The sequence below is a fragment of the Pomacea canaliculata genome, linkage group LG3 (assembly GCF_003073045.1).
Source record: "Pomacea canaliculata isolate SZHN2017 linkage group LG3, ASM307304v1, whole genome shotgun sequence".
Taxonomy (NCBI): domain Eukaryota; kingdom Metazoa; phylum Mollusca; class Gastropoda; order Architaenioglossa; family Ampullariidae; genus Pomacea; species Pomacea canaliculata.
In genome coordinates, this window is record NC_037592.1 from 20,263,001 (window position 1) to 20,407,179 (window position 144,179).

The window sequence follows — 144,179 nt, forward strand, 5'->3', positions numbered from 1 at the left end:
TTATCTACCAGCCTCGAGCTCTGGTGTCTGCGACAGACAACTGCTGATGATGAAGCGGTAGAGTGCTCTGGCACCTAACATGTGCCACCTCGATATCTTTCTCGTGTCCTATAGGCCGGACTGCTGTCTCGAAGCTGAACAGCGCCTAACAAGGACCAACGCTTATCTACCAGCCTCGAGCTCTGTGTCTGCGACCAGACAACTGCTGATGATGAGCGTAGAGTGCTCTGGCACTTAACATGTGCCACCTCCATGTCTCTCTCGTCCTATAGGCCGCACTGCCTGTCTCGAGCTGGAACAGCGCCTAACAAGGACAACGCTTATCTACCAGCCTCGAGCTCTGTGTCTGCGACCAGACAACTGCTGATGATGAAGCGTAGAGTGCTTTGGCACTAACATGTGCCACCTCCTCTCCTTTTCGTTCCTATAGGCCGGACTGCTGTCTCGAGCTGAACAGCGCCTGACAAGGACCAACGCTTATCTACCAGCCTCGAGCTCTGTGTCTGCGACCAGACAACTGCTGATGATGAAGCGTAGAGTGCTCTGGCACTAACATGTTGCCACCTCATGTCTCTCTCGTCCTATAGGCCCCACTGCTGTCTCGAGTGAACAGCGCCTAACAAGGACCAACGCTTATCTACCAGCCTCGAGCTCTGTGTCTGCGACCAGACAACTGCTGATGATGAAGCGTAGAGTGCTCTGGCACTAAACATGTGCCACCCATGTCTCTCTCGTCCTATAGGCCGGACTGCTGTCTCGAGCTGAACAGCGCCTAACAAGGACCAACGCTTATTCTACCAGCCTCGAGCTCTGGTGTCTGCGACCAGACAACTGCTGAGATGGAGCGTAGAGTGCTCTGGCACTAACATGTGCCACTATCTCTCGTGTCCTATAGGCTGCTGTCTTAGCTGAACAGCGCCTAACAAGGCCACGCTTATCTACCAGCTCGAGCTCTGTGTCTGCAGACAACTGCTGATGTGAAGCGTGAGTGCTCTGGCACTAACGTGTGCCACCTCACTCTCCTCGTCTTAGGCCGGACTGCTGTCTCGAGCTGAACAGCGCCTAACAAGGCCAACGCTTATCTACCAGCCTCGAGCTCTGTGTCTGCGACCAGACAACTGCTGATGATGAAGCGTAGAGTGCTCTGGCACTAACATGTGCCACCCCATATCTCTCGTGTCCTATAGTTGTCTCTGAAGCGCCTAACAAGGACCAAACGCTTACTACCAGCCTCGAGCTCTGTGTCTGCGACCAGACAACTGCTGATGATGAAGCGTAGAGTGCTCTGGCACTAACATGTGGCGTCCTATACCGCACTGTGTCTCGAGCTGAACAGCGCCTAACAAGGACCAACGCTTATCTATCCAGCCTCGAGCTCTGTGTCTGCGACCAGACAGACTGCGATGATGAAGCGTAGAGTGCTCTGGCACTACATGTGCCACCCATGTCTCTCGTGTCTTAGGGACTGCTGTCTCGTGTCTTGAGCTGAACAGCGCCTAACAAGGACCAACGCTTATCTACCAGCCTCGAGCTCTGTGTCTGCGACCAGACAACTGCTGATGATGAGCGTAGAGTGCTCTGGCACTAACATGTGCCACCTCATATCTCTCCGTCCTATAGGCCGGACTGCTGTCTCGAGCTGAACAGCGCCTAACAAGGACCAACGCTTATCTACCAGCCTCGAGCTCTGTGTCTGCGACCAGACAACTGCTGATGATGAAGCGTAGAGTGCTCTGGCACTAACAGTGTGCCACTCATGTCTCTCTCGTCCTATATATATAGGCCGCACTGCTGTCTCGAGCTGACAGCGCCTAACAAGGACCAACGCTTATCTACCAGCCTCGAGCTCTGTGTCTGCGACCAGACAACTGCTGATGATGAAGCGTAGAGTGCTCTGGCACTAACATGTGCCACCTCATATGTCTCTCGTCGTCCTATAGGCCGGACTGCTGTCTCGAGCTGAACAGCGCCTAACAAGGACCAACGCTTATCTACAGCCTCGAGCTCTGTGTCTGCGACCAGACAACTGCTGATGATGAAGCGTAGAGTGCTCTGGCACTAACATGTGCCACCTCATGTCTCTCGTCCTTAGGCGCACTGCTGTCTCGAGCTGAACAGCGCCTAACAAGGACCAACGCTTATCTACCAGCCTCGAGCTCTGTGTCTGCGACCAGACAACTGCTGATGATGAAGCGTAGAGTGCTCTGGCACTAACATGTGCCACCTCATATCTCTCGTTCCTATAGGCCGGAATGCTGTCTCGAGCTGAACGCGCCTAACAAGGACCAAGCTTAATCACCAGCCTCGAGCTCTGTGTCTGCGACCAGACAACTGCTGATGATGAAGCGTAGAGTGCTCTGGCACTAACATCCACTCATGTCTCTCTCGTCCTGCTGTCTCGAATAACAAGGACCAACGCTTATCTACCAGCCTCGAGCTCTGTGTCTGCGACCAGACAACTGCTGATGATGAAGCGTAGAGTGCTCTGGCACTAACATGTGCCACCCCATGTCTCTCGTCTTAGGCCGGATGCTGTCTCAAGCTGAACAGCGCTAACAAGGACCAACGCTTATCTACCAGCCTCGAGCTCTGTGTCTGCGACCAGACAACTGCCTGATGATGAAGCGTAGAGTGCTCTGGCACTAACATGTGCCACCTCATGTCTCTCTCGTCCTTATACAGGCCGGACTGCTGTCTCGAGCTGAACAGCGCCTAACAAGGACCAACGCTTATCTACCAGCCTCGAGCTCTGTGTCTGCGACCAGACAACTGCTGATGATGAAGCGTAGAGTGCTCTGGCACTAACATGTGCCACCCCCCATATCTCTCGTGTCCTATAGGCTGCTGTCTCCAGCTGAACAGCGCCTGACCAGACCAACGCTTATCTACCAGCCTCGAGCTCTGTGTCTTGCGACAGACAACTGGCTGATGATGAAGCGTAGAGTGCTCTGGCACTAACATGTGCCACCCCATATCTCTCGTGTCCTATAGGGCTGACTGCTGTCTCAAGCTGAAAGCGCCTAACAAGGACCAACGCTTATCTACCAGCCTCGAGCTCTGTGTCTGCGACCAGACAACTGCTGATGATGAAGCGTAGAGTGCTCTGGCACTAACGTGTGCCACCTCATGTCTCTCTCGTCTATAGGCCGCACTGCTGTCTCTCGAAGCTGAACAGCGCCTAACAAGGACCAACGCTTATCTACCAGCCTCGAGCTCTGTGTCTGCCACCAGACAACTGCTGATGATGAAGCTGTAGAGTGCTCTGGCACTAACATGTGCCACCTCATGTCTCTCTCGTCCTATATATAGGCCGGACATGCTGTCTCGAGCTGAAAACAGCGCCTAACAAGGACCAACGCTTATCTACCAGCCTCGACTCTGTGTCTGCGACCAGACAACTGCTGATGATGAAGCGTAGAGTGCTCTGGCACTAACATGTGCCACCTCATGTCTCTCTCGTCCTTATAGGCCGGACTGCTGTCTCGAGCTGAACAGCGCCTAACAAGGACCAACGCTTATCTACCAGCCTCGAGCTCTGTGTCTGCGACCAGACAACTGCTGATGATGAAGCGTAGAGTGCTCTGGCACTAACATGTGCCACCTCATGTCTCTCTCGTCCTAATAGGCCGCACTGCTGTCTCGAGCTGAACAGCGCCTAACAAGGACCAACGCTTATCTACCAGCCTCGAGCTCTGTGTCTGCGACCAGACAACTGCTGATGATGAAGCGTAGAGTGCTCTGGCACTAACATGTGCCACCTCATGTCTCTCTCGTCCTATATATAGGCCGCACTGCTGTCTCGAGCTGAACAGCGCCTAACAAGGACCAACGCTTATCTACCAGCCTCGAGCTCTGTGTCTGCGACCAGACAACTGCTGATGATGAAGCGTAGAGTGCTCTGGCACTAACATGTGCCACCTCATGTCTCTCTCGTCCTATAGGCCGGACTGCTGTCTCGAGCTGAACAGCGCCTAACAAGGACCAACGCTTATCTACCAGCCTCGAGCTCTGTGTCTGCGACCAGACAACTGCTGATGATGAAGCGTAGAGTGCTCTGGCACTAACATGTGCCACCCCATGTCTCTCGTGTCCTATAGGCCGGAATGCTGTCTCAAGCTGAACAGCGCCTAACAAGGACCAACGCTTATCTACCAGCCTCGAGCTCTGTGTCTGCGACCAGACAACTGCTGATGATGAAGCGTAGAGTGCTCTGGCACTAACATGTGCCACCTCATGTCTCTCTCGTCCTATAGGCCGCGGACTGCTGTCTCGAGCTGAACAGCGCCTAACAAGGACCAACGCTTATCTACCAGCTCGAGCTCTGTGTCTGCGACCAGACAACTGCTGATGATGAAGCGTTAGAGTGCTCTGGCACTAACATGTGCCACCTCATGTCTCTCGCTATAGGCCGGACTGCTGTCTCGAGCTGAACAGCGGCCTAAACAAGGACCAACGCTTATCTACCAGCCTCGAGCTCTGTGTCTGCGACCAGCAACTGCTGATGATGAAGCGTAGAGTGCTCTGGCACTAACATGTGCCACCCCATATCTCTCGTGTCCTATAGGCCGGAATGCTGTCTCAAGCTGAACAGCGCCTAACAAGGACCAACGCTTATCTACCAGCCTCGAGCTCTGTGTCTGCGACCAGACAACTGCTGATGATGAAGCGTAGAGTGCTCTGGCACTAACATGTGCCACACCATGTCTCTCTCGTCCTATATATAGGCCGCACTGCTGTCTCGAGCTGAACAGCGCCTAACAAGGACCAACGCTTATCTACCAGCCTCGAGCTCTGTGTCTGCGACCAGACAGATGCTGATGGTGAAGCGTTGCACACTCGGTAACTGCCATGAGCACCACTTGTCCGTCTCGTCGGGAAGGTTGGAAGGCAGTAAGGGTTGAGAAGGAAGAGAAGGTGAATGAAGGGGTGGTAAGTGGAAGGAAGAGATAGGAAAGGTTTGATGGAAAGGAAAAGGTAATAAAGGGGTGGAGAAAGGGGTAAAGTTGGATTTGCAAGGGAAGGAGAGAGAGGGAGTTGGATGGTAACAAAGTGTGAGAGGTAGAGGTGAAAAGTTGAGAAGGTTTGGAAATTGGTGTGAAGCAAATGTGTAGAAGGGCAAAATAGGGAGGCTATTGGAAGGTTTGTGGGAAGGGAAGAGGTTGGAAATGATGAAATGATGACAAGAGGGAAAAAGAATTTGTCTGGGATTAAAGAAGATAATTGATGAAGTATATGGTGTGGGAAGCAAGGAGTGAGGTTGGTGGAAAAGGAAGGAATGGGAATAACCTGAAAACATAAAAGAGAAAAGTACAACTGTGGCTAATATAATGCAACCAAAAAGCATTGTGTAAGCTAATATCATTGTGTAAATATGTGCTGCCAATTACTATACACCATTATACATAGTGAAAAAATGAGGTGGCTTGATGGATAAAAGAGTGAAATTCCCACAAAAAACCTAGAGGCAGTTCCTTCCAAAGCCAATCACCATGCAAGTAGTGGAAGAAGTAGTTGAGTGCCTATTTGTGTGTGTGTGTTTGCATGCGCGCTTTGAAGTGAATGCAACAAATGCAGATAACAATTGTCATTCAATGGAACTCAACTATGTCATTCAATAAAGTGACAATCTAAATACACAAACACTAAATCTTAATTGCAAAAGCAGTTACATGAAATCAATGTGTCTACATTATTATAATCCTTGAAAGGTGACATTGCAAGTGAAATTACTAAAATACGTGTCAAGGGAGTTGAAGAGATGTGTTGTGGAGTGCAGGTAACAGTTCTTATTCAAGGAAATTTAAATATGTCATTGAATGAAAGGAATCCTCAAGTTTAATCAAAAATGTCTATGTTAAGTTTGGTGCCACTTACCTTATGGGCTGACCTGACCTGGTTTTAAAAGCTGGTTTACCAAACCTGTTATCTGTAAATGATGAAGAGCACACATTAATAAAAGCAATGTATTTTGAGGTAACTGTAAACCCATATACAATAAACATTCTGACCAAATTCCTTCAATTCTAGACCACGTGTAATAGTTTAAGAGCACCTAGATTGATAGTATCTGTATAGCACCAAAGAATGAAAAGAGTCAATTATTATCATGAATAGAAGGTCAGAGTTCATGAGTAACATTAAAGAAAGCACATGACAACCTAGGAATAAGGGGAGTTAAGAGTTTACTTAGCTGTAGACTGTACTGCATTACTCATTAAATGTGCAAATACGGTACTCGACTGATCAACATATTTCTCATATTCTTTGTCTAAACGAGGCATGTAAATTCCTCCATTAATCTTGGTTTCAAACTGTGTGTGAGTCTCAGTGTGTATATGCGCCGGTGTGTGTGTGCCTGTGAATGTATGTGGTGGGAAGTGAATCCTAGGAGTGCAGGTAATAATTGTCATTGCAGAAAATTAAATATTTCATATAATAAAGAAATACAGTGGTACCTCGACATTAGAGTTTAATTCGTTCCGTAACCTTGCTCGTATGTCAAATTGCTCGTATCTCAAAACAATTTTCCCCATTGAAATTCATTGAAATGCCATTAATCCGTTCCAGCTCCCAAAACACCACCTCAGTTGTTTTTGTTAAGTGTTTTTGAATAAGAAAAAGTGTATTTACAAGAAGAAACATTTATTTATGAATAACAAATACATTTTCTATAAAAACATATTAAATTCTTTGTTTGTGGAAGTGTGTGGGATCTGCTTCAGCAAATCACCGTAAATCGCTCGTGCCTTCTCACACATGATGCTTTGTGTTAAGGTTCCTCCTTGAAGCTGCTTCTCTGTCACCCACACAATCAGTAGTTTCTCCATCTTTTCATGGAGAGAAGTCCGAGCTTATAAATTATTGTAACGCCCCTAGCTGGCGTTGTACCCTTTATCAACTCCTGTTTAAGCTCAGAACATATCATTGATGTGCTACACCCGTACATCCTCGCCAAGTCAGTTACTCGCACACCTTGCTCATGTTTTTCTACGATTTCGCGCTTTAATTCAATAGACGTCATCTTCTTCTTTGGACCCATGGTTACAAAAATAAATGTGATAATGTTTTGTAAATGTACAAAAGCAAAAAAACGCGAACCCAACTTATCAAAAATGCTTCGAAAACGAGTAAACAAGACACAGACTGAGGTCTAGTCTGAGGTGGGAGAAACTGTTAGACGCTGCACACGACCCCAACATCCGCCCCGCATGTTAGGTCGTGTGCAGCGGTGTAGTGTGCTATTCCTCGTATCTCAAATCTTGCTCTTATCTCAAAGCAAAATATCGCTCGCTCGGCGGCTCGTATCTCAAAACACTCGTATGTCAGGGCACTCGTATGTCGAGGTACCACTGTAGTTTAAATTCTATTTATTAATTGTAAAGACCAAAACACTGTTTCCTGACATGAAGACTTAATGGATAAATGTACACACACAAACACATACACCCCGAGACAGAAACCAATACACACAAATGCATGCACAAAGCAGGTATTGTTCACTGTGCCTCCGAGGACTACACAGAGTAACAAAGTGGTTAGAAGTAGTTGAGTGCCTATGTATTTGTGTGTGTGTGCTTGCATGCGCGCTTTGAAGTGAATGCAACAAATGCAGATAACAATTGTCATTCAATGGAACTCAACTATGTCATTCAATAAAGTGACAATCTAAATACACAAACACTAAATCTTAATTGCAAAAGCAGTTACATGAAATCAATGTGTCTACATTATTATAATCCTTGAAAGGTGACATTGCAAGTGAAATTACTAAAATACATGTGTCAAGGGAGTTGAAGAGATGTGTTTGTGGAGTGCAGGTAACAGTTCTTATTCAAGGAAATTTAAATATGTCATTGAATGAAAGGAATCCTCAAGTTTAATCAAAAATGTCTATATTAAGTTTGGTGCCACTTACCTTATGGGCTGACCTGACCTGGTTTTTAAAAGCTGGTTTACCAAACCTGTTATCTGTAAATGATGAAGAGCACACATAATAAAGCAATGGTATTTTGAGGGTAACTGTAAACCCATATACAATAAACATTCTGACCAAATTCCTTCAATTCTAGACCACGTGTAATAGTTTAAGAGCACCTAGATTGATAGTATCTGTATAGCACCAAAGAATGAAAAGAGTCAATTATTATCATGAATAGAAGGTCAGAGTTCATGAGTAACATTAAAGAAAGCACATGACAACCTAGGAATAAGGGGAGTTAAGAGTTTACTTAGCTGTAGACTGTACTGCATTACTCATTAAATGTGCAAATACGGTACTCGACTGATCAACATATTTCTCATATTCTTTGTCTAAACGAGGCATGTAAATTCCTCCATTAATCTTGGTTTCAAACTGTGTGTGAGTCTCAGTGTGTATATGCGCCGGTGTGTGTGTGCCTGTGAATGTATGTGGTGGGAAGAGAATCCTAGGAGTGCAGTTAATAATTGTCATTGCAGAAAATTAAATATTTCATATAATAAAGAAATAGTTTAAATTCTATTTATTAATTGTAAAGACCAAAACACTGTTTCCTGACATGAAGACTTAATGGATAAATGTACACACACAAACACATACACCCCGAGACAGAAACCAATACACACAAATGCATGCACAAAGCAGGTATTGTTCACTGTGCCTCTGCGGACTACACAGAGTAATAAAGTGGTTATTCCTTGACCTATAACAATTGTAATGACTAAATTTAGTCATCGTACCTTTGCTAGAAAGTGTGTTTGATGCTTTACAGTCGTGCAGCTCTGCACAGAATTGACCTGGCGAGAAGTCTTTTCGTAGCTTGCACACAGGTGAGCACGAGCTCTGGTCATGGTGAGTCTCGCAACCTGCGGACTGCACGTGATTTGTTGACATCTGGGCTAGAGCACGTGAACCGCTGTCTGTGTTGTCCCATCTGTGTTTATAGGACATCCTGGAAACATGGCCCATTACCCCTACCGGGGGATATACAAAGGGAGGACAAGAGGTTGAGGGGAGAAGAGAAAGAGAGAGCAGCTTGAGAGAAGGGCGCGACGAGTCATCGCCAACCGGTTGACTAAGGACAAAGTCTGTGCTCGGAGCTACGTTCTGTCTACGGCTTTCTCACGTTGTGACTCAGTGTTCCTGCTAGCACTGTGTAGCTCCAGGCACAAGTCTGGGAGGGGATGTGTCAGTCAGCCTGCCAGACATAGTATTGTAGTGTCTGACAGCAGCAGCTTAAGTTTGAATCTGAATAGTGAAGACAATATTTTGCGGGGATTTTACCTACTGGCAAGTCGTAATATCTAGAGAAGATGAAAAAGAAGTGAAGGTCTAACTAATCATCTAGAGTCAAACGAGCACTTTCTATCCGTATTTGCCCCGTAGGTTTTCCCAGTTACTTCTCGTGGCTACAGGCCTCGTCCACGTCTCGTGAGAACTCGCCGCGGGAGTCACGCTTGATGAACTTTGAACTATTGCCTGTGGCGGCGCCAGGAGCGTGGATTGGTTATCCATGGTTATGGATATGTTATCCATACTCTCTGCTGACAAGCGATGCCTTAGTTTTCTCTGACACTACAGAGAGGTGACTTGGACATACAACAGACCTACAATAATGTACTGCTCTGTTTGTTGAGCATTGCCTGCTAAGATTGAAGAATTACAGATGAATAAACATCTTTATTTACCAGATCAGGTTTGGTTTCACGCAGTCATGGGTGCGCTAGTAGCATTTGTAATGGGGTTTGAAGTGTGAGCATATTGTTTGTGTTATGAAGTCTAATTAAGGTAAAGTGTACCAACGCAAAAAACAATGGAAGATCGATATTGTTGCACATCTTTGTCGTGATAATGAACACTAATGAACACTTTTGTCTCAGCCAGGTTACCACACCTTTAGTTCAGATCAAAGTTTATAACACCTCCAAAAAAGTAGAAATTATCTCTAAAGTACAACACGCAACAATGTAGTCCCTGTGTCAAAACGATAACTCTACGTGAACACTTATTCACAAAGATTCAATTCGTTGCTGTAGTTTAGAAGTAAATGTGAGCACATTTTTCATCAAACCCGCCTGCCAGCAAACACAGTTCTTCCTCTAGGTAGGAGAGAGTGGGAGTAAGTGAGAGAGAGGAGACAGAAATTAGTAATAATAATAATGACAACAACAAGAAAACTTGTGTCGTTCCACAATCATATGTAATGTCCGAAGTGAGAAAAGAATCCTTTAGCTATTACTGTTATTAATAAATAGTGCAAAAAAAAAACCAACGAGAACTTGAGTAGGAAAAAAATATTTTCTTGCAAATTTGCACTTTAATTAAAACTAGTCGAAGGATCAAATCAGCAAATACCTATTATCGTCCATCTTCGATGTTCATATTAGTGCATGAACAAAGGGAGAAGGTCATCATGAGAGATTTCGGGATCTTTCCCAGGCTCGACGGGTTCTTGTTCCTATTTTTAATGTCGCAAATGGTGAAGATCGTTATTCAAACCTATCTAGTAAGTTCCATTTTCTCAGTGATATTTGCTATTTCCTGCAACTTTTCTCTTCCATTACCTTTGTGAAATCAGTGTGCTCACTCAAGTAATCATTTTCAGGTTTATGGGTGAGTGATTGACTGCAGACAAGGTACACGAAATGTTGAAGGAGAACGACTATGGGTGTTGTACTTGTTACTGTTGTCCCTTATGGGAGGGAATGACAATCGTGAATCTCATGAAGGTGTCTAGGGGTTAAATATAGCTTATTCCCGCATCTTCACTGATGCCAGACTCATAGAGCATTGGTTTGAAGATCCTGTAAGAGGACCTTCCAGAGGAAGCCACTCCCTCATAAAGCAGTAGGGACCGTTAGTCTCGGGCCGGTCGGCAGCACATCTCCAAGCCTAGGGGTGAACACAAAATAAATTGCTTCCTACCGCGTGCAGCATCTTCCAGTAAACGCAGGGATTATCACTTTAATGGCCTCTTGAAAAGTGCTTACAAATCGATTTTTCGCACTTTTCTGTGCTAAATGCTAAGTGTCAAAGGTTAGCGGAGAACCAGACAGTCGTAGCCTGTGGCATCACGATAAAGCCAGCATCCCTCCCATCATACCAAGCCGTTTGCCTGGAGAGCTGTCCTTCGTGTGTAAGGTTTGCTTCCTGTGCGTGCTGGCTGATGGGAAATTTTCTGCTCTCACCTCCACAGGTTATTGAATTGACTGGACCCAGTCGATGTCGTAGCTGATATGATTTTCATGTGTACTTAAAGACAACGCATGCAAATTCCGTACGACCTCATTCGTACTTCTCTCCCTCTCATTTTCTTTCAGTCTCTCATTCAATCACTTCTTCTGTCACTCCTCCCTCGCTTACTTCATATATTCATCAAGACAAAACGACATGTTGCCAGATGGCAGGTAAATATTTATTGGGGGTTTACACAAACCGTGGAAATACGTTAAGATAACCGGGATGTTATAGGCATCTGCAGCATCTAACATAGGAAGGTTTTCAACAGTGAAAAAATGGAAGATAACAAAAGGTTGCATGCATGTGATTTGCCTGGGATTTGGAAACAATTATGGCCTCAGAATGTAAGTTCTCTACATGGATGACTACAAACACGGATGGCATCAATGGAAGGAAAGTCAAAGTCTAATGAAAGATTATGACTGGAAACTATTATTGTTAATCAAACAATATGATGGCGAGGATATTTTTGTCACAATATGTAGAAAAGAAAGAATGAAAGTCTCCCTTGTGTAAGTGTGCAGTATACTCGAAATACACGGTACAAGTATTTATCTCCCCCTCATAGCTTATGGTTGAGAATTTTATAGACGAAAATGTACACACAGAACAAATTACTTTTTATTTTCATTATTTTTCCATACCATGATAACTTGAAGCGGGTGTTGATATACCAGCTACGAAATACTCACACGTGGCGATGGCCTCGTAAACAGACTTATTTACTGTACACATGATCGTACGACACTGTGGCGCAGATACGAAGCGAGAGGAGGTGCATTAGCATATTGTGGACGCAAGACACTGCCACAGTCAACAGACCGTGTCTGACATCTCACGACATCTGACGACATGACTTGGCTCAGCCCATGCTCAGGGTCCCAGCCCCCTGGCCGAAACCGAATCCTTTTGGTCCGAAGTTTTTGCCATAGCAAGCTGTAAAATCAACATTTTAACCCATAGACATTATTTTTCAATATGTATGCCATGGAAACATAAAATAAATGCCATTAAAATATCAGTCTTTAATTTGCTATCAATTTAGTCACGGTACTAATGTAATAATGTTCGTCAACAGTAATGATGGTTTCCTAGAGATGACCCATGACTGTCTTTGCAATTGTCTGATTGTGGGCTTTCTTCTTGTTCTAGCACCTTAAATTTTTCTTTTAGTATTTTTTTATTGAAAATTTCACATATCTTTTCTTCCTTGTCTTCAGGTTTGTTCTCGAATAAATAAAACAAGCCTCAAATACAGAAACATAAAATCTTGGCATAGCATCGTGTATGTTATATTCTGAGGTCTGAGGATGAGGAGATTCTAAGACTTCTTTACATCCTTCGCTGGTGATCTCATGTCCTACACTGAGGTTACCCTGTATCCTATGCCCCAGTAACCTCACATCCTGCCCTCGAGTGACCTCAGATACTGAATATATTAACAACTCACTTTTGCAGTACACCTCATTCTCGTGTGCGGCCATGGTGGTGGAGTCCAGGGACTTGTGGCAGTTTTTGCAGTTGAAGCAGCTCTTGTGCCATGGCTGCAAGGAAACAAAGAGGAGACATGTAACTGTCACAGCTTACAGAAGATTATGGCAATAGGACAGTAATGTCACCAGCTTTAGAACATGCTTACATCAAAACGTTATATTAACATGATAAGAATGGGTTTACATAACGCCTACAGCGTGTTCTTGAGAAAGTTTAGCTGCAAAGTGCGGAAAGGCACGTCACCAACTCGACCTGCTAGTCAGACACTCTATAGGGAACGGTGTGTAGGCGAAGTCAAACCCGACCACCTGTTATTAAAGTATTTGATCCACGAGAAGTGTCAGGTGTGAGGGGGAGAGCGAGGACGTACCACAGTGCTGCCGATGGCGCGCTCGGCGTCGTACACAGTCTTGCCGCAGCGAGGACACTTGGGCCCGTGCTGCTGCTGGCGCCCGCACCAACCACCTGCTCCCTGGGCTTGGTGCTGCAAGACACGGCATCACACAATGACACAGGGAGAATCTCCAGAAGGTTACAGACAGAAAAACAATGAAGGGTCTCAGCCTGCGTGTTAGCTAGCAACCAGTGTGCGATTTCATTCGCTATGTTACTGTAGACACCGAGACCAAAAAACATTATATTTTGTGTATAAATAGAAAAATCTCTTCGCGCTCATGTTGTTTTCTTTATTTGTGTACATGTATACCCATTAAATGATCTGTATGTGTAAGTTCTCCAGCACAGCTCGAGTCCTCTATCATCATGGCCCAGCGGATGCATTACGGGCCAAGGTGCAAGAGGGACAATATTTATTATAGGATGTCTGAGTACTCGTTATGATTTTGTTGTCACCTGTGGCCCCAACTTTGTTTAAAATCGTAATCTAGAGTAACGCACCTTCCTCAAGGAAAATTAACTGAAACCGATGTAAAGAAACCACACATTACAAAAGACCATATGAAGAAACCTTACATTACAAAGTCCACGTGAAAAAACAAGACAGATTGTCTAAGATTACAAAATCATATCAAGAAACCACACACATTATCTAACATTTAAAAAACCCATGTAAAAAAAAAACAACCACACAAACTATCGATAACAATTAATCCTGCAAGCGCCTGACTCTTTTAAAGTATGATCCAGTCTGACTGATAACCATGAGCTATGTCTAACTCTGGTTCCACATATGTTTCACATTGTGTCTGCCTATACGTTTGTCTGATAAACATAACCATATATTTGTAACACATCAATATCCGCGCTGCAAGCATCTGACCCTGAAGAACACTGATAAACATGGGCTCTGTCTATTGTCTGACTGATACACTATGTCTGGTTCTGATATATGTCGATACCGTCTACGTCTGAACAATAAACATCCTCCCTACAGGCTTCTGACTCCAAAGGACATTGGCTCTGTCTACGTCCGACTCTAACCGAGATTATGTCCTGCATGTCTGTTGTGATAAACATCGGCTCTGCAGGCATCCGACAGAACATCATCGGTCTTGTTTACTCCTGACTGAAAACAAAATAGACCCTGCGTGTGTCTGACTGTTAAAGCATGAGCACTGCATGTGTTTGACTGTGATAAACTTCAGACCTGTCTGAGTCTGACTTTTAAACCCCACCTCTACCTATTTCTGATACCGAAAAGTTTTAGTGCAACCCCGTGATGTCAATGGATCCAAACTGTTAGGAGCTGAGCGTCTTCTCAAGACACTGCACTACAGTTTACAAGAAGTGCGCTGTCACACTGTTAAACTGTCAAACTGTCACACCAGTAACATCATGTCACACTAGGGACATGACACTCACTCCATTTCGCACTCCACGTTGCCGAATCGCTCTCCCTTGTCCATTCCCAGAGCGCCGGCACCGCCGCCGAAGCCGTAGCCCTTGGGACCGTACTTACGGCCGTGGCACACCTTGCAGAACAGCTCGCCCTCGTGCTCCGCCACGTTGGTGCTCTCTAGAAGCTTGTTGCACAAACCTGAAAGAAACCAACTCACAGTTTTAACGACACGTTTATCAAAACATAGGATACCAATATCATAAGATAATTCGTAATGAAAACTGTTGCGAACTAGCAGTTGTATTTTTGTATAATCTCATTATGGCCTACTCTCAAGTCGACATATTTTAACACATTTTTATGAAATCAAAGAAAAACAAAAATACAAGGAAACAAAGAAAAGATTTTTGCAGTGAAAGGCACACGACTGTATATGTGATGCACTGAAAGGTACTCAACTTCGTCCTCACTTGTTGCTGTGTGGAGACGCACTTACCGCACTTGAAGCAGAACTTGTGCCATTTTTGGCCGGCAGCAGGTACCTGATACTTAAGCATCTGTTTAGTTTTCATTTCTAAGTAATAGGGAACAAATAGTTATAGAAAACAAATGTTTATCGGAAAACGTATATAATTTCTTTTGTCACTAAAACAGGATGAGGAAAAAGATCCAGAAATGTTTAATATAATCGTAAAATATGTGTACTTATTGTGTGAAAAAGGCCGGGGGAGGAAGGGTGCACGGAATGAATGAAAGCATTTATGGATTCACTAAATAAAATTGTCGGTATATCGCAGTTCTCCGTTTCATTATTATAATAAAAACTTTGTAAAGCAAGTAATAGTGTTTAGTGTGTATGTTTGATGTTTGTGTATATTGCTACAGCTAACTTGTTATAACATCACGCTTTTAAAAGTAGCCAAAAGAAGCTGGCTACATTTTAAAAGTAGCCCAAAGTAGCTGGCTACTTTTTGGAAAATTGTAGCTGTAGTGTAGCCGGCTACATTTTGAAAAAAAGTAGCTGTAGCCTAGCCGGCTACAAATTAAAAGTAGCTTGCCCATCCCTGCATATATGCAGCTCTAAAATGTTCCATCTCATGTTTTAGTGTTGTAGATCCTAGTTGTGTACATGTTTCCTAACATTTACTGTTTATATTACATTACTAAATATTGTTATTACCAGTATTTTAATTTTTAAGCAAACCCTTATATACTAGAAAAATAATAAATTAATGCAAGGGCCCATTTACCCTGGGGCCCATACTGGCTTTCAGCAGCCCTGCCAGGGGCATAAGGTATGAAGCGAGGGTAAGTCGCTTCCCTGGGGCAATGCGGAAAACTCAAGGATAATTGTCTTGTTTCCAAAGTTATAAAGTGGTGTTCAGAACCCAAAAATGTTTTGTCTCTGGAACTCTAGTTACAAAGCAGTTCTAAATGTTTTGGAGTCAAGAAACATAAAGTAGCGTCCACGGTGTCTCAACACTGCTTTATAACTTTGAAAATGAGACGCTTTTCCTTAAGTGTCCTATTTTCAATGTGCAGATTAAGGTAGGTGTAAAACTAATTCTTTATGAATTTTTAATTTCTTTCTAATCAAAAGTTCCACTAGAAAAACTTTCATTATAAAATTTGTTGTACTTAAGCGCCTATAATCTTTACTAGATGACAAGTAAAAAAAGACATCATGCTACAACAGAAACAAAAAAGCATCACAAACTGGGCAATGACAATTTCTTTATTTTGGTAGGCTTGTGTCCATAACTGATGCTGGGAAAGAGGGATGAGAGGGGAAATCAATTATTAGTTTTAAAAACACGGTTACTGTAAAAAGATATCCTAATGCCCAACTTCACTGCAATTATAATGTACATTGATAGTACTAAATTAACTTTTGTTATTAATAAAATCATCATAAAATCTTGATTCTTTTTTTTTAATGTAACCATACTCGTACAAGGTAGTCATGTGTTATCACAGTGTAAGTTGAGTTAGAGTAGTGCTTCATAGGTTTTTCTTGGTAAGCGTTTATGTGACATCTGTAGCATCTTGAGCCAGTATCCAATAGATATAACATAAGTATAAGTAGATGTACAAGACATGGCTTCATTCATTATAGACCAAAGTATTATTAATTAAATTTTTAGACTTATGTTTAGCAAACAAATGAACTTTTTCAAGAATACTCTTATCCACACTCAAATGTCAGAACCATAAGATAACATGGCTTGCACTTTCAAATCCAAAAGTTGGAAAAACAAAGGTGAGCTGTGACCATTAAGAGACCACAGCACCCTAAGGATATTTACAAAACAAAACAGCTTAACAGCATGGAGCATGGGAAAAGACATAACGGGTAAACATAACTATACTAAGGTTACTGCAAATATTTAAAAGAAATATGCACCACTACTCTCGGGATGAACAATGGCTTCAATCCATGTGTGCAGGATATTTTCCATATTCAAATAGATAATTGAAAAAAGGAGAAACGATGGTGGAAGAATGCTTAAAAAGTTTCACAATCAGCCTGTCTGGCCCCTCTGCTTTCAGTGACTGGACCATCAGAATTACTTTTGCCACAGTAATAGGCTAATTAATTCTGAACCATCATCCGTGTAACACTTGACTCCACTGAAACCGTAAAGGAACTAAATATCTGTTTTATTTAATAGGTGTGTTAGGTTTCATGCAATATAAAAGTTAGTTGCAAGTTCTTCTCTGAAGAGACCTAAACTTGCGCCCCCCCCCCCAAATAATTTTGGATGAGACATACTGCCTTTCAAAGTACATAAGTGCTAGTATATTTTGTAGTTTCTGAAAAAAAGGTTTTATATTCCTTTCTCGTTGCCATGTAAGATAATTTAGCACTGATCCTGCAAGTTTTCATGAAAGTCAACAATCTTTTCCTAAATAATTGTTGACGTCTTCGAAAATCAAGCTATACATTCTTTTTGCTAAATTGACTTCTTAAAATAAGACGGACTGTTGCATCTAAGCACGATTTTGCCCCTCTGAATGTAGCCTTAACTTAAACTCGCCTACTTTTGAGCTGATTTCATAGCAACCGAATGAAAGCGAGAATTCTCGAAAAGGAGTACATACTATAGTGCATGTCCTATTGTGGTCAGCACGTGAGGCGGGAAATAGTTAAAATGAGAAACATCAAAAAAGCAAGCAAGAAGCTAGGAAAAGTAGAATTTATTTATTCCGACCAAAAGATGTTACCCAAGCAAGTATACACCGCATTGTTTGACAAAAATATTTTGATTCGGAGACAAATGACCAGCGGAGAGAAGTCGAAGGATACATGATGTCAAGTACAAAGTTCAGTTTTGGTTTTTTCTTATGGTTTCTGCTATTATCAGATTATGAATGCAATGAAAATGGTATATAATGAACATTCTGTAGTTTATTTGTTACGTGTAGAAAATAATCAGTGCTAGCTTTTATTGCGTTAACCCGATCACTGCCATACTTAGCAAAGGTAAGAAAAAGGTATCGGAAGGAGACATCTCCGATAAAATATTAGAGGTTGGTAAAACGATTTGCTTATATCATGCTGAGTGAACATGCTTCATAAATATACAGGACTATCACTTATAGACATTGGAATCAGGTTTTGATCATGTGTAACACCACATCCCAGTCCTGATGGGTCACTGGTGGCGGTTCATGTCACACGACTTTGTTGGACATTCTCCGCTTCTTGTGACATCATTCACCGTTGTTCGTGACATCGGTCACATCGTTGCAGGCCGCTCTCATTGCAGTGCATGCAGCGAAGTGCACAGAACTCCTCGGTGAAGTGGTTGCGGTGGACGGACTTCTTGCTGCCGTGACAGACGCCGCAGGGCACAAAGCGGTAGCCGCCACAACTGTCACAGTTTGTGCACGCTTGGATCTTCTGCGAATAAGAAAAAAATATAGTTAACAATTCATAAGGACTATCCGACTTTTCGTGCTTAAGTTTACGAAGAATGTCGTAACATCGGCGCTAGATTATGATGCGCCCTCGGCGAAAGATCTGTGTTATACCATGTGCCCCCTTTCCCACAGAAAGGGAACTGGTTGTAATATATTCAACAATTTATGTTCTGGTCATTAAATTATGACTCAAAGCTTTATGTTTCTTGCGTTTTTCTGTGCAGAGAAAGTAAAAAACTACAGCTGTTAGGTCTTGCTCAATAGATAAGGTAGCCAACCCAACCAATCATTATTCCAGATTTGTTGATTTTAGATAACTTTGTAATTAATTTCATCTTCGAGAAACTTCGTTCTTCACTGGTTACAGAAACTGTCAGGGTTAGTAAATTCTGAGTGACGCGGCAACATTTGACATAGTATCGAATGATATTATGTTGGACAATGAAGAATAAAACTTCTCTAGACATAATTTTAAGTTTGAGAAGGTTTTTCAGTTTTGCTAGACTTACCGGAAAGCTGTGAAAAATCTTTCTCAGTTCCTCGCTCTCGTTCAACCTCTCCAGCTCCTGAGCTCCCTGAAATAAGTGCGGGGGCTTTGTAATTGATTTATTTGAGTGACAGGTTCCAGCACAAGAAAATGTAAACCCATTACTTGCTGAACTATTGATGAATTACATAGCACATGGCATAACGTTTATAAACGAGGGCGACGCGAAAATTAGCAAAGGCACTTAAGCACGTGCACGTACGTACAACTGTAAGTCTTCTTGTAAGCACGACACTCACCCCGATGTGAAAACCATCAACAAAGATCTGTGGTAGTTCTACTGTGTCTGTGTCCAGCCGCTGTCTGACTTCTCGTTGATGCTGGCGACTCATGTACAGGTCTCTCTCTTCAAATCTCACCATGTGGGTCAGAAGAATGTTGCGGGCCGTCCGACAGCGATCGTGCGTCTCCCGCACGACTGTCATACTGGTTGTGTAGACGATGATGCTTCCCTTCTCCGACAAATGGTGATTCTGTTGAACGTGAAACATTGTTAAGTACATTTTGAGTCCAACATTATAGCAACTCTTATCTTTGTTTACAATATCTGTATGTACAACTGTTTATTTTTGGTTCATGCATTTGCTGAATGCGTTGAGATGTATATGTTGGTACGGCTCTGCCTGTACTTAATGAGTGTGTGTGTACGCATGTAATAAACGTTGAGGCTTGTTTGTTTGTTTGTTTGTTGTTTGTTTGTTTGTTTGTTTTTGTACGTTATAGTGCTCTCTCTCTCTCTCTCACAAACACACAAACAGACGTTCTCTAAATCGAGTGTACTTGTCATTTTTATGTTTAACACAGAGAAGTCTGAGACGCCCCATATGTCAAGGAAGATAATTCGAGAAAGAACTGATTTCAGGAACGTCTTCAATATGTCGAGTTGCTTATTTTTTTTTTTCCTAACCTTTTTTTGAAGACATCTTTCCTGATTTTGACCTTAGCTTATATCAACATTAAGTACCAAAGGGAAGTCAACAGTCGAGCTCTGTGATCATTACCCATCAAATCGACATATTGTTCACAACACTTTCATGTGATTACAGTGGTCTGTAGATGGATGTGAGTACGTTTTCCACAACGTCTTGGCGCTAACCTGTTTTACGCATGCGCGAACATCCCAACCCGGTTGCTAACGATCAAACCTCCTCAAGTGTATTAGTGGAAACAAACTTTAAAAAGAATATTAGTAAGCTTCAGTCCAGTAAGAGTTGACCGCAGTTCAGATACCTTTTACGTCAAAGTTGTAGTAAAGTAATTTCTTCATACATACATCTTTTTCTGTATCTGCTTCCGATATAGTACAGCTTCCAAATATAAACAGTCTGAAGCTAAATTTACCTATTGTACTATTACCCACCTTTCCCTGAAATTTGTCTGACTCCAATCTGCTTACAAAACATTAACCCCTCCCCGGTCTGACCATTTGAGGAAACAATTAGTTGGCATGTTGCTTGTCTGGAGGTTAAGGAGGAGAAGATACAGGAATCAATACAAGGATGCATGACGCGGGGCAGTTAAATATTCACCTTCAAAACCCCAAGTACAATCAGCTTTGCACTGGTCCCTACACCTCCTTGACAAACATGTACACAAGAGTGAGATCAATTTGACCAAGACATTAGAAGGTCGGCGACAGCTTTGCTTGTTCTTTACACGATGCGCACCGCCAGACACTCCAGACATCTCCTCTTTGAGCTGAGGATGATCAGACTGGGTGGAGTGGTTTTGAACGCTGTGCCCTGCCCTGGACAGCCGTGTTAAAACTGCTGAGATGTTTTTCCCAAGCCAAGTCTGCATGAAGATATGCTGAGTGTTCAACGGACACTCAAACTAAACATTTGTCTGATTTAAAAAAACAAGTGTCCACATAGTGTATTTTTTAAAGAGGAGTTCTGATCGAAACAAAATGTATTAAAAGGATTCCTTGCTGCCAGCAAATGACTGAATTTTGAACTGAAAGCTGAGAAAGACTAAATCCAGTATCATTAATTTTGCTGACCATTTAAGTAAAATACTCTTCTATGGAATGAAGAAAGAGAGAGTAAAAGGTTAGTTTTATTTACGTAGTGGAGAAGGGTCACGTGAACATGTTTGTGAGCAAATTGTGAGATATGCTGATTTGAAATCCATCAAAGCAGTCTTCATTAACTAAGATATATTTTATAAGATATCGAAATATAATATTTAGCAAGAAAGCTGGTTGTGAGCCTTAGTCACGAGACTGAAACTTTTAATCCGTTTCCTCTATCGCCAACTGACTATACTGGCTGTGCCCTACATGTGACCAAACAATGAAAAGCAAACATCATGTGCTGTTTGAATACCTAACCTACACATAGCTCAGAAAAATTGATGCTCTTCTGCTCGAAGCATGTCAATGAATGTTACATTAAACAATATAGTTGACATTATTGTAAATGTATCAAATTTCGTGTTGTAAATATTTTAAGTGATCTATACATACGTAACCCCAGCGTAGATACTCCTGAGGATAAAAAAAAACTTTATAAAAGTTTTTATTACTTCTTTAAGAGTGTCTGCTACGTGACGATAACTACTTGACCTCTATATAAATTCTGACCTCTTCATATCTCCTGGGAAGCTTCTAAGCTGGAGCACTGACAATTGTGGATGTCCTTGTGGGGTAAGGTGAAAACATACTTGGGTTGAAACAGTTCTACTGGGGTGAGTGGGGTCATTGGACTAGCGAAGGTCACATAGCCAGGCTTCGGGGAAACAACAACAGACAAAGCCTCAAGATTTACTACAACGCGGAAGAAACGAAGCAGCAATATATAGTACTGGATTGCCGAGAAAAGTGGTGATGGAGCCTCATCAATGATTGTCCTTTTCTATCTGCAACTATGCCCTGGCAATATTACGATTGTACAAGTCTGCGCTTGACATCAATTCAAGAAGACAACAAGTGGTAAACTTTAATGGCCAGCTCAACAAACTCTTACTAAGGAAGGACATGATGGTGGTTCTCGGTGGTTGGTACAGTCGGCCCAGACACTTACGACCGATGAGAGTTTTCGTCAAATATTCAGCGGACACACAGAGCACACTCGGTGCTGGCCAAAGCCAGAGTTGATGGCTTGGGTTGTTGGCCTCTCAGTTGCCTACATACACGTAAAGAGGTGAGGGGGAAAGGTCACTGATGTGTCATAAATTGTCACAGCGATAAAGGCAGCAATCAGTATTATCTGCTTTCTCTATGGTACATGCCTAAGAGCTTGAAATTGTGCTTGCAGGCAATACAGAGAGAGAGAAAACTTTCGTGTCGACAAGAAGCTTAACTGTATTAAGCCACTGAAATTTCATGTCGGGATTTCAGATGAATGACCCGTGTTTAATCAGCTAGATTCCAAGATTACATCATGGGTATGCACGTGGAAACACTTAAATGTCACCGTGAAGAGTAAATCAAATGCTTTTAGTGAAAGCTCCAATGTACGCCTTTGACAAGCTTGGAGAAAAGTAATATTTGTCAAGCCATTTATATGTATACAGCAATAAATAAATAATACTTTTATTACATTTTTACGAATATATCGAGCACACACATTGAAATAAGTTAGAACACATTGTTTTAAACTAGTTCATTATTAAAGGCACTTACAATTATTACAATTACAATTATTATTGGGTTTTTGGTTGAGCTGATTAATAATATGCAGTTCATGTGAAAGTCCCTGCAGTTACACATATTTACAACTGAATAAAAAGGACTTTACTCTTTCAGACCACACCACCCCCGCTGTCCAGTTCCCCTCACTCGGAAAAAAATGTCATTAGACATTAATTTTAGTCATTCTTAGCAACATCAGCTGAGAGATGTCCTCCCTGCCAGAGCATGGTCAACAGTGGAATAGCCAGACACGTGCTGGAAGTGACTACATTTTTCACACGAGGTTCTCTCCGACATCTTGCGCTCATCTCGGGATGTTCATAAGCGGGTTGCCAGCCTCATGACCCTTGACCTCCACATTGCGAAAGCGAAAGCACGCAAAGGCAATCAATAGCAGCGTGTAGCTTGGCAGTCACTGTGTGTACAGAGGAATGATGCCTTTCTCTTGTACTTCGTGAAAGATCGAAGAAAGAGCACTGGTTACATCCAGGGTAAGATGAATTTTATGTCTGCATATTAAAGCACACAAAAGATGAAAACAATTCTATTTTCGGGTTAGGTAAGGGGTAGTTGCGCTGGGGGCTGCTTGCTGTTTCTCTAACTAGAACTGTGCTGGTCACTGCTGGGATGGAGAATGTACTGGTTGTGATGGGTAGTCTCACTCCTCTGCCCTCAGGCACATGCTGGCTCTAGGCCAGGGGTGGGCAAGCTACGCCCCGACGCCTTTGGTCAATTAATGTGAGTCATGGCTCATGGCTAGAACTTTGAGACCGGACCGCGAAATGAAAAAAAAAAAACTTTGTCTACTCCTGGACTTGGCGGCCTTGTGTAGATCTCTCGATATATATAAGTTGACTGCCATCTAGGCGTATTCACTGTTCTTTATCTAACCACACAGCCCTAAAAAGAGAAAGAAAAAACCCAGTGCGCGCGACACGAGGAATCGTTGTGTTCATGCGATCGTCAGCTTGCCTGTTCCGGTGCCAGTCTCTTCACTGCATCAGTTCGTGTATACATACCTTTGACCAGATATTCTCACTTTTCTACTATATACACACACACATATACAAGTTGTGTCCCTTTAACTCTGGTTCCTGGTGTGTGTACGTCACACCCCACTTAGTAATCTACTGGGAGCTCGAGCCCATATTGTTGCCTTTTCTTTATAGACTCTCTCTCTCCTCCGCCCCCCCCCCTTTATGTTCGTGCGCGCGCGTATGTGTTTTAAAGAGAGAATTAAATACATAAACCACTTCTACATAAGCGATTAAGCACGTGTGCTTCTTGTCACGTTTCATTTTCTTCTTTCTCTTTCTCTTTCTCTCTCTTTCAAACACACTCACACGAGCTCGCATGCGTACAGTTTGAAATACGGACTTTAGTAGGGAACATTGTACCCTTCGATACCAAAAACAATTCAGAACTTAAGGGCTGCAGTTAGGTGAAAAATCACGGGGTATTTTAAAGATAACTCATTTTAAGATCTGGCAAGACATATACAAATAAAAACTCATATCTTCAAATTTGAAAGATAAACTATCAGCATCACCGTCATTGTCATCATGATCTGGTCCGTCTGTCGACATATACGTCTGTCTTGCTATTAAATTATGATTCTGCACACATCACGTACCTTGAATGTTCCGGAAGCGACGTATGTTGTGATGCCGGCTCGTACTCTGTTCCGAAAGCCTCGAACTGTGCCCTTGGCGCTGACGATCTGCTGCTCCTCCAGATTCCTCGTGTCACGAATGTCCCGCAGCCCCACGAATGTACTGTCCCCACTGCCGACATTGCATGTGTCTTTAATGTGGATGTGGAACATCTCCGGCATGTTGTTTGAAGCCGTCATCGCCAGAAGCGATTCGTCTTCCGAGATGCTGGCCATAGAGATGGTGCGACGAGCGTTTTCCTGCATGAGGACGGCCTGTCGTCTGCGATGTCGTCACGTGTACAGGTAAGACTGTGAGTTCCAGGTACTTGAGTCCAGGCCTGCTCCCCTCGACACGCTTCTGTTGTCACTGGCACTGCAGAAGGTGCGCGAACTGTACTTTGCTTCATGACCCTGTCTGCGAGGTCTGCGCTGAGGGTGGCGAGCTGTATCTAACTGATGAATCACAAAGCATCGGGTACGGCTCGGAATCATGGGAATCGAGCAACGAAATGCTGCTGCGAGGCAACGGAACTCTGTTATTTGAACCAGAATAATCTTCAGGTGGGAGCGTTGGTAGAGAGGCAATAAATTCCTCCAGGCTGTTGTCTTTTATGCCTAGTTTTCCATGTCCGTTGAGACCCGCAGCAATTTCTTGATTGGTGCCATAATAGCTCGCTGCATTCGGAGATGGCGAGGACATCAAAGACACTCCAGTGTCCGCATTGTAAGACTTACGCTGCATGTTGGAGTGGTCAGTGACAGTCGAAAATTCGGATGGAGAGGTCACCGACAATGATTTTAATCTGTCAGAGACAATGGTTATAGTTGTGGAATAGCCAGGCGATGAAGAAGATGCTGAAGTGTTGGTTTTTATTTTAACCCCTTTGTCGGGTATTCTTTGCGTGGCTGTGGGCTTCATGTCAGACTCGAAGTGGTGTTTGCTTGAGCTTTAAGGACAGGTCCAGAGCTTGGTGACACCACTCACGCTTGGCGGAGCGGTTTCCGACAGCCGACAGGAGGCAAACAGGAGCAGACGACAGCTTCGGCTGAATCAAAACAATCAACTTCAGCAAATCACGGGGAAATACAGCTATAATGAGTTTTGCCTTCACTTAAGCTGTATCATTGGGTAGGATTTATCCAGTTCAATAACATATACAGTAAGGCTGGCGATTCACAAGTATGTAAACCTCAGATACAAAAATAGTTTGAATTACTGAAGTACAGTGTGTAATAATGATTACTTCGCCAACGATACCATTCACAGGCTTCGCTTTGTAGAAACTATGGACTGGCAAGTCGATCGTACAGGTGATCGATACAATCATTCGTCACATTTGCAGATGGTCAGGTCTCACCAGGGGATCGCTAGAAGAAATATCGATGACTGGATACAAGGTTACAAGTGCAGTCCACACCTAGGTCCTCGTTCCTGTTTACTCTCAGTATTCCTGTTATCCCCGCCCACAACGTGACGGCGCTGACAAAATGTCGTCTGCAACAGCCGCAGGTGCCATTGAAGTAGCAGACCTCCCCACAGCTCTACAGGTATGAAGCTGGGACGGTGTGAACCACACGGTGACACTAGGGATACAAAAATCTTGCACAGTTTACCTGCGGCGGCAGATAAGCGACACGAGCAGATTGACACAAGCAGTTTCTCGTCGGGTGTGGCTTCCAGCGCCCAGTCCTCGTCTGCTCAGGCGCGCCCTGAGAAAAAAAAAAAAAAAAACGAACACGTGACTGACGTCAGCGAGAACCCATCGAGCTCGATCCCCTTACTTATAACGGATATAGGAGTTTAGCTTACGCCTGTCCTTCGCTTTTGAGTTGTACAGGCAGAAGTGTATCAAATATAAAAGTATTGAAGTAAAACATGAGCAGGATACGCAAATAGGCAGCGAATGTTACAGGTCTATATATATACTTGAAGTGAAAGTACTGGAAAGAATTGAAAGGAGCGGAGGGGGAGTGAGATGGGTGTTTTACGCCGGGTCAGCAGCTAAAGTTATATCACGGCAAAGCAGCCAGCCCTGTAAACAGGTCACATGCAGAGATAGAACAGCTTGCCTGAGACGAAATCTGAACCCAGGACAGCTAATCCTCACTGTATTGTGAAAGACGCTAACCGTTGTGCCACCGGACCACACGAACTAGTATAGGAAAAAAATATACTGACATGACAAAATTTTAATAGATTCTTAATCCAGAAGGCTAGCAGAGATCTGATGAATACAAAAGTGCAAGGTGTAAAGATTAAGAACAATTAATTATAAAACAAATTACATCTATTTAGCAATCGAAGTTTAAAAGTATTCTACACGCAAAATCTTTTTTTAATTGCTTAAAAGAGCAACATTACTAATAAAACAATGGCGATTTTAGTAGTCTTAATTTATAAGTGGAACTGAAGAGTTAAGAAATATTAGGATGCTAATAATGTCATGCCTGGGCAGAGGGGACAGACTAGGTATAGAGATAAAAATATGGAAGCCAAAAAAAGAGGCTGGCTGCAAATGATGACAACAGTGTTGTCGAGAGTTGAACTCATGATGACATGGCCTTCCTTGTGCCCGTCTGTAATCAAACTGTTTGGAAATATCAGCATAACCCGAACTTTACTTTCCCCAACCCTTGCCTAAAGGATTTTCCTGTCACGAAGAACGTCTGGAACCAAAATGTTTTACTCCCACCTCGAGCCCTCTAACCAGATACAATTAACTCACCCACAAAAGAAGTCAACACCACAGACTTCATAACTACACATGAAAATGTTTACTCTGTGAAGCCTCAGTAAGAGAGCTGGGGCTTTAATTATATTAATTAGTCGTATCTTTGTACAAACCTAGCGAAACGATTTTGAGCCTTGTCTATACTTGGCGATGTTTGCAGACTTGTTTCTCAAGAACGGAAGGGAGGTAGTTAACTCACATTCCTGGAAATAGTATCTTGCACTAAGCTAAACCTAGTCATTAAGTGAAATAGTATCTTACACTAAGCCAAGCCCAGTCATTAAGCGAAATTTTGTCGCGCTACAAAGACTTTTAAAGTTTCACTGGCTTTTCAGCAAGCTTTCCTCACAAAGGTTTAACTTTTTTCTGAAACGGTCGAAACGCCTCAACACAATATAGAGTAACAGGTGTCAAAGTTCAAAATGCGAACATGTCGAAACACGCAGAGAGTAGAGCTCAGTATGTGCACATGTCAGAATACAGGCAGTAGTAGAAGATTAATCTTTCTCTCCTTGTTTACATGAACTGAGGTGAAACAAAATCTTCCTGGCTTTCCTTCAATAAATTAAAGATCAAGCATTCCAAACATGCGGTGTGCACTCAGGGAAACTGAGTTATCGACAGGGTATCAAGATATCTACTTGAATTTACTTTCTCTCAGATAACAGGACTGGCTCATTATTGCATGTCATGTAAATCCACTTAATCGTTTATATTTCACCCGTTGGGATCATGAAGAATCAACCCTAGACACTTCAAAATGACATGTGGTCCATATTGTTTGTTACAACTCAATGTTCCACGTTAAAGATGACTAGAAGTCGATGTGTTGTTTTCACTCCTTGCTTATTAAGTGAATAATACCATTTGCTGTGAGCGGTGGTATGTTCTGATCGTTCAATCTGTGACAGGTAGTCCGTTTGTTTTGAATTAGTTCGTGTAATTCAGGGGTGGGCAATTAATTTTCCCAAGGGGCCGCATGAGAAATTGGGATGTTTTTAGAAGGCCGGACTAATACAGTTAACTCAGTTTTACCCAATACTGTATATGTAGTATATATACTGGCGGGCGGGCCATCGGGCGGGCCGGTCAGAGACAGGAAGCGGGCCGGCCTTTGCCCAGGTCTGGTGTAATTTCTCCAAGTACTATGTCTAGAATTTATGCAAATTGCAGTGGCTACTTCTGACGAGAATTCGTGATCAGGTAGATCCGCCTACAGGTAGGCTATAAATCAGGCTATTTTTAGACAATAGATTGGGCTATAGTAATTTTTTTTTCACACCACTTCTCCTAAAGAGTACACAATAAACACACAAGCGAGGGTGAAATTACCGCCTCTTAAAACAGCTTTAAAGTCTTGAATGTGACTGACATTTTGCTCGTAAATGAGCAATAGAGTCCACTCAGAATATGTTACTGTAATAAGAAATTTATTAAATAGCTTTGTACAATCATGGACCTGGTCCCAGCAGAGGGAATCTACAACATTCTCCCAAATGGTTTAAAATAAGATCAGACGATTTTTATTTCACGAAGTTATTGAAAAATTGTTTTCTGCATGAGAAATACAGAATGTATAAGGTCTCTTTCTGCAATGAAAAATATTACTTCATTATGATGCAAGGATTGTGTTACCGTGTGTTAAGTTTAGACTGAGCGGTTGTGCACAACACCAAAATCACATCAACACAAAGCCTGCGCCATCAGAGGTCAGTTTAACTATGTTCGAGTTTAAATTACTAGAGATTACTTCAATATTGAAAGAAAAAGATAAATATCTGCACACTACTTTCAGTTTCTCTGGGGTTGTTTTTAACTAGTTCAGGTCCTACCTGACTGATCGCCTCCACTCTCAGAAATTTGTATTTACATTTTAGCCTGCACCTTTACGGTCCGGGGTTGCCTCAAGGCTTTGCTCTTGGACCTCTTTCATTCACAGTATACAACCAATAATTTGGGCCTTCAGTCTCACATGTCTGCTGATGATGCACAGATGCTAGTGTCTGGCCTCGCTTTCACGTTTCAGCAGGTCTGCATCGCCACACAATACACAGTAGACTCAGTAACAGCCTGAATGTCTATCAACACATCGAAAATAAATGATGACAACCCTGAGATCCTTGCAACAGCTTCTAAAAATAATATGAAATGTGTGCCATCCTGTATTTTACTTTCTCTCGAATTAACGTTCTCTCTCTCCCTCCTCTCTGTCACCGGGCCATCCGGAATCTTGGTGTTATCATCGCCCCTTATTATCTCGCATGACCGCAACCTGTAAATCCCTTCCTCTTGAGCCTTGTAGGATCAGGCACATCCGACCCTTCCTGTCAGTTTTACCTTCTGTGTTGTCGAGGCTGGATTACTGCAATTCTGTTCTCTCTAACCGTCAAAGGGCTCAGATTAATGTGCTCGTAGGTGAAAAGGCAGATTATGATGCATCCATTACTTCACTGGCTGTTAGTCTGAGCTGGCATTGACTACATCCGTTGACTACCATTGTCTTCACGGCTTGGCCCCAACAGATCTTAGGTCTGCTTGCATTGCCACGCATCAGATGGAGAAATTGTCATTTGTCTTCTCAGGTTCCTTTGTTTGGAATTCTATAACGGTCTAGTTAGAATATTTGGAAAAAGCATTCTACATTATCATTAGCCATTTTTAAAGCATTAGCTTCTCTCATTTTGCAAACTTTCTATATTCTGGAGCAAATTGACTTCAAATAACTTTAAAAAAAAAAGCAAAGGCGATGGATTTCCCCTTCCGGTACCCCACATGAATTTGTAAAATATTGTGAACGACACTTGTATATCCTAGCACAAGATTTTGCCTTGGCATACATATTTTTCATGGTTTGAAGAAAATTCCCATTCACATGTACTCTGAGCAGATTTGACAACGAAAGAATCTGTTAATTTTTAACAACTTACAGTTGCTATTTGGCAGCTAATAAAAGGACGAAAAATGCTAAAGTTTAAATCGTAGAAGAGTCGCATGAAAAAGTTTAAAACTTTTTAAAACCACACAGATGTAGAGAGGCTAAGATATTTACAGCCAAGAAAGAACATAAACGTCTATTTTAACTTTTAAAAGTGTATTAAAAAATACAACTATAGTTGCTAAAAGACAACATAAACAATCTATAAAAGTGTTGGAAAATAGCTCGTGTTTAATGTGCTCGCACACATGAACACAATAACACCTAGTCCTCGATTCTCTTTTGCACAGGTGGGTTGAAGCACTGCGTGACAGGTGTACGTACCAAAGTCAAGGAAGTTCTGTATACTTCCTTGTTCGTTATCTCCTTATCTACTCCTTCGTGTCGAGTGCGACTGAGTGCTATATCGGTTCTTTTGTGAAAATGACTTAGCAAATACGGTAGATAACATTACATACACATTTTTTGGCTGATGGGAAAAAGTAATAATTGCTTAGGGGGGCTAAAAAAAAAAAAAGAAAGAAAAATTATTAAACAACATACCGAGTATCACCGCAGACGGATGTCGGGCCGTGGCACAGCACACCCCCTGCTGCACTGAGCACTCACTCAATGTCGTGTAGTGTCTGACCCCATTATCTCTCTGTGGGGTGAATAAAATGACACACAGGTAACACCCAGGGTTTTACTGCCTCCATAAAGGTGTATTTTGCACAGAGACAGCACCCGTTAAACTGATTTATGATTATGTGTGGCTGTGTTGTTTAAGGTAACTGTCGGAGTTAGACATATCTGTTGCACTTTACAAGAGTTCAAGATCTCTTCCCGTCCCTGTCCGCCTCTCCTTGTCCCCTTTCTTGTATCTTAAGTACTCCGAGTTAGCATATTGACTGACTTTCTTGTTTTTTAAAGGAGGAAGTGTGTGCTGGCGATGCATCCTTAAATATGTTCCTACTTTTTGTGGAAGTGAGAGTGCGGGTTATATGTTACTGGGGCAGTTGTCATCTTAAACGCAAAGAATAATGTAAAAAGAAAAAATATTTAGTTGTGACAGTAGCTGAAAATCCTACACGCGAAAGCAGTGTCCCTTCGCCTAACAGACTGAGGGAAGGTCTTTGTTTTTTTCCCCAAATCTACTTGTAATTTTATTAGCGACTTAAATATTTACTTCTCTTGCGTGTGTTCTTTATATAATAATAATAAAATATGTAGAGCCCATTCCTCCGTGGTGAGGTAAGCTCAACGTGCTTATGCTAAACCGAAGGAAACATCAGACAAACAAAACTGACTGTTCACTTCGTTCAGGTGGCTGTCCTCGATGATGATCAACAGGACATATATAGTTAAAGACTACACGGACAAGGAGACAATAGCTGGAGCACGGTACGAACTCACAAACAGAACGACCACACCCTCCTGCACTTCACTTCCACAACAACAGGGTGACCTGCGAACTATGCGCAGCTCTCCGAGGTAAAAGGTCATTTGGTTGACGTGTTGACGTGTGACAACGAACAAACATGACCCTTCGAGCGCGTGTAGTTTCAGTAGCAAGTACCAGTGTATTGTTTCATAAGGTGTAATAATGATCAAGGTACTCTCACATAATACATTTTCTTTCTTATTAAAATGCACATACCATGGTGCTTACTTAATTCGGTTTTGTATTTCTTGCGATTCTTCTAACAGTTTCTTCAGAGGTTAGCTGGTAAACCTTTTTGAATTTTTATGAAATCTTTTTATTGTTTTTTTTTTAAATTTACTTCATGTAAATAACATGGTTCTCAATTGTATTATAACGATTACGGATAGTCGACAGAAACTATAAAGAAACATGCAACTCGTGATGCATTTTAAAGTCACAAATTATTAGACGGTAGGGAGTTTTAAAAGAAGTAAATGTTAGTTTGGAAGTAGTATGTAAACAATAATTATGAATTCTGTGTTGACAGGATGTTAGTTTCGCCCTGTACCATGATACCGTGCATTGCATGCATCAGTGATGACGCTTCCGAGGGAAAAAAAAACAACTCTTGCCCCAGGCCACCCACAAATCGGGAGGGCGACCGACCCTCCCCTAGCATCCTATCATGCATGGAATGGCAGTTAAACTGCGAAATAAACATAACTTGCCGGATGAATAAGCAGTCGCGGGCCAGTTGATGGCGGTCCGACCAGGACGAGGCCTTGTGTCACTACCAGCTGCCCACATTAAAACAACATCATGTTTCCAGTGACAGAACAAACACACATTGGACAGCCGTGTTTACAGTTCTTGCCCTGGGGCGGGGAGGGGAGGACCCCTGGTAAACATTTTTCCTGTGTTCACAGTACTGGCCATGAGCTAAGGGCGGCTAACCCTAAAATTCCAGTAGTGCTGAAGACAGAGGGTTGGACAAGACGAACTCTAACCTCCACACCACGTGGCACTTTGACACAGAATCCACAGGAATGGTGCTGACTCTGAAAAGATCCATTACGCGTGTGAATGGAGTCCACCCTCAGCGAATGGAGGTTTTTTAAACTCATCCTGTGGAGACGAGATGAGACAAAACATTAACTAGCAAACGTATCAACAAAATCAAAGATAACCCTAATATCACCATCATGCACTTGAAGCAGACACACTAACCTTCTTCTACTCATGCAGTTGGCAAACAACAGCAACATCAGACTTGGCATTCTGCACTGACGATATTCATAGGAAACTCTGCAAACAGCTGGAAACACTGCAAGGAGAAAGTGGCCAACATCCAGCACATCTTATCATCCCAGGAAACGTGGTACCAGACTGATCCTTCTTACAGTTTGCATTATGGAATTACAAGAAGGTACAATCAGTTCACAGGGTCACCACAATGGAAGTCTCACTGTTGTCAAAGATGATAGCAACGTACGACGAAGGAGCATTGCTTCCTTTGTCAGTTTTCCCCAAGTATATCTAGAGGACCGACCCTGGTGTTTACCCTAAACATGCCGGGTTATTGCCGGTGGTAACGGGTTGGTCCTCGTCTCATTCGAGCCAGTCCACCACACTGTATGTTTGGTCATTTTTGCATCAGCTCGCTCGTGGTTCCACAGCACTTGCATCGTCATGCGAGCAAAAACAGTCGAGGGCAAAGGCGACAGGGAGCAGTGCCGGTGAGTTCCATCACACGGGCTCGCGTTTGAGACACTCAGATCCACATCGACCACGTGGAGCTACAATGTCGGTCGCTCAAATGTTCTTCTCCACAACAATAAAAACAAGAGCGTTCACTGGTACTTAATGCCAGTCAATAGAGGCGATTGTGCCTCGTAAACAAAAGCCCGTGCGGACATTTGGAGAAATAAAAAGACTTAGCCAGCACAGGGACCGAACTCGCAATAGGTATATATTGGCATCTCCTTCAATAATTATGTTGTCTGATCACAGCGATCGTGTCGAATTGCTTTACCTAAAAGATTCAAAAATAGAGTCGTACCAATCATTTTTTCCTCTTCAAATATTTTGTAACCATTCGTGTAAATAACTGCACATCATTCACCCAACGGTAGCTGAATTCCAACGATGCTTCGTCAGCATGAACGATTTCTCTCTGATCACGGGTGGATCTTTGGGAAACCGTTGCTTGCCTAACCCGAATACCTCCTCCCATGTACCATCGAATCAGAATGTTTACTAGTCAGCTTGTGATCCCTGTCACCTAGCGACACTACAATATTTGGATGCCCATACCGACCATTGTAACATGAGCTGTTAGACAGAGAGGCGGGGTGGGGGAAAGACGAAAATAAAATATACATTGAAAAGACAACACAGTTTATAATGGTTACTTTATTCAGCAGGCAATATGAAAAAATGGCCAAATAAGTGAGACGAGCAGGAATTCATAATTTTCTGCCATAAAGCCGCAATATTAACGTGGCCAGCAGAATTTATTTACAGATTATGGATACTATTTTGAAGATATCCTGGAACATACAGGTGTCGAAATTCAGGATTCATTTTGCACAGAGAGCAAGGTGCGGAGGAAGAACTTTGCAGGCTGGTCAGAGGACATTATTAAAATGAAATTATTCTAACATAAAACAAATAATCAGTTCACCCCAAAATAGAGGCATGTGTCATAATTTGCAGAAAATCTTTTCGAGAGGATTTTAGTAGATTTTTCCAATAGACAAAACCAGGTATTATATATATAAAATAAGATGGTGAAAGAAGTAAAGTGAGAAATGATCATAACGAGAAAAGGCGTTTACAAGAAGAATGCAAGATGCACATCGCCTCGTTGATCCTCTTTGATCGCAGTGACAGAATGTACAGAGAAAATGGTGGATGATTTCTCAAAGGGCATCAGATGTGATGTCCTGTCAGCTTCTCCATACATCCAACATAGCCTTGAACTGTGGAAAGTCATAGTGGAAGGTTTATGTGGCTTCGTTGTATTCTACTTTTCAGAAATCAGGGTGTATGCACGACAGAACTTTAGCCCGGCAGCTGCCGCACCGAAACTCTGTTACTGTTTGTGACTTTATCATTTGTTATACCAGTATTTTCGATTTTCCTCAACTTCTCATCACTGTGCTCTTGTTCAAAATTTCATGACACGATCTTCAAATCCGGGATGCCAGTGTGTTGCCGACCCTACTTAGAAGATTGGCAGCTTACTTGCCAGGGTGGACTTTTGGAACTCAAGCATGTGTACAAGTGGAAGGTGAAACAGCAAGAAAGCTTGTAGGTCATGTACATCTTTGACACTAATTCTCTGAAGGAAATGAATTCTTGGCCTAATAGGAGGGTGTTTGCCTTTTGAAGCCACATCAGATTTCAGCACCACCGAACCCAATCCCTGTCATCAGAATTAATGCTATAAGCCTCAGTCAAAGTCTTCTGTTTATGTCTTCTGCTGATGCAAGGCACTGGGAAAACTTAAAATCGATTGACTGTGTCTCCCTTGTGGCACCGACTATATTGATTCTTTTGTCAAAATTTTGGTGAAACAATGTTTTTATCAAACAAAACAAGCGAATTATGCTGAAAGTAAATTTGCTTCAATGTTCTGCTCATGAACTTTACAAAGTAATATTGCATTATCTACACAAAAATACTAACACTATTGCTTGACGCATAAAATATTTTGGCTTTGTGGATGGCAAGATAGTCTCCCCTCTATTGAAGGCAAGACATTCTACAATTTAGGAAGCTGCGATGCTCTTTATTTCAGGAGATGTCAAGCATTTTGCACTCAAAGTCACAAAAAAAAACTTTTGCAGCCCTTCAAAACTTTTCAGAAATATTTTCTTTGTACCCGCTGAAGACAAACTAATAATGTGAGTAGTAAAATCAGACACTGGCAAAATAACAAATGTTCCTCACAGCTCTACACCAACCCTGCACATTCAGGACAAATCCAGTCCAAAGGTATTTCTTACGATTATGTACAAATACATACAGATAAACAAAATTTATGTTATGTACAGAGGCTGGACAAGATGAGTGTAGTAAAAACAGTCCACTGTTCCCCATCTCTCACAACACCATAATGCATGTACATGTTATTATTAATGTGACAAGTCTTGTGATCAACACATCACAATAACACTGTCACAAGTGATGATATGTAACATTCTCCCCTCCTTCCCCCAGCTGGAATGAGCACAACTGACACAAAAATAAGTTCTGGTTTATGTTGCATATTGAGGAAAAGGACTATAATGAAAAATTAGTCTTGTTAAAATCTCCTGGCATCATGTAATTTCTAATGCAGGTATTGCAATATATAAGTCATCTCAGCATCTGACAAACTGTTGCAGTGGGTAAAAAAAAGAGACTGACAGGATGTGGTTTAAGGGTGGGGAAGTGAAAGAACAGTTGTCAGAACACAAATGACCTATGACATATTACAGTCCGTTGTTTAAGAAAGAGTTTTATGGGTGAAGTTTGATGTAGCCAAGGTGCCAAGAACACTGTCAGCATATACCAGAACACATTACAGTCTACCCTGGTTTGCATTTGGCCTTTGCCAGTCTGAACACTCTTCATTATCCCCTGGTAGACAAAAAATGAAGAAGAAAAGTATGAAGAAACACAATGTTTGGGTTCACTATCCTAAGAAGGTCTCAATATTATAGCGGATATCTCAAGTACAAAGGGGGGAAGGGGTCCATCAAGTAAAAACACAGTTGAATGTACTAGTCATCTTCGAAGTTTCCAAGGAAAAGACACCCCACATCTTGTTTAACTTCTAAGAAAACACCCAATGGTCATGTGTTTCATGCAGCTGTCTGTTGACTTGCTGCATGATTTTTCATGCGTAGCTACTAAAGCAGTAGATCAACAAATACAGCATTTCCAACCAAATTTGCTGATTTGAAAGTTCACATTATGTACAGCTGTTCTAGCTGACTTGCAAATTCTGAAAGTTCTTGACCATATCTAGCACCTTGGAGGGTCGACCGGCTACCGAGCCCCTACAAGGGTCCACCTGATGCTCCTTGTTTGCTGCCGACATCTGCACAGAAAGAATATAAACTCTTTCAATGCTGGACTCATCTACATGTAAAGACAATATATCTTTCCTATTTTCGTAACACAAATAATTCAATATCTGTTGTTTTATCGTTATTTCTGAGAGGGATTGAGAAAAAAGAAAGGCGGCAAGGAAAAAGAAATTTCAATTACATAAAGACCCCCATTTAGATGACAAGCACATAGCTCTCAGTGTGATAGCTTTCATGTCACTCAACAACAGAACATGGCAGCCTCCTTAAGTTCCCAAAGAGCTGTGATTTAGATGCGATAGTAAGCAAATAATTTTTTTGGAATCCAAAATTTTGAACACAAATGAATGGAAATCAACAAAATATGTGTAATAATGAAGGCACAAAAACAAAGAAAAAAAAACAACATTCTGTTAAAAGATTTGCTGTGGTCTCTGAAAAAAATACATCTTTTAAGATTAAGTTTGGAAGTAAGCCTGAAAACTTGTAGGGGTGGGGTGGACTGCTGGTGAACACTATGCAGAAGCCACGATAGAAAGAATTTCCAGGAGGTGTTGGATAAAGATAAGTTCACTGTTGTCACCTTTTCTAAATGTTATAGAATCAAGACTAATCCCAAGAACAAGAAGAGTCCAAGGAAAAGCTGACAGGAAAGGGAGACAATCTACCTGCTGAATATCCAGCTGTGAATGAGGCCTAATGTGGAGGGATAATGGTTTTGTCTCTTTGACACTTATGTCATATTGGTCAGTACACTGAAGATGAAAAACAGCATGGTGGGCTGGATTTCTAAGGTGAGCTGTTAAATGACAAGACACAGAATGACTTTCAGTGGTGAAGAAAAAGTGGTAGCTTACCAGCATTCAAGTTGAAACTTTGTATATGTGAGGTGTAAAAGGAACCCAGACAAATGCAGAGCCTATGATGACAAATAGGGTCAAGAATTTTGAGATAGGCCTCCTGAGTAGAATCATAGCCTAGCTTTGAGCGGACCAGGGAATGATATAGATGAAGAAAGACTGTGGGTGCTGACATGGCCAATCACTTGCGAAAACGGGGCTAGGTCCCCTCAACCACCTTAGACACTACCTCTTGCACTTTATCGTAGTTGTCAGAGTAAGCTCACTCATGATAGCGTTTCCTCAGTTTGGATTTTTTTTATGATAGTAATGGAAATTTAAGGTTCAATCCTTCTTCTTCCCACCCAACACTGAGTCCAACAAAAGCATGCAGCCAGGCAGTACCACATAAGTTATTTCCAGCAGGGCTGCACTATGGCTACAGAAAGAATATACTCTGGCCTTCAGAGATGGAGATCAGATTGACTCAAGTAGGAGCCTTCTAGCAAAGCTAGGACATTGCACAGACAGCTGAATGATTGATGTGGGCCACCATTTAGCAGAAGCTCAGGCCAAAGAGTTGTATTGGTATGATGGGCTGCAAACCATCAGGAATTCCTCTAGGATTCCATCTTCTACACAGGACACCATGCATAGCAAATGCAGAGGGCCTGAAGGGTACATCAGAGATGGGGAAAAAAAACAAACAAAAGAAAAAAAGCCTTTATGTACAAAAAGATGAAGAAAGACTGGTCAAGACAGAAGAGAGGAAAGATGAAACAGAAGAGAGAGAGTTTATTAGAAAAGAATATAGGTGAAAGGGCCAGGAAGGCAGAAATAAAGACAGAAAAGAAAGGGGCCAGCTTAGCTTCAGAAAGGTTTGGTATTTCCCTCCAGCAGTTAAAGTATGGTCTGCAGATGCATCTTCATTATGTTCCTTGACTGTCTTTTTATGTCTTTCTTAATTTCTAAGCTCTCTGTACAAAAGATCAGCAATTAGTAATATCATGTATACCTTGGTGGACGATCCTTGTTCTTTTGGAGTCTCTTCATTCTTTTGACTGCCTCTCCCCCACCTACTCTCTAGTATTGCTGGAGATCTCTATCAGCTCAATCTTGATATCTGACGTGGCCCCAACATCCTTTTTACGCTGGCCCAAGTTGGCCCGCCAAGCTGGAATGTCCTGCTTTAATTCTGCATGTTCTTCTTTAGATTCTAAATTGCTAGACTTGGTTAGAAAGGAGCTCTTGGCTGGAGATGCCTTTGCTTCTGGTCTGGCAGTGGTTGTGCTGGCTGATGCTACAGATTGCATGGAGGATTGTTGAGATCTGTTGCCAGAAAATCCTACCACTGAAGACCATGCAGGTGGCGTAACACTGGTTGATGATAAGGAGTTTGTGGTCTGAGCCTTCAATTTTAGACTGTCTTTGGAAGCTGTCGATTCTTTGGCCTCTTCCTTTACTTCCTTTTTCTCCTCTCCTTTCCCTTTCTGTTTTGCAATGGAAGCAGGTCGTCCAGATGCTGCGAAAAAGGAACGTCCTACAGAAATGGAAGGAGAGAGTTCGGATGTAGTGGTGACACTAGATTCAGGCTTGCCTGCTACAGTCTTGATACTTGTACCACGTGATGACAGTGCTGCAGCACTAATAGCTACAGATGCCTTTTGACTTAAATCGCGGGATGGTACCTGAGTGGGACCTGGCATCTTCTCCATCCTTGAAGCGATAGAAGACACACTACCTGTGCTGCTCATAGCTGACATGGCAGGATCTGACATAGGCTGAACTTTTGACCCAGGGGAACCTGTCTCATCTTCTATCTTTTGTTTGCTAGATGTTGGATCTTTGACCTCTACAGCACTTGATGTCTGCTCTTCTCTCTTTTCATCCATCCTTTTTTTGGCTAAAGTTATCCACTCTGGCTTATTTGTACTGGCAGACTCCACCACTCTTTCTTTCAACAGAGCTGATTGCGAGTCTGACCTCACAGGTTTTAGAAAATGGTGCTTTGGCAACACCTCTGGTGATGCAGCTTGCGATGCTACTGTGACCTCCTCTCTGTGAGATGCAGCTCGCTGGACTCTAAATGAAAACTGCTCCTCCTTACTGACTGGCTGAGGAAGGGTCTTACTGCGAACTTGGCGCTTCATCTTGTAGTCTTCCTTTGGTGACAAGGAAAGGGTAGGAGAGACTTTAAGGCTTGGACTTTCTTTCTTTGCCTCTGCTGGTGAAGAAACACATGGTGACACATCAGAGGTGGAAGGTATCAAAGAGATTGCAGAGGAAAGGCCTGAAACCTCATCCTTTACTTTAGACGTGTGCATGTTCCCGACTTGAGTGAACTGGATCTCAACGGCTGATCTGAAAATGACAGATTCTCGGCAAAATCAGTAGTAACAGAGCACCGTCCATGTGAGGTTGTCATTTCAGAACTCTTCATTTTGGTAATGGAGGAAGAAGGCGATGAGTATGAAGATGTCAAAACTGATGAAACAAAGGGAGATGAGCTTTTCTTTTCACCAGAATCACTGGTCAAAGGGGAGGGGGGTAATGTGAGGCTAGCACCAATGCCACCAGCCTCAATTTCCTCTTGGTCCTCCCTCCTTTCTCCAGAAGATCCTCGCTTATCATTTTCTTTAGTTATTTCAACTCCATTTTTTGTTGCTGCTTCTGAGATTCCTGCAGCTTCCAGTCTCTTCAGACTTGATCTCAAGACCTCAGGTTTTGACAAATGTTCTGATGGCAAGGAGGCAGATGACACTGACTTTGGCCTTCTAGATGGTTTCTGAGGTGATGAAATGGTTCTCTCTTCCTTTTGCAGTTTCTCAGACTCATTAGCTTTGTCAACTGGTGAGACATGGGAGGGCTTGGACTCAAAGACATCATCTACAGTCTCAGAGGTCAGATCTGAAATAGAACAGATAATCATAATCTTCATCTTTGCATGTACAGGTAGATGCACAGCCATACTACTTGCCACATACATCTCGTTTACATCATTAAAAAAAAGTAGTTTTTACTCAACCCTTGCCTTTGCAAGTGACTGTGCAAGTACCTAACCTAAAAAATCTTGCTCCTATCTTATTTATCTGCTCACATTGACATAACATATACAAGGTAACTCTTTCTTGCAGCAAGAATAGCATTAAATCTTACCTGGAGAAGAACCATGGCTTTCATCTTGGCTATGTCCTTTATCTGGTGACTCCTCATTGAGTGAAGGCAAAGAATAAAATAACTGATTCTGAAATATGAAGACAGTTAGATTTAAGTTGTGAAATGACTACAGACTTTCTGTCACTTTGTAGACCTTGAAAATAGTCTGCTAGCTATTTCTTGAGATATGATCAAAGGAATGTCCAAAAAAAAAAAAAAAAAATGTTCATACCCTTGTACACCCATGTAGTTTCATGCAGATTTTTTAAACTGGGGACAACTATTTATAGACAAAAACATTCTCTATAATTTACTAGAAAAGATGTCAAAGCATAAAATGATGAGTATGGTCGTTTTGCTATATCTTAACAATGATCGTTATGATTATTTATGATACACTTACCTCCCCTAATGGGTAAGCTCATGGTGTATACATGTACCCACACACAAATTGTTACACCCAAGGCATATCTCATATGTTCAAAGGTAAGCAAAAATAAAGTAAAACAGCAAAAAGTGTTACTGTCAGGTGAATGATTATAACCACACATATTCTTTTCAAAGGAAACTTTGCAGTAGTTTTCTGAACAAAATGAATAAAATTTCTTACTTGTTTCTTTCGTGACTGACGTGTGGTTTTGCCTTTTCGAGGTTTAACACTAATTTTGTCCTTTGCATGTTTGCTCTTCAGCAATTCAGTGCTACCAAGCTTGTCAAAATCTATGGTCATCTCAGATTCTGTAGAAAATGAAGAAGTCAAAACTCTAAGCAAAAATTTCTTCATACAGATTTCTGGCAGCAAAGAAGGTTCCATGAAACTGACATATCTTCTTAGTTCAAAAAATGTGTGTGTATGTTTTAAATTAAAATTTACTCTACACCCTCACTTATCTTATCAAGGCAGGAAATGTATTTTAAAGTATATTACAAATCTCCAAATCTCACAAATAGACCCATGCAGTGGAATTAGTGGCACTCTTCTCTACCTCCATCCTAGCAAAGTGCAAATGGTCCGCCTTGTGGGTAATGTTGGGAAAGGTAAAGGCTAAGGGAGTAAACAACGATTGCTGTTGTCTCACTTGGATTGGTTTATTTGCTGTGGTTTAACACCATGTCAGCACTAAACATCATATTATGGTGAAAAGTTAAGAAATAGTCACATTAGTCAAATATAAAACAAAATCAGGTCCTTGGAAGGAGGTGGATCAATGTTATAGACAAAAAAAAAAAAAAAAAAAATGGATTTCAATCCTAAAGGAGTGAACTAGTCATTGTATACAGGGCCTGCTCATCACCAACCAATACAGGCCTGTTAGCCACTGCATCTATCCAGGTGTTTCCTCTAACAACTAGTACTATTCATCAACTGGTACCAGTCAAGGAATGAATGAATACATGCATCATGCTAAAAATATCTGAAGGTTCGACTTTTTCTTTACACTGAAGAGGAACTATTTTATGAACTATTTCATATTCAATCTTTCCTTGAATAATAAAATATGACTGCCACAAATGAAAATCTTCACATCTTCAACTGCAGACAACATTTCTGGGTTTTTTTCTTTTTTAAGCAAAGGTGTCTCACCTAAGGGCTTTTCTTTCCATGACAAGTTCAATGCTTCTGCTGACTTCAATGGACTCTTGAAAAGATCATCCTGCAGTGTGTTAATGAAATTGTGTAACCAGTAAATATGATGATTTTAATGATACACATTATTTTTCACAAAGCTCCAAAAGCTAAAACTGCACTAAACTGCAGAGCAGAGAAACAATAAAAAATCTGTGCAGGAAAATTTTAACAGCACACTATTACAAGCATACAAGACTAAAAAACCACAACTCAAATTATAAAATGCATTGAAAAAAGTTGACAGAACTAATAAAACTTCTTTTGCGCAAATGAATAAGAATTCTCCTAGTAGCACAGTTTATAATCCACAGAACAAACCCAGTGTGCTTATCATCAAGAAAGGAAGGTAGATAGATTGGGGACTGTGAAGATGATATAACAAAAATATATAGACAGGGAGGACTTAAGCCCATATACTTGACATGTATTGAAATCAATTTAATATAATCCAAACAAACATAAAAATCTTAAATCTTTATCAGCTGCTTACATTTGAATTAAAGATAGTTAAATTTTAAACTGTAACTCAAACCCAAGGTCAAGTATTTTAATAAGTTCGTTAATAAGGACGCTAAGCTTACCTCAGTCTCTGAGCCATCTGTACTAATAAGGCTCTTGTCACTTTCACGACTTATAGACTTGCCTCCTGCTGGCAAGGGCTGCAAAGCAAAAGGTGCACGAGAAAATGTAAAAGAATTTAAAAAAAGAAGATAATTGTGACACTTTCTATTTGATAACTTTATGTATGTGTCCATGCTAGATAGAAAAGTTTTTTTTTTGTATAGTGCACACAGACTTGAAATGATGCACTCTAAATATTCTTGTTTATACTGCAAAATTCAGCATTAAGTTGCAATAAAGCACTGCAGATGCCTCTCCCTGGATCTGTTGTTTGATCTAGTAGGCCTGCTTCCAATTAGCACCAAGAACCATAACAAATCACTGCCTGGCACATAATTTTGTACAAATGTACTTCTACAAGATGGTGGGTCATTTTTTTTTACAGGCAAACCTGTAAGGGGAGAAATTGCAGGAGGTGTAGCAGTCTAATTAATCTCTTGGTCACAATTGTTAGGGGACCAGACATGTTATTGCTCAATCTTGCATAGCTAAATGCCACATCACTTCTAAAGAAACTTTAAAGTGGCAGAAGTGGCGCCTGTGGCTTAATTTGACTTAACACAGGAAATCTCACCTGGTACAGAAATTGAGAAATTGATAGCTCTTTCTTGATTCAGTGGGTGGTGGTGCATGGCCATTCTAAGTTAATGAAGCGATTTCTCTAGTTAATTCCGATAACAAATGAGACTCTAGAGTGTTTGTTTTTTTGTCCTGTCTACATTTACTGCTTTATGTAGTGATTAGCTTGTACTCATGGTCATAAATTTTGTATTTGCATCTTTCCTCCATGGAAAACAGTATTTGATACAACATTTTGGTTTTACTCCTGCTGCTAGGATTTTTAACACATGAGCTTTTCTGTATGCTGGGTTGAAGAATCATTTTCTGTTATTCATCATCTGGATGATGGATCATCTTCTAAGTCTAAACATTCAAATCCACTTCAGATCATTAACATTGTATCAGTATGTTTATATTCTAGCAAACTAATGCACCAAAAAATACTTTTTTCAACCAACCTTTAAAGACCCGCACATGATAATGTCCGCCGTGGTGACAGAAGGAGGTGTGGGGCTGTGAGGCAGCCCGTCGTCTTCGTCAGAATATTGTGACCGTCTCTCGCTGATTTTGGTGTAAAGTTCTGCCTGCCATATTAAAGAATCAATGCCTAATAATTTCTGTGACTAGCAACATTTCCAAGAAGGCAAGCACTGATGCCAAATGATAAAGGTGTAATGAAACCCAACTCAAAAATAAATTATTTTGCTCTCTCAAAATTTAAACCATCAAAATGAAACAATGCAACAGTGAACAATAAACGATATACTTTCATCCAAAGATGCTATGACTGTTGAATTAGGCAAACAAAGATACTTAAAAACATAAAATGCAGTCAGTGAATGCATTTTTTACAAAAATATGCATCTGATCTGATTGAGGTATTACACCTGAAAGTTGCTTTGCTAATATTTAATCCAAATTTAATATTGAGAATATAGTATAACCTGGTGGATGTAATTAAATGTAATAGTGTTGACAAACTGGACATCATATGAATACTACTGATGTTTCCTTACTGAGCAACCTCTTTCCATCAAAGACAAATCAAAATCCACCAAAATCATGTAACTGAGAAGGGTCATAGCAGGGAGATCAACCAATCTGTTTTCATTCTAGGAATCATGACTTCAAGCACCTGTAAATTTAAGTTCATTAATTAAATGTTAAATGAAAGCTCTTAAAAGTCACATCATAATAGCTTCGTTTTTGTTTGGTCATGCTTATTCTGCCATTGTTGTGCTTGACTGAAGATTTACAGGGAAACTAACTCTCCAGGCAAGAGTAATCAATACAAAGACTCTCTTTTAAAATAGGTGACCTGGAGAAAATGAAGCACAATCGACTGGTAAAGAAGCAAGAATGAAAAGGGATGGGTGAGACCTGGTCATTTCGACCAAAAATCATTTCACCCCTGCTATATGGACTTCCTGCCTGAGTTAAATTGACTCGGCCAAGACTATATACTGTCCCAGTAACACATGGATTGGATTAACACTGAAAGTGGAACTGACCACAGTCCAGGTTAAATGAATAAATGCATAAGCTGCCACACCTATTTCGTAATAACCAAACATATGTGTACACATATATTTAATAAGAACCTCAAAACAAATGAATAATGATGACAAAGGTTTTTCGAAAAAAACAAATTTATACACTATACGACAGCATATACATTTAATATGAACCTCCAGCCTAAAGAATAACCATGACAAAGATTTTTTTTTTAAAATATACTAATGATTTTAGAGAAAATATGTGTTATGTACCATTGTGATATTTCTTTTCTGAATGTGTATTGTGAAGCTGCCATTTTCATTTACTAAGATGGTGGCTGAACTTGTTTGCATGGATGGCTCTGTTGAAATATCTGACATCAATAGCTACTCCTGTCATTAGAGATCAAGTCAACTTTTGGGCCTGAATCGATTCCCTTGTGTTGGGATGATGTGATCATTATGGGGTCAATTTAACTCAGGCATGTGGTAGATATGACTGGTGTGGTGTGGTATGGGTAGCAATGAAAGTGACCCAATAAACAAGCAGGAAAGCATGTTACTTACACCTAATCAGAACATGCTATGTTATTATGCTATGCTATATACGTAATCAAAACATGCTATGTTTTATATACCTAATCAGAATATGCTTTGATATTTTAACAAATCAAAACAAGCTACATAGCATAGTTTCTTTTGCCAGTCTAATAAAATAAGGAAAAAGACTATAAGACCTTTTCTCAGGACACATCATGGAAATCTCTGTGTAATATCTGAGTAGAGTTTGGCAAAAACTCTGTTGATATTTTAGCAAATTTTATTTCTACCATAACAAAAGCAGTTCAATAAGCTCCAACTAAAAGGCATTATATATGACAGTTAAAAAGTTATACCTTCTGTCTGCTTCATCAGCTATGACTATACATGGCTATGAAAATGGAATACAATGCTTACCTGTAAAGCTGTTCTTGGGACACTCTCTTCTGAAACAGCCCTTTGTTTGAGAGTCTGGAGATTAGTTGTTTCCCTTTCTGGTGAGAAGACACTGTCCTCAGATATGCTGCGTGTACCACCAAGCAGCCGTGATTGGGATTGTCTATTCCTGAATCTTAAAAGAATTGGTGGCACATTTAAACAGGGTAAGACTGCTTGTTTCTCAATTCTAACTGAAATAAATGGCACATTTAAAGGTACCTATATCAGAGCTTTTATCTAAACACACTCATTAAACTGCTATTTTCAATACTCTAAATCTTAATGTTACCTGTGTAATAAAGTCACACTGGTCAGCAATTTTTTTATCCCTTACTGAACTACCTAAACAGTCAAAAAAAAAAAAAAAAACCCAACTGATTCCTGTCAGCACCACTGTGTGGAATTTACACTTTCTTCTAATCCAATGTCTGTATCATTTTTTCCTGGATATTTAATGTTTCGTCCTTCATGTTTTGGGTCTTTCTGTAGAAGTTTGATGTTTTTATGACCAAAAATAAACAGAAGGAACTTAACTCTTGTTTACACATTTATCAATTAGCCCAGCACAATGCAGGTTTTGTATATTTCATTTTGCTTAAATTGGAAGTTTCCAAGAACATTCAGTGAAGACATAGTGTATCTTTCTTAGTGTATCTTTATCTATCTTCACATGAAATATGTACAAATGACACAGCAATTACCTATGGACAAAAGCATCCTGGGTGTACACTGATCTATTTTCTTTGGTTTCAGAACAAATGATAAGATGGACTTCATCTGCAGATGTGAACTGTAGCTCTTAAATTTTGTACTGAAAAATGGGGTCAGCTCTGGTCTTCCATCATTTCTTCCATTTTATTCTCATTTCAGTAAAACACAGAATATTAGGGTGATATGCTGTAAAAATCCTGCTATTTTAGATACATGCAAACATACTTTATAGACACATCAAAATTACTTTTTAATACTACCTTATAAATAAAGCAGAGTATGGTGAGTATTGCTCGCTTGTTGTTTTCAGTTTGCTACCTGGAGCATGTTTATTTGTCATGGTTATTTTCTCCATTCTAAGCTGTTTTTAGTGGCTTCAAATGAAAAATATTATGCAGAGCAAATTTTTACAACACTGTAAATAAGATGACAGGAGGAAAGAAAAGTACTTCACTGCAGCTCTTCTCTTCTTCCACACCATCCCACCAATCCATTTACTCTACTCCAGTCAGCATACAAAACATGCTCCTGGGTATATCATCCTATTATCTCCCTTTGACTTAAAATGCCATGATCCCTCGATCCTCGCCTTTACCCCTTACCTTTCTTTGTCAAAATGAGCTGCCAACCTCAACAAGTGCAAATACAAGTGTTTCACTATTTCAATACACTAATTTCAATTACTTATTAAGCTTGACTCAAATATAGTGGCTCATCAATAGTTGACAATAAAATTATCACAGTTGAAAGAGTTCATGAGACAAATTACTTGAACCGGGCTGGAAACTCTAGCTAGTGTATTTCCAAGAATTGGGAAACTAGAAGCTGAATGTTTCATGTTAGGTATCAGAAGCATATTACAATAACCATTCAACCAGAATACTGATATTGTTATGCTGTAATAATGGTTTCTTCCAATAATGTCTTAAAATTCCCAGTTTAAAATTTATTTAGATGCCATCAACCATAAAACTTAGTTTGTGCCTGAAGCACAAGATGGATAAACCCTTAATGTGTCTAGCATAAGGTGGCTCCAATATGGATACAAGAAGCCATATAAGTTGGACACAGCCCTATCAAATTATGGCTGATGCCAAAATTTCTCAGGGCTTAGAACAAGAAAATTATCTCAGCGCACATAAGTAAATGTATTTTGAGTGTACAACAGCCAGTGATGCCTGACAGTCATAGAACAGCTGAACCTTTAGATCTTTAGGGCAGTCTGTGTAAGTAGCACACTGACACACTGTTGTCAACTCTTCCACAAAGCATCATTCCCCCTCAGATTTCTCTCTTACACACACACAGACACAGAATAACATTAAAGAAATATGGAGTGAGAAGCAGAGTAAGAAAATGAGATAGCCCTACCTCAGTTCTTCCTAGCAAACTATCCTGACAGAAATGCAGCCATCCTAGGCCTGTGATTCACCTCCGCCCCTAGCCAGACTGAAATCCCACATTGCCATTCCTGTCAGTAAAATCAATACTACTGCTGCAAAATGTCTGTGCTCACAACACTTAAGTCGATCGCTTATACACTTGCAGCTCTGCAATAATATCCCTGATGTTCATCTCTGTTGTGGTTGAAGCAGTTTTGTTTTAGCTTTGAAGATTGCATAAACAGATTGACTATTAAAATTCATGTGATCTCTTTCATCACATGCTGTCCTCTCAAGGTTGTACTTTTACCCTTATTATCATCCTCAGATGTGACTGCCTCGAGTGTACAATAATCTCTGAATGTCAGTTTATCTCTACTGCACTTGTAATCTGCTGTTGTGCAAGATGCATCAAGACCCTAACTCTCACAAACCATGAACTCGAAACATTATCATTAAACCATATCTTTAACCATGGCCTTATCACAAGCTTTTACATTTTTGGCAACTCATGCTAACTCTGTATAAAACAGCTATACTTGGCACAAGTTAGAAACACAAGTTAAAAATTATCCTGCTCTGGACTCCAAGTGAATGGGGTATTATAATTGTTTTATTCTGTGCCAGTAATGAAGGCCATATTGTGGTGAAAAAAAACATTTCCTAGGTTGTCTCGTGATAAATTAATACAATCAAAAATTCATAAGAGTGTTGGGTTTTTTTTTAAAAGTATAAAGCAAAAAGAAAAGTAGTTTGTCAAAAGACATCAAGGCCACTTTTAAAATGTATGCTTCTTTGCATAAATGGAAAACCTAAATTTGCAAGAAACAACAATTTTCAAAGATTTAAAAAATACTTGTTGTAAGGGTTGTTGATCTAAACAACAGAGAAACAAACAATGAACCAGCTGAAAAGAAAACTTCTGGCAAACCCTCTGGAGGTCAGGACAAGTAATTAGAAAAATGCATCGTACTTACGTATTAAAGAAGGACAAACTGGAGGGGATTTGCTTCTTAAAAAGTAAGAATCTGTGACAACTAAGAACACCAGAATGGCCAAAAATTGAGGGTTAGAAAGACAGTGATGAACGGCATGTAACTTATTCTTGCCCACTGTCACACTATCGTTGCCACTAGGACTGAATAGAGACCATGTGGATAGACTTTCAGTCAGATGACACCAACGACTGTAGTTGACCTGGAGACCAACAAGTACCTTAGCGGCCTGCTGCTTAAATACTGCCTGGTAAAGACAGCATAGATGTCAGGATATGCAGAAAAAAATTTCCTGGAGTTGCCTTTTTTAAATGTTGTAGGATCAAGATAAATCTGAAGACCAGGAAGAGTTTAAGAATGAACTGGAAGGATCCTCCCTATGAACTTGTATTACTGGACTACTTGCAGACAACTTTTTTCCAATAAAGCAGGAACCGTCAGCAGGTGCAACCCTTTAATGCACGAGCTAGAACAATGGGCACGGCTGTCGTTGCATGTCCATGCTCCTTCTCTCAACCGCCGTGGTCCACTCTCTTCCTTTTTGTCTCACCTTATTTTGACGTCACATCACCTTATGTCATTTGCTCAAGGAGCTTCACAATTGACATCTTAGATTTGAGATCTTTGTATCGGCAGTGTTGACTTCAAACTTTAATTGCCTTTCTTCAGCTACTTCACAAATGACATCCGGCCCTCTACATCAGCCCGTGCATTAAAGGGTTGCCCCTGCTGACGGTTCCTGCTTTAATGATAGATGCAGCTCTGTTCATAGTACCAAGTTTTGCACTTGCAAAATTTGAACATTCTTCTAATTTTTAAAAAAAAAATCAAAAATTATCCTACTTGCTGTTTTCTAAAGACAGAAATTGCATGGGAACACAAAACAGGAACTAGGGTGCACCTAATTAGCATGACAGCTTTTGTGTTTCTTAGTGTCCTTGGCTGTGACTGCTGCTGACTCATACATTTGTACCTGTCAGTGCATCTGCCACTGAATTTTATTTTCTACTAAGCTTTTGTGTCCTGCCACAGGAATTATGCAGAGACTAACCAACCCTAACTGGGGTGGTATTCTTTGTGGCAATGTCAGTCAGCAATAACTTTTTTCCCAGCTTTGCCATTTCTAACCTGCACAAATAGTAGAAACATAAGGTAGAAAACAATCCTCTAAGAAAAGTCTCATCACAAATACAGGTTTGCACAGATGCTGCAAAAAAGGGAGGAGCTGGAGTATCACTCTGATGGACAATGACAAGTGGCAGCCATACCAACAGGCTCTTGCTGCACCAACTACAGACCCTGTTGTTGGCTTGGTGTGTGCAGTGTCAGCAGCAAAGCCAGCAAAGACTTGCAGCACATATAGTTCACTGATGCCTGGGCTGTGCTGCAGACTGCAAACAGCAACATGCTACCTAAGCTGACAGCAATACTGAGAAATATCAACTGTCTAAAAATGGTACTGACATGGATGTCCTTACACTGTGGTGTTGAAAGCAATAAGCAAGATGATAGAATGGCAAAACTTGGGGCTGAAGTTAGGTAAGATGAAAACAAAGGAAGTCTAACAGAGGAAGGAAAACCATCCTTAAGGTTCTGCACACCAGACACTAGACAGTTCCCATCATCTATCCAGAGCAGACCAGACGAATGATTTTCCACCTCAGAACACAGCACAACAGGCTAATGCACCATCTATACTGGAAAGTACGCCAGTGTGCTTTTTTTTTTTAGGATGCAGCTGTAGACTCCTTCAGGAATTGAGGGCCGAGATCTAGCTTTGTTAGTGCCTATCAACATCAAGCAGTAAGGGTCTGTGGTGACTCTGCAGATGACAGCCAGCTTCATGATGAGATTTGGTCTCCATGTTTAATCAAGGTAAATGAGGACAACAAATGTCATAATAACAGCTTGGTAATTTCTTTGAGGATGCAGCTGGGGTAAATATAAAAATGTTTTATGATTTTTCCCATTTTCATGCAGAAAAGTTACTTTGAATAATGATCTGATATTATACGCCTTATCTATCACAGCAAAGGCCTAAGACTGCAAGCATAAGAGGATATAATTTAATGTTCTAGGGGGTTCTAATAACATGAAATTTTGGAATTTTCAAGAGAAAACTTTAGTTTTCTTTTGTTCTTAAGAAATCTGCTAGAAGTACTTGAAGTCCGGCATGCAAGCAAAACCATATTATTGTGGAACACTTCTTTATAAGGGGTGATGCCTTCAACATGTGCACAGAAGTCCTGGTGGGAGGCTCAGCTGATGCAGGTAATAAAATATTCTGTCATCAGGCAGTGCTCCCCTTCTTATTCATACTCACGCTTTTATGCACGGGACAACAAATACACCATAAATTAATTAAAAAAATAACCATGACATAATCACAAAGCATATAATCTTATGAACCTCCTTCCATGCTTGTCTCCTCCTCTCAATATAACAATATAAAAGTTACGGCATTAAAAAAAAATAATATTTAACATGCGAGTGCACACCAAACACCTATAGCTATTTACACATAAGCATTAATTTGGATATTGTTTAAGGGTTCCTATCTTGAGCTTTGGATGCAGCCAATGATGTCCCTGGTCAGAGCTATTGTCTGTAATGTAAACATTACATATAGTCTGTAATCAAAACATCAGCTATAGTCTGTGATATAAATATTACCTAAAGTGTGTAACCAAAACATTGGCTTTAGTATACAACTCACCCTCCATCATCATCGTCATCCTCCTGTAGTGTATTGGTGGACCTGGCCTTGATAGCCACCACACTGACAGGAGAAGCATCGTCCTTGGCCTTGCGCCTCCCTTTGCTAAACAGTTTGCGCATAGCCTGCAGTGGCTTGAACTTTCGTTTCTTCCCATCAGCCTTTAGTTCTGTGATCAAACAATACCACTGCTACAAGGTGAATGGACCATTGTCTCTCCCACACATAGAAGAGAGAGAGAAGTGGGTTTTGTGTGTATGCAGGCTGGGATGGGGGTGGGAGTGGGCTGAAAAGGGAAACTTTATGAAATAGCCAAAGTAAAATGCTATTCATATTATTTTTTACATTTACAATGGCATAATGTGTATATTGGTCAAATCCTACCATATGCGTATTTTTAATAGTCTTCATCATTTCTAGCATACTGCAGGTTGTCATTTCATCTGGAATTTATAGTAGAAGTGTATTCACCAGGTTAAACTTAAAATAGAAGTTGATGGGGGAAGCCTCCTGAAAAAGTCAGTACTCTCTCTGCCTCTCTCTCGCATGTACACACACATATACACAAACACATAACAGACATCTTAAACATGACTGACATCAGGTTACTGAAGGAGGTATTCCAGAGCTAAAACAGAAAAAAAGAAAGACGTCTTTAATGCTGGTTTGAAGCACGAAGCTGACTAAATTGTTTTAATGGAGAATGGGAGAGAGTTTTATAGTTTGAATCCAGCATATGAGAAAGATCAACGCATCAAACCCTTTTGCACAAATATTTGTGAAGAGAAGCTCAGCGTGGTCTGCCAAGGAACATTTGAATTGATTGTAATTTTGTCACACTCATCTCTGTGTTTTCCTATTTTGAATGAGGCACTCATGACAACTAAGTTGATAACAAAGATGTTCAGCATTCGTTGAGCTTAACTAATACCATCGACAGTAGACAAGAGTGATTCTTGCATACTGATGTGAAGCCATTCTGTGAGGTTACTGACTGGCTAAAGGTATAATGTTCTCTTCCACAAAAGTACTTCACATTGAATTGTTTGACCTTAAACAAGAGGAGAGGTTGAAAGGCTGCTGAATGGAGTGTGCAGTGAACTTTGGGGAACAGGCTTGCAGAATTGACAGAGGTTTCGTAACTTAGCCACTGCCACCAGCTAATTACATGCTTGAACTCTCTGTCACGTGTGTGTGCTGGTGTGTGTGGTCTTAAATACACTCATGCTAAATTGCTAAGGTTTCCACAAGCCCATAATATACATGATATACTCCAAGCCCATAATATACATGATCCAATAAACAATTCAATGCTATTTTGTGTTTTAAAAAATAAACAAGTTATTAATATGATCAGCAAGACATGATCAGTTCAAGAATTAGCATAATCATGGCGGCACACACAGTCAGCTTTAGTCTATCCTGCTTCAGCATGAAGGCCACAAATGTTAGCACAAACTTCTACAAATTTTCCCCAAATCATGACTGTTTGAAGGTATGGTTTCTGCCACTTAATATCCTCCAACAAATACTCTATCTACAAGCAAATTGTAATTAATGTAACAAATTAAAAGGAAGAGCAGAAAGGCATCTATTCAGAAGGCAGTCTGTGGATAAAAACTGCAGCCATAACTTCCAGGTGTTTTATGCAAAGATAACAGAATAAGGGAATATCCAAAGACTGGGAGAAACAACTTTAAAGTTGAGGCTAAAATGGTCCAAGAGAGGTGTATCACACAACATACAGCCAAAAAAAAGAGCCACTTGCAACATTTCTCTGACTAACAATGATATTTTATATTGTTCTAAATAAGAAATACAGAATTTTCTTTCAAATATTTGTGCCAAACAATCAGATGTGTGAAAGAAGAAAGGCAATGCTGACATTTTTTTCTGACTTATAAAGCCTACTGTGTTTCTTTTTAAATTTGAATTTCTTCCTCAAAATTTGCAAATTGTTATAGACGTTGGTAAGTATGAAAACTTTCTAGGATTATTTTTGTTGCACATTTGAAAGTGTCCTTACTGGGCACAAACGTGTGTCATGCTTCTGTAGGAAGAATGTACAGATAGTACATACTGACAATCAATTTGTTTCTAGAAAGCAGCCAAATCTGCAAATACCATGCCCCACACAAATTAAAAAAGCAAACAAGCCTTTCAACATTGACAATCAATTTGTTTCTACAAAGCAGCCATAACTCATCATACACAATGTCATGCCCTGCACCATTTTTGAAACTTTGTCAAAAAATAACAAACAGCAAAGGGGAAAAGAACCCAAACAAAAACCTAACAGTATCAATAATGTATCTTTTTGACAAAGCAATGCAATATTTATAAACCTGTAAGCAACTTTGAGCTTAGTTTGTGTTCAACTTGGCTTGCCTTGAAAGGAATTAAAAAATGGAGATTTCATTCTATTTATTGTAAGAATTCAATTGAGTCCAAAAAATCTTTTCTTGTACCCATTCTGCACCATTCCAGCAATCAAAAGGGAAAATGATAAAGTAATAAATGGAATTCCATGCATAGCTCTCATTTTGTAGACACTTACCTTCATCTTCTACCAGGGTAGCCTCCCTGATGCCAGATGCCATAGCCAGTGAATTACAGCTCCAAACTTAATTTCTTTGCGAGCTAAAGACTCTCACATATAGTCAATGCGGAATGTGATGAAGAAGACTCTTCTCCTTTCAGTTAGGTGACAGCAGAGACAACCATTGTCCTGAAAAGTAAAATCTGGATAAAACTTTGTTAAGACTAAAATGCTCTAGTAATTTAAAATCTTTCATTTTATTCCAAAACCAGATGGCAAAACTATATACTCTATTTGTTAGTAGTAATCAATATTTCTTATGCTGCAAGAGAAACCTTAGGCGCATGAACAGAACAGAAATAAAGATAGATGCTTCCATGGTGATGATGTACTTTCATGCTGTATGGCAGACAACCACGCTTTGGACAACACTGACACTGTAGAGAGTAATACTTCAATTAAGTCCCCTGTCAGACAACCTCAGGATGTAATCAACACTACCCTGATAAAAGAGCAATAAATGAAAATTCCCAAAGTCTGGGAAATCTACATTAAAAACCACTATCAGTGAAAAATAGCAAAACTTCTCATGAAGTCGTCTTTAAAAAAAAGTCTTTAATACTAGGAATAATAAGGCCAAGAATAACTGTTTCATATGCTAATTTTTAAAGCTAAGGCACAATAAGTATCATACAAATTAACAAGTAAATACCTTCCTAAGAAACTTATCATTGTAGCATCTGTAATAAGGAACAAGTAGCACAACAAAAAAAATGGATGGAAACAAAGTTGTAGTGACTGCGCTGCTATGTCATCTTTGATTTTTATTATTCTAGCACTCCTGCATGTCAGGTTTTTTTCTCTCTGGCTCATGGCTCTTAATTCTAACTCAAAAAATGAAATTCCTAATTAGAAATAGAACTACAAACCAGAGTGAAAATAATTTTTTCACTAATTTTTTCTGCTCTGTCATTTTAATGGAAAACTGACATGGACTCAACGTATCTTGCTACAGCTGATACAAAGTTTTTTGTTGATGTGGGAGAGCTGTTCTTTGATGGCACAAGAGTTGGTTACTGCTGTTGGTGCCTTCTTCCAGTTGCTTGATTTCTAAGGTTCCCAGTTTTAAGTCTTTATTTCACATGCATGTGTAAAAGGATTTTCATACATGATTTGAAAAAGACCCTTAAGATGTACGCAGATTCAGGAAGGTAGTGACATTATTTATTTCTGTAAATTTAAGTGCTTCTGCTTATTTAAAAGCCATTCGGCACCTGTAATAAGTAAGTCTTGCAATATCTCACTTTGCACATGAAAAACTTGTTACGTCATGGTGATATCACCAGTCCATGGTTGCAAACAATGGCCTGCAGTTGAAGAATTGAACTACTTGGATGGTCTTAATTAATTTTCTTCTCTTCTCATTGTTCTTCCTTCTTTATCTTTGTTACTATTTGTGATCTTGTTCAGCCAATGAGTCCACCTTGGCTGAGATACTGCACTTTATAAAGTTCCCGCTTATTATAATGTTACTTTCAGTCTCCTGAAGAAAGATGATTTCAGTCCTACCTGACTGATTGCATCCAGTCTGGCAGATGTAGGTACCACATTTGTCTGCTCTTTTGAAACATAGGGTGCCTTAAGACTATTCTTGGGCCTCTTTTATTCATTGTATACATCCAACCACTTGGTTTCACCATCCACCACTTACGCCTAAACACATCTATGCTGATGCTACGCAGTTGTTAGAGTCTGGCCTGGCTTCCCAGCTCCAACAGATCTGCATCATCACACATTCACTAATTTAAAGCCCTTAATAAACATCAACAAATTGAAACTAAATGATGACAAAACTGAGGTCCTTTTAATAGCCTCTGCAAATAAACTGAAATATGTGTCATCTTCTACTACCTTTCCTTCTTCTGGGGTTATCATTCTCTTTCTCTCACAGTATGTCCGGAATCTGTATGCTACCATTGATAAATTAGTATTTCTTGAGTATCACATCAATGCAGTCGTTGAGTCTTTAAGTCCATCTTCCTTGAGCTTCACAGGATCAGTCACATCTGACCCTTTCTGTCAGCTTCTTTCACAAACTACTGGTGTTGTCAGGACTGGGTTACATCAATACTTTATAGCAGGATCCCCCTAATTGCCTGCTGAACAAACTTCAAAGGGCTCAGAATAATTCTGGTCCTAGTCCCAGTGTCCTCCCTAGGCAAAAAGCAGACCATGCTACACCCCTTCTCCACAAGTTTTACTGGCTGGCAGTGTGAGTTCAGATTGATTACATGATTGCCAGGCTGTGTTCTACAGCCTTCCCCAGCATATTTGTCTGAGCCACTGATGCCTTACCACTTGTGTTGGTCCCTTCAGTCAGCTTGTGTTGCCCTCCTCTCTGTGGCATGCATCAAACTGGAGAACTTTTCACTTTACCTTCTCATGGCAACACTGTTTTGAATTCTCTTTCCCTTTTGCTTCAAACTGTGCTACATTCAAATTCTTCAAATCTGGCCTCAAAATTGGTCTCTTTAAAAAAATGTAATTAAGATCACTGTTCTGCTCACTCCTCAGTTCTTCCTCTATGCACTTAGTTAATGTTTTTGTCATAGTGTCATCTGTTTGGAGACATTTATGTTTCTTGTAGTTTTTGTTCTCAGTATCGGTGATCCGTTTGATTTTTTGGGTTGAGTTGATTCATCTTTTGGTACTGGGTTAGTTGGTTTTATATGGACTGATCTGATTTGATCTTAAAAGGGACTGAAGACGAAACTACTGGTTTAGTTTGGTTTATCTGGTGACCTGTAGGACCAGTTGGATTTGATTGATCAAAACTTAGTCAAGACAAATTGCCACTTTGGTGATGATCATTAACAATTAAGAAGAATAACACATCCCAGATGAATTAAGGAAGACTAAATGAGAGCAGTTGTATAAACAGTAAAACATCACAAATATTCCTAGGCTGTCTTGAATATTTTCTTTGCAGCTAAATCTTATAATGCTTGAGTACATATAGAACGGGCTGACAATGTTAATCCCAGATATTTGTGTGCAGTTTCAATTTCTTTACCATATTCAAACCACTTATTACTGATGTTTCAATCAATGCTCTTCTCCCATTTCTTAATACTGCAATATTGAATTCTGAGAGGTTAACATTATTGGGATAATTGGCGGTGTCTTAACTTTTTATATTAAATTAATATAAATGTATGGCTAAAGAACAGTGGTCCTTTCTGAAACCTGCTTGTTCCTCTGGAACATGGTTGTTTTCTTCTATATATCATACAACCCTTGTACTTAAAATATAAGGTATTTATTTCACTAGACATGTTTAAAAATGATATGCATCTTTAACTTTCTAAAAACAGGAGAAGAGAAGGAATGAAAGTATTACTATGCTTAACAGAACACATAAATAAGTAATAATATATGTTATTATTTCCAAGTTTTAGAGGACTAGACACAAAAAATGTAAGCTTGTAAGTAGTGAATGCAAAATTTTATTATTGTTATTATTTACTGAGAGATATTTTGCCATACTTCAGAGAAGACAGGCATAACTTCTATTCACACTTCACAGTGGAATGCTGTGAGACTGTCAATACTGCCTGCATTGAGAACACTAGCAACCAAAACAAGTGAAAACTGCCCATTCCAACATTTCCGTTACCATCTGCCTCTCAATATTTGTCCACAGACAGAACAGATGAACAGGAACTCATAAGCATACACAGCTGTCAGCATTCTAGGGTGTGAATCTTCTGCAAGTTCTCCCACACATTTCCTGTCTAATTGCTTAGGAAGCTAAAGGAGCCCAACTAACCCTTCCCATTTAAATATGATAAAAGGAAAGCAGTCAACAGGCAAATATGTGTGTAAGATTCATTGTTGTCATTATCTGACATCACCGTTACCCATACAATTCACTATCTAAAAGCAAGTTTTCGCCTTTATTTCAATAGGCTGGATTTTCGAGTCTACTGCACTAAGGCTTTTTCTACCTGCAATGGTCTCAGGTACATGAGTGTAGCCTTATGAATATGTTGACAATATCGACGCCATAAAAAAAAAATGCGGGTATTATCTCTAAAAATAACAAAATCCGAAAATTACAATGACACCTTTAGTTTAATGTAAACCAACTTATTCTGCATCAAAGTTTCATGCTGTGCCAACTTGAAATGTGCTAAAGCGTACGACAGCTGTCTTCGTGTAACGGTCGAAAGGTCTGTCCAGAAAGCATCACATCATGCACAGCTTGATTTGCGGAACCACACCACACCTCAAATTTTGTCTAACGTAAACAATTAACCACGTCATATTATGGGTGTGCTTATTAATGAATCATCACTCACCTGTTTTAATACAGATTACTTCCATCACTTCCTACTAAGAAGGTAGCGCGTGTAAAGATTATCAGGTAAGACACCTATCCACAGCAACGAGAATACAAACACAACAGTGTATATCGTCCGCCGATCGACACTCTCGTCCTGGTGACCCTCTCACCTCGATCTGTCCCAACACCGCGCGACTGTCGAAGCAGGGAGGTCATCGCGAGCGGGGTGACGTCAGCAGACTCCGCGACGGAAGGTAACTGGAGCTCGCATGCTCGTAACATTCAGCCGCATGTAAGTTATAGTTTTGATCCTTTTTCAGCAGTTTTGTCTTAAAATATAACATTTACACATATTGAAGTATATATACTTAGATATAGATATTAAAACTCGCAAGCATTTTGAGTCGGGCGCCAAATCGCCATCCTGAACATCGGAGCAGACGACGCAAAGACAAAGCTGTGTGTAAAGTAAGTTACGATGACATCGATGCATCGTCGTTACCGTAATGTCAGTATTATAGTGTACGTGGCTGATTTATGGTAAGAAAGGGAGCCGGTCGATTCCACTGCATCATCAGCCATGAGATGATTTGACCACAAAATAAATTAATTTTAGTTTAGTCTTTTTATCGACATTAACTGACTTGCGCACGTCGATCTGTGTGTACGTGTGTGTACGTGTACTTTTTGGTGAAATATATAGCTTTCATTTGAAGTTCAATGTGTCCATTCTTGAGGATTGCACAACACACAAGTTTATGTGTGCGTACACGGGTCGAAGCCGGGCCTCCCTCACCCACACGCCCATTAAGTTAACCTTTGTAGTGCCCGTGTGTGTGTCGATATATATGAATCACAGCTCTCTGACTGAGATCTTGAGAACTTGAATTTTCAATGACTTATATGTGAATATATTGGGTGCGAACGACAATTCATTTTTAAAAAAAGAAATCCGTGGTGATATCACTTCTGATCCCGGCGACCTTTCCTGCATTTTTATTGTTTGTGTGGGTACGTGTCCGCAGATAATTAAAAGTGGATTCGGGGCCATGGGAGGTAAAGATAAAGCACAGTACAGTCATATATACCGGGTGTTATTGGTCAGGACTGGCATATATCGTACCTGGAATTTCTTATGTGTTGCAGAAGGCAGTTAACACGACAGTATTGTATAAACATTTGTTGATTTGCATTTATTGTTCTAAACATTTGATAAAGTTTGCCTTCTGCTATATGGCTCGTCTCAGCCAAGCTAACCATAGTGCTGCAAATTGTTTTTGGTATGGAATAGCATTAAAACGGTTTAATAACTTAGTTGCTAATATAACATCCTTATTATATAGGTGTCAAAATTTAAAGTGTATCAAAAGTTACTCCTAAATCTTTTTTAAAATTGGTTTGATTGATTTGCTTACTGTTTGAATTTTGTGATATATTTTGCATGAGTTTTATCTACCAATGTGTAAAATATGGCATTTGGATGTAGTAAAAAAAATTAAGTTGCCAGGTTTTTTACCACCAGAGTATAGTTGACAAATATCCTGGTTTAGAATGTTAATTGTGTGCGTTTTGTTATTTGTTTTTGCAAATTGTCATCAGCAAATATTTGACAAGTATTAATGATTACTTTTGGTAGATCATTAATAAAAACAGTAAACACAATTGAACAGAATCTGAAATTTATTTTGCAATACCATAGGCTTTAGTTTCAACAATAGACATTCACAGAAATATCATCATATTCAAATGATCAATTCAGTATACTTCTGAGCAAGTCAAATAATTGCTTGTTGAGAATTACTTTACACAGTTTTCTTGTGATTTGGTTATACTTTTGAATGTTTAACTCCAGGATGTCATACTTTTTGTTTTGGTTTTACAGCATGTAATTTTGATCAGTGTCCTCACATGTGTCGGCATGTGAGTTTTCACTCTTGCGGTCTGGCTAGGTACACGATACCTGTATGTAGAACCAATTAATTTGTCACCGCAATTCATTCATTCTATTTGCCATTCAGTTGATAAACTCTGCTGCATGGCCGTGATCTTGTACTATAGCCTGAGGTAGCCTGGGGTCAACAGCTGTATCGATCTGCTGTTGTTGGGAATGTGTGTGTGGGAGAGAGAGAGAATGTGTGTGTGAGAGACACTATTTCAACATGTATATTTATATTATCTCTTTTATATCATGTGTATGCATATATTATTGCTAATACAAGCACTATCTTTAACTTGCCCCTGGGGATAAATAAAGTTGTATTATACTGTATCAATGTGAATCTGGGTAAATGTGGTAGGTTGAGTCATTTTGTGAAACATATGCCCAAAGATTTTAGATAAGGCTTAGATAAACTATATTTGGACCTTAATTTCATTGTCAGCATATTTTGCATTTAGTATTATATATTATCATTCTCTATTTATTTATTTTATCCTTTATTCCTCCAGATGGTAAGAAATGTGACATTTCTTACATGCAACAAATGCCATTTAGTTAAAACAGCTTAATCTTAGTTAACTCAGTCCTTACAAAATGCTAATTCCAGCAGGTCACGAGAACCTGCTGCTGGACTTACAGCTGTTACTTAAGAGCTAGTTACTACTCAGTTTCTTCCCACAAACTATTGTTTAGGAAAGAAATATTGTGCATGCAAAAGCAAAATAAATTCTCAGTAGAGTTACATCCCTTGAAATTTCTTTCTTTTATGGTGTCATGATTGAATTAAAGTTAATAATTTAGAGTTAATTTAGGTAGGTAGAATTTTTGTTCCGTCAACTGTTCAAGTTTCATGGATTTGCGTTGAATGTGCTGGACAGGGATTTCAGCATCACAACTACCTGGGACAGCAAATCTGTGACACATCCACCTGTGCACATCACTTTAAAGCCTGACCCAGCAGGCATGAGAGTTGATGTGCATGGACCCTTTTTTAAAAGCCCTTCTCCACCAATTGCTGCTGCAGGGCAGGCATGTCCCCAGCTTTGGGACTATGAAGGTCAGCACCACACTGATTCTGATGTGTAGGAGGATGATACACATACCCAGACTATATTATTTGTACAATTTTGGACACATGCAATACACCCACTTACATAAGCACTACTACCAATGATTATATATACCATTATGGGACATTGACATTTGGATTATGAGGGTGTTTGCTTGGAGTGACATCCCTGGGTTTATATGGGACAAATCATGAGGGGGTTAGAGCACCAAGAGGTGGACCATTTCAGTTCCTGTGTGGTGCAGCAAACTTTCCTCCAGTCAACCCAGCTGTCTGTAATGGGTGCCTGATTCCGTAGAAGGCTGAGAAGGTAAAGTATTGAGGGAGAGGAGATGGGCACTGTACCACCCTCAGTTTAAGGCTGGTTCCAAGGAAGTGAGGTCTCTAAAAGTTTTCAATCAACTAAAAAATGTTAGTTAACAACCCTTAGCATATGGAAAGAGAGAGATGGGATGAACATTATTCTGGAAATAAATATACCAATTCCTGCAACAAGACATTTTGCAAAGGAATATTGTTTTTAAGATTTTTGAAGGACCAGCCAAGGTATGTGCATACTATTTTTTCAAACAAATTTTGAATGGGCCAACTGTGCTCAATCAGCGTTTTCTAAAAAAAATTGTGTATGTCAGCACAGAGGTGGTTGATTGGTACTGTCCACAAATATTTTTGAACCTGTAATTTTTTTGTTTGTTTGTTTGTTTTTGGTCTTTACAGAAAGACAGCATATGATATGTTCCATAACGAGTTATTACATTATAATCAGCACTACCACATATATAGTGCTGCAGATAATGTCATTATCAAAATTCAAGCTGTTACCCATAAAGCACATTCAAACTGCCTGAAATGCTCTTGAATGTAAAATAAAGTATCTTTTAAATATGTGAAGAAATATTTTAAAGCCAGTCTTGTGTTCTTTTAAATGTGGTACATGGAAGAAATTCTGCAGATGGGAAGATTTTACTTTTTTTTTCTTCTTCTTTTTTGCAATTTCTCCTCTGTGTGTGTAAGAGAGTGCTCAGGATGTGCTGTGCTGAAATACTGAAGTACTGAAATAACATTTTATTTGCTACCTTCTTTTAGATACTGCTTTGTGCAGTCTTTTATAACTCACTCACATACAGACACACACATGCTATCAAACCCTTTGTAGCTGGCCCTGCAAACAGGTGTCACACACATTGTCATGAGGCCAGATCTGAACCAAAGGCATCACACTGCTTGTTACCAAAGCAATCACCACACATGGATACACACACACCTGTGCACATACGGAATCATCTCTCCAATAATCAATCATTACCACACTCAGTTGAGTAAAGTGCTGCAAGTGAGTACAATAGGAACCAGGAGGCAGCTGCCCTCTCAAAAAAGATACTGAGGGGACTGTCCGCATGGAGTTTTCCCCCCAAAAGCCAAGTATCTTCCTTCGCCACTGCAGTAATGTGATCCATAGTGTGTGTGTGTGTCACATACTGTACTCACAGCACTTCACTGAGTGTGGTGATGATTGATTTTGGAAAGACAATTGCACATGTGCACAGGTGTATGTGCCATTCTAATCACTCCAGCTTGACTGCTTACTCACCTACCTACTCATGCTCACTGTGCTTCATTTCACACGCATCTTTCTCATATTTTGTAATGTTGCATTGGTAACTGACAGGTACAGTTATCTGCCAAAATTTAGGACTGCAGGAAGGAGATTTACTGTTTCAGCTCTAAAACACTTGCAAACAGATGGTTGAAATAAGTTTGACATAGTAAAGACCTTTGCACTGATTGTGTCTGATACATTGAAAAAAGAAAAAAGTTAAGCCTTACCGCATATTTCTTTCTTCCCTTGTTCCTCGATGCCCTCTATTATCTGGAAGACCTATTGGAGCTGCACCAGTTGGTTATACATACATATATAAACACTTTTTACAAATGACAACAACAGCACACGTTCATTTTAGATATATATATCTAAGCATACATCACAAATGATGACAGCATCACAAGTTTGTTATACATGCCGAAATTACAAATGACATCACAAGTTGGCTATACATCTTTAGACACATTACAAATGACAACATCATAAGTTGGTTATACATATCTAAACACATTCACATGCGTGCACACACTCCACACCCCACACTCTCTTCACTCTACGCCACTGCCATGTCGTATTGTTTTTGTTTCAGTAATACATTTTCTTTAGATAGGCTCTCCATTATTTTTTCAATACTCCTATTTCCTCACTTAAATTTGAAAAAAGCTTCTGGTACTGATATACGTAGTAGGAAATACCATATGTGTTCAGATACACGTTTACTATGCGATAAGGTAAAACGCCTATTTTTTCTAATTATTCTCATTTTAGCATTAAAGTTATAAAAGTGTTTACAGTAATACTAATTTTTGTCTTTGTCGCAACTGTCTTTTGAGATTCGATCGAGTACTTCTTTCTGGGACACTTAAGTGGCAACTTATTGAACAGAACTCCAGAATCTTTTGAAGATCAGTTTTTGGTTCAGTTTTCCAGTTCATATTCCAAACCCATAATAACGAATTTCACAAGTGACTGATGATCTAACAACATTGTTGAAGAAGATATTATCGTGCCTAGTATGTAATCAGTTTATCAGTATGATATTGGTCATCAGTTTCTTACATCTACTTTTTCGGGTATTCTTCTAAAAGCTTAAACACAGCAAACATTTCTTATTTTATACTAATTATTTTTACATCAAATATGCAATTTTTTAACTTAAACGTTTCACTAAAAGTGACATGTTTTAACAAATATCCTCATCTATATGTGGCTAAATTATAGATTTTCAGTGCTACTGTTTTCAGTGGTGGAGGTCTTCTTTCTGAACGCCAAGGACCAATACGTTGAAGTAGAGCTGTGCCCGTAAGTAATCTCATCGACGGAAAGAAGTGAAAATGGTATAAGAAGTTTGGAATGATTTAATTAGTGAATAAAAATTTGTAAACGATTAGGAAATTCTTCAGTTTGTTTATCTGAATTGTGTTTATGCTGGAAGGATTTTTCCATTTCTACCAACTGAACTATATTGAGTGAGCTGCGCTATACAGTCAAATAATCGTTTTCCCTTTTATTGAGGGGAATGTAGTGAGTTATGCTGCTTGACCTAATGTTTACTTTGAGACCGATAGTGTAGTGAAGTATGCGCTTGATGCACCTAATGTTTACATTTGTGACTCATAAGCAGCAAAAGAACAGAGGTGTGATTATTTGCAGAAATCAGTTAGCAGACTAATGTTTGTTTGCAGTCACGGTCAACACCTGGTGTTGCTGCTCAACGGCCGACGAAATATCGTCAAGGTAGTTTACCTTTTAGCTTGTGATTTTTTTAAACTTATAGTCATACTGTTGATATACACTGTGGCAGCATGTTTTGACCTCTTTCACTCAAGGCATGCGACTTACTCGGTATACTTGTGAAGGCTTCAGTCATTAAAGTACAGTTCCAGTATTTCTCAGTTTCGTCCTCCCTAGAGGTAAACCCTTGTTTGACATATTGATTCGTGTAAGAACATGATTGTATGATTGGCAGTATGTTTTGTGAGCAGCATCATAATTTGTCTAGGACATGCTACCACTGGACTTCAAGGCTGAAACTCAAGAAACGGAGTGGCGGGGTAGCGCTGTGGTGCCGTCAGCATACTTCCCTCCCGGTGTGAACAGATTCAACGCATTTGCCATACACGGAACAGGAATCGACAGGGTGTACGAAGCTCTGTACCCCGCAACTCAGCCCCATTCTTCTCCAGATTTGTAAGTAGAAAGGATTGTTACGAGTATTACCGTAATCAACAACCTTACAAGGTTGACTAATGAGTGGGCACGGCAATGTTGGTGAGACAGGTAAACCATATTCTGCTGTAGACTTGTAACCAGACGCTGCTGATGTATAGTGCAATGGCGAAGCGAGGGTTTCTTTGTGCCTGGGTAGGGGGTGGGGAACTATACATGCGCCCCCGATTTAAAAAGTTGCTCATTTTCATAGAAAACAAATCAAAGGAGACTTTAAAGGACTATACCAATAATTGTTGTTGATTTTTAAAATATGTAAAGTAATTCGGTATCATAGCAGAGGTACTGTAATGCATACAGTACACAGATGACAGATTTTGGATTTGATGTCAGCATTGCCGCTACATTCTGCACTAGCTTGAACAAAAGCAGACTTTGGCAAAATACTTCCGGTGAACACAGCCTTCATTGTGATACATTAAGAGCAATGCTCACACTTTTGGACCAAACTAGAAAGTTGCCACAGTCAATTGAAACGCCAGTAATTTGAAAAGAAGAAAACAATCCCCGAGGTCATTAGTTAAGCCAAAGGAATTATTTCTAAAGGATTGCAATATTGGAAGGTAAATCTACTTTTAAGTCGACGATTACGAGGTGATCTTATCCACTTCTATAACTGTGATTGAACCAAAGAACCCTTTGAACTTCATTTATTACGTGCAAGTAGAAAATATAACGTTTTTACTGTTTACATACCACTATTTGCCCTCTGCGTATACTACTAGTTCCCATTTCTATATATTCTCTCTCTCTATATATATAAGTTATACCGCGGGGTTTTTCACTCTTCTGTTACAGTCACCGCCTGGAATATTTCTCTACCATCGACATTAGCCGTATTTCTCCGGAACTGCTGGCAACAGAACCCTCACATGTATGGAAGCCTTTTCCAGCAATCAGAGAATAAACGGGCTTTAGTGAGACCTTTAGCTTGTTCTTCATTTGGTCTAATCCCCATGCTTGCCTTCCATAATGTGTGGAATTTGCTCACTGATGCAGGGTTATCTCCAGTATCAAAAGAATAATACAAGACAAACCTGGTGTAATTTTTCTCTGTTACAGCTAAGTAGTGGGTTTCTCCGTAGATTTTCCTGTTTCGTGCATTAGATAAAGCCCTCATCTCTCATCCCTCATGAAGTGTTTAAAAGATACACAATATGTGAGGTAGGGGCTGTGCATGATTTTTTCACCTAGTAGAATGCGATTCGAGGGAAAGGCTTTGCTTATGTACACGATTACACGATCGGGGGCGGAAGGGTTTGGCACCAAATGCTGTGAAGTTTGGTCTGATAGTGAAAGACAGGGCAGCACTACAGCTCCTACACCATCGGCTCTTCTGTAAGAAAGTGCTGTATACTACAACTGCCTCACCTGACTGCTTTGTGCAGGTGCGGGAAATTCGAACATCCCGTCCTTTCTCGTATCTCGTGGCGCGCGCAATGAGACGTGACGGCAAGCACGCGGCGATAAGCTGTTGACCAGCCCACGTGCCTAATGTCCTTATTACCTACGTCACCACCGACCCGTGACGCCCTACAACGAACATATAGCCCTAGTCATACTACAAATAATGCTCATTCAGCATGTTTGTGGTTATATGAATGTTTGAATGCCAACGTGCATTGCTTCAAGTGTTTAACACTGGGACACCATTTCTGCTGATCTTAGAAGTCGGCGCCCACCGCACTCAACATTTTGTCTGTGAAACAACTTTGCTTATAGAAGACGGTATCGTCGCACTTTCATCCAAAATAAATGATTCCGAAGGAACGTACCATACAACGAATTAACTAACGCAAAACAACAGATAGCAGACGTATCCACCAGTATCTCACCCAATAAAATAGCATCAATGGACAGCAACGATCACGCGACAACAATTAATTACCACGACACAACTTTTGCATGACAAATTTCCATTACCCGCCCATCATTCCTAGCGCAATGTATGTAGAATGTGCCCTCCGCTGATGGCTACAGAAAGTCCAATTTGTTCCGAGAGGGAAGAAAGGGAGATGGAGCGAGCGACAGAATCACAGAGAAAAGAAAAGGGAGAGAAAGAGATATGCGTGGTATGGCACGACAGCAATTTTAATTTCCTCTTCATTCAAAGAGTCGTGCTGCCGTTGCCGAACATGACATTTCAGCTTGTCAAGTTAGCAAAGGGACATATACAAATGTCTCACTTTCACTGCACCGAGGACGAGCATAAATAAACTAGACAAGCGCGAGAGTTGACAATAAAATTGCAGTTTGTAGACTTCGATGAACAGATTACCCAGGTGACGCCGAGTACCCCAGCTTTTTATAAAATAGAAAGGTCTGAGCAGTTTTGACCAGAAGAGCGTCTACCGGAGAATATTTGTCATTCCATGTGCGATTGTTAATGGATATGTGTGTGTATCACATGATAATAACAGAGGCGTTATGAAGCTGAAGAAATGTACAGTAAACGAAAAGTTCTACGGATTTCCTAAAAGATATACTAGGCGAAATGTGTCTGCACACTCTGAAAAGCAAACCTGCCTACTAGGCTGTTGTATTTTTATCATGAGGTGTAAAGTAATTCAGTATCCTAGCAGCTGTACTAAAATTTAACTGATCACTTGATACAAAAGCGCTTTTCTCCCCCAAAGATGCAAACGTAAAAAAATCTAGTTCAGAAGGAAGAAAGATTAGTTATGTGTGCGTGTTTGTGCGCTTGCTTGCATGCATGCAAGTGTGTTGGGATTCGTGAGTGCTATGTGCGAAAATGCGTTCGTCGCAGAGAATATTTGACCGACCTACCACAGCCTTTCGCACAGCAGGCAATAAATAATACAGGAACTTCTCGAGATCAAGCCAGCGATCCATGGCACTACACTCGTTAGCAGACGGGGAAGCACTGAAAACATCTGCTTGCTTCCTTCAACATAAAACATTAAGCGGGTGATAAATGTTAACTCGCCAGCTAACCTCGGCCCCAAAGCGACCTCCTTCACGTCGACAATGCGTTCAGAGGAGGCAGCTCCTTCACCCTCTCTCCGCGAGGCGGGATGCACGGACGAAGCACCTTTCACACGATCGATATGTTCAGGTGTCTTTTTCATGTTCACTTATCATACGCACAGGAAATTCTGCGAGATACGGCCGATAAAAAAACCTTGTAACATCGTCTTTTAGTCCAACGTACAGCCTCGAGTTACACATTAGACATGCGCTTAGGCTATGTGCAAGGCCCACCTGCACCTGTCAATGTGCAAAGGTTGAAGAGAGCCCTTGATAAATGTAGTGTGGAAATTTATCATCTCTCGTTTTTTTTTTTTTTTATTTTGCACCCACTATTTGACTAAGAACTTCCAATTTTACCTGGCTTCACGTTAATGTATATAGTTCATTAGAAGGAGGGATCTGATTCATAACATTGAATTGTAGCGGGTAAATAATGGTGACGATCACTTGAGGTCTGTACACTAAATACTAAACTTACAACAGTGACATATTCATGCAGTTTTTGTCGATCTGTTACGCGCTATTCTTCTGATGTATGTTGCAAACTTTATATTCACTATTTAACACACTTATAACGAACATCCTTTTATAGTGTATATCTGAAACCACCATTTCGCAGAGAGGCAAGCAGGCAGAAAGGTGGATTTATAAGAGAGGATGTCAACCAAAACAGGAGAGCTGAAGTGTTCTGACATATACTGCTTAGTGGACAGATAGGGTTTACTTTCACATGTACAAACAGAGATAACATGACAGGCAGAGATGACTGTCATTACTTATGAAATATGAAGTTTCTTGATACCGAAAAAAAAATCATTCTTTAGTTATGTTGTATTTTTATTTCAATAAAGAGAGAATAAGAAAAGTTTAGAATTAACCTATACATCCATTTAGTGTAAAAGGGGTAAAAATAAGATATCCTTATTGCTTCCTTTCCTTTCGGTAGGCAACTGGTGTCTTAAAGATCATAAAATTCAATATACGTTGAGAAATGGATGAAATTTGGATACATTCTTAACAGATTTAATCTGAACTTAAAATAGTAGTGGAGCAAAGGGAAATTGTTAAAAACAATCGTAAACACACCCAAACACAAAGGTTAGCTTACTGACAAACCCATCCCTGCAACATGAAAATATATTTAAATATTATGCCCATCAGTCAATCGCTCAGTGTGTTTCGTTTCGTTATCAAGTTCAGCTCAGTCTCTCATCCTTCAATTGGATAGTGTCGGTAACAATGACCAGATTTGTTTACACCTAAACTTTTGAAGAAATCTAATTGGTTAATATTTGAATAAGTAATTCCAGAGATTGGTGGTGAGGGGAAGGAAGGAAATTGTATAAAGATATTGGGTATCACCTCTCACTATAGCATGGTAGTTTGTCTCTGCACTTTACTATTCCATTTACAGAGCCTGTATAAAACAGATGCCCAGTATTTGAGAATGTTCATAATAAAAAATGTGTGTAAGAATTAATGTAGTTGATCTCGTATTTGAATTTTAGACAAAGTAAACAGAAAAAGACTGAAGAGAGGAAATTTCTAAAATTACATAGTCTCCTGACATTCACATTCTGTGTTCTTTCTCCGTCAAACAAACTACATTTTCACTCTCATGAATCTTTTGGGTATTTTTTTTATTTCTTTCGCCGGCCCACGAGCAGATTCACACTGACCCGGGCATACTATGAGAGGCAGAAGGAGAGTAGGAGTTAATGTCAGTTCATTAGTTATATATAGGTGTTGTAGGTCCAAGTGTATGCACCTCATTGAGTTTCAACAATACCATGTCTTCGCTGCCTCTTCAGCCTGTCCAAAAACCAGCAAGAGAAGAGCGACAGCATCGTTCTCAGTTTCACAGATTGGTGCGCCTGTTGAAACAGTAGAACAAACCTTGTTTGGCGGTCAGGACACTGCTGTGAGAAATCAGTTTCAGATGTGAGACCCTTACAAACTTCCCGGCCAATCGAGTTTTAGAATCAAGTTCAAGATGTTCGTGGCACCCTGCAGCGTCGGGCGGGAGCAAAGGGATGTACGCTTCTTTGTCGTACAATTGTGGAAACGTGGGCTGCTTTCCTTGCCTCTGCTGTCTTGACTCCCCTTAACACTCACATGCATCCATCTTCATTACGCTCACTTCCTAGTTTCCCTACACATTTTTTTCTTGCTTTCCTTTTGTTTTACTTTTTGGCTGTAGGTAAACAATCTCTCCCTCAATCACACACACATTCAGAGTCTTTATTCTGAGGACCAGGGAACATAAAGTTTATCTCGGAATTTGACAACTGTGTGTAAAAGTATCATCTGCTTGTTAACTATCCATATCCAGTAGCAAATAAAGAGCGTGGATTAATAAGGGTTTGTGTATTTTTCATCAAATATGAGTTATACAAATAGATGATATATATATACTCATGTTTCTAAATTTCATGAATGAACATCTACTATATATATATCGAATCAACAAAAAAGAGAGAGCGAGTTTGCCTTTAACGGGTATGTAAACAACGACCGTGAGTGCCGAGATATCGGCATGTGAACAAATGCAACTGCATAAATTTAAAAACACATGCAAATACCTACCTAACAAAGTTCACATGTAACGCAAAGCATAGAATTAGCATGACTTTAAAAAAAAACAAACAAACAAACAAAAACAGCCAATGTCTGACACCTCCACTTCATCTCTTTTTCTTTGAGTTAATGCCACAGTTCACCGGTCTGGGAGCGCGACGCGATAATTACACTAACACTTAAGAGGTTAATACCGGAGAAGGCGCCCCCTAAAACGTGTCTTGCACGTGGTACGCGGACCAATTTCTCAGCACATAAAGTGGCTGCGACAAGGCGCTCCGTAAACATGTGCGACTGTATCTGACAATCATTGAGCTGCACCGTGTCGTTAAAGGTCGCCTCTCTCTTCTTGCGAATCCGGGTGGGCTGTGTCTGTCTACAGCTAGTCGCTTAGAGAAAGTCTACCTACCGCATCGCTCGGCAACGGCTGCTGCACGCAACTGGGTGCGAAGTGAACGGGGCAGAGTGGGAACGACAAGAATGAGTCGGAGACATAGGTGGATGTGGTAGGTTCTATGCTTATTTAGTGTACGTATCCTGAGTGACCATTTCTAACGCATGGCGACTGACGATTTCTAACCTACCCGACCTTCATACTCGTTTCTCGCGCAAGTATTTTCGCAGCTCAGGAGTTTGGTATAATATTGAGGTTCCTTCGTTGCAATTTGAATAAAATGGTATCGATAGGATTGGCATTGTTTGCCGACTAGTGAAAACCAGGGCTAGTTGCATGCAGAAATTATTCTGCTCACTCTTAAAAATTTGTTTTTTCAACGACTGTCAATGGAATGGAACATTTACTTAATAACAATACAATGTCAAGAATTTAGATGTTTGCTCTTAATTACCACACGAGTTATCTTAACCTTTTTTCGGAGCTGTCTTCCAGCTGCCGTCTTGAAACAGTTCTAACGCTGAAAACAATGCTATTGGTAGTCTCCGTGTTTACTTATTGTTACCCCACATGCTATACCTTGTTTACTTTTGTGGGTCCCGCTACAGGTATTTGGGATTCCTCCCAAATCCCCTGTCAGTTTTCGTTTACAGCAAGAAGGGTTTCAAGAGCGGTATACTGTGGTCCGTACCCTTTCCTTCTCCCCGAACCTGAAGCTATCTTCGTGCATTATTCGTTTTTGATTAATCTGCTCATGGCTTTTTGCTAACATCTTCTAAATCATGTAGTGCAGCGACCACACCACGCCGCGGATTTCGTTCTGGGTGTCTCTCTCATATCATCCCGGCTGCCTCTGCCTCTCTGTAGACCGATCTGCTCCATGTCTTTCTGGGTATCCCAATCCTCTCTTCTCCTGTGGATTCTAGTCCAGGGCTATCCTCGTTACGTCGTCAGCCGGCTTTTGCAGGGTGTGACCAATCCACCCCTTCTTGCGCTTCCTGATATCTTGATATCGGACTTCTGGTTAATTCCTTCCAACAGGTCTGAGATGGACATCTTCTCGGGCCATCTGATGTAAAGAATGTGGCACAGACATCTGCTGACGAACGTTAGTCCTGTTGGTGTTTGTCACACGCCATGTCTCGGATCCGTACTGAAAGATTGACTTTACGTTGGTAATAAAGATGCCAATCGTGTAGAGATAATGCCTTGGAGTTCCAGATGGATCGCAGGGTATGGAATGCAAGGCCTCGCTTTATTGATTCGCCTTTTTATGTCATCTACACCTTCAATTTTGCTATGTTGCAGTAAGTGGTTAACATCATACTGCGCATAAAACTTTTATTAGTATTATAAACAGTTTTAAAGATTTTTATTTTATAAATCTTTGTGTTTGCTTAAGAAAGCCACAATCAACGCCGATAACCCCCACTGTGCCATTTTATGTACGCATAACTATAGGAAGATTCAGATTTAGGTTCGCCAGATGTCAAGGATTTTAAACGCAAATTGTCAATACGTATGCTAGGCACGGTAAGAACTGCAAGTGTCATACTGCGGTATGAACAAGCACTGTCTGATTTTCAACTAGCCAAAGTTACTGATGTCGGCCACTTGCTCATAGTTATATTCCTGCTAAGTCAACGTCAGACAGTTGAAAGATTAGCTGCATGTGACTAATCACACTTTGAAAGTATAATCACACTGCGCTCTCGTAGTCTTCCGACAACGCACACTGCCACTGTTAACTGCCATGTCTCTACATGATGGCCATCCTGCCAAACTGCATATGTATTAAATCCTTGTTGAAGTACAAACTGGTCATCATCTTGTACAGTAAACATCAAGCTCCATTTCTCGTTAAAATTATTTCTTTAATCAACTTCACAGTCACGTGTGCAAACGTGCAACAATTTGATCGTCCACAACTCCTAAAACGTAAGACACACATGCAGCTGCCTCTCATACAAACTACAGTTCAACAAACGACACACTCTCACTCACGTATAACTGTTAGCTGACACTCTTCTGTTCCCTCACGCAACAGACGCTTGGCTTAATTGATTCTAACACCTTCACTCAAGTCTTGGCCACACACCCGACACTTCTCTCAAGGATAATCGCTGACCTTCCCCTGCCTCCCCGAACACGCTTCACAACAAAGTAGCCCATAAGTGAAACTGAGTTAGCAAGGTGGTCCGGTACGATTAAAAAAAAAATTAACGCAAGCTGGCTTAATCAATACACTGTGATATACGTCGAGACAAATACGTTTGCACACTCAACATACACCCGCACCTGCATCCGAAAATGCAGGTGCTACTGTCTGGGGCCTCGCGGCTCCTCGTCCTTGGCACTGAAATGTTTCCAGTATAATAAATCTGGCTCAGACCCAGGCAGAGGCTCGCATTTACGCAGCAAGTCTTGGACACTCCACACAGTGAACGCTAATCCCTTCCTTTCCCCCTGAGAATCGTTTGCCTGTAACAGAAGATCAAACGGTAAAAATTACGAAATATTACAAAATAGTGTGATTACACGAGGTCGCTGAAATGAAAACCACCCGACAATGCACACCTGATTTTCTCCTGACTAAATATCCATCGAGCAGTGTTAACCGGACGTTTACAAACACATTTGTTACAAATCACTGAAATAAAGATGATTAAAAAAGGATTTAAAGAGAAAGTGACATTTCTTCTCCGGATGTGTACATTGTCATGTGGTTAATATTTATAATTAAAAAAGCTCGCCAGTTTTGTAAACGTCAAGCACCAAGCAACTAGAGTTCACATGTAATAATATCCTAATCAAAATGTGGAAATAAAATAATACGTTTTAAGTATAACAGGTTTACACAGGTCTGACCACACTGAAAATAAGATATTTCAAGAATCTGGAAAGGATGTTATAAGGACCATTCTACGCTATTTCACAACAAGCAGACCAACCTAACTACAGGATTTCTGGAGAAGAGGAGCGACATGATTACGCTTTCTTTCATTATTTATTTACTGAAAATACCGTTTTAGGTCTTTGTTATTCCCAAGTTACTCAAAGGATATCTTTCTTACTTAAATCTTTTAAGTGCTGTTGTTATTGGCAGGTTTCGTATATTTCTGACCAAACTTTGCCAGATCTACTTCAATTTTGAAATACAAACAATAAATTAACACCATATGTGTGTGTCTGTGTGTGTGCGCGTGCGTGCGTGCTATTCAATAAAGTGAATTATAGACAGTAACATTTGAAGTTTGCTCTGTGTCAAACAATATAATGCTAAGCGAAAAACGATGAAAACGATATGTGTGTGTGTGTCTTCGGTTCTCTTGTCTGTGTTCGCGCACACACACGTATGCACAGGCAAATATACATAATATGCGTGCGAGTGCACAAACAAGGGAGAGTCGACCGAAACCCTTAAAAGTGTTTTATAAAAAAAAAAAAAATAAAAGTCTTGCAGTGTCAAGTGTCAGAAATATTTACTTTTTACTTAGGAGTTCCTAACGCAATTAAGTGGACGCGCGAGAATAGGGAAACGTTTTCCAAGGCTATTATCTGGTTCTAGAGGGCTAGCGCCGATAAAGAGAGGCCTTTCTTTCTGACGCGTGCGTTTTTCCTCCCTCTCGCGCTCGCAGCCGACGGCGCTTGACGTCACTCATGCTGAACACCACACGTCATATGCTGAGATGCTAAGAGCTGTGTGGAGCTAAAGCTGTGTGGAGATGCTAAGAGCTGTGTGGAGCTAAGAGCTGTGTGGAGATGCTAAGAGCTGTGTGGAGCTAAGAGCTGTGTGGAGATGCTAAGAGCTGAATGGAGCTAAAGCTATGTGGAGATGCTCTCTTTGGCACTTCTGATGACAGCTGTAGCGAAACTTTCTTTAACACGTTTTATGTCGTCCGCTGTCCATACCATCCTTCGCGTGGGTGCGCGACTGTGTGACCGACGACGCTGGTGGAGGGGGAGGGCGAACACGCGACATGCGAGACCTAAAGAATTTTGCCCAAAAGTTTGCAGTTTTCAATCAATAAACAGTGTAAATTGCACAATGTATCTCTGTTGTTGTGGTTCTCATTGAAGTATCAGGGAAGTATAAGCCATCAATGTTGTTGGTAACACACCATAGTTCAGCAGAATAACATCTAAATTTTATACCTTGCCCCTTTCGATGGAACCTATAGCTTGCAACCACACATTTTCCTCTTACATTTTAGAGTTAATTTAAAGTTAATTCTAGCCCAAGGTTATTTCCCTATAATTTATACAAATCTTCCATAATACATAGCAGTTTTCTTGGTGATATTAAGCCTATTGGTATGAGAGATGACCTGGTAAGATTTAACCTAGGTGTTTCAAGATTTGTTCTGTCATAAGCTTCGCTATCGTTATGCTGAAAATCAGAATAGGAAGTGCCTTTCTGACAGGATGAAGAAACTGAAACAGACTTTCTGTGTGTCCTATGTATGATAATTTACAAGAAAGCTACACCCCTCAAAAATATTTAAAAAGACCTTCTCTATTCAGATTCCAACTCATAATGTCAGACACTAGAATTAATATTTCTAACCCCCTAGCCCCATTTACCAACAAAACATTAGATCAAAGAGAGATAGGTCCCTAAGATAGCATATTTTTTCTGCATGTTCTCTTAGTACTTGTGTTTTTGTAATTTACACATGTAACTTGGTATATCTACTACATTTGTAAAATTCGTGTTGATAATCCTATAGTTTGTGTATTACCTTGATATTTTTATGCTACCCTTGAAATGGGCCGATGGCCTATTCAATAAAGTTCTGTTCTGTTACTCATGGCATCTATAAGGAAAATAATTCCAAGAACAATAACCACTACAGGTTTTAACAATCTGTCTCCTCTTCCTAATCCTTACTTGTTCTCTGTCTGTTTCTGGCTTTGTTGCCACAGCTACACAGTGGTCCTCCAGCATTGTTTCTTCAAATGTCCAGTCATCTGCAGGCACTCCATCGACAGACAATGTTGTGGACACTGTGACTACACCAGGTGTTAGGTCTTCAGCAGATATGTCAAATGTCAGCCTGGACACTTCAAATCCAATGCCCACTCCCAATGCTTTAACATAACTCTCCTTCAAACACTGAAAAATGGCAAGTTGCCCCTCTTAATACATCACTGCTGGAACACTTCATTCAAATCTGTCTTCTAACATTATATTAAATATTTAAAGGTGATTATCAATTGCACAAACACATCTAAATCACCTTGTGTTTAAGCAAGGCACAGACAGCACACAAATTAAATGTATTCCCATCATTTTTTTTTTTTTTTTTTGCCAAGGACATAAATATCTTTAGCCATTAGGAAGTTTTCTTTTGTATTTTAATAATAATAAATGTGCAATTTATATAGTGAAGAATCACTCATATAGATTGCTTGATATAAAAACTTTATCAGAAAGTAGTACAAGAAAGAATGGAAAGACGATAGACAATAATGAGGATGAGGTACACAAGACAGCATAGACACAGAGGTAACAGACAACAATAAAACAAATTAATTTAAAAATCAACAAAGGCTAATAGATGTAATATAGGAATGGTTAGAAGCCATTTAATTTTTTTTTTATATACTTTTAAAATTTTTGAATCATTATGAAGAAACTGAATACAAACACAACTTGCCTATGAGTCCATGAACTCACCCAAAATCTGTAGAATACACTTAATTGCTGCATGTCACTTGTTTGACATCTCACCCTTGACCACTCACTTGGTGTCAACTGTCTCTCCATTGTCCTAAAAAAATCCTGGATGCCTGTACTACCTATGAATGAAAGTCGTCCTGTATTGTTCAATACAAGCAATACAAACTAAATGAAGTTTATGACATCTGCAAAATAAGCATCCTCAGAAATGCAGTGTTATAGGGAACACACCAAGTACAAAAAAAGGAGAATTTTTTTTTTAGGAAGTACAGATGCTACAGACAGTGATAGGCCAAAACTAATGAACCCTTGGAGGCAACTTAGCCTCTACTCCACAACCTACTCTCAAGAGAAGCAGCCAGCTCTCAATCTACCAACACCTGCACTGGGACACACAAACAACTTGCCTGCTTTTTGTACATGTGCCTCACCAAACTCATGGGTTTGTGGGACTGATCAAAATAACAACATAAAACTGTGCCCAACATATCCCTAACCCTAATAACAAATAGCAGAACTTTAAAATAAAAGATGCTTGAGCCCCATCATGGAAACTTAGTTACCTAAAAACACTCCAAATATTTTTTTAGCTCCTGGCTTTCCCCAGCCTCCACTGCAGCAGGGTCATTCCACTCTGTCATTTTTTTTTTAACCTTTTCCCCCAATGAAAGTAAGGTTGATGGGGGAGGGAGAGGAAGCTGTAAGGGGAGACAATAATGGCTAAAAAGACCACAAAATGTCATTCCACCCATTAAACTGACATGGCATGAAACTGTAGTAAAACTGTCATCGATATGACCCTGACAAACAGTGCTAAAACACACTGATACTTGATGCATGTTATCTATATGTGAGCTATAGGGAAGTGGTGCTGATGCCGTACTGCACAACTCACACAGTTCCAGAACTGCAGGGGAAAGAAGGGAGGGTCTTTTTCTTCGGCTGCTTACACTGAATGGTAAAGTAGTACTGGTGATGTTTTATGCTAAAGAGCATGGTTCAGTGCACAAAGCTGTGTTTCATCACAGGCACTATATCTTGTCATGGTCAGATGCAAAAGTTAATAGAATTCATGTAACTAATGGTTGCACTGCAGTGGTGGATAAGAAAGTAATTTTAAAGCTGCAATGCTACTGTGAGCAATGGGTTTGTTTGGGGCTTTTTCGGTCATACTTCTCATAATTTATTAGCTTCTCTTCATCGGCTTCTATGAAACCTCTCATAATTCCACCACAGGGCCAGGCCACCTTGCTTGTCACTACTTGTCTAGTCTGGCATTTTCGATAAATGACAAAGAGGTATCTCACACCGCTGATCAGAGACTTCACATATAAAAGGCTGTACTTTATAACCTACATGCGTTTAGGCCATAATGATGCAATTTATGATGCATTTCTATCATTTTCAAAAAATCTGCAAGTATTAAAACATAAAACTTACCACTAAACAGATGTTTTACTGTATTCTTCATTAATAACTAGCCTCTTCAACAAATAATGAAGAATCATCAAAGAGAATTTAAAAATGGATCATAACAGTATTTATATTGTTATAGACTACTGAAAAAGAAGTGCAGAGAATTTTATTTTTAATTCCCACTTACGTGGCCACTCCACTTTCATAACATCGATGCCAATTAATTTTTGAGCTTCTGCTGCAAGAACCACATAGTCCCCTTGGTGGGAGATATTGAAATTGCACCTATTGCTTGGTGTTTTGCCATTAGGCTGGTTGAGGATATAGGGTTTGCCCTTCTCTGTTCGGGACAGCTTGATCTGGCCATAAGGTAAGCCCATCATGGATGAAACAGCAGCACGTATTAGTAAACGCCCTACCTGAAAACAAAGACTATAATTTGAATTGCAGAATTATTCAAGTGATGAGACACAAGTGACTATTTGAAAACAGGACATTATTGTGTGTTTAGACATATAAACTAATATTCATTTCTTAAGGTCCCATAACGTACACTTTTGTATATTATGCAATAATATAACCATCAAAAGTAGGTACAGGGTGTTTTTATTTTGTTACCAAATGGCATAATCTTTTTACTGGGTACATCTAAATTTCCTGAAATTTGTACTATTCCTTTTTCATGTGTAGCTTATCTCCAGTAGTGTGGTGACTGTTTCGGTCTTGCTTATACAATGTTCACTAGCAGAGAAAATGAGAGGAAAATACTTCTGCTATGTCACACTTTGCATAAAAAAGCAAAAGGGAGAAAAATATTTTTTCATCAGCAAAAACCTTAAACTCAAGCAAGAGAAAATATTGCAAGTCATCCAAGTGACAACTTCATGGAGACTGGAAACAGTAAGGTACTTTTGGGGGTTTTTGGTACTTTTTTTTAGCAGGGGAAGACACTGGAAGGCACTTGTACAAGCCACCAAGTAGAATCACAGCACAATCCATCTAATGTGTGACATGTGGTTGTTGCTACCACCAGTTTTGTATCATGTGGAGTGGGAAAAGGTCCACACAGACCTTCTAGCATGGCAAAGCACATTTATCTAGAGATTGAAAATGCACATTTGAAAAAATATCACCTACACACTATCAGCACCCAATTTATAATGAAAAACCAAACAAGAGTTTTCAATTTGTAATATATGGTTTAAAGAACTTAAAAAATTTTTTAAATAAATGAACTTAAATTTGCAGGTGTGTAATCTCTACAGTTCTTTTCTGTGGAAATTAACCAGCATAGGTTATCATAGGTTGTTTTAACTTCAGTATGACTGCAGTTACATTTTGTTTTTCTGGATTCAGGGGGAAGGATAGCATAAGTAAACAAAAAACCATAGATCTGTAGACAAAAAAAAGCCAGATCTAGACTGACCTGGATATCCATTAGTTACATGCTTAGAACAGTCTGGCTGTTACTGATGGAACCAAAAGGATGCCTTTTATTTGCTATGTTGTAGAATTATTCCCATACCCTCCCACACCATCGAAAAGCCACAAAGGAGGGGAACATCAACTAGAACAGTTCACAGTAACAGGGTTTTCCTCTTAAATTTCCCTCAGCATCAAACTTTATCAAGACAGTGTAGATTTAGTAGCAAGATAAGAGCTTGGAAAATATTTGGCATTCTTTGTTGGCCACTTCTTTTACTCACTGATATTGGACAAGACGGTCCCTAAAAACTATCGTCTAATGAATTTGTATTGTACAATAAATAAATATATAAAGTAACTGTAAAGCAGGATCCCCTTTTGCAGCAATGCAGTGCATATGGAAATCTACTAATGACTATTACAGAGGAACCCCCCTCCCCCAAATTTATTTTTCTCTATTGACCACAACCACAGTAGATAGCTGATAATTTTTTTGGCTGACAGCTCCACAGCTCCCAGCTAAGTGTACTTTAGTTAGGGCTAACACTTAGCTGTCAGCTAATCAGCTTCCAGCTAGGCTTCATGTAGGAGGATTTAGCGGCCAGCTTAGTGGGCTTCTGTGCAAATGGCCACAGGTCATGATTTTACACAGCTTGCTTTTAGTGAAACTGACCCATAATTACTACTAGTACTGCACACAAGATCTTTTTTGACACACTCTTCCCTAATAAAAAATGCAGATCACACAGATTACACTTTATTCAATCCAGAGGGCAATTCAGGGCAGCTCAATAAGAAAACACAAAATCTCCCACAAAAGTTACCACAACATATTCATATCCACCAAACAAACTCCTACATTCATGGTTCAAACAGCTCCATTCATTTACACACAATAAAATTCAGAAGTCACACAACCAAAACAACAAAGGACAGCCTCAGTCTCTTGGTCCTGCATGCAGGTACACGAAATCGGCAGCCTGACGAGAGTTAAAAAATTCTCCAGACAGAACATGCCTGTCATCACGAAAGATTTCAGATACTTTCAGAAAAGTCTGCCTGTTACATAGTGTCCCAATGACTTTGGAGCAGCTGGATATAACACGATGTAAGCTGCTCTTGTCCTTCACCGATATACTGTTGTTAAAAACAGATAAATAAGGACAGCATGCTCTCTATATTCGATCTATAAAAGAACTGAATAAACTGATGAGAGACAGAGGAAGACTTCAGCTTTTGGAGAAGGAAGAGGTGTTGTTGATCCTTTTCATGACAGCTTGAGCATTCGTATCCCAGCAAGGTCTCCTATCAAAGATGGTGCCCAGGTATTTAAAAGTAGAGATCATTTCCACCTCCTTGTCTTGGATGACACTTACGGGACTTGGTGAAGAATTCTGACGAAAATCAAAGACAATCTCTTTGGTTTTACTCACTTTAAAGTCTAAGAAACTGTCATTTGCACAAGGTAATAATTTCATCCAAAGCTACACCATGGGCATCTACTGGCTGGCTAAGAAGAGAGAGCTGTGCAGTGTCATCAGAGAATTTGACAAGATATTGACCCTCATAGTTACTACAACTGTTGGTCTACATAAACAGAAAACATACATAAAAAGAATAAATAGAAGCATGGATAAAACACAGCTTTAGGGGTGAGCCAGTGTATGCAGTGACAGAGTCGGAAAAAGTGCCATTGACAAGTACTTGTTGCCTGTCAAACAAATAGTGAAGATCCATGACAAGGGAAAACTTGTCAAGTTTTCTAGCTAGGATATGTGCTTGGATGGTGTTGAAAGCTGATGAGGTCAGCAAACAAAAGTTACGTCTGGGCATATGGATAATCTAGGTGTTTCAATAAAGTATGGAGGATAAACAGTTTAGCATCATCAACACCTTGTATGCAAATTGCAAGGGGTCAAGAAATTTGTTAATGGCATTTAAAATCACTCTTTGATGATTGTCTCCAATACTTTCATGACCAATGATATTAAGGCCACTGGTCTAAAGTCATTGAGATACTGAAACTGATACTTTCTTCAGAACTGGGACAATGGTAGACAATTTCCAAGCAGCAGGGATGGAGGGTGAATCCACATAGCACTGAAATAGGTGTTAACAATGTCTCCAAGTTGGTGTGTGCAGAAATGTAATGTTCTGCCTCGAATACCATCTGGACCTGAAGTATTGTGAATCTTTACTAGCTGAAACAGTTCCACAACTTGTTCTTGATGAACCTCAATCCTCTGGAAAGTGGTTTTTAATAATAATAATAGGAATTATATGGCACCTTTGCCCATCTGAGAGAAACTTGATGCTTTCTACGAGATTCAAGATTGCAGTGGGTATTGGTACTGTAGGGACATCAGAATCAGGCAGAATTAAGCATATAACATTTGTATAAAGACATTAAGTATTCCAATGATACTATACTTGTAGATTTGTTAAACTCTTATAGCAGCATTCACTGTGTAACAATTTAGCAAGTGATGTAAAACCAATTGCTTAGATTTGAATGCCAAGAAAATTAAAAAGAAGCTGACAGACTTTAGATGATGTACAATTTCTGCTCCCAATTTGATGTTAGACGTGAAAAGATGCCTACAATTACTTGGGCATAAGCTCATCTTCCTCTTCAGATTCACAAAACTCTCAATCTTTACTTTTTGTTCCCTGATTCCTCTTAGTATCTTCTATGTTTGTCTCTTATAATTTGTCTGTATGGTTGTTTATCCTTTCATCCATCTTAAGTTGTCCATGTCTCATTTTTGTCTCAAGTGATGACAGCATGCTCCTTCATGAGCACGATCATGCACTTGAAGGTATACCTTCATCAAAGCATGTATGCACTGACCTTAGACAAGGAAACACACTCACCACAGCCAGTTTGGCATCTTTCTTAAAAAAAAATCGTCCAATACGTTCTTTTTCCTCGGGCTGTATACACTGAGCTGCCAGAAGCCATTCGTATTGTGAGGGTGACCAAGTCTTTGCTTTAACTGCTATGCGAAGACTTTCCCGGGATGAACAGCTATTGCAGGGTGGGGAAAACAGAAAACATACATGCTTTAATGATAATGTTGTTGTCTATGCATGAGAAACTATTCTGAAATATATGACTGATATATTGTTTAACATTACATGTTGTTCGGAATCAATCTAACAGTTAAGGTGTTATGGTAAAATAAGGATTTTGATTTGATTCTTCAAATTTCAATTGTGAATAAGCTTATTAGCCGAAAAGAAACTTTTATATGAAACTTTTATAAAAGATGCTTCTGAATGACATATATATATTGTGTGTAGGGAATAGAAGTAAAGAAAAAGAAACTTTTAGAAGCCTGAATGTACAGAATGCAAGTAAAGGCCTCTAAATAAACTTATAATGTATCTTCTGAAACATTGGTCGCAGCATGTATACCTTAAAATTGTCATATCCTTCAAACTGTGCTGCTACTTCGTTTTCATCACATTTACAGTATAAGTCGTTCAAAAACACACAATGCTACCTGCTAAAAACTAACAAGTTTATTGAAATTCATAACTTCCTTAATAAAATACTGTAGTCAGTATTTTTATGTTCAGTCAAATATTAGTTTTAAAAGTTCAAACATTTTCTACGTCCGAAAAGGCGACTCACTTGTCTGCCATTTTGTTGTCTGCTGGCGGTTCGAACCAATCATTGTTTTGAACATACGGATAGAAAGAGAACGTCAACGCAAATCTCATTGGTCGTTTAAAGCATGTGACATTACAGGGCTTCTTAGCGGGTCTGCGCTTACTACAAAATAATGTGTTGAAACACTGTTAGCAAACTACATTCAACCTTATTCATGATCGACATTTGTTCCTCGAGAATTTTCTGAATAGAGTAAATAAGAATAATGCAAATAATGTAGACGTGAACATTTGCAGCAGACGACGGGCGTCTCAAGTTTCGGCAAAGTGTGATGCTCGTCGGGATCAACAATTCCTGCCCTGAAAAGCAAGTTTATTAAACAAATCTTAGTTGTAGACTTTTTTATAGGTGCCGGTTATTGACCCCCAACACTATAAATGATCGTCTCAGCCTTATCACCCCACCACATGAGTGAAATCATCCCAATCACACACAAACCATAAATTAGACATATACACAGAGACAGAAATAGAAGGCAAAAATAAAAGTTTATACATTTAATACAGCACCCAAGCTAAAGACTATGACATAACTAATTAAACTATTTAAAGAGAAAAATCATGTGTATGCGCCATTGTGATATGTTTTCAGAATCCGTATTGCAATGCGGCCATTTTTGTTTAAGTGGTGGCTAAACTTTTTCGCATGACTCTGTTTGAAACAGGAGGATGGGCTTGTGTGTATAATTATACATATAGCGTTTGGACAACGTATGGCTCCGTTGGAAATATCTTACATTAAAAGTTACTTGTGTCATCGGTGATCGATTCATCTTTTGGGCCTGGGACGATTCGGCTTTTGGTGTTGATGAAATGTAAATGTGGTCTTACTTGGGACGATATGGCCATGGCTGGGGCGATTCGACCTGGGCCGTGGGGCGATATGGTGTTGCGTGAAATAAACGGTGACCCAGCATGGGCGTATTTTGGAAACAGATTGCTTCTCCTTTCTGAGCGGAGTGTTCGGGAAAGCATATAAACGTCAGGGGGCCGATCATTCATCCCCAAGACCATATCCCCCCACAGCCTGAGAATCAAATCGATCATCGATGACACAATTATATCTTATATGAACGTCAACTACTATATATCAACACGTATTTTCGAACTCATTACATATGCTCAGTTATGCATACATAATGAGCTACATTGACATTCTTAACAGGTGCCACATGTTGTCTAAAAAGAAACACCCTAAACTAAAGTAGGAAAATATAGTCTTTATGCATTTACTGCACTTTTTTTATAATCATTTATTAATGGTGGGTGTGCAACTTCTGCCGTGACACCAGAACAAAATACTATGTTCTGTAGATATCAAATAAAGTGTTGTTTATCATTTTCTGGGTAATTGCAGTATAATTCAGTCGTCCAACGTTGAATCATCTCAATATTATTTATCATTTTGGCTCTGTTCAACTCGTTGTTGCGGGCCTATATATATATGCTCCACGAGGAGTGGCGAGGAATAAACTCGCTCGACCTGTTCTACAATCACAAAACATTGTACTGTGGTAGGAGTAACTATATGATGAGAGAGCAGGCAATTCAAAATGCTGGCATAAACGTACATCTCCCCTCAACAAGGATAAAATATATACAGTTAATATTAAAAAAGCGTAAGTAAATTTATTTCTCCATTAAGCTTGAATTTCAGTGAAAATAATGATCAAGTGTTCACTTCGTCGTCTGCAACTGTCGAATCAAATTACTTCTGTTTTTGTGTACAAATATAGTAAATTAATGGCAGTAGGAGTGTGAAAATCCCACATTTCTTTATCGCTCCGGGTGTGCGAGCATAAAAACACAATAGTTATGATTAGCAATAGCACCAAAGTAGCCTTCAGTAACAGCAATTGAGCGATTGAGGGCTGGCTTTCCTCCTGGAGCAGTATATATAGTTATGAAGTGAGACCAAGCCGTTGTCCCAGAGCAACACTGGAAACTCAGGTTCAAACATTTTGTTTCTAAAGACATAATTTGGTGTCAAGACCCGCAGTTATAAAGTGGTGTTCTGGTGTAAAGAAACATGAATTAAGGTCCACAGGGTCTAGGCATCGAATTGTTAGTAGGAAAAAAGACAATTTTCCTTGAGTCACGTATTTTGCTGTGGGTAAGCGACTTGCCCTAGCTTCATAACAACGGCTCCAGGTATGCCTAGATGGCATCACATCACGGACGTATATGACTTCGTGATCACATGAAACAGCTGAGTAGGCTGTGGTCGAATCGGCAAATGGTCGAATCGACCGACCCCTTCCCCAGTACTGCCTGACCAGCGTATTGTTTCCACGTCCACCACACCGCAATTATCAAATCACTTTCAGTCCAACCTCACTGAATGGTTAAACACATCATTCTCCAAAGTTGAATCAGTGCCTTAAATTAGCAATTAGAAATGTGAATCTTGAGAAATTAAGGAAGATGATTTAACAGTTCAAGTCTCAGACGAAAAACCGCGTGTGACGTCATAGCATAGGTCTGACAGTCAGGGCCGCCGAGAGCCAGCCCGGGCCCCGGGACAGACGACCTCTCCGGGCCCCTTGTACTTGTAATCGTAAATTATTTTCCCAGTATATAATGTATGTTTACAATTCGAATCTCAATATCTACACTTAATTCAGTAACGAAATACAGACTGCAAACAGTAGGACAAGTGCACTAGGATCTACATCACTACTTGAACATAAAGTTGTTTACATGCGAGTGGTTAGTAAATGAGGACAAATGATGTTAAAGGATCAGACTTGTAGCACCCCGCTCCACAGCCCCCCCCCCCCTTAGTAAGGACTGTTACGTCAGCAGCGATGTCAAAACCTCGACAGATTAGAACAACGGCTAGAGGTATCACATCGCATTTTGTTCTAAGTGCTGCGCTTATGTACTAAGCTCACTGACGTGCAAGGAAATGCTCTCTATGTAAGTGATTTATACTTCTACATGTAAAGAGGAAGAACCGAAGAAGTAAATGCCTAAACAAGTCTTCATCGAGTGTCGTTAATAACCTCATTCAAAAAAGTGTTTGCTGCGACGAACAGCAGAACACATCAGTTATCATTTTTATCAACTTACATAACAAACACGCAGCACCTATCGAAAGTCCCTTCCTATATTATTCCTTTAGCAAAACCGCACGCGCGCGCGCACACATACACACAATAATTACACATACGCATGCTGTTACACGTAAACACATATCTGAACTGAACTGTCGCCTTCAGACTCTTTAAAGCAGAAATTTTGAATTCATCCAACTTTTTACGAAGCATAAACTCGGTCGACTTCAACCGCCATCAGTCACTAGCCGTTAAAATACCTGCTCAGTTTTAGAAGACAAAGCAACTGTTTTAAAGACTAGTTAGCTAGTAAGTGTTAATACTTTTAATATTTAAGGAGATTAGAATGTTTTGTAAAAATGACAGAAAAATAGAAATGTTTAGCATATTTTAGCTGAATCGTAATAGTTCATAGAACAAAGTTATACAGTACTAATATTGTCATTTTACCTCCTGACTAAAAACTTTATGAGCTTTTCTCACAAACTTCATTATTGTCAGTCAATTTGAGACGCTAGTCACTCTCATTGACACTGATGTTCCTGCCTTGTCAAATGCTATTTGCCAATAAACTCGATTACTATACTGTATAGTAGTGTGCGACATCGCAGTTAGTGGGGATGGAACATAGCACGCACACAGGGAGGGTGGAGGCTGGCAATGTGGGGGTCGGGTGGTCGCTGGCCGGGTGACAGCCACGTGACAGAGGGAAGGTGTGAGGGGTCGACTAGCGACAGGATGCAGGTGCGCGGATGTGGATGGATACGCCTAATCAACCATCCAAACAAAGTTATGCAGAGGGCAACCCAGAATCACGAGGTCAGAAGAGTTGGAGGACTTACGGATACATGTATCACCATCTTCAGTGTACCCTGCGCAGCAAACATTCTTCCTGCGATAGGCGAGCTCCGTGATCACTTTGTACGTTGACCTCAGCTCTGTTCTGTAAGCAGCAAATGTTGTTTAACTCGAGATACATGCATACGAAAAAATAGAAAGACGAGACAAAAATGGCGTATCATACGACTACTTCTAAGATGTTAATCTTTTCCTATTCCTTTGGCTAAGGAGCATACACATATTTTAGTTACAGAAGTCTTACAAAACAAGTGCGAGCATGACAACTGTGAAATTATAGGTCACGAATCACATTCGCATACACAAACGCATACACTCACATTCACACTTACCACCAGACCTTCCTATATGCACCAGGCCCTCACTCAGACCAGGCCCTCCCTTTTCGTATACTTGAAGGAAACGAGGTACCCCTAAGCTTCTAAAGCCAAAGCGAAGAAAGTGATGAATCAAATTTTTTTCTCAAAGTTTTGCACCAGGCCCTCCCTTTGCACCAGACCCTCCTCTCTGCACCAGACCCTCCCATCGACCTGGAACTTTTGTTAAAAAAAAGTTTTGCACCAGGCCCTCCCTTTGCACCAGACCCTCCTCTTTGCACCAGACCCTCCTCTTTGCACCAGACCCTCCCATCGAAGTGGAACTTATTTTTAGTCTTCTAATGCCAAAGCGAAGAAACTGATGAATCAAATTTTTTGTTTTGCACCAGACCCTCCCATCGACCTGAAACTTTTGTTAAAAAAAAGTTTTGCACTAGACCCTCCCCCGGGTTTGTTTGCTTTTGCTTTTTGTTTTGTTTTTTTTGAAAATGGTTAGGGTTAGAGTGTTCTGCAATTCACATTAATTCACGCAACTGGCTGCGTTCTTCATCGACGTGCGAGTCGAGTGATCCCACCACCTAAAGTTGTTTCATTTCTTTTCATCTGCTTTGCAACGATATTTGAAAGGTTTCAACAAAATGCGAAATGAATGAAAAAAATTGTAAAGCTAGGGAACAGCCACGCGAGAATGTGCCTCTCTTTACACTTTCGCCGATGCCACTCCCGAGGCGAGAGTCCGGGGAGTTACTGAGAGCCTGACTCGGCAAAAGCTTTCCCTCCGGTTTGATAGACTTTTTCAGACTCTCGACGCGGAGGCCAGCTACCCTTCACTAAACCGTTCACTCGGTAGTAGTGACAGGCGGTGTGTAGAAAGGGCATCGACGTAATTACTGGGAATTCCTCGTTGATAAGAAGAATTTCAAGCCCCCAATCCCTATCACGAAGGACGTTCAAGGGGTTCGCACTGTTTTCAAAGCATGGTCACATCCACCTTGATTCCTTCTAAAGGCAGCCAGACCTGTTATTGCTCAATCTCTTGTGGCTAAACGCCACTTCTCCCTCTAAGAAGTTAGCACCGATGCGTGAATCGGTGAACTATTTAACAGGCTAGAGTCTCGCCCGTTATCGGAATTAATCAGACAAATCGCTCCACCACCTAAGAACGGCCATGCGCCACCACCCATCGAATCAAGAAAAAGATATCAATCTGTCAATGCTTACAGTGTTTTACCGTGTTGAATCAAATTAAGCCGCAGGCTCCACTCCTGGTGGTGACCTTCCGTCAATTCCTTTAAGTTTCAGCTTTGCAACCATACTTCCCCTGGAACCCGAAAAGTTTGGTTTCAGAGTCGATGAAGCGACACTTGCAAAACGCTAGTTGGCATCGTTTATGGTCAGAACAATGACAGTATTTAATCGTCTTCGAACCTCTGACTAGTTCTTGACTAATGAAAATATGCTTGGCAAATGCTTTCGCAGTTGTTCGTCTTGCGAAGACGACCCTGCGAAGAGCCGCGCACGCTAAAGGCTTCGCGCAGTGACCGTCGCGAGACGGACCGCACGCCCATGCCTCAGATGCAACTACGAGCTTTTTAAGCGCACCGACTTTAATATACGCTATTGGAGCTGAAATTACCACGGCTGCTGGCACGGCACCAGACTTGCCCTCCAATAAATCCTCGTTAAAGGGTTTAAAGTGTACTCATTCCAATTGCGGAGCCTCAAAAGAGTTCCGTATTGCTATTTTTCGTCACTACCTCCCCTAGCCGGGAGTGGGTAAGTTGCGCGCCTGCTGCCTTCCTTGGATGTGGTATCCGTTTCTCATGCTCCCTCTCCGGAATCACACCCTGATTCCCCGTTACCCGTTGTCAACATGGTAGGTCTATCACGTACCATCGACAGTTGATAAGGCAGACATTTGAAAGATGCCTCGCCGGCTCGAGGCCATGCGATCGGCACAAAGTTATCCAGAGTCATTAAAAGGGACGGGGCCGAGACCCCGACTGATTTTGAACTAATAAAAGCGCTCTTTCCCGGCTTTGACGGGTCGGAGTTGGTTTGCATGTATTAGCTCTAGAATTGCCACAGTTATCCAAGTAGAAATGGATCATCTAAGGAACCTCGACTGATTTCATGAGCCATTCGCGGTTTCACCGTACGAGGCATGGCTTAATCTTTGAGAACAAGCATATGACTACTGGTAGGATCAACCAGAATGCTGTTGGGTGTACACGTAACCGACTCCCACGAAGCAGTCGCCGCTGGAGCGCGGGTCCTGCGTTCGCGGGTGCTTTTCGCTCTTGCAACCGAATCATCGGTTCAAATTTTCAACGTGCGGAGCGTTCACCCGATCGACACGGGCGCGCTCTTTCACTCGAGACACAGTCAAGCGTTATTCGATACGCCGACGCGGCTGGCCGAAAGGAGCACGACGAACCCCTCTCTCTGCTCAACCAGCCCACGCCTGAGCCGTGGGAAACGCGGCAGCGAAAGCCGCGCGAATCGCCAGCGAGCCAACCCGTACCACACCTTCTTCGGTCCGCTTTGAAACCGGCTCGCAGCAGGACGGGACGCAGACAACGATCACTTTCGACCGAGGGCGTCGCACGCCGAGCGAGCGCTCATTTGCCGATGCAAAATGCAAAACTGGGTGAGCACTACATGGCTAATAGTAACCTTTCTCTATTGCCATGTTCACTTTCTCGCGCCTTTCGGCACACCTACTCCCCATATATATAGCGCCGATTTTGCCCTTCCCTGCCTTGTGCCACGCCTCCCCTTGCACCAGACCCTCCGCACCAGGCCCTCCGCACCAGACCCTCCGCACCTGACCCTCCTCTCGAACGTTCATTTTCCAAATTTTGCACCAGACCCTCCCCTCGAACGAACATTTTACAAGTTTGGCACCAGGCCCTCCGCACCAGACCCTCCGCACCTGACCCTCCCCTCGAACGAACATTTTAGAAGTTTGGCACCAGGCCCTCCGCACCAGACCCTCCCCTCGAACGAACATTTTACAAGTTTGGCACCAGGCCCTCCGCACCAGACCCTCCGCACCTGACCCTCCGCACCCGACCCTCCCCTCGAACGAACATTTTTAAAACTTTGGCACCATGCCCTCCGCACCAGACCCTCCGCACCTGACCCTCCCCTCGAACGAACATTTTAAAACTTTGGCACCATGCCCTCCGCACCAGACCCTCCGCACCTGACCCTCCCCTCGAACGAACATTTTAGAAGTTTGGCACCAGGCCCTCCGCACCAGACCCTCCGCACCTGACCCTCCCCTCGAACGAACATTTTAGAAGTTTGGCACCAGGCCCTCCGCACCAGACCCTCCGCACCTGACCCTCCTCTTGAACGTACATTTTCCAAGTTTTGCACCAGACCCTCCCCTCGAACGAACATTTTACAAGTTTGGCACCAGGCCCTCCGCAAAATGCAAAAAAGGGTGAGCACTACATGGCTAATAGTAACCTTTTTCTATTGCCATGTTCACTTTCTCGCGCCTTTCGGCACACCTGCTCCCCATATATATAGCGCCGATTTTTCCCTTCCCTGCCTTGTGCCACGCCTCCCCTTGCACCGGGCCCTCCGCACCAGACCCTCCGCACCAGACCCTCCGCACCAGACCCTCCTCACCAGACCCTCCCCTCGAACGAACATTTTACAAGTTTTGCACCAGACCCTCCTCACCAGACCCTCCCCTCGAACGAACATTTTACAAGTTTGGCACCAGGCCCTCCGCACCAGACCCTCCGCACCTGACCCTCCCCTCGAACGAACATTTTACAAGTTTTGCACCAGACCCTCCTCACCAGACCCTCCCCTCGAACGAACATTTTACAAGTTTGGCACCAGGCCCTCCGCACCAGACCCTCCGCACCTGACCCTCCTCTCGAACGTACATTTTCCAAGTTTTGCACCAGACCCTCCTCACCAGATCCTCCTCTCGAAGCCGCGAATCACCACCAAGCCAACCCGTACCAGACCTTCTGTCCCCTTCGAAACCGCCTCGCCAGATGACGGGACGCAGACAACGATCGCTTTCGACCGAGGGCTTCGCACGCCGAGCGAGCGCTCATTTGCAGATGAAAAATACAAAACTGGGTGAGCATTTCATATATAGAAACCTTTATAGCCACGGTCCTTTCGCGCACCTTTCAGGACGCCTGCTTCCCATGTATATAGCGCCGACCTTAACCATACCTGCCTTGTGCCACGCCTCCCATTGCACCAGGCCCTCCGGGCACCTGACCCTCCCTAGGCACCAGGCCCTCCGGGTACCTGACCCTCCTTAGGCATCAACCCTCCAGGCACCTGACCCTCCCTAGGCACCAGACCCTCCGGGCACCTGACCCTCCCTAGGCACCAGATCCTCCGGGCACCTGACCCTCCCTAGGCACCAGACCCTCCGGGCACCTGACCCTCCCTAGGCACCAGGCCCTCCGGGCACCTGACCCTAACTCTACCGGCACCAGACCCTCCTATTGAACTGAAACTTCCAAGATGATGGATGAATTCTCATTTGGTACGGTTATCGGGCTGGGTATTGTTGTGATCGGTTTTTGTCGGTGTACAGAGACACAACGTTGTTAGGAATGCGATCAACCGGCGAAAGGAGAAAGCGTTGCTGCTATGGACAACATTTGTTCAATTTTTCCCCTATTACTTTCCTTTTTTTTTTAAACCAGGCCCTCACGCACCAGACCCTCCTCTTCGCACCAGACCCTCCTCTGCACCAGACCCTCCTGTATGCACCAGACCCTCCCATAGCACCAGGCCCTCCATTTTAGTATACTTGAAGGAATCGAGGTACCCCTAAATTTCTAATACCAAAGCGAAGTTAATGACGAGTAAAGTTTTTTCAAAGTCTTTGACCAGACCCTTCTATCTGCACCAGACCCTCCCATCGAAATGGAATATTTTCAAAAGTTTTGCACCAGGCCCTCCCCCTGGGTTTTTTGGAAGAAAAAAAAAGAAAAGAAATACTTAGACACAACTCACGTGCCTGTGTGCGCCAGGTATTCGGTGGGAGTTTAAAGAAGCCGTTACACAGAAACAACAGACTGGGACATCTAATCTAAAAAATGTTATTTCCCACGAAGGCACATTTCACAAAATACCATTTGCTTTATTATATTACAGTTTGACTATCATGCACTCGACTAAACCTTTAGGCTAGGGCAACGGCCGTGAGATATGTATCTTGACATAAACTGTGTATTAAAAAATCAAGAAAAATATTTCAGAAGCGAGTAGAATGAAAGGAGGCAAGAAATCTGATTTTTTTTTTTTAATATCAAATTTATCACGAAATTTGACAAGAGCTTTCATTAGGCCACGTGCGTTTGAAATGCTGCCAATAAAACACATCTGGATACTTACGACTCCTGTACAGTGCACTCAGTACCAGTCACATTGCCTGAGGTCACACCTTGCACCACGTGGAAAATAAGAAAACAGACCAGAAATCCCAATGGAGCAGGACACTTCAGCTTCGTGTTCATTTTCTGACCCTGCAATAATACTGTACTTTATTTCGTCTTCCTGTAAACAGTAATATTCCTGGGATGATAGATTATCCCTATATTATCTACCTTGATGGGTGTTAGTTCCTTTGTGCACTATTCTACAGTAGCTGCATGGAAGAAAAGAGACTGCTCATGTAAATGACACTGAAGACGATGTTACACTAGATTTTACTTCCAAGAAGTACAGTATTCCATGGAGAGCCAACTGTCAGCCTGTTATTTTAGACTGTAAGCAGGGCCGCCGAGAGCCACCCGGGCCCCGGGACAGACCTCTCCGGGCCCCTTGTACTTGTAATCGTAAATTATTTTCCCAGTATATAATGTATGTTTACAATTCGAAAATCAATATCTACACTCAAACTCAACTTCTGCATGTGTAATGCTTGGGTGTTCTGTCCTTAGACCTTTCTTTAAAAGAAAAAGAAAAGGAGAAGAAGAAAAAAAAATCCACTGACCAAGGCCGGGCCCCCTTGACAGCCGCGGGCCCGGGTACACCAGACCCCCCTGTCCCCCCCTCTCGTCAGGCCTGCTGACAGTTGTCTACTCCTAAAAAACAGCTGATACAGCATCTATATATAGCGACACAAGTAGTACAGAAAATATCAAACTTCGAAAGTCCCAACGCACATAGGATATATTCACGTGCCGTTGCTGAATGCATAGGAAAGAATTCTGACGAAATAAATTATAATGTTCCTACTGTCTTACATGATTCAACATTTAGAACTTAAATTCTACCTGTAGCCCACGTTCTGACCGCGTAATGATTTTTGGAATTTTTCACAACGATAGCTAGCAGTCATGACAATCCGTTGTCACTGACTGGCCCCTTGCTTCATGGTTATCTAAAGTTCTAAACAAGCGCTCCGACTTTCTCCCGAGTTTGCCCTCGGTCTCAAGGACGTTGAAAACTGCTTCGTACACACTGAGGTCGTGACTCGAGTGTCCTGCGATGTTCTTGCTCGCTTACTTCGCGAGCACACACAGCAGCGCCATTGGACGAGTACACACACCCGGCATCCTTCAGCCAATCACAACCTGCCAGCGCGGTCAAGCGGAAGAACACAGCCCGTGACAACTAGCGGGGTGGACAAGAAAGAGTTCTTCCGCCCAGTGTCATGCTCGTTCTAACTGGATTGCGACAGGCGCTAACCGTCGTGCTAGCGGACTCCTTGATCCCATGCAAATCGTTCCAAAAGCAAATTAATGCTGAATCAAACTCAGCGAATGCCCACACGCATAGACAGGGGTATATTTTTTAAATGTTCTTCAGGGAAAGTTTCTTCTTTTTTTGCTTAACTGGCAGCTGCAGCTTGCAAAAACCGATAAACATCGACTCACGCCAACCACGTACGCACTGCAAGGCACAAGATCTGCGATCAAAGGGAGTAGGTGGGTAAAAGGGTGAGGTCTGCTTTCCCAGTGATGCTACACATGTAGTGTTCGATCCCACTGAAGGGCATTCCATAGTTGGACCAGAAGTCACATGGGAATAGAACCGACTACTATGCAAGCCTTTGGACTGGAAGCTGCTGCTGTGCACTTACCCGGTATAGGAAGAGATGATCAACCAAAAAAAAAAAAAAAAAAAAAAAAGACAAGAGCTGTAGAAATGTATTAATTGTTAGCACCGGACGCACGCTTGGATACTCAATGCACGCACGAACGCACACACACACTCTCTCATACACACAAGCGCGATTCAAATAATCTTGAGGTCAGCGGCATAGTTTCGGAAATGAAGATGTATGGGCTAGCCGAGCCTCCATAAGCTGTCTCCATTCTAATTCCAGGAAGATTGGTCGAAAGGTAAGATACACAAATAACGGAGGCGGTCCATCTCATAATATCAACACAGCGGGCACTAACTGCTAGCGTTTGGCGCCAAGGTTCTTGATCAGTCGAGGGCTGGAGGAGAAAGACTGGGAGAAGGGATGAAAAGGATGAGAGAGAGAAAGCGGTAGACTGAAAGAAGAATCCCAGATAGATTCATACTTTTTGGAGACTTAATCGGTTTTACCGGCAAGAAGAAAAAAAAAAATATTTCAGGTTCCACTCCTGTCTACTTATATTATGTCAACCATGTATCTTAGAAAAATTAAAATGAAGGTCATTTTCCTACACTCCAGTGCTATCTATTGCGCGCCTCAGAAACGATATTTTATTTCTAGTTAGTACAGGATTTCTTTATTATTTATACACAAACAGAATAGTTGTTTAATATATAAGATTATATAATCCTAATCCAAAGGATGGGAGGGCGTGCGAGCACTCGCACGCACGCACGCACTCTCACACATGTTCACATGTTCTCTCTCTGCTTTTTCATAATCTTTTCTTTGTATCTCAACCCGTTTATTTTTCTTGCTCGCTTTTTTTTTATTATTATTATTATTATTATTATTATTATTATTATTATTATTTATCTGTCCCAGTTTGTCAATTTTGAATCGTACTTTTATGTTTTGCTGGTTCTCTGACGCATATTTAGTGTATTAACTTAATAGGCGACGAGAAAGGATTTAAAGAACTCGCTTAGAAAAGATGAAATGCTACCTACCATCGTGGTGTTGGTTAACAGACAGAGCAAGTGTACATGGGATGGAGACCACTAAGAACATGGTTAACCCTAACCGTGACAGCAAACGAGAAATCTAAGTTTGATACTCTGTGGGACGAATGGAGACGCAGTGGTTAAAGTGCCTGTCACACAAAACCTGATTCTCATTGTCGTATGAGTTCGTATGACATACCTCTCTTTGGATGTGACACCTGTTACTGGGCTGACTGTCAATAGTTTTCTCCAGGTGGTCCGTGTCCTCCTATGTGTGAGTATGGTATTTCAGCGGCATGATTATTGTGCCAGTATGTACGACTTGTCTACGATTATTCCTTTCCGGGGTTCTAAACCTGTGACCGCGAAGGCGGTGAATGTTTTTTTGTTTTGTTTTTTTTCCAAAGTTTCTCATATCTCATATTGGTATTAGTGAAATTAGCTGGCTAAGGGGGGCACGGAGTACATTTTTTTTCGTCTGGGCGGTGTAACAAGTAAAAGGATGAGAAACCGCTGCCTTAGACCCTGTGCGTTCGTGAGAGTTTATCACAGCATCATCATTAGATGTGTAATGCTGTACAAGTCCCCATAGCTTCCATTCTTCTTTAAGGGTGGAGACGTGGACTTGGCTTGATGAGAGACAAGAGAAAGTCGCATCAGTTTCTGAATCCATCCGGCAACCACCCCCCTACCCGTACTTTTAGTCCAGTTCAGGTGGACCAGCACATGTCAAGGGAATGAATGTAGAAATGAATGAAAATAACTCCATAAAGCGTTTGTTTGAAATTTTCGATAAATAGATCGCAGCTTTCGTTTGGGGAGTTAGGGTTAGAAGAGAGAAAGTAATTGCCCAACTGTTTATTTCCAGTGCTGTTGCATGTAACTATTTTTTTTAGTGTGTCTCGTAGACCAATAAATATATGGTTCACTGGTTCGTTCGTTCTTCCTACATCACCGATGTTTGAAGAGGTAGCAAGGAAGAGCTATGCGTGTCTGTTGGCTGCTGCTGTATTAAGGGCAGATTGCTGGGGTCGAGCCTCAGCTCTCGAGTTCACGCTGTGTCCTCTAAAATATCTGTAAACCTGCCACCAGCTTGTCTTTTTTTTTTAAAGTCGTTCAGCAGAGCGGAGTTCCTACAAGTGAGTCAAGTGGGGGAGGAGAGGGTCTAATGGCCAAAGAACCTTCATCGACGTATAGCTGCACTCTTTCTAATATAACATGTTGACCTTACAGGTTGACCTGCACGCTACAGCTCTGTGTCGAAGCCACTTTGAGGCTTCAAAATCTGAACTTCAAAACTCTTTACATGGAAAACCCCCAGTTTGCCTTTAACATTAGATGAGATCTTTTAGCATTCCTCTTCACATGATACTGCAGGTCTGCAGCAGACGATGTCGATTTGGGAATAATTTCCACATGTTTCAGTTTGCTTTTCATTAGTTATTCATTTATGGGTCATTTTCACATATACATGTCCCTGGAACGCAGACTCTTTTATCTCTGCAAGTTGTTTACAGCAGCTGAGTCTTTTGTTTTGTTTTGTTTTTTTTTAAATAAGTTTTATCAGTTGTGCTTGTGTTTAGAGGTTTAAAATATAAAAAAATCTTTTGAATGAATGAATTATGAAGTCACTTTGTCGGAGGAACTTTTTTTTTTAAGTTGTATCACAAGAGATTGAAGGAAAATGACGAACATATAATTTGTCAGATAAAGCAGATTATAAAAGATAATAAAATCAATTTACTGTTTGACATTATACATTTATCACCTATTGTATGTTGCTTTGCTACATATTGCAAGCAAAACAGTTTAGAATACTAATCGATTATTTTATTATACTACTAAATGTGTAGTCAACACCTATTTACTCTCTTTTTCGAAGCTGCTTTCATATACTATTTACCAAACTGTATTATTTCTGAAGGACTTATAATATCTTGTAACAAGGAAATTATTAAATTATACAGAATAAGAAATATGTTTTTGGTGTAGGTTAATAAGAAAGCAAATAATGATTTTCATGAATTCTCTGGACTTTAAATTAGTTACGAAAATTAACCCTAACCCTTTATGCGAGAGAATGTATAAATGTTGATAAAAGCTTCTATTCTTCTTCCTCCCACTCGTGTGGTGTTCCATTATAAATTTATTTATAACTTTAGATGTTTGTTTTTGTTTTTTATTTTGTTGTTTTGCAATGTTAATTACACTAGGATTTCTCAGCCACAGTAAGTAAACATTTTTTATTGCAAACATCAAAGCCGTGGTTACACGACTACCGCACATAATATGTACAAGATTACTGTCAACATACCCATTTTTATCAACATCATCACAACCATTTAGATGGTGTGGCTAGTTTGGGTTTCAGAATTTCCCTCCAGGGTATATCTTTGTTGCCTGTCGTTCTGATCTCGCTTGCATTAAACTTCCCGTCCTGTTGTCTTCTCCTCCCGTCGTGGTCGCATGACACCAACTCGCCCTTCCTACCCACTCCGCTAGATGTCTCTATGCGAAAGGTTTTGTAAAATGACAATCGTTAGCAGCAAAAACCTTTTTTGTTTTGTTTCGTTTTTTTGTTTTTGTTTTTTGTTTGTTTGTTTGTTTTTTGTTTTTTATTACAGGCCAGAAAAAGTTGTTGAATTGTTATGTCGCCGGGTGCCAGCGTCTGCTGGAAACGAGGAACAGATCGGCTGTTGCATGCTTCGCAGAAACACCGAAGACCAAAATTGCTGGGCAGTTGTAGGGCCGTGTGCCTCCCCTTCTGCTCTCACCAATTTTCTGGAACTGGCCGCGGTCCTGCAGCCGTTATCAGGCTAGAGAGGCATTAATGCCATACAATTCACGCGACCAGAACAAATCTCGCGAGAAATTCCCGCGTGCGGCGCTCGAGAAGCGCGTGCGCTCCAAACCATGCGCGGGCTGGAAAAAAGAACGGTTAGCATGCGTGATTGACAGATCGACAGCGTGGGGGGCGCGGCTGCATGCAACAGGAGGCGTGGCCAGAACCATTATCCAAATTGCGCTTCCTCCGATGCCATTTTCCTATTGGTTAATTATCGTGGCATCGCGAGCCTGACGTCAGAGATCGGTGTTGTTCTTTTAGTGAGAATTTTGTCTGTGAGAATGGCGCTTATCCCCCCAGCCGGCGCCTAGCGGGACAGTTGGCACGTGGAGGTGTGTCGCCTGCAACGCCAGGAAGTTCATTCATCGAGGAACTGGCCTGGCACCAAACTGTGGCATGCTGCTTAACGTAGGTTTGGCGAGAGGAAAAGCAGACCAAAGTGGTGTCACCGTAATAGGTCACAAGTCTTCCCTCTTCATCGCCATCGTTTTAGGGATCCGCGAACAAGTCTCGACAGACGGACCCGCTGCTGTGACACATATTAGCTGAGCAGTTTGTGCGTCACTCTGATATTTCACTCTTCCTTTTACAATCTTCAGCTCATTGCAGGTTGTAAATATTTTCAGCTGTGCTCGAACTAGGCCATTTCTAGGAGAAGTGCTGGCATCGTGAAGAGTGATACTAGTGGTGTTACAAAGTATTTATAGGTCACATCGCCTTTCATACGCCTTTACAAAGTAGAGGCTGGAGTTCAGAAAAAAGATTTATGAGTGGCTGGACATATGTATGCTGTGAGAGAAAGAAGAAACAAACAGCGAGTATAATTTACAATCAAACATATTCGGTAAACAGTGTCGACTTCAAAAATGAGTCTAAGTGTGGGAGGATACTCACAGGGTTATCCTCACCCAGGACCTATGACCCACCATCCTCATCATCATCCACCCCACCCCCACCCGGCAGACTTCTATTCCCAGTACCCACATCAGATGCGTTACAGCGATCATCCGGATCATGCAGCCGCCGCAGCAGCAGCTGGGTACTTTCCGAACTGGATGCTGGGACCGGGACAAGAACCTCTTCCCGTCACCATGGATGGCGGGTACCCGCTGGGCTCACCGGCGGAGTACACATCTTTCATCCAGTACGAGAACGGAATTCCCGTGCGGTGCATCAAGCGGCGAGTGACTGCTAACAAGAAGGAGCGCCGCAGGACTCTTAGCATCAACAACGCCTTCGCCCAGCTGCGGGGCTGTATCCCCAACGTCCCGTCGGACACTAAACTGTCCAAGATCAAGACTCTCAGACTGGCCACATCCTACATCGCATATCTCATGGACGTTCTGGCAAAGGACGACCCAGAGCTAGCAGAAGGCTTTAAGGCAGAACTCAGCAAAAAACCATCACACGACAAGGAGAGAGACAAGAGTGATAAACGTAGAACAGACTCGGTAAGTCCTTCATGAACGGAAATGAATGTTATTATTAATCAGATTATTGATGCTCAGTTGTGTTGCATTCTAATTACAAATCATCTCGATTTTATTGCTGGCTCCTTACTCCTAGTACCTTTTTGAAGGCCCCCTTCATAGAAGTAAACAAAACAAAGGGTTTCATTCGTTCAAAGTACTTACGCGTTCATTTGTTTGTATCAATCGCAGCTGTTAAAGTCTTATCATAATGACTCAGTCGTGGCGACTGTAGTTCAGTAACACGCCATTGTTTCAACCTCAGCAATATTATTAACTATAAAATCTAATCTTACATATTTAAAATGCTTTGCAACACCTGTCTTTCAGGTGTATAGTTTTTTATTTATTTGTAAAGGCCTGCAAAATTCAATTTTCTGGTACAGATGCATACATTTAATCCTGTGCCAATGGGTTGTATGGAAAAAATCCTGTGGGGCAGTCAAAATGGTTTATAGAAGTGTTCTTAAAGCTTTTGTAGAGTAATGCTCTGCCGAAGATTTCAGGGAAATAGCAACACCCTTAGTTACTAAGTTGATTAATTTCAGTTCACACGAGGAAGCAGTCACACGTGAACATGCAGCTTCCAGTACCTGTATGTCAATCTTTGTCTGCATGATTGCGAACATATGTGACAATCATGCAATGTCAAAAATTCCTCGCTTTACTTCCTTCACGCGTACTTGTTTTAGTGCACTAAATAAATACATAAATTGAACTATTTTTAATTTCAGTAATGTGAAAATTATTTGAATATTCACATAGCTGGGAAGACAGGTAGGCGAAATGCTAAATTTAAGGATATTTGTAAACGGCTAGCTGTGGTTTGGGTAACCGCGAATTTTATACACTGACTACGAGGTGATTCTTGAATTCTCAACGATTTAGTTGCCGTAAAAAGTATACTAGAATGTATATAGAATTCAAAGATACTGTAAATTATAAAGCTTTGAAATTTATAGTGTAGAGGGCTGGTAGGCCAGCGTAGTAACAAAGTACTGTAACATATAATAGTCGCACAGAAAGATGGAACCGTAGCAGTTTTGTAGCCATCGTTTCAGTCAATTCTAGTTATGTCTAGCATTACATACAAACAAGCTCAACATTTTAAAAAAACCGTTCAACGCACTCTCACAAAGGACACTCGTTCTCGTACACTTACAACATGTGCACACACACACACACACTCCTACACGCGCGCACACACATACACGATCATTGAAGAATGGAAAAGAAAATGTTCCCAGACACGAACATGTGCCTAAGAAGCATGCCGGTAGAAGAAAGTTTTTTGTGTGTGGGAAAGGAAGAGTTGTTTGACTTTGTAGTCTACATTGACGACTCTCCTGCACACCTGGCTTCTGTAACTGGGTACATGTCTGGCCGAGAGATGCTACAACAACACTGGCTTCAAGAAGTGAGAAGCAGCTCGTGGAACTGACATGAAACCAGTTTTAATGGTCCCACATCAAACTTAGTGTTCGTCCTCACCCCGGTCAAGTCAGCAAGTTCCTCCTCACAAACCTGACTCCATCAGACCTATTTTGACCTATTAGCATTTCGCAAGCTTTGTCAAAGCGGTTTATTTTTGACCCTCGGGAGGCTTGAAGGAAAGAGAGCACCTACATATCTGGATCCACATTTGTGCTCGCATGTGGTTTTTTTTTTTAAACCAATTATAAGCTTGTGGAAGTAGAATCTGATTTTACGTATCTATTATTGACTTTCTGGAGGTTGTAAAGATTTTTCTCGATAAGAAAGCTGGAACGAAATTGATGCACACGTACGCTCGTCCATCAAACGTTGACTGTTCTCCTTTTGGTATTCTTTCCCCTTCTTGCTTCCCTGGTGTGAGCATTTTCATAGTGTCTCCATGGTCTCCCTCGCCAAGGTTTATTGTTTCGATAAGTTTGAAGCGAGAGTAAACTGCTGTAGGTTGCAAACCTGTATCATTCATGTTTTTATGTGAAAGTTTGTGGTTCTCTTGAACTATAATTACTATATATCAAAGCAAAACTTTCCCTATATCAAAAGAATCAGCACATCTGACAGTTTCTGATTTAATTTAAATTTTAAAACGTGTATCTCTGCCCCTCATTAGCTCTACTTATCTTTGTCATTTCATTTTTTTAGCAATCTTACTACCTTTGTCTGTGCTTTCCTTTTTTAGCTTAAAGTGGACGTTGGTCAGAGAGAGATTTTGGGAAAAAATTTTTGACTGACGCAGGCAAGATTATTTATTTCAAAGCAGTACCTTTGTTATCTTTTGATATAGTGCAATCTTAAGAAGAACATGAGAAACAATATGTTCAAAGTACAGAGATACCTGGAACAGAGAGCAAGAAATCGCTGTGATCACTACCAGCTGCCATGTGGCTATATGTGGGTAAAACAAGGAGGCAGAAAAGTCGAGAAGGCTCATAGCAGTTCGTCCATCCGAAATAAAGCTCAGTGGCTTGAGGTGTGTCTTTTTCACAGAATGAGAACCTACAACCAAACCCCCAGGAGCCCTCCGCTCGTAGAGCTGTAATGCGACTATTGGGCTGTGCAGTTTCTTTAAGTCTACGCTGAAACTCGAACCGCTGCCTCAGCAAGGGCCTGAGACGGTCGTCTGATAAAGTGTGTGTCATGAGCGATAACGGCGATAAACGGTCAACCTCTGCGTCTTTCCACTAAGATTGTTCCCTGTAGGTGGCAAAACTGAAGCTTTTTACTCGATTAGGAATGAAAGATTTAGGGAAATGATTTATAGTCTTGATGATCCAGATTATTTATTCTCCAGCTGTGCATGACGACTGTCACCCATACCGACTGCTGAGCTGCGATGACTTCTTTGACAAATTTATTTTGGGACAGGATGTGAAAACTGCTATCGCATGACTTGGGTAAATAATGATTCTGTAGCCTATGAATCCATCGGCATTTGTAAGTTCTCTCCAATGTTTGATAAAAGTATATATTATGTGGTACATATATACATCTATATGTCAATATGTGCATGCATGTGTTTTTAAGACAGAAAAAATAGTGAGACTTGAGACTTTTCAGACATAAAGCTTAAGTTCAAGCCACGAATGACTAACGGATGTGTGAAAATAAACAAAACTATGTTACCATAGCATTGTCCAATAACTACAATACAATTATTAAATATGTGTCAATAAAAAGAATTAAACAATAAGAAAGTTAACATTTCACAAGCATGAACACTGTAGAAATCAACGAGAAAAAAAAAGTACTCTCTTCAAATTGAACTTAACCCATCATACTTCAGCAATCCTGACTTCACTCGAGCACTCAATGCCTGCCATGTCTTGTGTAAGAATGTGAACTGCATTTCCTTCTCGCTAAAGATCCGTGTCATTGAGAGAGAGAGAGAAAGGAGTCTGAGTGCTTGCTAACCATGAATGTTTAAATTAAAACTTGGAGATCTCGTTACTTAACTGTTGATAACCACTTGTGGGATGTTCAAGTGCAGTTTTCCGACACGTAGCGGTGATCTTGCAGGGTATTAACGTGTCACTTTTTTCTGTCTGCACATTTCTTCTTTTTTTTATTTTTTTCACCGCGGACGTTCTGGATTCAGACAGCAAATCTTTTACCGGCCTGACAAACCTCTGCAGAGGCTTCGCCTAATACTTTGAGGTTTACTGTTTGTAAGAGAGAGAGAGGAAAAAGCGTGGAACGGTGACAATTTCTGTCTTGCTATAAAAGCAATAAAATATGTGTGTGTGTGTGTGAGAGAGAGAGAGAACCTTTCATATTTGTTTTTTTTTTAAAATATTTCTTGTAAAGTTTTTCATTCTTCTGTTCTTCCCTACCTCGATTCTGAATCGTAAACTATTTGACAGTGACAAAAATAATTACTGAATTTAGTAATTTTGTTAGCACAATAGAACTCAATTTAAAAAAAAAATTCAATTCAAGAGTCACCAGGCAGAATTGAGAAATACACAAATATTCAAGAAGTAAAACTTAGGCAATACTAATATATTTCAACTTATGATATGTTCATTAGTTTTAGGTATGTAAAAAATAGAAAAGTATCCTAAAATAAACATATGGACACTGATAGACTAATTTCATAATTATGTTTACAAGCAAGTAGTAGTCTTCAAATATTCCTGTTACTATGATAGTAAAGCTCGCAAATAAATTACAGATTGTGTTTTTGAAGCCATTTGTGTTAAAATAAGTCTTTCTTTTTACTCAGCTCTATGAAGCCAACTAGAATACAACTTTGAACTTTTAATGAAAGCTTGTTTGTGTGGCAGTTATGTGTGGTAACATGTAAATTCATTATATCCAGTACAGCTAATGCAAAGGAGAGTGAACGAACCTAGACAGTTGCTTCCTGTAAGCTTTAGGTTCACATATTGCTTAAAACAAGCATGGCCAAAATGAACAAAAGCAATCATAAATGGGAAAATTGTGATGCTTAACTAATGTATGTATATATACTTGTTCAAACGGTTCTCACAGTTTCCCTAGCAACACAGAATGCCTTAAACATATGAGAAAAGGCTAAGATACCCATGCATTGATAATCATGCATTTTATCATGGGCCCCTGTGTTGCTAGGGTTATTTTCCAAAGGGCTAACCCTACTACACATGTCATTCACTTATATTGAATTTTTAAAAAGTTTACTTAAATAATTTGTCAGTTTTAATGCTGACTGTGAGGACTACTTGAGCTCTATTGTATGTGAAGGCGACATCATTTATAAACATTTTGTAAATTTCTGCTAGTGGCCACGTTTCCAAAAAAATCCAGGTTCGGTTTCGAAACAAATTTTGTAGAATTTCAGGGGTAATTTTTGTAGCAAATCAACAATGGAATGGGTTTCTATGATACTTGATGCAGTATTTCACCCATTTTCACTTGTCCTTGTTTTCCGTGAAAAAAGCATGTTTGCTGTGGAAACTGTTTGGTATTGATGTTAGGAACACCCCCAAAAACAAACAAACAAATCTCACGGCGTGGGAAACCGTGGGTAGACGTAAACAAAAAGACTATAGCTGAACATAAAATAATATCATGGTCTGTGGATTTTTGCCCGAACTCTTGTTATTTTAGAACAATCAGAGAAAATAAATGTAACTAATCGCACCGCTTCTTTTCGCCCGAATTGCGATTTAAGGACCACATTTGGCAGGCGAGGAGTCCGACATCAGCGCAGGCTGAGGGGGATAGTGGAAGTGGTGGGGGTGTGAATAGAGGGAGAGACCGGTGGAGCTTTAGATAAACTCACGTTCCTTCTCGTAAATGTCGCATTCACATTCCAGCATGCTTTGGTCGGGACGCCGAGAAACCGCTGACACCAGCACGCGGGTAGCTCTCGTGTAGCTATATAGGAAATTAGCCTTGATACCAGGGTAACAAACAACAAAGACGCACTCTGTTTGTACCTCAATAGGCCGAATCCACACTAAATAATAAGGTAGGTAAAGAATTATTAATGAAGTCATCGTAACAGCTTGACTAGATTTAAAGGTTTAGTTAATGTCAGTCTTAATCACGTTTAGTGCAAAGTACCCGACAGTTAGCTTTCCACTGGAAACAAAGTCCAACTGGCCCAGACTTCTGAGGATGGAAGAAAACCTATAGGTATCTCTACTGGTATCCGGCCGATAGCTGTGGCTTAATTTTATATCTCAATCTTGGTCTTCCCTTCAGTTACGTGTAGTTCTTCCATTAACTACTTAAAATCTTTGTAACAAAGTGTGTGAAAGATCAGTCTATTTCAGGTTTGAAATGAGGAGATGTGTACAGATGTATGAGTCAATTATAGAATATTAAAAGAGAATTAGGGATTAAAACAAATCTCCCATTGTCAACATCTAATATGTTGAAATTTTGGTTCTCACAGATTAACTGTACAACAATTAAAATTCCTTGATATATTTAGAGAAAAAATATATTCATAGTTCGTTTTAGGGAATATTTGTTTTCAAATGTTTACACCCAGTTTTAATTTTCAACCAAAAGGCTCTTTTATGAAATCGCTTAAACTTAACCATCTGATTAATTGCAAATATCGAAGCAACTTTATCCGTTCTATTATTTCTTTTTTTACAATAGCACGATTATACCACCGTATCTCTGCTGCTACCACAAGTAAGGTAGAGCGGATTATTTATACTGATAGACTACCACAAAACGCTAATCTTCAGATAGAATACAACTGAAACAAATGTGACTGTTCATGCTGTAAAATACTTGAATTTCATCATGTGGCAATATAATGGGAGAACAATTTTTAAACTAATTCTTTTATAAGATTTGGGCAGCCAAACAACTCAATCCCCGCATAAAAAACCCTAGTAACTGTGAGTACACTTATAGAGTGCATACACTCCCATGGAGTGAGCAAGTGTCACCAGAGTTGGTTGAGAGAAGGTTGAGAGAAGGCTAGTCACTGCTGTTGTAACAAGTGGATCAGCTGGACTGGGCTTGCTGTCTGGGAAAGAAGAGGAGGGGGTGGCAGGAACAGAGCGTCCCAAGATGTCCCAGATATGTTAGATGGGAGCCAAGTCAGGTAAACGGGATGACCATTCAAGCAGGTGACTTTGCTGATGTAAGAAGTCAGTTATCATGCAATCACGACGAGAAGCAGTGTTGTCATCTTGCAGGATGGAACCTGGACCCATGACCTATTAAGATGACATTGCTGTACAATCTTGTTTCTATACTTCGAACAAGATAGAGGGGATCGGCCATGACCATGAATCCCTCCTCAGACCCTTCGAGAGTTGCTGCCGCTCGTGCTCCCTAACGCAGAGATCGAGAATTGTTCTTCTGAGCGCCACCTCACTCGTTATCTGCCATCATTGCGGACCAGAGTGAACCCTGGACATGTTAGTAAAGACAGTTTACTTCACTGGTGCCTGGTCCGGCTCTGATAACACCTGCAACACTGCATACGAGTCTGTCAGAATGTCTATGTCGATGGGACGAGGAGAGACCGCAGATTATAATGACACAAACGTTTGTGGACGGTCTTCTGGCTGACATGTGCTTCCATTCTCAGGTTGACTCTCAGACGTTCTACAGTAACGGTTCTATTGTGCACAGCTGACGACCTTATGAACTGGTTGTCGTGGTGTTCCGACATCCAGGCTTTTCCAAATCACGAGCGTTCTTAGGCTCTGCTCGTCGTCTGAAATTGTTGCAAAAATTGGTGAACGACAGAGTGATTCATCTCCAGCTCTCGGGACACTCCTCTGCAGAGTATGCCGTTAGTGCCATCCAGACCTCGGCTATAATCTACTCATCTACTGGCGTCAAACGCTTCTTTAGGACATATTAGCTTCAGTCCCGCTTTAAAAAAACCCTTACTGGAGAGACACATCCCACTTCAAAGTTTCCAATTCCTTCCATTGTTCTACTTTATTACAGGCTATGATTTATATTCCATACCCTGAAACTTCAACTAGGTCTTAACTCTGTGACCAGTCCACGTATATACGTTAGCTCTTACGGTCATATGTAAAATAATGTTCAATGTTTCTGTATTGTTATTCCTGCAATACCCTGAATTGTTCTATGTTGATTTTTATGTCTTGGCTACCGAGTAAATCTCGGCTTACATCGAAGTATTTTATGTCAAATGAAATGAAATGACAGGGCTACTTTGAGGTGTATTTTGAGGTAATGCAACCCCAAGAGATATCATGTATCTCCTGTCCAAAGTTACAGTCGTAAATGAGGTGAAGGTAGGAGATATTCTACAAAACGCTCTCCCTTGCATGCAGATAGAAATAACTGCATCCTGGAACTCGTAATGGATTTGAAAAGAACTGAACAAAGAAGCAAAAGATACAGAAGTAACCAAGGAAAAAAAAAACGAATTCCGTGGAAGAACTGGGAGTGAGAAGCGAAGGGGAAATTGGGGTGGGAGTAGAATTCCGATGAAGGAATTATTTTTTCTTTTTTCTTTTGCTTTGTTTGTCACTTTTTATAAGCTATATATGACTTTGAAAGGAAAAATTTAAAGGTATACCGCAGTGTAATAATTGCTTTTATAAACTATACAAAGCCCAGAACAAGATAATATTTCTTCAAATCTAGAAGAATACAACCCATTCATTCTCGAGAATAAGGCCACAACACTGCCGTGCCCAGAAACAGGTCATAAATCAGGTTTGTACATTGTCAAGACTTCAGTAAAACGAGAGTTAACTATTTGTGGATAATCGTGATGCCACGAGTTTGATTTCTTGGTGTGTTGGTGATCTTTGTAGGCGTTCATGTCGAGAACTTAGGGAAATTCATGAAACCCAGGCTTCTGGAAACAGTTCCTCGTACTGATGTCAATCCACTAATTTTTGCACCTTTTGCACATCTAGCATTTTTACGTAGCACTTACAAACTTATCAACCTGAATATGTAGTATTCATATCTTAATTTTTTTTATACTTTGGAACAGAATAGTAAATGAATGAACTAGTAAATAGTTGTTGACGCTAAGCGGACACCTACAGCATTTTCATTTCAAAGCTGTGTCGGTGCGTACTGATGCTTATGATAGTCACGAGTTTCTGTGCTTAACAGCTGCATCCTTTGTGATTAAAAGACTGTGCAATACTTTTTTTTGTAAAGAGCATATGCATTCACTTTCCAATGGACATTCTCCAATTACTAGAACATACGAAGCCCTAGACGTACACAAGCATGCGCACACATTGCAGCGCAGTAAACCTCCCTTTTCTTGTCTCTTATCATTAAAAAAAACTTTACTTTTCTTGTCTTTTGTCATTAAAAGTAAACCTCCCTTTTCTTGTCTCTTATCATTAAAAATAAACCGTACTTTTCTTGTCTCTTGCCATTCAAAGTAAACCTTACTTTTCTTGTCTCTTATCATTGAAAATAAACCTCACTTTTCTTGTCTCTTGCCATTAAAAGTAAACCTCACGTTTCCTGTCTATTGCCATTAAAAATAAACTTCTCTTTTCTTCTCTCTCGCCATTAACTAAGAGCTGACCATCCTTTTTCCAGAAGAAAAGACTCGTAGGAATGCTCCAGTTGCGTGAACATCTCTGGAAGTGTTAGTAATGTTAGTGCTTGGGAATCTGGCGAGAGAGTAGTGTGGTGGCCTTAGTGCGTGGAAAAGCTTTGGCGGCGTGATGCGCATGTCTTGTTAGCGACCCGTCGTGCTGTAAACGGAGAAAATTAAACGTCTTTCAGGAAAAGCAGAAACGCCAACATCCGGGGTAGATGCCAGGAAGCAGTAATATAAAATTATGTCTTTGAAATAATATTCAGATCAGTTTTCCTGAGATAAGCTCCGCCAAGCGGCTGTAAGAGGCGTCGTGCTGGGAACAAGATGTAGAGTCGGAGCGAGACTCGCATCTCTCCTGCCGCCTGCTGTGTTCATGATAGACAGATGAACCTGTGTGTTCGCATTTGTGTGTGCGACTATGTGTGTATGAGTCTTGGCACTGACAGAAGGTTCTTGTCTTCAGCCCTTTTAGCTCCAGGACAAGAGGCTCTGAAAAATAATAAAAGTTGTTAACATACAATAATTAAGTATTCTCGCTCTGGCCATTCTGGTGCCTCGCACCCATTCCTTCCACACGAGTAAGGGTGAGGGTGGGAGTGTGCAACTTTCTGAAGTTAATTACTTTTATGTTTGTAGTTACGCAATATATTATGTGTGAGCATTTGAGCATGTTTTGGGTATATATTCACACTGTGAAGTATCTTTGCAATCTGATGTACATAAACATTTCAAAACGTTCCATCTATTTTTCAGAATTGGTTTGTAAATTTTTCAAGCCACAGTTTATCATATATATATATAAAACATCCCTGAGCAGATTCTATCAGACATTTTTCTGTAGCCTCTATACTTGAAGCAATAACAATGTCAATACATTTAAGATCTTTCCCACACACACACACACTTTCTCTTGTTTCATTAACAATTTTCCTGACTGATATGGCAGTGGAGATTGTGGAAGCAGGCCTAAACTTCTATTTACAACTCTTTTGTTTTTTTTTTTTTTTTTTGATAGACTAGTGTAAAACTACTGATGTCAAAGGCCTCTTCGATGAATTAAGCTAATTTGTAAACTATTGCACAATCTTAAAATTTCAGAATGCTTCTGGTGAGTGAGAAAATCAGAGAGAGGAAAACAACTTATTAAATCACAATTGATATCAATTAATGACTAACATTATCTCGTCGCGGGACGCTGTCTGTATGTGACACCTGTTTGCAGAACTAACCGTCGGGGGATTACTCCGGGTACTCCGGTTTTCTTCCCGCTCCATCATCCCTATCCCCCAGCGTCAGTGGCGTGTGAACCAGGGGAACAAGGATGGTAGGCCCACCTCTTCAAAAAAAGATAACGAGGAGACAAGAATGTGAACGTCGTTCACTGTCAGCATGGAGTCTGCCCCTACCACACACACACCACACACACACACCCCAAAAAGCTGAATATCTGGTCATCTTGAGAATCGCCTCAAAGTGGAAGAACTTTCACACTAAATCAGCCAGTCAACCAATCAGCCCGTAAATCCCCACCACGGCGGTTATGGTGAGCACACACAAACACACATGACTTCTGCAGAATGAGGAGCATCATGGTCCACACTACTTAAGTCTCCCGCTGCAGGTGTTAACGCATGTCCTCACGGTGAGAGGACTTCGGAGCTGAGAGCGGACTGCGCAGTTCCCAAAGTGGAACAGAGGTTACATCAACACAACAGTGGTCTAAGAAAACAGAGCAGGGAGCAGGATGGCACAGAGAGGACTGTTGTCTATGCTGCTGACACCCAGATTCAAGCACTAAGCAGAAAATGCAACGAACCAATGTAGATGGTCTGTAGACAAGGACAAATTGCAATGAAGTGGAGAGTACAAATACAGTAGAGCGAAGAACCGAAGACATGTTCAGATGTGGCAACAGGGACTGTTAGTGGACGAGCCGGGGCTGGCACACAACAACAATAACCTACAACAGAACACAACACAAATCAACAGTAGACACAAATCACACAGATTCACAGACAGAAACAAAACAATATAAAAGCTCACCGCTGTATTTTTCAGCTGCATCTTTTCATAACCTAAGTATTTTGGGATAACGATTTACGTAGTTTCAGGACTAACTTTTCAGACCACAGAAACTGTGACTTTGTTTTGTATCGTCATTATTGCAGATGACTTGTCGCCCGCTTCACACTGCCCAACTCAGCTGTGCCACTTTTTTAGTTAGCGCATGCTGTTTCATGGATGTCATGACTTGTGTTTGTTTCCACGACCATCCGTCATCTATCCCTCCATCGGTACTCATACACGCATGTGTGTGTGTGACAGCGTTCCTTGACGCATTAGTGTGTGTGTATGTGTGTGACAGCGTTCATTAACGCGTTAGTGTGTGAGAGATAGAGGTGTGTGTGTGTGTGAGACTTGTGTGTAAGAGTGAGACGTATGTGTGAGTGAGAGAGAGAGACGTGTATGTGAGAGAGACGTGAGTGTGTGTGAGAGAGAGAGACGTGTATGTGAGAGAGACGTGTGTGAGAGAGATAGACGTGAGTGCCATTCACACTACCAAAGCAGCTCTGGCGCCTGGAGGAGGGTCTGAGCAATCCACTCCAGTTACTCCACTGTCCTGCGCTCCCTCCCTCGCCCTGCATCGATCGCCTCCCTTGCCGCCGGTCCCAGATGGAGTGGTAAAACCATTTTAACGCCACGGCCCATTGTTTTAGCTGGATAATTAATCAACTGGTTTCCCTGCCAAACAGGGGGAATCATCCTAATTTAATTGTTCTTAAATTAACCCGAGTGTCGATCGTCGTTCCATTACCGTGCAGCGGCTGCGCTCGCCCACTACAGCCTCTAGGTATCAGAGCCAATTACTCTAATTGGCTCAGCGACAGTGAAGGCAGACACGCCTCTGACCAATCAGCGGCCGACAAAAGCCAGTTGGCCAATACTATCGGGATCAAAATTATTGATGATGGGGAGAAACAAAAAATCAAAACAATTTTTTCGTTGATTTCAATACAGAGAGAAAGAGAGAGATATAAAATGCTAGATGGAAGAGAGAGAGGCCTGTTTAAATTCTCGACTGATTGAGTAAGAAGGCTCTCTATGTAGCCCAATATTTTCTAGTTAGCAAGTCAGTTGATTAGTCAGTCAGTCAGTCAGGTCCTCTCTGTCTTCCTGAATCATTTTCCTTTACTGTACAAAGTTTCTCCTTTGATAATTTTCACCGTTTTTTTTTATTATTATTCATTGCCATCTTTTGAGTCTTGTAAAGCTTTCTTGTTTTTTGTTTTGGACTTATTCTTGCAGCTAGCCATTGCACATTTTTGAAAATTTAAAGGCCTTGGTTTGGGTATAGTTTAGTCCTTGTTACTCCTCGAGGAGCGTAGGGCCGCAACAAGGTTTGGGTATAGAAATATGAAATTACTCATGAAATTTGAATACATTCACTGTGCGTTTTGGTCAGTAATGTTAAGAGCTCATATTCGTGGACGTTGGTACTCTACCCTTGAGTAAATTAGTTCTAACTTGAGCAGAAAACCACCAGCTAGTCAAGTCCCCCCAACAGGCAAACTCACTCCCAATTCATGAGCCACCTACCCGACCGGCATAGCGGGAATACCCAGTAATTGGTAACATGGGTAACATCGTGCACGTGTTCTGGGGTGAGAAACTCGGAGAGCATTCAACAAATCAAAAAGGGAACCAAGAAGCTATTAAAAGTAGAGTTCATTCATGACCCAGTGATGTTCCTCAAAGTATTAGATGACAAAGGTATTAATTTGTATTTTTGTGTTTCAGTCCCATTTCATATTTCATGATTGTTCATTTGGTAAAATGTGTTATTCTGTCGATCTACTGGCATTGAAGCCAGCAACACAACGACCATTGACAGCACTAGCAAATTACAAACTTATCGAAGACTGTGGGGATGAGGCAACAAAAAGTTGAAAGGTGGATTCAACGTGCTGCACAGGGCCTTACAAATTCTCTCTGGAATGTATGATAGTCAGTTTGACAACGAGTATTCATGCAGGCTTTAGCATCTCGTTTTGTTTAAGAATACAGAACCAAATGAAGCTGAAGGCAAATGATCAGGCTGAGGTATGGAATATATGAACGACTCGAAACTCCCACAAACTCTCGCAGCAGGTTTTGTGGGACGGAATTGTTAGTCAGGAGCCTCTCGTGTTTCATGCGTGCGCGTGGACCGCGGGCAATTGCTCACGCGCACATTTTGGACGTGCACGTGCAGAGGCTGTCGCGGTTGTTGGCATGCACGTGACTCGTGTCGCATTTGAGTGCAGGATGGGCGGTCACAGAAGTAGCAGAGTCCCGAGAGCTGCCAGTCCCGCGGGCTAGCGATGGAGCCTAAAATCAGTGCTTTTTTACCATGAGCAGTGTTTACGATATTTATCTTTCCCCGGTTTCTTTCTCTCCTTCCTTGTTTATTTTATTTTTCAAGTCATTGTTGGCTCTTATTTCTTCTCGTCAGTTTTATCATGTTGTACATAATTTTCATGTATTCCTTCCCCATGACCACGTTTCACAGCATTGTGTGTGTCTTCATTTTGGTTAAAGAACCAACCGAACTCTTGAAAAATGTAAGCGACAAATACAATAATGCACAAAAGCAAAATAAATAATTTTTAAAATAAACCAAAACAGATCAAGTAGTGCTATCTTGTAGACTTTAAAAGTCAAAAATTAGTTGTAAACAAACTCGATCGGTCAAAAGTTATGGGATCCTTTTTCGGGGTGAGTGCCCACCTGAAGCCAACTGGGGTGGTCTTCATGGAAACATTGTTCACCAGTGCATACGAGAAGAAAGCAACTCGAACCAGCGACTTCGAAAGGACATGTACTGGTCATGGAAAAGAAGTGCAACGACCTGGGGCCATTGTGTCTAGGGTTGACTACACAATCAAAAGGCGAGAACTTTCTAGGGGCCAGTGTGTCTGTGACTAACTTGAAGTGGCGAGTAGACCTGCGAAGGCGCCGAGTCGCATGTTGCGATCTCGTTAAAACCACGACCCATCCTCCAGCAATCCATCAGACAAAAGTTCAAAGAGAAATGACTTGTTCTTTGGCCGCCATCCCCATTCCTTATCGCCCCCCGCTCTCTCTCTCTTCCAGCATCAAGAGTCGGAGGGAGTGGGGAGACGGTGGAGGGAGAGAAGTAGTGGGCGGGGTGTGTGTAGGCCGTTAGCGCGGGACCCTTGCCGTTAGTGGCTGAAGTGGGAAATACGGCAGTGAGAGTCGGAAGGGGAGGAAGGGTAGAGAAATCAAGTGGTGTAAGCCGTTGTACTCCTCCAAACAGTCTACCTTCCCACGTTCCTCCTTCCATTCCGCTCTCTTCTAGTCGCTTTCAGATTGTAACTCTTCCGACGCCATTATCTTTCCTTCTTACTGATTTCAGAGTGGAAACCTTTTCGCAGCCCGATTATCTTCTGCGATATGAGCAGTGGAGAAATCTAGAGTAACCAGAATCTGTCCTTCCCATTTTCTTCGTCTTAATCATTCAGCTCACATCGTTTCGCTTCAAAAATAAATTTTCCTTTAATTTTTTTATTTTTTATTTTTTTCTAAAGGAAGAAGAGTTGCCATGCTTTATAAACTTTTTACAAAATTATGGCGCATATATTTGTTTCTTCCATTAGGTGTTAGGAGAAGAGGTTTGCCGTGCCACGTGATCTCGATTTATCTCGTCTTTTACCGTAGAAGTAAGATTATCATGGCGTTGCGTAGAAACTCTGTTTACATTAGCAGTAAATTGACGTCGCGGAAGCTGTGGTGTGAGGTGGGTTACAAGGCGAATATTGGGGCCAAGGGAAAAAAGGGACTTTGCTCCTACAAGTATGGAAAACACGGTTGTGCCTAGCTTGATGCTACTATGGAATGCACATGAATACACATAATTCACGATACCGTAAAGAGAACACAATCTGGACACTCCCCCTGTCTCTGTCATTGTCTCTCTCTCTCACACACAAACACACACCACACTATGGATACAGACTTGTGGTCTGAATGGACGCTTGACTAAATGAATGCGAAGGAAAAGGCAAAGGAAAGGGGTGTAGGGGAGCAAAAAGAGGGAAGAAAATGTAGGAGAAGGAGAAGAAGAAGCACGTTATAAAAATGCCAAGTCTATCGCCACAGCACAAAAACTCAGCTAATCAAACAAGCATGCCTTGTTCAAAGCTCCTCGGAAAACTTAAAGGTGAATGAAAACTACTTAAACGGTGCAGTCAATGGGACATACACGCCACTGCACTACCCGACATTTCACCTTAGCTCTACAAACTACTCGGCGCCAGGAGCAGATAACTTGCTCCCTCTAGGTGCCACTGCTTTGCTAGAGTCCGTATTTTGTGTCATTAAAAATATTGCGTATATTCATCTGTGCTTGAAAATATATTAGAAATGACCGTTCTACACATTTCCGATCTGAGCAAATATTTATTTTAAATGCTTTTAGGTCCCACAGACTGATTTTACTCCAAGTCTCACTGTGCATCGCGCTTTTCGTTATGTTTTCTGTACAATGTACCTTTCCTAAAATAATAGCGTACCTGAAACTAAATACTCTTCTAACAAATAAAAAAAACTACTCATCAGTAGGAATTTATCACAGCGACCTCTGCCTCTGCTGGCGACGCCGTCTGGCGGCCCCATTCATTCACTAAAGGGGAGATAATTAATCACTACTTCCTCCTTCCTTTTAAAACGGAGCCAGAAATCTTGGACACGAATGCCTGCAGATCAAGTCATAGCTATAAACAGAATGCGTACTGGGGCAAAAATGCCGGACGAACTGAATAAATAATATTTTGGACAGGCAGATAAATATTTCGACACGATGATGAACGGGAGCCAGCTCGCTGAAAGAAACTGGTGTGGCTTCCTTCCCTAGCTCCGCGATCTCATGGCTTGGGATGGGGAAGGGGGAGCCAGGTGAGGGGGGTGTAAGAGAAAGAAGTAGGAAGGTGGACTGGAGAAGGGGAGCAGATGGAGTATGCAGTGCTTTCGTCACGTTTTAAAGGCCCGAATGGCTGTATCTACGCCCTCAATCGCACAGGCAGGAGAGATGAAGAGATGAAGTTTATCTCGGATATAAGGAGGGGAATAAAGCTTAATAGTATTAATTGTATTGAACCCTTCTAGTTCAGAATAGAAAAGGGGTTATGAGCACTATAGAACTTAGTGTTGTGAAGCTATGAGCACTATAGAACTTAGTGTTGTCGGGCCAGAAGCTCTATAGACCTTAGTCTACTAAGTACTGAAACCTGGTGCACTTCAGCTGGATGGCGGAAAATTTTCATAAAAATCACTGTTGATTGCTATGTTTTAATCTTTTAGAGAGCCTCTATCAACACTTGAAACTCTCCAAAATACTGACTCATATTCAGATGTGACCATGTAGAGGTGTGCATTCACAGATCATAAGAAAACATTGAAGACTTCATAAGCCAGACTGGCAGAAAGATTCTCGCTTTGTACTTTTCTGTTCTTTCACTTCCGACTTGGGAGTGGGTACAAATCTGTATATCATCCAACAGGAAGGTGGAAAGGCTGTAAGGGTACTTGAACACGTGAGGGTCTGACAACCATCTCAGATGAGATGATCTCCGGTTCATTTCTTGACTTACAGCCAAACACTTGGAACTTTATTCATGTACATCAGTGATCTCCGTGCATTTCTAAATCGAATGCTTTGTCTTGAACCAGACAAACAAGATGAATAAAATTAACCACCGAGTATCAGTCAGGAACTTTCAAGAACACTGTGAAAAAATGTCACATAGCCAACCGCCAATAGGCTTTGTTCTTCTTCATGTTAGCGACCGGAGAGTATTATGAGCGATGTGTGGCAATTACTATCCTTTGTGCTATGCTCGCTAGAATAGGGTGAGGGACAGGAAGCCATTTTGGGAAAAGATGTTGCCCTTCTGGGACAAAGGAAATTTTGTAGCCTCTGTGTTCCCATGGGCAGATAACTTTACCAGTTATCACATTGCAACTCTCAAAGCTGCCAGGTTGAATTGAGATGTAATTGGTCATCACGTGTTAGCAACGTATCATGTGGCCCTCCATTTCCTTTTACTCTAAAAATATATTTGCTGCTTAGAGATGTGCTTCGGAAAATTAAGCTGTCGGTACAAAAGTCTAAATTTTCCCATTTTATCCCAACCCTAACCAAAGCGCTAACCCTGACTGTAGCCCAACCAAACTCAGCAACACCCGACACGATCCACTGCACCTGATCATAACCAGAATACACATCATATTCGCCTCGCTTCGGCAAACACAAAAATCAGCGATAAAAAGAAATGTTTGGAATAACAGTGTAGGCTCCAAAGCATTTGAATATTTGGTTTTGTAGTGTGCTTTCACCACTCTACTGAGGTCGATTTGCTTCAATTAATTAACATTTCTCTACAAGTCTATAGTATACTTTCAGGGGTGCACGCAAATAACCATACACATAGAAAGTAATTTTAATCAGTATATGCACACTTGATTGAATTATTATTATTATTTTATTTATTTATTTATTTTTTTTTTACTTAACCATACTGGTGAGTTGCAAGACCCTCATGTTTCGTGAACGAATAACTGTGATAAATTATCCTTCTTAATTTGACTTCACAATAAAAACCAATGGGCAATTTGTTTTTCTTTCACTAGCAGGACTACTGTGATTTTTGCTTCACGATGAGGGTTTATAGTGTAGTTTATACTGAAAACACCAGTTCATGTAAGTGACTGGGATGCTACACTCCTTCTTTAAATGGCTGTGAGTGTTAAAGGTCTTTAGTTTAAAATATTATTTTAGTGCTTAGTGGGTAGACATTGACCGCTTCTATAAAGCCTTGGTATCTGCTATTTTAAAATTTCTCTGATCGCCAAGATCCAGTTCATTAAATTTTTCTTGCCTATAAAAATAAACAATAAATAAGGACCCCAAGCAGGTTGTGAAGGATACCATTACGCATCAGCTTCTGCACTCTCTCCCTTCTCCTTTGCACTTTAATTTACTGAAGTACACTTCAGCGCAGAGATATCCGTGCATACATCAGACTGTGTAAACTGTCTGATAAAATCATTGTGAAAGTAAGCTTGGCGATCGTTGTGAATAAAGTTCCATTCCCTCCCTGCGCACCAAGCTGGCACGCACGAGGAGTTTCACCGCGCACCCCACACATGCCGGGTGGAGGCATCCCCACCATTGACAAGCGTCCCCACCTCTCTCTCTCTCTCACCCTCTCTGTGAGGGTGGGTCTGCGCCATAGTGGCCGTGCATGTAGGTAATCCGATCTTTGCAGTAGACTGTCCGTTTGTCCATTGAAAAACTGAGTTCTTGATGTGTGGACAGTTGATGATCTGTTTAACCGGGAGACAGCTGGACGGGTACAAAATTGCACAAGCAGTGAAAAAGCTTGGCTCTTGGGGTTCTGGGTCTTTGACATGTGATTTCAGTGAATAGTTCAAACAAGATGCTATCTTCATCTTTTTTCCCTCTTCCTCTGAAATATGAGCCGTCGCAGAATTTCGCACGAGTGATCATTCCTGACAAGTGTTTAGTATGTGCGGTACATTCTGCGAGAGATATGGGATTTTCTTATTGTTGTTGTGCATAGTACAGGCGCTTAGACAGGAAATAGTGTTCATGGTATGTAAGTTACTGGCATGAGATATTCTCTTCTTCTTGGTGTGAAAGAAAGAAACTGTGCTGAAAAGCTTGATGGGCCCTAGATGTTCAACTGTGTGCCAACAATGTATGTTTCACAAATAAATAAATAAAATTTAAAAAAAATGAAGGTTATTTTGTAATCAAGAACGAAATACTTCATGAATTTTATTTTCAGCTAAAAGCTTGTCTTTTCCCCCTTCTTCTCTGTTGACGATAGGAAGAGGAGGATGACAAGAAAATTGAAATAAGAATGAAGAACAGCAATACCACTGCAATACCACCCAACAAACAAACAAACAAACAACTTTTACTTTTCGGTTTCAGCTTCTTTAAAATTCTTTTAATCTCAGATGGTGTTAAGAAATAGATACATCTACATAAGAGCGTTCACCAAGTAAACAGTCATAAGCTTTAATCTTATTAAGAAACCAAAATTACACACAAGCATATACATCATGCAAATTTCAGGAAATTTGTGTTGATTATAAAAATGCACCAAATTTACTTCCTTCGGAGCCACACACATACAGACACGCTGCACAGGAAGCGGCAATTAGCCTGGAAAGAGAAATAACTCTCTTGTATTTACGGGTTACTAACGAGACCTTGAAGTAGCGCAAGCTTCGTTTACCTTACAAGCCGCTATCAGTGGTTACCCTGCACGTGCAGCCAGCAAACCTCTCGACCATGTCAGCGCTCATTCAAGCATGTCCTTCAAGGAGATGCGCTCAAGTGCGCGTGCGTGCCCACACACACACACACAGTGCACGTGAACATCTCCAACTCCAGGGGTGGTGACCATACAAGGAGGGATTTTCTTCTCACTTTTATATGGTTGTTGATAACTTGTGCACTGTAAGTCTGAGTCGTATAAATTTGTTTTCCTCTTTTAAATCTGTGTATATTGTAGACATTGTAACATGCACATAGCCAGAACCTTACGTATATTGAAAAAGTGCCTCTTTCAACAGCAAGGTTTGCTCATATATACTGAAATACAAAATCAAACAAAACAAAACATAAAAAATACGCTCAGTCCTATATATTTATGGGGTAGTTGAAGCGTATCTGGTTTCCGTCGACTTCAGGTACCGTGCCTGCAGCTCAGGTGATAGGAAATCTGTTCACACGGGTGCGAGGTTCCTCAAGCCATCAGGTGCCCAACGTTTAGATTACATTTGTCTTCATCACCCCAGCTATGTAATGGGAATCACTGGCCTGTCACTGGCCTGAGGCAGATTATACAAAATTCATGTCTTTCCATTGTAAACGCTTCCTGAAGGCAGTCGTGATATCTGTGTACCGAGGAGTAGGAATAGTTAAATCACTTTTATTACAAGTTGTAACAGTTTAGCTTATATTTCAGCGTCGAACAGAGGTGGCAACAGATGCTTACAGGCATTCCAAGTGTTGGAATATTGACATTTTGAAAGATGGATTCCTCATTTTCTCGTAAAGAATAGGTAACGAACTGTTGACTGTCATACCTGTAAAGCTTTACAATTTTGCTATTATGTAGCGGTGTTGAAGGAAATATGTCAGCCGTTTCCCAGTTGTAACTGATGCTCGTTTCTCACCCAACACTCGGTAAGTTAAAAAATTAGCTGAGAAAGCGTGTGTAAGGTTTAAGGATAATCTTCCAGCCTCACTGGCGAGGCGAGACCCTCAAGGAAGGGGTTAATTTACTGACATGGGTCTTGGACTAAATACATCTTTAAACAACCACACCAAATGTAAAAGTACATTGATCTCTAAACACTCCATTCGTAGTACTAATTAAATCATAGAACTTAAAATTGCTGAAAGAAAACTGGGTATTGAGAAATTTAATAAAAACCGCAGCTGACCTGGAGTGTCTGATGGAATCTTACAGCAAGTCATAGCGGGTGGCATAGCATGACAGGCATACCACCACTTCTCTGACCTTTAGATTTTTTTCCAATATCTATTATTATTTTGTAAAAAAAAAGTAAACCATTCGGATGGTCTTTAAAACCTTTGTACACTAATCAGTGAATTCAGCACTTTGCTCTCTTTGAAACGTCTGTTCCAGCGAGCAACAAGGTGAAGACACACTCAATAAAATATCGTTGCAAGCCATGTAAATGTTACTGTTAATGTTTGGGGCACTTAGTGTTTGCATACATCTCCAGTCAGAAAAGAGAAGGGGTTCTTACGCGTGTCACGTGGCATTATAGGTGAAGGCACACCATGTGGCACTTCACGAGGACAAAGACAAACAACTGCTGTTAGATGAGAAGGTAAAGAAACTATCCGGCGTGCATTAGTTCATGTCCTCTCAGGTCGAGAAATTTAGTGCAAAGGCTGTAAGGGTTACTTCGTGGTAATGATTAAGGACGACCAGTAGGTGCCTAGTAATACTGTATAAGTGTTCTTTTATGTTCATGCGTCACCCCGAGCTACCCGGCTATAGATTTCTCCATTTTCTCCCCCGCTCCCATCTCCCCCTCCAAGCTAGATGTTTGGCCAGGATGCTAAAGCATTTCTCTTCATCCCACCATCAAGTTGCCCTTGGTATCGATGTTCTTTCAAAAACACGGGCATTTAATACATTAGCACGATGTCGATACTCATGCAATATAGCACAAAGTATTGCCCTATACGCCCCTAAAACCCAGCCCTACCGAATTGCCTTTGAAGTATACAGAATATTACTAAAATTAAAACTATGAAGATTACCACGTGAGATAGCTTTTGCATTTATATGCATTTACAGCTTCCAAAAAGTGAGAAATTTATTTACAGTATACTCATTAAGGCAAACACTAGCTGCATTATTTTAAGGCTATAGAATATTAGATGTCTCTTGAAATGCCTTAAAAAGTCAAGCCACCAGATTTGTATCTTGTGAATATATAATTTAAATGTATATTAACTGCTGCTGGTCAACCAAACGATGACGGGTGAGATAAAACAGTTATTGCCAAGTCAGTTATGTTATGCAATTAGTTCATGTTTAGAAAGCAGCTTATTTGTTGTTTGTTAAGTTCAGATACAAATCTCTCACGTGCGGTGTAAAGGTCTGACAGGACCTCTGGCTGTAGCTCGACATCAGGGATGGTTCACTCCTGCTGCAGGCATCAATACAGAGCCCCTCCTTGTCGTATGATGCCGCCATGGCATTCAGACTCGTGAGGTTAGTGCACGAGGGATTCAGCTCAACACCTTTGGCAACCTGTTCTCTGCCCTTAAAAACGACTGCGGTCATTTTCACAAAGAACATGGTCAGACTACGAATTTGTTAGTTTTTTTTTCTGCAAACTGCTGCCCAGGCATCTATGGCGGCAAGGAGAGCAGCTGAGGCAGACTGATGAACATTCGTACAAATCTTTTCTCCTCGCGAGATCTCGTTATAAACACTAGTGCGTGATGCTGCTGTAACTGCACAATGTACGGAGGGAGGAGGAACAGACACGAGCATAATAGATGGGAGTGTTTCCATAATTTCCCTCCTCCAAGTATACTAAGTGTCCCAAGACTTGAAAACTCATTCCCTGTTTATTTGCCGTCCTCTTTCTCCACTCCCCCGACTCGGAATTTTCACTTCCTGAGGAAAGATAATCTCGATTCTTTTATGTGAGGGTTTAGAGAGAAGGAAGAAACTTGAGAGTGGGCTTGTCGATAACAAGCAGCAGACGATTAGACAAAGGAGGAAGAAGATAAGAGAATCTGGAGGTGAAAAAGCAAAGTAGGGGAATACCGACAAGGCATATCCACCTGTATGATTTTGTGTCCCAAACCCCAAAGTTATCCAAGCCAAGAAAGGTAGGCAGACTGATATTCCAACGGATAAACGAACGGAAGGACAGACAGACCGACAAAAATTTTAATTTATGTACTTGTTTGATTGTCAGTCGGTCTTTAGCCTATTTCTTGCATTAACAAGGTTTCTGAGCAGTGACAAGTGCTGTCAACTTCCCTTTTATTCTGTCAGTGTGTAATCGCCAGGTGTGTCGCTGTAAATACCGTTTTGGACCAGTCACAGGTAAGTATTGTTGCAATGTGTGGCAGTCCTCACTTTCCCTACCGCATAGCGTTTTTATCTACGTGTTTGTGCTTGGACCAACCTACGCCCAGTTCCCTTTCTTCCACTCACTAGTCCTGTTTCTTTATTTTATCATTTTTATTTTTGTTTGTTTCTCAATCTGCAATCGTTCATGCAGTTCGCTGTCCCCACTATTATCAAGTTAATTAACACAGCATCATTTTCAAGTTCATGGAATTAAAATCAAATCTGGAGTAATCAAAAATGTATTTCATCCCATTAATAATTTAATCTATATTATAAACAATAAGATAATTACATTAATCCATTGCTAGTAAACTGAGAAAGGACTCAGTACCTTTTGTTCTCTAAAAATGCTTAAAACAAGTCTGAAAAATGCCTTCAGTCCTATTATATATATATTCCTCTCGCTTTATTTTGTGTGTGTGTGTGTGAATAAATGTGTATAATATAGTAATAATAATAACATCAACAACAATAAGAATTGTTTCACTTTTTCAGGCCATTTACCAGAGAAATTGAAACTAAAAATATAACAGTAGAAGGGTTCTAATGAAATATTACATAGCGGCACAAGTACACGTTGCCCAGGACTGTCGCCCTATTTACAGAATATTTCTGTGTTGGACACTCAGTTATAAAACATTGCTACTTTAAAAGAAAAAGCTCTCCATGAAAATGAAAAATATAATTTTACTGCTTACATTCATTTTATAAACAGTTTGATACTACATATTATTTTGTTCTTTAATATACCTAGTTATGTGAAAAACATTGTTGGAAATCCTATTTGCATATATAGGGTTTCTTACTCTGTTCACTGACTGCTGAGTTACAATATATATAATGCCACTTCTCTATTTTCGTCAATTGCTGACCAGTTGTGAGTCGACCATACGCTGTGCAAATAAGTTTTCTAAACCAAGAGACGTGACTGTGGTATCAGACTCCTTCGGTGGGCTGCTGTAGTTGTTTACAGGCCTGTCAGTGAGTGCGGTCGGCAGTAAATCAGGAGCTGACTGGCAGGCAAGACTCACAGGAGACAAATGAGTGCTGACCGCCCGCCGCCCGAGTCACTCAGTGCTGTGGGCAGCGCGTGCGTGTGTGTGTGTGTCGGCGTGCACGGCACAGTGTTCACATGGTGTTTGAGTGTTCACACGTTTCAGCAGCCACCCAGCCCTGGCGACTGTCTTATCGTTGTCCCTGAAGTTCAGCAGCCATCTAGTGCTCGAGAGTCAGTTAGAGTAACGAGCAGTTATGACGACAAACGTGTATCCTCATGCATCTCTGCACAGTGTCACACATGTATAAATGTATATGTATAGCGGCTACATGTCAGCTACATACAAAAATACTCAATGTAACAGAACTTCAGCCATAAACATTGCTTATTTCTTTACTCACGTCTGATTGTCGGCAGCTTCTTCTGTGATATTAATATTTATATAAAGCTAGCTCACTCTCAAACTCTCTCTCTCTCGTATGCGGGAGCCTACTTATATAAAAAGAAAAAAAACAAGAAAAATAAACAAAGTAGGGATTTTTAGAGGTATATATTTTTGGTAAACTAGCGGGACTTCATAAAACATTTTCCAAGAGCGTTATGGAAAGCTTTGTCAAAGAAGAATGCAATAGATTGTGACACAGTAAGCTGAAAGTGTCGTTTGTCGTTTTAAGCCACTGACATTTCCAGAAACAAATAAACAAGATTTCAGCATTTATAAAAACATCTTTTTGGTGTGTGGGATGGGGTAGGAAAAGAAAGCTATGTATGGGGCTTTTTAAATTCTGTATCTCGCATTAGACAGAAGCGAATTTAGTTTTCAATATTTGAAACACCTCAGGTATTTTCAACTAACGAGAAAAAAAAAGAATAACGGTAGGCACAATGGATCGCCAGTAGATGGGTCAGTCGGTGCAGCGGCAAGGTCACGGGGTTCAGTGCAGAGGGCGTGATAACTACCTCGCTGGTAGTCTGACAGGTGGCAGGTGATGACGAGCCAGTGGACACTTTCTGCTTTTTGGGACGTGGCAGCCCACCCCTGGCTTTCTCTGACGACTGGCACGTAAACACGCGAGACGTAGCGTGATGTCTCGGGACTCGCTTTCCTGACCTTCCGGTCACGTGGTACGTGCTGCACACGAGCGTCCACGCTGCCGGACGCTCCTGTCATTAGTCATTAGCATAGAGGTCACGTGTGCTGTTGGTACACGAGTCTCCTATGTCCGAAAACGAATGACAGCTGTCATCTCGCGATGATCATTTTCCTTATATGGCGATATGAAGTTATGCCGTCTCTCTCTCTGATTGGTGTTGACTGCAGCAGTGTTGTGAATGGTGTACCAACGTGACGTAGTAAGCTGTTATCCGCGTTCGTTGACTGCAGGTGCGAATCGCAGTGGACAATTAATTAACGGATGGGTTTTGGAAGCTGAAATTTACAGGTTACTTTTATACCGCCTGTATCTACTGATGTCTGAAAAAACGCAAACCCTTCAGGTTGGTCTTTAATGGTCTCTCATTTCTAAAACTGTGAGTTCAGGAACAGAATATATGTATACACTTGCTTTCTGCATTTTCATCTAGCACCGTCACATGCAGCTCAGGCTGTTTAGGTTTCTGTAACTAGACCCGACAGACGACTCATTGTTTTCTTTACATTTGTGAATTATCCTTTTTATGTAATAAAAATAAATTAATCTTATGGAACAGTCACAAACAAGAAAGATGTATGTTTATTTAATCAGTTGTAAGGATTATTTTCAATATTTGAGCTTCCCGAAAATCAAGATTACTACTAGGTATATAATGCTCGTTATACTAGCTCTACTTCATTATTTTTGTATATTACTAGGGAAGAAACCTCAAAGTGTCAAACTTTATTTTTTTCATCGTTAAATACACATTGCGTTATCACTGGAGCGAAAAAAAAATCTTTAAAAGTAGGAAAAAAATTAAGAGATTATGTTTCGATATACTTTCTAGTAAATTTAAGCATCGTGGTATGTAAGCTTCGCAATTTTTACACTCGAGAAAAAAAATTGTAGCCACCTCGAAAAAGAAATTCCAACCTATTCTATGTCGGGTTTTTTTAGGGGAAGGGAAAAAGGCTTGGGGCAGAAACCAAGGGGTTTGAGTTATGTCGAAGCTTCTCGTGGTGTGCCGAAGTCTTGTACTGAGAAAGGAAAAAGGTTATGCCCAGGTACTTTTGTATGGAATTAATATCGTTTCTTTATTTTTATATGTATCTTATGTATTTTTATATGTTTCAAGTTTCACGCCATTGTCAGCATGGCGAAAATAATTGCAGTCTAGTGTTGTACGATTGTGCTGTATGCCTATTACCTTCGATAAATAAGTAACTGATGTGTAAGCAGACCAACGGACCATTGCCCGGGCATCATTCATTTCACAGCAACGTGGGGAGACAATGTTTTATAAAACTAGTAGAAATGAGTGCAGATAGAAATACGCTGACCATGAGAACAGCAGGGTCTGATCATAGTCTAAATAAACACTGGCTTCTCTTCGTTTTTGTCTTAAAACACGTGCATTACATTGAAAGTGGACGTTAAGAAGTTAATTTGTGCTGAACATTGTGCTGATGACAACGAAGAGGACGCTAATTACATTTTATTATAGCTTCCATATTGATAGAAAGCAAGTTATTGTGTAACAGAAACGTTCATGGGGTCTGTTCCTGTTGTTTCAGAGTGAAGAGAATGGCAGCGACTCGGGAAGTCCAACGCCGGAGAAGAAGAGTAAAGGACGTACAGGCTGGCCGCAACACGTGTGGGCGGCGGAGCTGAAACAGTAGCAAATGCACGGAGACAGAGCCACACCCTAGACAAACCTCCCTCTCCCCACCATCCCCAAGCCTGTGAATTCCTTCATCCACATCAGGTGGACGCGTCAGGTAGCGAAGCAGCTTCCAGACCCCAGAGGCAACGATGCTGACACTGTCATCACGAGTCCCACAGACACAGAAGTCATTTTTGGTAGGGAACCGGAGTTTCTCCGGTATATCAGACTGTGAGATAATGGGCAATGTTCCTAGTGTGTTTCAAGACTATAAAGTGTTATTGTTATTATTTGCCCACTGCTTGGTGATGCTTCCATTGTGACATATCAGACTGTGACAACATTTCAAGTTGTCACAACAATATGAACGCCCTAGAAGGGAAAGGTCAGAAACTGAGGGCCTTTGCCCTTTAGAGCTGACAGGTGTTCATGCTAGGATAATGTGTACTGGAACTTTCTACAAACAGCACTCACCTGTATCCGTGTTCTTTCCTCACACATCAGAAATCACGAAATCGTGTTTTATTGACATAGCTCGCAAGAAATTTGAACTCTATAAAAGAGTGTTCCTTTCTGTGCGTGGGAATCCAAAGGAAAAACTCACCACGTTGCTTTTCTTACGTGAGCTAGACTCACTGCACGGACATGAAGACATGACAGCAACATGAACATGAACATTTAGTGTGGTCAGTATAACACGAGATGAATTTGGACAGTAGCCTCCTTACATTCGATTATCAGATTGATGTGTCTAGAATACTAAGATAAATGAGTGACTAGAATCTTTCGGTGTAATTACTAGTTTGTAATGGATATTGTATGCTCTGTAGGTAGGAGTGCATGTTTGTTAATTCATGAGAATATGCCACAGTGACAATCATCCACTTTCAGTATTCTTGTTTTCGAGAGTAAATGCGTATGATTATTTCACATGTGCGTGCGTCTGTTTGTGTGCATAATCTTTGTGTGTGTATGCAGGCATTTCTGGTTGGATGTGAGACTGGATATGTCTTATATTTTTGTAAGGGGATGAGCATTCACACAAACTAAGAGTTTGCGTTAATCATGAAATGGCCGAAAATCATTTAATCCTTTGCATGGTAGAACCAGAACAAACACCCTTATTCAAAAAAGTTTCAATCATGAATGTTCAATATAATGATCAGACAAGTTCCCTGTCGAGAGAGAGAGAGAAATACAAAACTCTGAGTAAGCCCTTCCAGTGAAAAATAAAAGTATGCAGTGTGAAGGTGCTTTTATTATTTCTTCAGATGCTTTCAACATCTAAAGCATAGGATTTAGGGAAATTTTAGATTGTCTCTATCAGCCCAGTGCAAAGAAAAGTCTTGTCTAACGATAAGAAGCTTGAAAAACTTCTAAATGTTCACGTTTCTAGCAACCATGGAATCAGATTCTAGAGTAATGCATACCGCAGTGCGATACCAAAAAAATGTATATATATCATCCGCCCAAAACAACAAAACAAATAAAAACACCTATTATAAAACTTCCATTTGCTTAACATTTTATTATAGGAGTAGTGCTGTGCATTTTTTCAAATGACTGGTTAAAAATCAGTACAAATCAGTACAATCAGTACAAGAAACTCCTCCCACCCGAACAAACTCTGCCAAAACACCCCCTCCCATCATCATGGACAGAAAGATGTCGAATGTGTGACTTCCACAAACACATCCACTCAACACAGAGTGGATACAAAGATGTCCACCCACAGTCCCGATGCCCGTGTTGCAGCCAGGTATGTATCTCGAGAACGGAAGGATGTTTTTAGTGAGGTTTCTAGAAAAAGTCGCCCTTGGCGCTCCCAAGTCATTAAAAACACTGCGCACCACTAGACTTATATATATATAAACAAAAACTTCAGCAAAAGAAAATGTAACAGAGCGCGGGTCATGACACTTTTACATCGGTTTTAAGACATCTGTTAACAATATCTACAATAGGTTGTACACATATGAAAACTCAGGGAGACATTTTCTCATTTCTCCTCTACTGTTCTAAAGCCTTCGTACATTCTCTCAGTGGACTTAGAGGAGGAATAGTTACAGCCTGCCCAGCTTATTAAGGGCGGTTAATGTTAACCTTACTCAAATATTGCTACATATCTCATGATGTATTTTACCAGCCGAAAGGAAGACTAAATATTTCACACTTTTCACTGAAAGATGTAGCATGACGTCACCAAACCTGCCAACAAGCTCAGATGGACATTGGGTGTGGTGGACTGGCTTCGTGGGAGATCCTTGCATTAAACGTTGAACAATACTTTCTCGCAAAGGATGCTCAAAGGCTGATGATGAATGCAATATACGCGAGAAGTATCTCAACAAGAGACTTTATTTCATTCGTGTATGTGGCTAAGTTTCAGGACGGCTAATCTGTCATAATTTTGTGTGTGTGGACTTATAAACGTAAATTGAGAGAGCAAGTGTTGCATCAACCATGAAACCGCTAAAAATGGTTTAATCTTCAATGTCGTAGAACAAAAGGTAAAAAAAAATCCATTACTCAAGAACAAAATAAAAAGCTTTTAGAACGCAAAAGTAAATTTCAAATATTCCAAGTGTACAGAAGCTAACATTCACATGAAAGCACACGTGCTTACACGCGCGGACACACACACAGAATTCACACAGTTTATTTTATTTGTCCACACCATCTGCCCAACAGAGTGTTGTCTTAGGAAGTGAATGTAGTGACACTCTGGCCAAGGCCCTCGTTTGATGTAACTTCGATGTTTGAACTACAGGAGATGCTGCAACTTCAGATGCAACTTATTTCTTCAAATTATAACAAAAGAAAAGGTTTTAAAAATAACTACGAACTATAAAACATGTAAAGAACTTGATTATAGAAGGTATAATAAAGAAACATTCGTTTGACCGTGGGCAAAAACAAAAAAAGAAAATTAGGATTTCAACTTATTTAAGAACAATAAATTAAGAACAGTCCTTACGATGGGTTTTGGTAATTATCGCAGTCACAATATCTGTTAAATCTGACTCACACCAAAAATTTAAACAGGAAATAAAAGAAAAAGGAGTAAAAGGAAGTCGAAATTAGCAAGAAAGGAAGACATCCAAGGTAGGGGACTAAAGAGTCTAGATACCATCTACTAAGTTAGCTTATGTCTTAGAAGTGGTTTTGTGAGAGGCTAGATGGCAAAGCTTAAAAGAAGCTGTGAGCTACAAAAGGTACTAGATGTTAAGAAATATTTGAAACTTTGTGTGACCTATGGTGCCTTCAGCACTAGCTAAAAATAAATTGAATCTAATTTGCAGCCTAGTTTACTGACAGTGGGGTTCTCTTACTGATAGAAAGCAAGTAGTGAAATGTTCCTTTCAGTTAAATTTGAAATCCATCATAAAAAAATGCATTCTACCTCCAGTTCTTTTCAGCAACCTAAACAGAAGAAGAAAATTTTTATAATATGAATATTACGCGTTACAGACACTCAGAATTATGAGCACACTGATGAGTTTATACTGTTGTTAATGTGAAAAGATGTAATTGGACTAGTTGCGGTGGAAGGATTTTGGAAGCAGCTGTGAGGCTTGACATACATATACTGGCCAAACTGCATTCTAACATTTCAAAATATACTTAAGTCTCTCCTGAGATACTTCCTATAGAAAGAGCTGGTCAACACCCACCAATTTCGGATCTTGAAGAAATTTTTTCAAACAGCCTACAAATGTTTTTTGCTGTCAGACACAAGAAACACTTATGATGTGTGCACCTCTTCGTTACAAAAAAAGAGAGAAAGAAAACAAGACAGAAGAGAGATTGATTGACTTTTTATTATGTCAAGAACATAGCTGCAGCAAGGGTGTGAGCATCTATCAAAGTAACTACATAACATCTTCCAGTGTTGTAATACAATCCTGTAATAAACAAGACCAGTTTAATGGCAACTTCTGTACACACAGTTACCAAGAAACTGTACACATAAATTATACATACACATCAAAACATAGCATTTATACCCTATCACACACATAAAACCTTACTCATATACCATAACCCTAAACCTCAGCATCATATATGAAGAATCATTATATCTTGCCAGAGAAAACATCCTCATAGCCATTGGCTACCAAAACAAAACTTATGTGGTTTGTATCGATCTTTACAATACCCCTTTCCCCAATAACACTTTTATAACAAAACATCACATACACCATCTCAACCTAACAACCAAAACAATAATCTGTGAGAGAGAGAGAGAAATGGAGAGAGAAAAAGACTGATTCATTGAAACTTTAGTATTATAAAAGCCTTTCTCCACCAAGGTTATGATGACCTGATTTTACAGCACTTGGTATACTTTTCACTATTATAAAAATCTATTTCAAATGACTTCTTTAAACATATATACAGTAGACACTAATCCTAGGTATACAGCCACCACATTTATAAACATATGCAAAAAAAAAAAAATAATAATAATACAACATGCGTGCTCTCTGTAATCCTGTGAATACAATCCAATGAAGCATACAATTCCTTGGTCTGCTATGAATGTGAAAGACTGACTGTTCTTTGTTACACCAGCATGAATAAATTAAAGTAAACACAAATTCTAATGATAATATTAATAACAATTTACCAAAAGCATTGACTTCTATCTCATATCCTTTCTGTTAAATATTCATCAGATAGTTGAACATTTTAGCTGTTCTTGCAGTCATATCACTGTATAACAGAATATAGGGATTATCCGACGATAACTTAGGTCAGTATAAGGCATTGTTCTATTTCATGGATGTGACTGATTCCCTTATCTGGTAGTATAGTAATCCCACAGGATGGAAATCAGCAAGAATACTAAGTCCCTTACTCCATCACAAAAGGGTTCTGCACCCTTTACAAGCAAGCATATGGTCATAGAGTAATAATATAATATTACTGTCTTTCAATAGCGCTCTTCCCATGTAGGCTCAACCTACTTTACAAGAGTGATACTTATCCGCCATGTATGCAACACACTCTCACACATTTAAATGCAAATGTGCAGTCTCTCACACTCTTAACCATATAGAAAAAAGTGTTGGTAGCTGGGATTTGAAGCTGCCATTAGACCAGTGTCGGCACATGAGGCAGCTGTGTACGTCGGTTCTCTGACCATTTGTCTGTCTACTGGACTGGACTACCATGGACACTTCCTGCCATGTCCAGCGTGCACAGACACACACATTGCTAGCAAGATGCGTAGCCTCAATACAAAGGCCATGCACAACAGTTCACAAGACATCAGAAGGTTTCAGTCCAGCTGCTGATACATGTTGATCCAGAATCCAAAATATAGCGAAGCGGTTCAAGATGAGATATTGTAAAATTTGAAAGTGATGGAAGTGGAGAAAATATGGCTGTATTTCTTTGAAATATATCTTTAAGAGCATTCCTTATTAGCAGAGCATTCCTTATTAGCACCATAATGTCACCTTGTCTGAATCCATGATAAGACAGCTTCACAGCCGGAGACACATAAGCAGCTGACTTGATGAAACCATAAATGTCTCCTGAAGACAAACTACATCAAAAGTTGTCAGGTACTTCAAAAAGTCTTTATCATCCTACCTATTTTGTTCACCTTCAGTGTTCCAACATGTGTACTCACATGAGCTACTGTTTAATGTTTCTTCACATACATATAAAAAGTTTCCTTTATTCGTACACTATGGACCATAGACAAGAAGTCACCTTGGCCTTGTATATAGCCCCGCCCACGACACCCTTCTCCCTTTGGCTGTAGTGTGGCCAGAGAGTAGAGAGTATCTTTACTCTCTGTTGTAGCAGTTGGGGGTAAAACTTGTCACTTCTCCTGTTATCCTTTGCACCAACATCCGAGGATAAACACCAGTCCCACCATTTTTACCACTTTGGTTACGTGTTACGGTGTTAGGGCTGCTGTTAGTCTCTGCTGCTTCTTTAGTTGCTGGGATTGCGACGATTGCATCAGTTTCAGAGGCTGTCTGATCCGTCATCCTCTGATCGGTGTCATCACCGATGTAAAGCTTGCCACCTTTGTAATATGCATCAACAATGTTTGCCTTCTATCTCTTCATGACACCACGCTGTCGTTCTGCGAAATCACTTGCCACGGCAATTCCAATTTCCCTCAGCTGGTCCGTTCCTTTCGAGACAATGTCCATGTTATCTCCACAGGAGGCCACTTTCACGATCATAGGCTTCTCTTCCAGTCTGTGAAGCGTACGCTAGTCTATCTATTCGCCAAAACACTTATGCCACAGTCTGCCATGTATGGTATTTCACCTGTACATGAGTTCAATCACTGTCCTCACGCACATTTCATATTGTCTGGTATACCAGAAAGCAGTATATTGTCTTTTCCTAGGTACATTTCTAGTTTGCCTAGTCTTTCCCCAACGGAATTCTCCATGAGTGTTAGTCTCCGGCGCATATGGAGGCTTGGGCATGTTTGTTTACAATTGTCATAGCGGAGGATATCTCTGTACACAGCGCAGCCAACGTTTGCTTGAAAAATGAAAAGTCTATCAGGAAGGCATCGAGAGTAGAGGTTCTGCCTTTGTCTTGCTTTGTGAACAACTCCTCTAAAGTTGATCCTTGCCGGAGCCCTGACTTTTTGGAAAGAAGAAAGAGAGAGAAAGAAGAGAAAGACTACGTGAAGAAGAAGAGGTGAGGAGGAAGAGACAGGGAGATGTGCCAAGCCACAATTTCACTCTTACAAAAAGTAATTTACCAAAACCAGTCTAATTACAACAACAACTATCAAACATAAAATAGTACGTAACTGGCAAATGAAAGATCTGGCATCATTTTCTCCCTTTCACTTTTTCTTCTGTTTACCATTACATTATACATCGGTTAATCAGGACATATGACATATATTTAAAGTCCTAACAGTCTTTAAATGAGTTGTGGAGTACAGTCATTAAATGCCAAATAGTCTTTCATCCCTGCCGGCGAAGTGGTCTTGAGGTTACTCGTGTCATCTATTGAAAAAATTCAGGGACGACCTATTTATCTCCGAAAATAAGTCAACATAAATTGCACCTATTTTACTCCTAAATTAGTTTCTGTATGTGTGTCATGCTTACTTGCGTGGATGTTACTAATTAATTAAATAAATCTGTTACATATTGGATTGCGCGGTAACAATCCAGAACACCGAAATGGAGAATTTATTTCACACACCTTTAGTACTTCCAAACACTTATTCACAACATACTTGTATAACATAAATATGTAAAGACAAGTGTGCTGTTAGGGTGACACAAACTTGTTAGATAACTTCCATATGTTTGTTTCTTTGCTCTTTTTAAAAAAAAACACTGTAGAATGAAGAGATTTTTTTTCAGAAGCATTGCTTAAGTAAAAAGATATTACGTATGATGATGGTTATGATAATAATGACGATGATGGCGAAAGATAGAAGAATCACATTAGGGAAATATTTTGCTTGTTTCTTCAAGTCTGCAGTTTTATCTGGTTGCTGAGGTTATCGTCGGTAATGGAGATAAGAATGCCGCTCGTACACGTAAAGATAAATGAACTAAGTTCATAGTGTAAATGGTCGTAGTGAAAATAATTTCTCAAGTATGTCTTTTTTTCTTGCCTTTGAAAACGTGCGTAGATCGGCCGAATAAATGAGGCGGGATCAAGAGATGAAATAAACAATGCCAGCGATGTTTATTTTTATCTTTGGCATGTGATTTGTTCAAGATGCTCATGTGTTGATTCTGCTTGCAGTTGGCGGGGGAGGTTAAGCTTTTCGATGAAGCAGACGTGTATGCGAGTACGTACACTGCGTGCGCGTGTGTTCAGTGGATGCGCTGGTGCGTATGCGTGTTTGTCGCGCGTCTCTGCTTTGTATATACATAAAGATGTGTGTGTGTGTGTGTGCCTGCGTGTGTGTGTGTGTGTGTGAATGCATATATGAGCACGCTCACACACACACTTTCATTTTGTGCTGCTGTGTATATATGTAACAGCGCGTTCATAGTGTGCGTGATGACAGAGTGTTTAGCACTATACGCGCACGTGCGCCATTGTGCATATACAAATGTATTACGAAAGCAGACAGCTTGTCATTTGCGGCGGCCGAGGAAATAAAGATACAGCGTGTGTCATTAGGTTGCTAAGGAGTTATTACTTCTGTATTGATATCTGCCATTGCAGCTGTTTAGACAGTGCGCATAGTCCACCACTACCCAGACGGACAAAACAATGTAAACAGACATCTAACAGTATCTCACGTGGACAGCATATTTCAATTTACACAGACAATTTTTGTTTCAAGTTTCCAAAAATGCTGTGCTCCCCCCGCCCCGCCAAAAAAAAAAAAAAACCACACACACACACACACACGTGCGCGTACACATATTCGCTCTCATATATTTGGTGGAAGATTTTGTGATAAGCAAACATTTAGATAGAGGCAGAGACTGTGAATGTCAGAATGAGCGGACTGTATTTTAATGTAATGTCACAACCAAGCTTTGTTTTTGTGTCGCCAAGTTAGCTGTGACAAACATCATCGAATTGGCCAGAATGGCTGAAATGGACCAGCTATAAAGCATCTTGGGCAAACACGCGTGTCACAAAATATGCTAGTGGGAGATTTTTTGTTTTTGAAGAATTGTTCTTTTCATCAAGCGGTAACCTGTTGAAATTCATTTGGTGAAGGAAACACTTTTTTTTAAATTTTGGTTGTTTGTTGTTGTTGTTGTTTTTTGTTTGTTTCTTTGTTGTTGTTGTTTTTTTTGTTGTTGTTTATTTTGTTGTTGTTTTTTTGGTAGCGTTTTTGGAGGGGGAAGGGCTAGTGGTTTACAGAGCCGAATAAACATGTTTGTGAAGTTAGTAAAGGAGAAAATGCGACTAAAGAAACAGAGGAGGCAGTGAAGGAGACTATGTCTCACCCGAGAACCCAAACGCATTCTCGCCCTATTGTCTGCTGGAGGATAAGCTATGTTTCTGTGATCGTAGGAGAATCTTTTTAATAACGGTGCGTCGTTAGCAAAGCTATCTAGCACCATCCATCAGCGATTCCAAATCGTTTCCAATCCTTTGATATTAAATTATGCCCATCTGGATATTGTTGGGTCTGGACTAAACAAATTACATCTGACACAGGGAAATTTGCTGCCAAGCCGCCTCGCCGACTTCTGGCGGCAAATACCATCATTTCTCCAACTATGGCGAGCTCCTGCAATTTGGGGGAAAAGATGGCCCTGTCGGCATCTCGGGAGTCGGTTAAGGGGGTGAGGGGGAACTTAGGGCGTGTTCAATTTGCTGTCGATGGGAGGGGGTCCACTTGAAATAAGAGCCGCCCGAGGGAGCAGTGCTTTTCCCGGCGTCACGCCCCCCTGGGATCTTCTAACTGAATGGACGGTTTGACTCAGGATAGCTGCAGGAAAGGGTTAGTACAAGAGATTGGAAAGTTACGTGGCAAAGACAGTTTGAGTGTTACGAAGTGCTGTAAATTCTGTTCACTAATTTAAACACACGATGAAAAAGGTTCCTAAAAACGATACTTAAAACGGTTCTTAAAAACTAGTTCGAGAAACGTTTCCATGCTTTTGCTTTCCTCCTCTCTCTCTGTGTTTTGGCGAATGCATTAAACGTCTCATGTATTTGTGTAGGAAAAGCTCAATAATTTTCAATAGGAATCAGTTGATTCTCTTTCTAAACAGACAATTGCAATCCATGATCAGGAAAACAACTCAATAATTACATGAATTCAAAAACTCCTCATGTTAAGTCTTAAGTTTGTGAAATATAACATTGAAAACATCACAACAGCCATATCTCCCCTCCATGTTACATGTTTTGTTTACTATTCTGGTGTTTCACACGTCACACTAATATGTAATGAACTGCAGTGTCTCACACTCGTGTATCGTGTGAATTCTTTACTCCTCTCAAATAGAGTATATGTCCTTTTGCTTGCTAATGGGTCTGATGATATTGTACATTATGTGCAGCAACCGTGTATTCCCGGCCAGGATTTTCTCCATCTTTTAAGACGTTTATAATCATCAATCTCTTCAGCTCTCACACAAGGAAATCGGGCAGTCAAGAATGTCTCTCTACAGACATCACTAGAGCCTGTGTAAACAGAAAGTACATACTGTAAACTAAACATGCGCCAGTGTTTGTGATAGAAATGAAAGGCTATGCGTCTTGTTGGTTAATACTTTGCCTTATGTCAATACTTGTGTGTATATGTGTTTAAGGGCATGTGACTATGTTTTTGCATCGTGAGAAAACGCAAAATAATTTGTAATCCTCTGTGAATGTATGTGTGTTTGTGCGCGCGCGCGTCTCTGTTTGGGTGTGTGTGCGTGCGCGAGTGCTTGCAGTGTATTCACAGATGGACGGTGGTTGGTTAGATATGGCTGAAGCTTCTTGTGACAGCCACAGGAGATTTTTCAAGTAAAGCAGGAAGGCGAGGCGTCCGTCCCTGGTATATCCGGCCACGAGAGTGCGTGCATTCGGCAAAGAAAACACTGGTGAGCTGAGTGTAATCTTCTCTGACACAAAGGAAAAACAAGCTGGAGAAAATGTCAGACGCACGTCTGGACTAAAGCAGCAGATAGCACCGAGCACGTGCACCTCGCCTCTCGTCACTCCAATCCCACAATTCATTAGGCGCCTCATTAAACTACGGATACACGTCATCCATGTTGTCAACACTTTACGTTTCCAGCATCGCATTGCTAACTAGTCTGTCTGGTCACGTGTGCTTTCATTGAAGTGCACGGGGATGCTGTCAGTTCTGTCTTGTAGCAGCGTGCATGTGAACAAGCGTATGTCTCCGTGCTTTCTTGTGTGTGCATGTGTGTGTATATAAACACGCGTGTGCGCGCTGACGTGCCTGCGTGTGTGTTTGTGTGTCCGTGGGTGTAATGATGACAGTAGGATGAGTAGAGTTTAAGTAAGTCTAAAAAGTAGTTTGTTCTAACGAATATAACGTTTGTCAAACTTTTAAACTGAAATACAAATATTGTTTTCCTTAAAACATTTTACACTTCAGCTAGAGTCACTCAGTTCATAATCTTAAGCAACACACACATACATACTCATGTACAAAGAAGTAACACAAACTCAAAAGTTATCAGTAGATACATGATGTGAGGTCAGCAAAATATGCAAAAGCTCGTGACACCCGTGACATTAGCTGACTAGAAATTTAAACAGTCAGGTGAAATGGCATGATGTCACCACAAAGAGTAAGAATATAGTCCCCTGAAAAGGAATTCTTCAACAAAGTTCGCTGCAAAGTGAAGATCATCGGTGCCAAGACTTTCAGAATATTTCACGGCAATGGTGCTGTCCAACACATGACATGATAAACGTCCTGCACACACACATATGACAATGATCACCATGATGTCTGTAAAAACAGTTTGTTTTTTGTTTTGTTTTTTTCATCAGCGATTCTCGACCTGAAGCAGGGTAAACAAAAAGCGAAGAGTAAAGTGGTTTTGTCCACTTTCTGTATTCATCAACATTAAATTCATACTGACAGCCACTTTCAATGAGCGAAAATGAAACTTTTGTGCTCACTCTTGCAATTTTTTTGCTCTGCTTATTCCATAGCCTTACATCCTCCCTCTGTTCGTCGTTTTACGCTGAACATTCAGAGACCTGTGTTAATGGATTAAAAATAAAGTTCCCCCTCCCTTTTACTCCCCTCATCCTCCTTCTGATCATCGGAAAGACACTTAAGTGATATACTAAAGAACACAGAGACAATGAATTTTTTTTTTTTTTACTTTGTGTATTGCTTAGTCTCTTATAATTTTATTCAAATTAAAGCTTCGTACATGATTTTTGTTGGTTGCAAACATTTTGCTATGTAGAAATAATTGTTACTGCTACACGTCAATTTAATCGCAAAAGGATATCGTTTAATATTTATTACTATTATTTATTTAAAGTTGAGAAAATAAACTAATAATACAAACGGTTACAGATTTCCTGCCCTTCCATCTTCTCTTCTCCTCTTTCTACCTTCACAGACATTCAGCTTGTTACTTTCACCTGCAAACTTGTTCAGCCTCACGCGTCATAAGTATTTTGAATGACTTTTATTTAGACAAGGAAGAAAAACCATTTCTCGAGGTCTACTTGACGTGAAAGACACCAAAGATCCATTGCAAGACCTCTAATCTCGGGACCAAGAGCCCGAAGAGGGAAATGAACACGGGACCACGTGACTATTAGCATCTCCTTTTGAGGACATTAACCGCTAGACGCTCCGCCTTCTATTGTGACGTCATGACCAATCATCTTGCACGAGTTCCTCTGGAGAAAATGAAGTTTCTTTGCCTGAGTTTGGTCAAGCAACGTGACTAGCAGCAGCTTGTTTGTTGACCGAAACGAGTCAATCATGGAGAAAAAAAATATGAAACTGAGGTTTGTGCAACTCCCATTGTACAATTCACTGAACGACTTGACAACTTGAGGAGATTGATCTTTGCCTGATTTCTTCTGCCACCGGACTTTGTTTTGATGTTGGCGGACAGAGAGGCGGGTTACTAGCCCTCTGTTTAAACTACATCTTTCCACAGAATATTCAGCAGAAATAAAGGTCCTGTCGAACCTTCTAAATGTTTCGTGCATTCAAGCATTTCTGTTTACTGTGCCATACCTCTAGGCAAACAATCTGAAAAGCTTCAGAAACACTCGAAGTGGAGACGCGATGCAGACGTGAGATGGACCCTCCTATAGACAGCACTGGTCGCCAGCAAACCGACAAACACCTTTGGCCATCTCCTGCATTATAATGTTAGCATGGACCTCACCCCTCACCTAAGTCAGATTGCAGAGATTAGTCTGCTGTTTGGAGTATACCGTCCATCCGCAAATTGCATTACACGTAAATCCCAGTATATTCAACAGCATTAGGTCTTCTGTAAACAGCTGCTTTCAGCCCATCAGCTCCGCATCTCGCAGCCATTCCATTACAGCCTCGATGGCAGAAATATTTCAGCCGGAGACATCAATGAAAAACGAAGTCATCAAGCCATTCTAATGGCTCATTCGTTTCTCTATCTCTATTGCTAAAGAGCGCAGCCTAAGGGGGAGAGAAACGACCTGTGCCTGTAAATCACTGACTCAGTATAAACAGGAAAACGCTTACGCCCCGAGACAGCCCAGACCGCCCAAGCAAACGAGCGACAGTTCACCGGAGTTACCTGATCTTGGCAGACTGTGTGACGCCGGAGGCAACAGTACACAAGGCGAGCAGGGCAAAACAAAGCCATGCTTTCCGCTCTTACTGTTATCAGAAATTCGAGAATTATTGCGTCTCGTTTCTACTCCAAGTCTCACTTTTCCCTTCACCGTCCTCGTTCCTTGCACGTAAGCACAATAGCACCGAGATAAAGAGGCTCAACGAACAAATAATTTCCTTGCCCCTCGACTGGCCTCTTCTTTTTCTCATTGCATTGCGCAGGATCTGTCAAGTTGTTTAGGTCGTCTTCAGCCTCCTGGCGCGGCCCGTGCAAGCACGTCTCGGGGTTCCTCCTGGCTCCAGATATTTTGGTATCGAGCAGCAAAGGGGGTTGGGGGGAGACCTGTCCACAGCACTTTAGCGGACTGTGTTTTGATTGAGCATCTCAGACACGTGAAAGTTGCTTGCACGACATTCAGCTCAACAATAAGAGCAAACAATAACGATGACGATGAGTCTGTCGGTAGACTGATAATATAACTTTTCCTCCCTCGTAAGATAAACAATGCAACGATATCCTGCCTCCCGCCAGGATGTCAGCGGCCAGAGCACACTCGGACTAGATCAAACGGCAAGGGGCATAACGCCAACCGTGAATAGTAGTGAAGGGGGAGATAATGGGAGGGGCCGCATCTGCGTCGCCTTTGCTCTCTGTTGCTGTCTCTCTTTCTCTCCCTCCATCACTCTTTTAGACTTTAGAGGACCTTTGACATAAGATTGGCGTCAAAATGTGCTCTGCATAAAGTAATGTAAACTAAAAACAACTTACTGGAGCAGCAGCCAAATTTAGCAGCATTTGGGTGATGTTCCATGTCGTGACATTGTTTTTCGTTTTCACGGTGCGTTGGACGAGCAGATGAAAGGAGAGGAAAAGGGGAGGAAAGAGTAAAGGTGAAGGTAAAGTTTAGTAAAGGGGAAATAAAAATTGTGGTGGTACCAGTCATCATTCGTTTCTTTTGCTGGTACCGTTGGCTGGGGGAGGGAGCACATGGATAGACTTGTCCTGGGAGATAGTGAGCAGGTCCTACACAGGACGACCGGTCCACTCTTTCACGTTCGTACCCCGTGGTGGTGGTGCCAGTCTTAAAACGCTTTTCTACCCTCTCGCAGTCTTGCCCCCTCCCCTTCCTACAACCCTGTCTCTCACTCATATTACCACATTCTCAAAATTGGCTCTAATTAGCAGATTGTTTTCTTCATTTGTAACCACCAGTAACATCCTACACATAACAACAAGTAATTAAGCTAAAGTTATATTGAGAGAGTATACTCCCAAGAGCAATTGACAGGTTAAGCACTTTTTATTAGAGCAGAAAAAGTTGTATGAAAGAATCGCCATTTATTATCATCGTTAAATTATAGAGAAGTTGCATAAAATACAACGATAATTTATATAAATTAAATAAACATGGAAGTGAGCGAAAATGGGAAAATGACGACCAGAGAGGGCGAATAAAAAGAAGGGACACAAGTGAAGTACTGGCGAGCATCAAGGAGTGGAATAAATAAAAGAATAACCTAAAAGAAACTTCACGAAGAAAAAATACAACGAGAAAATAAAAAGGACAGAAATTAAAAATACAAAACAAATGTTACAAAATAATGTAAACTAAATCAAGCTAAACTAAACTAAACTCTCTCAGATAAACTCAGTGTCCGTTTAAACAAAGTCACCAAAAGAAAATTTTTTTGAACATTTTACTCTGACAGACAGCCTTTCTGTACACCTTTCATTGCCCTTATATTTAAGCCAGCGACTTTCTAGTCGCCCTTCTTACACTTTCCAGAAGCCGCCAGATGGCAGCAACGTCACGCACAGTTGCGTCTACGTCATGATTAAGACTAATAGCTGCTGCACGGCGCATCACCAAGTCATTTGCATTCACGCGCCAGACGGATCGTGTATCCGTATCGCTATGCACCCGCATCTGTGGTTGGAGATGTCGGCTGCCTTGTTAACTCAGCAGCCCTCGCTAGACTATCTACATTATCTACACCACTGGGTGTGAGGCTGGCGCTGTAAAGAATGCAAAACAAGCATTGTGATCGATCAAGGCAGGAGGAATCATCTCTCTGCCGTCTTTATGCAACCCAGGAATAGAAAAAAAAGTGTTTCATAAAGTGGTTCATCCATCCAACCGTTCTCTGCAGCACTCAATCCGTCAGCTGTACTCCCTTGTTCTGTTTATGTCCATTCACTACCTATCCATCATATATTTGTGGGTGTACGAAGTCTACGACTGTTGTCATCTTCTGTTTTGTTGTTTATTATACTTCACTTCGTTTACCGTTAATTGTGTGTGGTGGATAAAGGAAAGAATGGGGAACGACCGTGTCTTGCAAGAAGAGGAGATAAATGCTGGCCAGGGACCCACTCAGCTGTTTCGCACCTCCGCACGCTTTCGCACTAAAGTAATTCTATCCCTCACTCGCATGTGCAGTCACTGACAACAGCAAACACAATTCAAAAATGGTGACACAATACATACATGTAAGTACACACAAGTTGTATATGGCAGAATTATCAAAACGATCCACACTAAGTAACAAGCTAGCTTTTATGTTTTCAAATAAAGATACACGTGTTTAGTACCACTATGCTGATCGTCAGAATCACATTATTTCCACCCAGTTCACGTAATCTCCAACGAATACTTAAAGTGGAACTTGCGGTAATCTACTCTGGTGTAGTTCTCTCTGATGTAATTTCCCAGTGTGCAACTTCAGTGCACTGGCGTCAGGACACAACTACACTTAATTTTTATTTTGCCGGATTACTCGTGCGGGCTAGGAGGAATTAAAGAAATTAGTTTCCAGTTACCTCAGTACCTTACCACCATGTGGAACACACAAGTTGGGGTTAAATGACGACAATCACTTTCCTCCGAGTTTTAGGCTGCAAAACAATTGTTTACTTCGAGTGTAAAACAAACACAATGCTGTTCTCGTTACTGAACCGTGGGGAGTGGGAGCATACACAACATTTATGAAAGCGGTAGTTTTGAACTGCCATGTTTTCTAAGTGGCATTTTGTGGAACTAACACTGCTCGAAAAAATTGATTTAAATTACACATTTTTTTAATTCGTTACTTTTATTTGATAGCTTTGCTTGCTTACCAGTAAATATGCACCGTTTTCATCAATGCTTTGAAGGTACTCACACGCTAAACTTAAGGAACTGATCCAATTTTAGTCTTCGGACTGAAATAAGAAGATGAATAACCTGTACATGAACATTCCTGAATGGAAATCTCTGAAATGAAAGGCAATGTTGATGCTGACGATCGAGGCATCCTCAAATAAAAGTACAATGTGTAACATTATGAATTAAATTAATCTGTAGAAGTGGTAGCGATGGCGGTGAATCATCTGAAGGAGAAAAAGCTTCCTTCTGTAATTCAAAGAGGTAAAATGTCTTTAAATAGTCTGTTACTGATATATTAAGCTAATTTATAAAAGAACTATTTTTGCAAAGACAGTTGGGTTTTAGTAATGTTTCACGTAATAGGATAGTTGTAGTTTCCAGACACGCACGCACGCGCGCACACACACAGTCCACAACCGATAGTATTGATAGTAAGGACAACCGTGATTCTTAAGGCTAAAGTTTCTTTGTTTGCGACCTATAATTAAGCCATCAAAAGCAACAAACTATAGAAATGAGTATGAAAAATTTCGATGATTCAGTTCTAAACAGAAATGCCTTTCAGCCTTAAGGTTTTACCAGACTTTTAAAAAAAAACGAAACAAAACAGCCTAGTATACTCTCTGACCTAGGAAGAAGTCAGTTGTAGATGTGACCTCCAGAATCAACAAGATTCTGGTACAGCAGCAACAATGACGTGAGTCAAAGGGTCAGAGGTCAATGTCTTAGGCGGAGTCGTGTCGGCCAAGCGAGGTCGCCGCTGACATTGAAAAAGGCCGTCCCGATACACTTGCAGGCTGGCTCCTCTTTGTTATCTACCCTCGCCCGACTAGAATGTCACACGGGGCATAAATTGTCGCGGAGTCCGGACCTACCGCCGTACGAGAGGTCCGGCAGCGCAGTGCTAAAGCACTTGTTATAAACGCAGTGCTGATAGTAAGGTTCTGGGTTCACATCTCGCCTCCATGGACCAGGGCTGGTCGTCAGGGTTTATTTTTGGATTTTTGGCAGCCTTTTCCCTCTCTTCTTCAGCAGAAGCCCTTTAGTACAAGTTAAGCCAACAATTAACCATGTGCCGTGGTGTATGTTAATTTATACAGACGTTAATTATCAATCTTTGCAACACAAAGTACGAAACATCTGCATGAAATGTATAATGAAAGTCATAAAGAATCAATGTCACTCGACTAGTTCGACCACGACTCAAAGACACTTTGACCCCAGCAAAGACTAAACGA

At 40.8% G+C, this 144,179-nt stretch overlaps 6 protein-coding genes across 12 annotated transcripts; 2 read left to right on the forward strand and 4 right to left on the reverse strand.

Moving 5' to 3' along the window:
• Window positions 1-11,369: 11,369 nt before the first annotated feature.
• LOC112559554 (cysteine and glycine-rich protein 1-like) lies at window positions 11,370-15,802 on the reverse strand. The gene is given in 7 exon segments (XM_025230885.1): window positions 11,370-12,154; window positions 12,669-12,762; window positions 13,083-13,166; window positions 13,169-13,196; window positions 14,534-14,708; window positions 15,007-15,067; window positions 15,761-15,802. Coding segments are annotated over 7 exon segments (558 nt in total). The 3' UTR covers window positions 11,370-12,080.
• Window positions 15,803-16,224: 422 nt separating this feature from the next.
• On the reverse strand, window positions 16,225-30,772 carry LOC112558623 (glutaredoxin domain-containing cysteine-rich protein CG31559-like). 5 transcript variants are annotated; one of them, XM_025229188.1, is made up of 6 exons: window positions 30,480-30,772; window positions 25,628-25,979; window positions 24,249-25,315; window positions 19,221-19,454; window positions 18,944-19,009; window positions 16,225-18,414 (listed from the first exon to the last, which is right to left on the reverse strand). In XM_025229188.1, the coding sequence occupies exons 3-6, from the start codon at window positions 24,531-24,533 to the stop codon at window positions 18,229-18,231; spliced, it is 771 nt and encodes a 256-aa protein (XP_025084973.1). In that variant the 5' UTR covers window positions 24,534-25,315; window positions 25,628-25,979; window positions 30,480-30,772; the 3' UTR covers window positions 16,225-18,228. The 5 variants fall into 5 exon arrangements, with proteins under 5 accessions (XP_025084973.1, XP_025084972.1, XP_025084969.1 ...); XM_025229187.1 differs by having other exon boundaries at window positions 25,514-25,979; XM_025229184.1 differs by having other exon boundaries at window positions 24,249-25,979.
• Window positions 30,773-33,738: 2,966 nt separating this feature from the next.
• LOC112558626 (mucin-5AC-like) lies at window positions 33,739-58,542 on the reverse strand. The gene is given in 12 exon segments (XM_025229192.1): window positions 33,739-36,430; window positions 38,274-39,564; window positions 39,567-40,165; window positions 40,415-40,502; window positions 41,025-41,152; window positions 42,000-42,069; window positions 42,626-42,703; window positions 43,685-43,810; window positions 45,680-45,833; window positions 51,505-51,673; window positions 54,062-54,232; window positions 58,405-58,542. Coding segments are annotated over 10 exon segments (2,685 nt in total). The 5' UTR covers window positions 54,105-54,232; window positions 58,405-58,542; the 3' UTR covers window positions 33,739-36,430; window positions 38,274-38,334.
• A 3-nt stretch (window positions 58,543-58,545) lies between these two features.
• On the forward strand, window positions 58,546-66,151 carry LOC112558625 (UPF0462 protein C4orf33 homolog). 2 transcript variants are annotated; one of them, XM_025229190.1, is made up of 6 exons: window positions 58,546-58,680; window positions 61,206-61,384; window positions 64,244-64,301; window positions 64,685-64,736; window positions 65,002-65,189; window positions 66,027-66,151. In XM_025229190.1, exons 1-6 carry the CDS (start codon window positions 58,658-58,660, stop codon window positions 66,133-66,135), a joined length of 609 nt encoding a protein of 202 aa, XP_025084975.1. In that variant the 5' UTR covers window positions 58,546-58,657; the 3' UTR covers window positions 66,136-66,151. The 2 variants fall into 2 exon arrangements, with proteins under 2 accessions (XP_025084975.1, XP_025084976.1); XM_025229191.1 differs by lacking the exon at window positions 58,546-58,680 and adding an exon at window positions 58,687-58,856.
• Window positions 66,152-73,043: 6,892 nt separating this feature from the next.
• LOC112558622 (L-aminoadipate-semialdehyde dehydrogenase-phosphopantetheinyl transferase-like) lies at window positions 73,044-84,384 on the reverse strand. 2 transcript variants are annotated; one of them, XM_025229182.1, is made up of 7 exons: window positions 84,127-84,384; window positions 83,352-83,689; window positions 82,589-82,742; window positions 78,477-78,708; window positions 76,871-76,992; window positions 76,082-76,306; window positions 73,044-73,671 (listed from the first exon to the last, which is right to left on the reverse strand). In XM_025229182.1, the coding sequence occupies exons 2-7, from the start codon at window positions 83,438-83,440 to the stop codon at window positions 73,510-73,512; spliced, it is 984 nt and encodes a 327-aa protein (XP_025084967.1). In that variant the 5' UTR covers window positions 83,441-83,689; window positions 84,127-84,384; the 3' UTR covers window positions 73,044-73,509. The 2 variants fall into 2 exon arrangements, with proteins under 2 accessions (XP_025084967.1, XP_025084968.1); XM_025229183.1 differs by lacking the exon at window positions 84,127-84,384 and having other exon boundaries at window positions 83,133-83,995.
• Window positions 84,385-97,959: 13,575 nt separating this feature from the next.
• On the forward strand, window positions 97,960-127,507 carry LOC112560602 (heart- and neural crest derivatives-expressed protein 2-like). The gene is made up of 2 exons (XM_025232533.1): window positions 97,960-100,004; window positions 126,461-127,507. Exons 1-2 carry the CDS (start codon window positions 99,420-99,422, stop codon window positions 126,563-126,565), a joined length of 690 nt encoding a protein of 229 aa, XP_025088318.1. The 5' UTR covers window positions 97,960-99,419; the 3' UTR covers window positions 126,566-127,507.
• The last annotated feature ends 16,672 nt before the right edge of the window (window positions 127,508-144,179 follow it).

Excerpts from the sequence above, each read along its gene's own strand:
- LOC112558623 (XM_025229188.1), bottom strand. The coding sequence starts at position 24,533 with ATGCAGGAAAACGCTCGTCGCACCATCTCTATGGCCAGCATCTCGGAA. Across the intron at positions 19,455-24,248 it reads TCGCTTCCGGAACATTCAAG|AATCACCATTTGTCGGAGAA; the intron begins GTACGTGATGTG and ends CACGTTCAACAG. Across the intron at positions 18,415-18,943 it reads AGATTTTTCACAGCTTTCCG|AAGATCCAAGCGTGCACAAA; the intron begins GTAAGTCTAGCA and ends TCTTATTCGCAG.
- LOC112558625 (XM_025229190.1), top strand. The coding sequence starts at position 58,658 with ATGCTCGTAACATTCAGCCGCAT. Across the intron at positions 58,681-61,205 it reads CTCGTAACATTCAGCCGCAT|GGATTTCAGCATCACAACTA; the intron begins GTAAGTTATAGT and ends TGTGCTGGACAG. Across the intron at positions 64,737-65,001 it reads GCCGACGAAATATCGTCAAG|GACATGCTACCACTGGACTT; the intron begins GTAGTTTACCTT and ends TAATTTGTCTAG.
- LOC112558622 (XM_025229182.1), bottom strand. The coding sequence starts at position 83,440 with ATGAGATTTGCGTTGACGTTCTCTTTCTATCCGTATGTTCAAAACAAT. Across the intron at positions 78,709-82,588 it reads AAGATGCCAAACTGGCTGTG|GTAGGGCGTTTACTAATACG; the intron begins GTGAGTGTGTTT and ends CTTTGTTTTCAG. Across the intron at positions 73,672-76,081 it reads CAGAAACAGACAGAGAACAA|GCAAACGATTCTCAGGGGGA; the intron begins GTAAGGATTAGG and ends CTTCTGTTACAG.
- LOC112560602 (XM_025232533.1), top strand. The coding sequence starts at position 99,420 with ATGAGTCTAAGTGTGGGAGGATACTCACAGGGTTATCCTCACCCAGGA. Across the intron at positions 100,005-126,460 it reads ATAAACGTAGAACAGACTCG|AGTGAAGAGAATGGCAGCGA; the intron begins GTAAGTCCTTCA and ends CTGTTGTTTCAG.